Source organism: Amyelois transitella, chromosome 7, assembly GCF_032362555.1.
Source record: "Amyelois transitella isolate CPQ chromosome 7, ilAmyTran1.1, whole genome shotgun sequence".
NCBI classification, from domain to species: domain Eukaryota; kingdom Metazoa; phylum Arthropoda; class Insecta; order Lepidoptera; family Pyralidae; genus Amyelois; species Amyelois transitella.
The window spans coordinates 10,029,006-10,173,184 of NC_083510.1; the positions used below are offsets into that span (position 1 = coordinate 10,029,006).

At 35.1% G+C, this 144,179-nt stretch overlaps 10 protein-coding genes and 1 long non-coding RNA gene across 12 annotated transcripts; 8 read left to right on the forward strand and 3 right to left on the reverse strand.

The window, feature by feature from the left end:
* Positions 1-4,261: 4,261 nt before the first annotated feature.
* LOC106141295 (piggyBac transposable element-derived protein 4-like) lies at positions 4,262-5,501 on the reverse strand. Its single transcript, XM_060945139.1, has 2 exons — positions 5,384-5,501; positions 4,262-5,091 (listed from the first exon to the last, which is right to left on the reverse strand). Exons 1-2 carry the CDS (start codon positions 5,499-5,501, stop codon positions 4,262-4,264), a joined length of 948 nt encoding a protein of 315 aa, XP_060801122.1.
* A 5,559-nt stretch (positions 5,502-11,060) lies between these two features.
* Positions 11,061-13,408, forward strand: LOC106130185 (uncharacterized). The gene is made up of 3 exons (XR_001228489.2): positions 11,061-11,308; positions 12,290-12,356; positions 13,201-13,408. It is a non-coding gene; the product is annotated as an uncharacterized LOC106130185 (long non-coding RNA).
* Positions 13,409-19,363: 5,955 nt separating this feature from the next.
* Positions 19,364-25,296, forward strand: LOC106130168 (proton-coupled folate transporter). The gene is made up of 7 exons (XM_013328943.2): positions 19,364-20,169; positions 20,460-20,619; positions 20,756-20,857; positions 22,643-22,780; positions 23,189-23,272; positions 23,964-24,120; positions 24,923-25,296. The coding sequence occupies exons 1-7, from the start codon at positions 19,378-19,380 to the stop codon at positions 24,987-24,989; spliced, it is 1,500 nt and encodes a 499-aa protein (XP_013184397.2). The 5' UTR covers positions 19,364-19,377; the 3' UTR covers positions 24,990-25,296.
* A 793-nt stretch (positions 25,297-26,089) lies between these two features.
* On the forward strand, positions 26,090-32,172 carry LOC106130241 (proton-coupled folate transporter-like). The gene is made up of 7 exons (XM_013329046.2): positions 26,090-26,933; positions 27,150-27,309; positions 28,010-28,111; positions 28,682-28,819; positions 30,136-30,219; positions 30,547-30,703; positions 31,216-32,172. Exons 1-7 carry the CDS (start codon positions 26,157-26,159, stop codon positions 31,364-31,366), a joined length of 1,569 nt encoding a protein of 522 aa, XP_013184500.2. The 5' UTR covers positions 26,090-26,156; the 3' UTR covers positions 31,367-32,172.
* Positions 32,173-34,451: 2,279 nt separating this feature from the next.
* On the forward strand, positions 34,452-38,835 carry LOC106130187 (proton-coupled folate transporter). Its single transcript, XM_013328966.2, has 7 exons — positions 34,452-35,336; positions 35,568-35,709; positions 35,918-36,019; positions 36,218-36,355; positions 37,475-37,558; positions 37,968-38,124; positions 38,612-38,835. Exons 1-7 carry the CDS (start codon positions 34,545-34,547, stop codon positions 38,673-38,675), a joined length of 1,479 nt encoding a protein of 492 aa, XP_013184420.2. The 5' UTR covers positions 34,452-34,544; the 3' UTR covers positions 38,676-38,835.
* Positions 38,836-42,898: 4,063 nt separating this feature from the next.
* On the forward strand, positions 42,899-58,033 carry LOC106130242 (proton-coupled folate transporter). The gene is made up of 7 exons (XM_013329047.2): positions 42,899-44,024; positions 51,148-51,301; positions 52,186-52,287; positions 52,968-53,105; positions 54,019-54,102; positions 54,830-54,986; positions 56,360-58,033. Exons 1-7 carry the CDS (start codon positions 43,215-43,217, stop codon positions 56,559-56,561), a joined length of 1,647 nt encoding a protein of 548 aa, XP_013184501.2. The 5' UTR covers positions 42,899-43,214; the 3' UTR covers positions 56,562-58,033.
* Positions 58,034-59,540: 1,507 nt separating this feature from the next.
* On the forward strand, positions 59,541-73,355 carry LOC106130234 (lysosomal proton-coupled steroid conjugate and bile acid symporter SLC46A3). Of its 2 annotated transcripts, none has more exons than XM_013329033.2 (7): positions 59,541-60,435; positions 68,773-68,932; positions 69,532-69,633; positions 70,008-70,145; positions 70,870-70,953; positions 71,573-71,729; positions 72,314-73,354. In XM_013329033.2, the coding sequence occupies exons 1-7, from the start codon at positions 59,623-59,625 to the stop codon at positions 72,378-72,380; spliced, it is 1,521 nt and encodes a 506-aa protein (XP_013184487.1). In that variant the 5' UTR covers positions 59,541-59,622; the 3' UTR covers positions 72,381-73,354. The 2 variants fall into 2 exon arrangements, with proteins under 2 accessions (XP_013184487.1, XP_013184489.2); XM_013329035.2 differs by lacking the exon at positions 59,541-60,435 and adding an exon at positions 65,179-66,201 and having other exon boundaries at positions 72,314-73,355.
* A 4,430-nt stretch (positions 73,356-77,785) lies between these two features.
* Positions 77,786-89,248, forward strand: LOC106130214 (probable peptidoglycan muropeptide transporter SLC46). Its single transcript, XM_060945221.1, has 7 exons — positions 77,786-78,749; positions 78,919-79,075; positions 81,824-81,925; positions 83,328-83,465; positions 86,500-86,583; positions 87,068-87,224; positions 87,571-89,248. The coding sequence occupies exons 1-7, from the start codon at positions 77,889-77,891 to the stop codon at positions 87,665-87,667; spliced, it is 1,596 nt and encodes a 531-aa protein (XP_060801204.1). The 5' UTR covers positions 77,786-77,888; the 3' UTR covers positions 87,668-89,248.
* Positions 89,249-101,924: 12,676 nt separating this feature from the next.
* Positions 101,925-112,425, reverse strand: LOC106130212 (proton-coupled folate transporter). The gene is made up of 7 exons (XM_013329004.2): positions 111,453-112,425; positions 110,620-110,779; positions 107,963-108,064; positions 104,375-104,512; positions 103,684-103,767; positions 102,853-103,009; positions 101,925-102,072 (listed from the first exon to the last, which is right to left on the reverse strand). Exons 1-7 carry the CDS (start codon positions 112,266-112,268, stop codon positions 101,925-101,927), a joined length of 1,605 nt encoding a protein of 534 aa, XP_013184458.2. The 5' UTR covers positions 112,269-112,425.
* Positions 112,426-113,533: 1,108 nt separating this feature from the next.
* On the reverse strand, positions 113,534-135,547 carry LOC106130194 (proton-coupled folate transporter). Its single transcript, XM_013328972.2, has 7 exons — positions 134,756-135,547; positions 123,841-124,000; positions 122,260-122,361; positions 118,223-118,360; positions 116,996-117,079; positions 114,787-114,943; positions 113,534-113,660 (listed from the first exon to the last, which is right to left on the reverse strand). The coding sequence occupies exons 1-7, from the start codon at positions 135,545-135,547 to the stop codon at positions 113,591-113,593; spliced, it is 1,503 nt and encodes a 500-aa protein (XP_013184426.2). The 3' UTR covers positions 113,534-113,590.
* A 2,418-nt stretch (positions 135,548-137,965) lies between these two features.
* Positions 137,966-139,547, forward strand: LOC106136051 (zinc finger BED domain-containing protein 4). Its single transcript, XM_060945140.1, has one exon. The coding sequence runs from the start codon at positions 137,966-137,968 to the stop codon at positions 139,157-139,159; it is 1,194 nt and encodes a 397-aa protein (XP_060801123.1). The 3' UTR covers positions 139,160-139,547.
* Positions 139,548-144,179: the final 4,632 nt, after the last annotated feature.

The following is a 144,179-nucleotide window of genomic DNA, read 5'->3' on the forward strand; positions in this document are numbered from 1 at the left end:
TGAGTTTCTCACTTAAACTGAGATTAATCATCATTTAACAGCCGTGTGTTGGCATGTCCGACTGGGAATTACACTGCATAACTCTTGCCCCGACTTTGTCTATTATGTGGACCAGTTTTTGCTCAGGACTCGCTCTTCTAATTTACAAATGCGGCATTCCTAATCGTAAACTTACCGAAGTTTATCATAATCTATATAACTACTTAAGTATTTTATCTTGTAGCCTCTTTCCTTTGCGTTTCATAACTCTCTTGATCCTAGCTCGTTGGTTTCGTGTACTCTTGACCTGACTTTTTGCCAAAACGTCTCTGATTTGATCAAGATACGTTCGTCTAGGTCTTTAAAAAAAGAAGTAGCTAATGAATAAAGAATGAAATAACGTTATATAGGACGCTAAACGCTGAAAATGCATTGCAGGTATCTGAAAATTGCATAAGCCTCGGGAGAAATCTTAAACCAAGTTGTAATCCCGATCCCACTTAAAAGGGGGATTACGGGACTACGCGACATGTGTTTAAGATTCGAGCCAAGCTTCGATGCCGTACATTAATCAACCGCGCTCACACTTAGTTGAAATACTGAAGCTTGAAATTGTAGTAACACTGGCTACGCCTCGGAGCTTCGCTTCCGTGGGAATTTTGGATAAAAAGTATGTGTTATCCTAATTTATATTCTTCTTAGATATCAACAAAATTTTATCAAAATGCGTCCAGTAGTATATAGTTAAAGTCGTATAGACATATCCTCACAAACTTTCACATTTATTATAAGTAAGCTATAATTATTCTCGTTACATACATATGTATATAAAAAACTTAGATGTCTTTCCCTTACGACGAATAAGAAGCCTTTCCTATTTTTCTTCATTGACTTTTAACAACCTAAACGGGAAGAAAAACAGCAGGCATACCCTATATTTTTTCTTTGCTACCAAACCAGGCTTGTAATAGACGAGTGAGCACCTTTTTCCTTAGTTGCCTTTTACGACATCCACTGAAGAGAGATGGAGTGGTCCTACTCTAAAGTACACGAAACTAAAAGCGACATTCTATACCTCATATTTTCTAATTACACGTGTCTCCAACCTGTGTTACCGTCTCATATTATCAAAGTTAAGTTTAACCATTCTACCATATCGCTTAACGCGGCATTACCCAGAGAATCTCACTGAGATTGTAATTATGTGACGATGAACAGTGAGTTTAAGATCTTAGCTATTTTCTTTAAAAGACGGGAATAAATCTATGGTACAAAAATAAAGACTAATATTTTAAATTGTAAAATGTATGTTGGTACGGTTACATTTTGCGGAAGCCTGGTAGAAGAGGCCGATGAAAGCCTGGCTTGACGTGGCTAAAGATGATATGCATGCTAATGGTCTGAAAACTGAAGACGCCACATACTGGACAAAGTGGAAAGTTAAACGAAAGTGGACCCCAGACCCCGAAGCACTTTGGTGGAGGGTTCAACTGGGAATGCGCAAAGGTGAGAGAAAGAAAAATATAGAAACAAAAAAATAACTACTAATTGCAAATACGAGGCTAGACCGACAAACAGCAAAGGTCCAAGCTAAAAACTGGTCATACAATATTTTCAACCTTATCCTCATGGCCAAACCTCTCAATGAATTAGAATAAAACCGTGTCCCCATTATTCAGATTAGGGTGTCCAAAAATCATAACTTACAAGTTGCCGGTGCTTAATTGAATAAGGAGATTGTGATAAAAGGGAAAATTACCATAAAAATTGCGTGTAGTATAAGATAAAGCACTTGTAGAGAGGGTCGTGTTACTGCGATGTAGAACTCGCTTTATTCAAATTATAATTATGTTTAAGTGGAAAAGTGATTGAGTTTAATGATTAGAGTTGATCCTATATTGTTCATTTCAAGGATTATATATATTACAATGAACATTCATTTCGTTCTTTATAGCTATAAAGTAATTTGAGTCGTTAAGAAATATTTTTTCTGTTTAAAATATAACCGCAAATAGTATGCTTTCTTTTTAAATCAGTATAAATAACCAATTGGCTCTTCAATTAGTGTAAGTTCAGATCTGCATGTATTACTCAGTAAAGTAAAATAAAAAACATTCAGGTAACATACATTTAGTATATTAACAAATTTAAAATAATATTTAACTCCGAATTGGTAAGGGTCTATTGGATCCTTCGTTTTAGAAATAATATTTTCAAAAATACGAATAAAAATTGGTTATTGTACTCGTAAGAAATTAATATATTGAATAAATTTCTATCCGATTTCAAACTTTCTTCATAAACAGTATGTAAAAATTGTTATAATAAATAAAATGTTGATAGGTACTAATTGGGTAACGTCTGCTCTTTGCGCAATGTTAACTCTATGACAACATTGCCAGCTTTTTCGACCCTCCCTTGTATATCCCAGTTCTTCCCCCGATTTCAGATTCGCAATGCTTTATGTTTGGGTAAATTAGAACATTACAATGCAATTAAGAAATTTGTTCTAATAATTTGAAGTTGTTAGCATTTTTCTTATTAGGTTGCTTAGTTTGCTTCATTGCTCCAATATATTGTTGAATGATGTTGACTCTTTAAATGGTTATATTTATAGCCATTAAAGAGTCTTTTATACAAATGCGGCAGTATAAAGTGTCACGTTGAATACTAATTTTGTTACTAAGTCACCTTGTATTTTGGTAATAAGTATATTTCGAGTAAATTATTATTATTTTGCCTGACCACCCTAGGAGAGGTCCTACTCTGTCAACACCAATTTACAATGGCCCGTTACCTCAACACATAAATAATACAAGACAATAATACCTCGAGCCAACGCGGCGCGCCACTGTTATTACTCTCGAACGCAAACCTTAGGGAGAGGCCACACTATGTGGTGCGCCGCCGCAACGCAACCGTTTAGCCTGTAAAACCTTTTTTTTACACTTTAGTATGTAACGTACATTATAAAATGATTCGTGAAAAAAGCGCCAATTTGGGCGGCGTGACAAAATCGGACACGTTTAATAAATTACCTATTTAGATGTATTTGTAAAATGATATCAAAAATAATCAGTACATAGCCTTTTAAATTTTTTCATGATTAAATAATTAACCGTATTTTTTGTGCTTCTCGTGTGCTATTATCGGAAATTATTCGTTCTTTTTTAATGATGATAAAAACGCGCCTTTTTTGGTATAAATATGATGACCACCTTCCAATAATTCCCGCACACACCGTCATATTATTTCAGATGTTAAATGAACTTGAGACCTGAAAACGATGGCCAAGACCATGTGTGCACACATGGCTTTATACGAAATTCTTAGGTGACAACGATTTATCCGGCTTATATTGTGCGAACTAAATTTATAGCGCGAATTCTCTCATAGTCCAATAAAAAATTATTTGCCCTAAAAATTTGAGAGGAACGCAAATACCGGTGGGAAACTGGTAATTGTGAGTGTTGATTTATTTGACTTCCGCGCGGAGGTGGGAGCGTTTATTTTAAAAATTTGGCTTTAAAAATACGTAGTTTTTTTTTTTTATTTAAAGAAGCTGAATTATGAGAGTTTTGAGTTACAGTTGTTTGCTCTTGAATTGATTAAAGCATAATTATATCTTTATTTTTTCTCTGACATGTGAGTTACATGTCGAATAAGCGCAATGATAACCTATAGTGTTTCCTTAACACGTTGAACGCCAAGGAATAAATGTAACTCTTTCTAAATAGGCCATGTCGGACAATGTTGACCGGCACTTGTATGTCTCGTTCGGGCCGTGGGGGACAAGGCTGTCCGGCGGTCAGAGCTATTTTCAAACTTCTCCGTTGAGCCACCGGGCATTAGTTCTAGGCTGTTTTGCCTATAACATGACCCGCGCGGCTCCGCAGAACAGATTGGATATCACAGCACTCAAAGATTTCAATTTATTACTGAATTTTTTTTCCATTTTCTACATCGATTTTTCCGACTTTAATGTAATCTAACAAATTGTTTATTTTATGTTTAGTGATGAATAAATTATTGAAATCTAATGCCAGTAGGGTTGGTAAATTACGAAACACAAGAATTATAATGGAATTGAGTTTTTATTTAAAATGAATTATACAAGTATATTAAGATAAAGTAACAAAATTATGAAAATATGAGATCGTTTTGAGACCATTCTTATTTGAATCTCATCCATGATATACCTACATTAAAATAGTTGAATACCTTATGAAACCTAAATAATAAAAGCGTAGTAAAAACCATGAATTTTTATTTATAAAATATTTTAAACAGCACGATGTGCTTTATTGAAGCAATCCAAACACAAAAATGGTTTATTTGGACAATCATTACAAAACGTTTGTACTTTTTTTACTTTATTTTTAGCTTGCTTCCTTCCTTCACTCTGTACAATGTTCTTGTAACACTGAGAGCGTGATCTCCTGACAACTGAACTCTTTCCTTCTTTCTTCACCAGTTTGTGTTTCAACCTTTTAGGTCTTACATCTTCAATTTTTTGTACATGTGTCTGCGTACAAAATGGTTCCACAATTCCTTTTCTAAAGTCACTTATAGGTATCTTTTTATTTGTGACTTTTTGATACAAAATATGGGTGTTCACCAATCTAGTATTGAGCAATAAATTAATGGCGAGCTTTTTATGCCACTTAAGGGATTTTCTCAAAGGTGTTGAATAAGCAGCCAATTGATCAGCCAAATCAACTGCCCCCTTGGCTTGATTATAGTCTACAACAATTTTTGGTTTAGACACAATTTTGCCACGTTTATTTACATCTTGAAATTGTATCGAATGCTTCGTGGACAGCACATATACGTCACGCTTGTCCTTCCATTTCATCATAGTTATTCCATCAAAGCTCTCAGCTGCAGCAAACTCGCCTTTTCGTAGTTTAGCAGTTACAACATCTTTAGGCAACTGTCTTCTATTTTTGCGAATGGTTCCTACCAGGTGCGTTTCTTTGTCTATGAGCTTTCGTGCCAAATCTACGCTAGTATACCAGTTGTCGGTAAAGAGAGTATGTCCTTTATTCAACAAGTCCTCGCATAAAGACATGACAACATTTGTTGGTGTATTATTAGTTTCGTCATTTTTACCTGCGTAAATGCTTACTTTATAGGTATAACCCGGAATCGTGCAAAGTTTAAACTCCTTTATGCCATACTTATGACGTTTTTGTTAATTATATTGACGAAATACTCCACGGAAGGGCACCATGCTTTCATCGATACAGATGTCTTCAGTAGGAGTATAAATTTTTTTTAAATTTGCATTTAGGTTTTCAACTAGCTGACGAACTCGATGCAATCGGTCTTCTTTGTTTTGGTCGTCATTATCGGAGAAATGAAGCATTTGCAAAAGCAACTCAAAGCGGTTTCGAGACATCACAGTCCTCGCAAACGGGTGTCCGTCCGTATATTTGGTCTTTTGACCAATAATCTGACAATTTAAGTTGTGTTAAAACGTCATCTGTGATTTCAAACCCATCATCGTCAAAGTCAGCCATTATAATGTATATATATTTATTTATATGTATATAATATAGCGAATATCAAGGGATGCGTATTATGAATTGGCGGAAAATACAGCGCTAACGTGGAGCGGGTAACGTCCAGACTGCGAAGCACTAAATGGGCGCGGGAGGATAGCGAATTGCGCGTACGGCGGCGGAGAGTAGTGGGAGCGGGGCAGAGACGGGGAAGCAGGGTGGGTACCCTTCGGCTAGCTAGAGAGCTAGCGGCGCGCGGAGTGGGCGACAACTTGACCCGCGCGGCTCAGAGCGTATGAAATGGACATGATCTTACACAGGGGGCCATGGGGGACAGTGCTGGGCGACTCGAGCTATTGCCGTTATTAGACTGTTTTCAGCAGTTTCCTTAATATTGCAATAGTTTAAAACGCTTAAATATTCATATGAACTAATAAAACAAAAAATGATTTTTTGTCATATTACAACTTTTTTGTATGGCAAGTGGAGAAAAACAAATGTCGCCCAACATTGTCTGACATGGCGTTGAACGTGTTAATGTAAATAGTTATTGTCTTACGATATTTTTTTACTTCTTTATTTAAATAATTATATTCTTTTCAATTAAATTCATCTTTTTAATGACTTACTTTTCCACACAGAAAATATCGTATATATTTTTTTATTCTCCAAATTCCAAGCTAAATCAGAAACAGAGTGCTAATTCACTGTCTAAAAAAGAATCGAATAATACAGAACCCACTTATAAATATATTAAAAGATAAAAGAAGAGGCGTATAAAAAAAAAGCGAAGAGAAATAAAAGGCGAGGCAAAATAGACACGTGCAATGCCTCGCCGGATTTCCTACCGCGCGGTCTAACGCCGCCAGCGTTCTGACCTCGCCTGCATATAAGATGTATTCCTGTTGAGACCATAACATAAAAAATGGGAAAAGATGTCTAGGTATGTATAATAACTTAGCCACGGCGTCAAATCAGAAAGCAATACTACGAATCATTTAAAAAAACTATACCGTGCCGTGTGGTTCCCGGCACCAATAGAAAAAGAATAGGAACACACCAACTCTGTCCCATAGATGTCTTGAAAGGCGACTATGGAAAGGCTTATAAACTTGAGATTCTTCTTTTTGACGATAGGCTAGCAACTTGCATCTATTTGAATCTCAATTCTATCATCAAGCCAAACAGCTGAACATCATTACATATCCAGGCAGCTCATATTCCCACAAGGGATTAGACGTGATTATACATACATACATACATACTGATGTGATTATATGTATGTATTTAAAAAACTAATGACATCCAAGCACGATCAAGTCACCACGTTGACAGTAAATTTAAAGATTAATTGTCCCCTTTATTAAAAGGTAGGAAAGATATTAGACAGGGACAGATTATTTTCTGCACTTTCATAATGCGGATATAATGAATCTTTATTATGTACCGGCGGATGGGCACTTTTCAAAGGATGGCAAAATGATTTATGATGAGATATAAAATATATTAGCTAGCCTGTCCTGTTTTTGCTCCTTCGACGATGAACCTTCTGGGTCATGTGAAGGCTTGACCCCCGTGACCCTATTATCCTGGCTAGTTCGAAAATCGGCTATGTTTGGTTTAATTTAAGAAAATTGGTTCATCGATATATTTTATTGTTTGTTTGTTCTATCTTTATTGCCGTGCCGAAGCCGTGTGGCCCAATACAAAAAAGAATAGGACCACTCCATCTCTTTCCCATGGATGTCGTTAAAGGCGACTAAGGGATAGGCTTACAAACTTGGGATTCTTCTTTTAGGCGACTTACTAGCAACCTGTCACTACATGAATCTCAATTGTATCATTAACCCAAACAGCTGAACATGACCTATCAATATTTTCAAGAATGTTAGCTCTGTCTACCTCGGAAAGGGTATAGACGTGATTATATGTATGTATCTATGTAAAATATTACAGAGATTAAAATCTCGGAAGTAGAATATTATTATTTTAAATTATTTCCGTTGTATTGATGAAAAGTAATGAATATTACTTAAAATCCACAGAAACCAGAGCAAAGGATAATTAAAAAGATGAGGTATTTTTAAATATATCATATACAAACAACCAATTTACATTAACCCCTGGTAAATATTTAACTAATAGAAATAATTTCGATAAAATGAGCTTTAAATGCTTTTACATAAAATTAAACTTTGAATACGGCCATTCGTATGCTAAGTGCTGCGATGCTTATGAATATTTTCAATATAAATGTTTGATATCCGGCGGCCAGTGCAATATATCCTTAATGTTCAAATTGGAATAATATCGAAATGGAGCCGAATTTCCGGCTTTGAACTTTGTAAGTACGGATTAAATACTGTAGTTTTGGTTGGCGAACTCTTATGATGATGTGAATGAAATTATTTAGAATTTATTGAACTACTAGCTGTCCCGGCAAACGTTGTTTTGTCATAGAAATAATTTTTAAGTAATTTCTAGTTAAAAAAATGGGTAAGCTAAGGGGTATGAAATATAGATGTTGCCCGATTCTCAGACCTACTCGATATGCTCACAAAATTTCATGAGAATCGGTCGAGCCGTTTCGGAGGAGTACGGGAACGAACATTGTGACACGAGAATTTTATATATAAGATAGAGATACCATCCTAATCCCGACGACTATTATAAATGCAAAAGTAAGTTTAACTAAAGAATTGGACCATTCCATCTCCTTTCCATGGATGTCGTTAAAGGTGACTAAGGGCTTAATACACTTGGGATACTTCTTGTAGGCGATGGGCTAGCAAGCTCAATTCCATTATAAAGCCAGCTGAACGTGGCCTTTCGGCATTTTCAACACTGTTGGCTCTGTCTATCCCGCAAAGGACGTGATAATTTGTATGTATGTAAGAAAGTTATTTATTTGTTTGTAACCTCTTCAAGTGTTATCTACTGAATAATTTTTAAGAGTTTGGAGAAGAACATAGGGTACCTTTCAACCTGGTAGAATATATAGTTCCCGTGGGATTTGCGAACAACCTGCATTCTTTTGTAAGTGGCGCTAAATTCTTCGTTTATTGTAGATGGCGTTAAATTCGTTGCTTTTTGTAGATGGCGTTAAATTTGTTGGCAAACCTGCGGGTGAAAACTAATATCATATATTTATCAAAAATGTTGTCGATTCGCGTAAAATCCTGACTTACTTCATTCAGTATGTAAATACGTATTCATAAACTTTAAATTAAACTAGAATTAAAAACTAGATACAAGTGTTTTTGTACCTATGATAACTCTTATCTTCGTAACGAATTACTTACTCCATCAAACTAAACGAGTGTGGTGCATTGTAGAATTATGAATAGAACTTTCTATTTTCCTTATTTGAATTTTAAACTGGGTTTTACCATTCGTATCGCAAACAAATAAAATTAATATACCTCGTCGACACAGTGATAAAATGGTGGCATTTATATTTATATACCATATTGCTTCCAAATTGAAAAGGAAATGCCCAAAATAAAACTATTAAATTATTTAAGGCTTTTTAACTTGGGATTCTTTTTTGAAATTAATGGCAACCTGTCACTATTTCAATCTCAATACTATCATTAAGCCAAACAGCTGAACGTGGCCTATTGGTCTTTTCGAGACTGTTGGCTCTGACTACACCGCAATGGATATAGGCGTGATTAAATGTATGTATGCATTTAATTGTCTTAATTTTTGCCAAATATAAATAAATATTCATTGTTAAAACGTTTCGTTAAACCTTACTTTAATGCAATTTTTCTTCCTGTTCCACCTACCTTGTGAAAGCACGTTTATATAACTAGTTATAAGAAGGCCAAATTTTGAAAAAATATATACTTAAAAAACCACTTCAAGACGTTGCACCCAAAAAAAAAATAGTTCCCTGATCCCCCAATTCACGTTCAAAAGTTAAATATGAAATGTTTTAACACAAGTGTGCATATTTCCCAGTCCCCAAGTGCCTAAAGCATTCGGCACCGTCTCGTATTTGTACAGCTTGCTTGTTTTGGAACGTGGGAGAGATAAAATACTACTTTATTACATATTTATTTCACTTTGTTTGCTGACTCTCCACTGGATTTGTTGTTTGGGGACAATAACGGATTTTGTTAACCTATTTCTGTCTACTGCTGGGCAAATATCATTATCATCATATTTACATATATACATTTATTTGATTACGTCTATATCCCTCGCGGGGTTGACAGAGCTAGCAGTATAAAAAGACTGAAAGGCCGCGTTCAGCTTTATTATTCAACGATGGAATCTAGATTAAAATAGTAGCCCATCGCCAAAGTAAAGTTTATAAGCCTTAACCTTAGTCGCCTTTTACGACATCCATGGGAAAGATCTCGTATGTACACGGTATCGTAATATTTATTTACTTATCTTTATTAGGTACCTAAACTTACAGTTATATGGTTGTTTACCTTATCTACGAGTATAATCACCCACTAAAAGGTTCTCTGCTTAACCCAATAGTAGACAGTTAGATAATGCTATTAACATTAAGTCCGCATTGTACTTTACAAATAAAAATTGTTACAATAAAAAAATAAATAAATATGATGCATAAACCAAAAAAAGTTTCCTCTATTTACTACTACAGAGTATCAAAAGACAAGAAAATTATAAATGTAAGTGTGAAATAAACAAAACATTTAAACAGGTTATGAAAAAAAAAATATCTTCTAGCGTTATGCCCAGTTGCGTGAGTAAGGAGCTCAGGGTGTGTATACTCATAAAATGTACAATCAACAGCATATCAACCTACCCAAATTGACTACAAGTGCCTCGCGTCATAGAATTCCATGCAGGGTAACTTGATATGCGGTTAACGGTACATCATTTTAATGAAAAGTCGCTTTTTAAAAGGGGCCTACCCACCGACACTTAAAGTCATAAATGTACACACATACATAATTAAGTTCCAATACTGAATCAACAACACTGCAATTAAAAAACAAACATCTAGACTTCTAGACAGATCTCTTTGCTACCGTCACGGAGGTTTGATAGGCATTCGCTAATTCAGTGTAAAAAAAAGTTTTGGCGGGATAACATACTTCTCAACCAGGTAGTTTAGACAAAAGATCTTATTGTTCTGACTTAATACCGTTACCGCTGCGGCGTTTAAAGTTTAGTCAGTCAGTTAATCGTCAAATTTCACCAAACATATTTATAAATAGATTTCAAGTGAAAATTTTACATATGTTTAAATTTAAACCAATTTTTTTTGTGATAACAGCGTGAAAGCTCAGGATGTTACTATGTTGACATTATTTATATCACTTATTTTGTTTTACAATTTTTGTTTATTAAATACTTACACAATGTACAGTTTTTCTTGTTCATAAGTGTAACCGCTGCTTGTTCAGTGGATAAGATAAATGATAAAGGAGTATTTATTGCGTACGTATTCTTCATAATATTTATTTTTATTTTTATCACACAATATCATTGCTGACGTTGTTTCAGGAATGTTGCTCTTAGGAATCCAATAATGTTATTTTTATACGTCATATTGTTATCAATGGAATTCTTTCTTTTGTAGATATATAAACGTGTCCGATACTGAGTGACTGACAGACTACGCACAGCTCGCTCGGGATCTAGTGATTTCAAATTTGGCATGTAAATTCCCTATGTGATATAAGAGTGCACTAAGGGATTTTCCGGAATACATAGATATATCTTTTGGTGCCGGGAATCACACCGCACTTTTTCTAAATACGCGGGCGAAGTCGCGAGCGATCTCTAGTTTGTTATTAAAGGCTTAATTATTGTAAAAACATACAAATAAAAAGAAGGTAAGGCAACAGGCAGTTATTAACAATATTCGCAAACTTTGGAGTTTTGAAATAGCTAACAACATTTTTATTTAAAAAGGTTATTTTTTTTTTATTTAAACAGAACCCTTTAAATTTGTTTATATGATAACGCCACTCTTTCTGAACACATAAATACATCACTTACGTAAAATTATTTCATTTAAAAATATTAACCGTTTTCAAAACCTTTATAAGATATATGGAACTTATATTACGCATATAAAATTTTAATGTCACCTCATTTTCGGTATTTAAATAATTAAATAAAAAAGAAACAAATAAGAAACTTCCTTTTGTTATGTCGGTTGCAAAGAAACCTTATAAATACTCGGAAGCCTATCTTAACTAAGCCTTTCTACCCTTAAAGGCATACCTACCGGGTATTTTCAATAAAGATATACTTAGAGAGGTCAGTGGTCCTCAATATTTCACGAAGGACCATAATGCCGCCGCTGCTATCCCAAATGTATTGTTCATTTGATCAAGTTTATTAAATAAAGATTCGACATGTGCCCCCAAATATAATATACAATATACAACGGCTATTCCATTTCCTGTTTGTTATTTGTTTTTGGCTTATTTTTCTTGGTTTATTGCTTGGTTACAATCATTTCTTGATCGAATACGTCTTTGGATAAAATATGTTCATATATTTTAACAACAACTGCCTTGGAATGTCGCCAGTCATAAATATTGACTAGTTTTCGTCAGTGAGTAGCATCCTATGTCCTTTTAGGTGTTCCAAAATATATCTATGCAAAATTTCATCGTTGTCAGTTCAGTGGTTTCGATGCGAAAGGCTGACAAACAAATCATATTTTTAATTTTAGTAAGGATTATTGCTTTTGCGTCTTTTTTTATCAAAGGGCCTTAGTTTGGTATACCTAAATTAAGAAAGTAAATTTTATTTAATAAAAAATAAAACTGTATTTTATTAAAATAAATTTAATTTGTCCACAGGTCTGGTAGCGCCGTCACTGATATTGACGCTGCTCTGCTGCACTCTGTGCTATTGTGATGTTATAAGGTAAGAACTCATCATTATCATGCAGTTACATCATAACTCTATCTTAGTCATAGTGAAAGGCAATCCTCCGCCTGGGACCTATACTTAATAATAAACCAAATAATGTCTTCAACTAATAGTAAAGTAAAGAAAGTCGTGTGTAGTTGTGCTGGGAACCAGCACAAATAAAAGTATAGGACCACTGCTCCATCTCTTTCCCATGAATGTCGTAAAAGGCGACGAAGGGATAGGCTTTTAAATTTAGGAATTTTCTTTTAAGCGATGGGCTAGCAAATTGTCACTAATTGAATCTCCATTCTATCATTAAGCCAAACAGTTGAACGTGGCCTATCAGTCTTTTCATAATTGTTAGCTCTGTTTACCCTGCGAGGAATAAAGACGTGACTATATGTATGTATGTTTTATACTCTATCAGTTATAAATATACCAATTTGTTTTATTATGTCTCATCGCATAACAAAAGTATCGCAACTCACTACATCGATCCTTAAGATCGACAACTCTTTTGGGAATTCCCAATTAAGCTTCTAAGAATATTCTAATCTAAGTATATACTTAGATCGTTATAACTATAACTTAACTCATTATACGCCAAATATCAGCAAAATCCGTGAGTTAGTTTCAGCTGTAACTGTACGTTTCATATTTGTCTTTGCTATATGACGACTATATGAAATATATATATATATTTATTTAGTTTGACCCCACATAAAGTTCCCTATCAAACCTAACGGTTGACTGATACCTAGATGAAAATTCTAGCATTAAGTCCGTTTATTGTGCTATACATTTGTATTGAGTACAATTAAATTTATATAAATAAATAATTATTACTTTTTTGCAGAGAGATCCTACGATGATGGCAGGCTACAAGCGACCCAGCTATCAAATAAATACATTAAAGAAATAACTGTAAATAAGAGTTTTAAGTTAAACTAGTTTTACAAATGATTGTGTAATGAATTAAAAATATTTGACTCCAATGAGTTCCTAAATCAATTTGAAAACAAATGTTTTTTCTGTTTGAGATTATTTTCTAATTTAAATTTTCACAGGGCATGATGAGAAATGATCTTTTTCAAACGGATGTTTTTCTATATAAGTATTTATTATAAAAATATAGTACCGTTGAGTTAGTATCTCTTAACATAAGTTTCGTACTTACTTTGAGGCGAACTCAATCTGTGTAATTTGTCATCATCATAAACAAAAGTTAAAAAAAATAACGAAACTAAAATAGAGTTAGGTCACGATAAAATGTTGCAATTCATTACGCAGTCATTTTATTATTTTAATAATATAATAATTAAGCTAGTTGCCATAATGTGAAAATCGATATTAAATTATATGTCGATGTGACAAACTTCCTACGTATTTTATTTTATTTAATTTTGACTGTGATATGTCTATTATTTTTAACAAATTCTACAAATATTTGTACGCATATTTGAATAAATTTTATGTAAACAAATATAGAAAATGCAGTCTGTATTACTTTGTAAATATTAGAGTCTGTTTTATTTAGATTAATATTCAAGCTTCAAACAGTCGAAAATATTATAATTTCAACGTCAAATGTGAAAATTATTTTTATGAAACAAATACACTTTTCTGAATTATCATTATCGCCGTTTGTTTTTAATTTTTTATTGACCTAGGAATAAGTTAATAAAAGTCACATTAAAAATGGTTATTTTACATTAATCATTTTACAACTTTGATGTACCTTTCAACTCAAATATATTGTGTTATTCCGACTTCATGAAAAACTGTAACAATCATAAATTATAACAACTTGTTTCATTTTTGAATAACAATAAACTACAATAGTGATTGCTTTATTCAGAAGAGAACAATAAAATCATTATAACAGGGCCTTGAAACTCACTGAACATCGCGTTAATTAATTTCGACAAATCCTTTGAAATAACGCAAAGCGAAGACAATTCCGTCTGCACCGTAAGAGATGCTTATCTTTTGATGTGTGTCTGTCATTTATGTAGAAACTGGTTTAAGATAATAATGGGAATGTTATAGTGAAATTTACATAAAACCATATTTGAACTACAGTGAAATATTAATCAAATAATTGGATTAATTGCAAAAGTTTATTCGTTTACTTACCGTTTGGAAACATTTTGGATTTTATCAATATGGAAAAGCTAGCATCGATGTATTCAAATTTTTATACAACGAAATCGTTTTATGACTATGACAAAATGTATTGAATATCTTATGATAATTTCAAGAAGTATACTAATCAAAGTAATACAACTTATTTATAGCTTAATGTATTCTTTATGTTTACTGACACAAAAATGTAAAATAACATGTAAAATACTATGTATCAATGTCATTATAACAAATTGTGTGATTTGTAGGTGATTTATGAATAGTAGAAAGAAATGTAGCTATTTAGTAAATTAATTAGTTGTTGTAAGAAATTTCCTTGAAGAGTCGGCGAGATGCTGATATAAGTATTTTTAGAATTAAACCAACATTTACTTACCATAATACAATGCAATTTTTGGTTTTGATATGATCACATTTAATTTTGCTCCGAAAAAAAAAATCTAATGTTTAAAAATATTTTGTGCTACCATGCCCATATTAAATATATATAATAACTTGGTTTCGCAACTTGGTATATTTCACTAAACTTTTTATTATGACAAAATTATAAATATTGAATACTTCTAATTTTCATATTACAATTGATCCAAAAATTGTAAAAAAAAATTGTTTGGCAATAGTCTGTCTCTTTCATGCTAATGTAAAATAATTTGTGCGAATTCAAATATGAACCGATTTAGCAATCCACTTCTTTTCATTAATCCAATGAATTTGTTTAAAATTCTATTAGTAATTATGGGAAAAGTGCATTGGACATCAACATTTGCTGTCACTTGGTTAATATGTATATAAACTAAAGTTACGTGTGATAAACGAAAATTTATAATTAGTCACTTGACATAAAATATTAGTGTAAAAAAAATTACATATGTCAGACGAATTGTAATTTTTGTGACAAAGAAAAGTACTTCGAGTTCTTACAATATATATACTGAATGGTTGTAATTATAGTAACTTTTTTATTAGTACCTGCACTCTTTCTCTGTAAAAATACGCCGTGGGAAAATATTTTAAAATAGATAAAAAAAGCATAAAAAACGGATGCAAAAATTACTGCTGAATGAAAAAAAAAACAAATTTGACATTTGTCTATTTTCACTTTCAAATATTCTTTACTTTCATTTAATTAAAGGTTTGTACTGTACTTATTATTTTCAAAATTAATCAATATTACGCATTTGCTAATCGAATTCTAATCTGAACATAAATAAACTGAGTTTATTTTACTGGGTACTTTATAGAGTGCGGGTAGTTATTAAAATATAAATATTTGTAAAAATATGAAACCTAATTTATATTATTAACTCTCTTGTGAGTAAAATCGACATTCATCATGAATGTTTTACTAATATTTAAAAGACAGTTTTTGTACTATGTCACGGTGGTAAGATTTTAACGTTTTGTTTCCAAAATATGGATTAACAAAGACTTTTAATATTTTACTTTTATGCGAATGTGCATTAAATTTATTTACATACATATGGTCACGTCTATATCCCTTGCGGGGTAGACAGAGCCAACAGTCTTGAAAAGACTGAATGGCCACGTTCAGCTATTTGGCTTAATGATAGAACTGAGATTCAAATAGTGACAGGTTGCTAGCCCATCGCCTAAAAGAGGAATCCTAAGTTTATAAGCCCATCCCTTAGTCGCCTTTTACGACATCCATGGGAAAGAGATGGAGTGGTCCTATTCTTTTTTGTAATGGTGCCGGGAACCACACGGCACAAAATTTATTTATTTAGAATTTTTATTATTTTGAAACCACGTCTTAAAAAATAAAGAAATAAAAATTATAGTAATCACCAATTTATTCCTTATAAAAGAAACAATTTGTTACTATGCCAAATAATCTTTCATTCTAATTATCGTTCTTATTATTAGTAGAGTAGGCTTACAACGAAATAAGCTACTCTATGTAAATACAATTATATGTATGATTGCATTGTAACGCCACCTGTGTAAGTAAATAAACAGTCTTAATATGTAATGAATGTATTGAAAATGTAGACAATATTAAATTTGACTAAGGCTCAGTGGTATTTACGAGTTTACCATTAGGTGTCTCTATGAATATTTTAATTGGATGATTTTATTTTATAAATAGCTGTTAGTGAAGTTAAAGACGTGAATCCATCGTTGCTCGAAACAGTTACACCGTGCTGTGAACTTACATTTCTTTAGGCATAAAGTTTTCTCTTTGTAAAAATTAAATTTATGTGTAAGTAAAGTATTATCTTACCATTTTCGAATTATGACCTTTTCAAATCTTATACACACAATGTTTAATGTGCAGTACATTTTAAAAATATAATTAACGATTAACAATTATAACAGTACAAAAATATGACATCAGTTTAATCGATAAAAATAATACCACTGATAAGTTTCGTTTGGAAAATGACAGCTATTATTTTAATAGCTTCTCGGCATTTGAAAAATATTCGGGTTTCTATTACTTTGTTTGAAGTATAATTAAAAGAAAAGTTTTGTTCAAGTGCGAAAAATTTAAGTAAAATATTTTTAAGTATATATTTTAAATATTCGTTAATCTCAAGTTTCTAAGTCTGAGCTATGCTAGGCGTAGCTGAGATATCTAACGCAGCTGTGGATTCGCGTCATTATTACGTTATTTGAATGAATAAATTTTATACGATGACGTTTCATGTTTCTGTGTTGATTTGCTCAACGTTATTGTGATTTCTTTTGACTGAATCTGTTAAATAAATGATTATGGACTAATACAGTGTTTCTCTTTTTTTATTACACAAGAATTAATTAGTTCACGGAGGTCCCGGGTTCGAATCCCGGCCATGACGAGAAACGAACATTTCCTAATTGGCCTGAGTCTTGGATGTTTATATAAATATGTATTTATCATAAAATATTGTATCGAAACCGCCCATCTTGCATGAAGTTTTTGCCTACCCCTTCGGGAAAAAGGCGTGATATTATGTATGTATGTAAAGTATTGCTAAATCAGTGTGTAAAAACACAAGTTTCGAACTTACTTCAAGGCTAACTCAATCTGTGTAATTTGCCAAAAAGAAAGCTTTAAAAGTGAATTTATAGAAAATATATTATTAGTCAGAAGAGTTCAATGATGAAGAAGTGTTGAGAGAAGAGAGCAAAGATAAGAATTAGTATAGAATGAAAATATCGCCACGTTTTCGATAATATAATTATTATTTATGAAGATCACTAACTCAGCTATCTCCTCCTACATATGAATAAGTTGATGTATTATATTTTTTTGCACACATGAATGAAATCACATAATCAGACACTATTCAATTCCAACAGGCAATTTTTCACGTCAGTACATATGCTATATATCTATATTTTAAATAGTAATGTTAAATTACTAGTATAAAGCTAGTCAAATAATTTTAAGTGGTAAAATGTTAATTTATTAAAAAAACTAATTCGCATCTACTCACGTCATTAATTAATTATCATTATTTCTATAATTTTTAATAAAAAATTAACAACCTAACACCTGTCAACCTCCACAAGCAACCTGTCACTATTTTAATCTCTATCTATCAAGCCATATATGTATCTAAACATTTAGTCTTTTCGAGACTTTTGACCCTTTGTCCTTTGTACGAGTGTATACATTATACATATACGAATGAACTTAAAATAGTGTCTTTATAAAATATATTTCTAAAGTCTTGATCCTGCGATCATACCATTAGAAATATATTTTACGGAAATGCTATGCTATTTCTCATTTCAGCACTAAGGAGAAAAATATGCTGGCACTAAATTAGTGTTAGAAACAATAGCTTTATGGAAGCATAAACCACAGCGCTCTCACGAATTTCTCAGCATTTTCCGCTGGGCTTGTTGTGACCGTGTGATATTAATAGTAAACTTTAGTGTTCAGAAAATATACTCGCAGTACCCTAATGGTATTATAAACATCAGAGTAAAGAAATATAATCAGAAATCTCCGAACTGCTAAGCTATTAGGAATTACATGTGTTATTGTGAGTCAACGATAAAAGATATACTTATGCTGTCCTGGGATATTTTTTTAATAATTTTATGTAGAATATTTCCGTTATACATAGTTTTGCTGTATCTTTAACCATTAAGGCTGCACACGCGACGGAAGTTTAAAAAATCAAGTAACTTCTCCTGTTTTTCCAACATTTCCTTTCTCTGCTCTGCTCCTAGTGATTGTAGCGTAATAAAAAGTATACTATAACCTGCTCAGGAGTATGAAGAATAACTGTACCAAGTTTCGTCAAAATCCGTCAAGTAGTTTTTGTTTCTATAAAGAACATACATACAGACAGACAGACAAAAATTTTACTGATTGCATTTTTGGCATCAGTATCTATCACTAATCACCCCCTGATAGTTATTTTGAAAATATATTCCATGTACAGAATTGACCTCTCTACAGATTTATTATAAGTATATATATAGATAATATAATACCTACTTGTTGTGTTTGTCTCTTTGTGTTTGTACATTTGTTAACCTTCTCCTTACAGATCGTATACTGTCAAATTTCGTAACTTCGTGTCTCTTCAAACCATGACATTGGCCGAATCACCGAAGCCATAATATAGAAAAGAAAGAAAGCTTCAGTCGCTTTCATCAATAAACTACTTTTATATTTTCGTCGTAATTATTTACAAAGTCAATAAATAAATATTATATTTTTTTTATTTCACATAGGAAATAAAAAAAATGTATAAATATGCACGAAATAACAATATTTAAACAATTTAGTACAGAAGCTGATAACATTCACATAAAAAATACTATCAGTCCTTTAGTTAAGCTAATATTTAACTGATAAACCCTACTTGAAAATAAGCCACATTAAAACAAGCATAACATAAGATTCAGTTTTATTTTTAAAGTCACTATGATTGAACTGAATAAAGTAACTGCTGAAGAAGAGCCATTAAGAAAACAGACAATCGAACCAGAACAAAAATCATGGAAGAAGACACTACAACATATTCGGGAAAATATAACTGTCGAACCAGTTCTAACATGCTACGTAATCCCTGGAGTTATTTCAAGAATGGCAACACAGAATTTGAACTTGGATAAAGCTTGCAGAGTTAACAAAAATTTCGGTGATAAAATTTGTAGCGCTTTAATAGCTCGGTTTGGGACTAAATATCAGAAAGAGGAAGTAGAAGTCCAAGAGCTGATAGCAGCGATGGAAAGCTGGAAGAATGTTTTACTGACAGCCATACCAAGTTTCCTTATATTATTTTTGGGAGCATGGAGTGACAGAACGAGGAAACGGAAATTATGCATACTGTTACCAATATTTGGGGAGTTACTTACATGTTTGAGCAATATTATTAATGCTTACTATTTTTATGAATTACCTGTTGAAGTCACAATGTTCTTTGAAGCATTATTTCCAGCATTGAGTGGCGGCTGGTCAGCGATGTATATGGGTGCTTATAGTTACATAAGTGACATCTCTAGTGAAGAATCTAGAACATTTAGATTAGGTGTTGCTACTCTCTGCCTTACTGCGGGTGGCCCCATAGGATCAGCTTTAAGTGGAATTTTGATAGACAGAGTTGGTTACTACGGAGTATTTTCTTTATGCTCAGTCTTGTATGGGTGCAGTATTGCATACGGTCTTATATTTGTAAAGGATCCTGAAAGACCTGCAGCAAATGATGGCAACCAGGTAATACCTATTTTTTAAACATTAACGGCATTCTAATACTTTAAGGCCAGATTTAAAAAAAATCGATGTTTAATACGGCTTCAATGCAAAATTAAATAAATAAAATTATGAACATCAAACTTTAAAATGCATAATGATATAGCAGTTGTCTAGTTTTTTCATAACCACGTGTCTTTTTCTTTGTTGTTACCTTTTCGCCATCTTTAAATGAAGTCGGCGCAATATGTCACTTTAAGTTTTTGACAAAGTAAAACCAGGGTTTTACTTACTTACTTACATTTTTTTTGCAGGAGGAACGAAATGGCATACTAAATTTTTTGAAAACATTTTTTGACGTACAACATGTGAAAGATACCATAACAGTGGTATTCAGAAACGGGCCTAAAAAAAGAAGGACCAAATCAATTCTGGTTATGCTTTGTGTCACATTTATTTATGGACCTGCTTATGGTAAATATAACGTCACACAAATTTTTATAAAAAGTTAGGAATTACTTAAAATTTGTGAATCTTTATAGGTAAAGTTGTGTAGCCTAAGTTGGGAGCTTTTGGTGGCAGAGCTTAGAAGAGCTTTGTTTGATTTCAGGGGAGTTCACTATGCGATACTTGTTTACTCGGCATCGTTTCAACTGGGACGCCGTAAAATACAGTTTATTTAGTACCTGCAATGTTCTGACTCATTCACTTGGTAAGATCTTCCTCATCAAGATTTTGCTTAGTCTCTAGCAGAAGTCTCACGATGGACTACCAAAGTCTCACCCTGCTTCCCCTCATTCACAATTTTGGAGCTCTCTCTCGTGAGTTTATGCCCCGCGTCGTCTCCCCCCGGATCATCTTTTGGGAAAAAGGTTTTAGCCAGTAGACCCGACGACTCTTCCCCGCTAAGGACCCTCCCGTTTTGCACGAGAGGTGTGTCCTCCTCCCTGCTTGCGGTGCGGCCGATCACCCTGTAGATCCCCTCCCACATCGTCTCGCGGTCCTGCTTCTCGCAGAACCGCTTCCAACTGGCGGTTCGAGCCTGCTCCGACGCCAGGCGGTACTCTTCTTTGGCTTTCAGATACTGCTCGACCACCCATGCACGGCGGGTCGGCCCGGCGCTCGCCACCCTATGCTTCTTAGTGGTCACGGCTTTCCGCATTTCGGCCAGCTCATCATTCCACCAAGGCATCTTCAGTCGCCCTCCGGTGGAGGCGAGTTTGGGGATTGACATCTCGCACGCTCGCTCTATTGTGCAGTTCAATTTTGATAATTTTAAATCCAAATGTGTTGTATTGTTAATTTTGACAATTTCCGAATGGTTTATGTTGTTTTCCAACCATAATTGGGCCAATTTCTCACGAAATTGGTCCCAATTAGCTTTTTTTGTGTTATATTTGCGAGTCGTGCGCTTGATGTCCGTCCCCCTCGCCTTCACCAGATTTACCTCGAATAGAAGAGCGTTGTGGTCAGAGCTGGTTATGCCCGTGTCCACTCGCCAGCCGTCGACGTGGCCGAGCATACCCTCCGTACACACCGTGATGTCGACGCAGCTCTGAAAGCGTTTCCCAGCTCTGTACGTGTCGAAAGTAGGCTCGGACCCCCTGTTGAGAATGTGCAGGTCCATCTCTCCTAGCGCCGCCGCCAAGTCCTCCCCCCTGTGATCCGTTCGCACACTTCCCCACCACGGGTTCCATGCGTTGACGTCTCCCCCCATCACGACCATGTCCGTCCCGATCTCCGCCATGATCCGCTCCATCCACCGGATACACGGGTCGATGGGGCCGTCCCCGTCGAAGTACATCGACACCACCCCAATCTCCCACGCACTCGTCCTCAGCCTCGCAACAGCGAAGTTTGGGGTCGTGAGCGCCGGAAACGGGGTGATGTCGATGCCCCCGTCGAGCAGTACAATGGCGGCCTTGTTCACAGACTGTGGGCCGGCAAATATATAATAATTGACCAAACATAAATATTACCCTCATACAAAATTTCACCAATTCGAGCTTAAGTGCAAGTATGAAAACTGTAGTAATCATTAACTTTATAAAAACTTTATAGTAATCTTTATAATAAGAGATAATACTAAAAGAGATAGAAAAGAAATAAATTAAACTGGTATAATAACGGCGTTATATACATCTACCCGATTAGGAACGAGTGCTTATAAATACACGTATATATGCACTTATATATAAATACATACATTTTGCGACATTTTTGACATATTGTTTCTATATATGTATATAATATAGTACCGTCTTTATCCCTTACGGGGTAGACAGAACCAACAGACTCACAAAGACGTGAAAGACCACGTTCAGCTGTGTGACCTAAAGTTGGAATTATGATTCAAATAATGATAAGTTGCTAACGTAAAGAAGAATCCCAAGTTCATTAGCCCTTTGTCGACTTTTATGATATCCACTAGGGTGGTACTATTTATTCTAAAGTGCCGGCAACCAAACGGCTAACCACATGGTTTTTCTTATTACAGGTGCTTTAATCTCAATCAGTATCTTCAGTCGTAAATTGAAGTGGCATGATTCTGTTCTAGGAATCATTTCTAACGCAAGTAAAATTATTGGCAGCATCTGCACTTCTCTCGCCAGGAATTCTATGGAGATGTATATTGGTTGTAACACTGTTTTTTTTTTATAGAACATTAGTTTAAACTAACTGCTCTATTCACAGGTTCTAATTTATGTACAAAAAAAAAAAGAGAAAGTGTGTCTAAATAATTAACTCTTAACGATTTTGATTAAATTTTGTTCAGATATAGACTAGAACTGTAAAACTAAACTGAACTGATCATTACTAAAATATTAGGTAGGTAAGTCAAAAAGTCCGCTCTGATGGGAAGGTGCAAATAATTTTAAACCGATAAAGAAAAATCATCGTGCAAAAACGGATGCAATAAAGAATGTTTTTGCTATTAAATGTAACATATTTTTGTTTTTTTTTTTTTACAACAAAAAAAATTATCATAATTGCTTACCTTTATTTAAGTTCAGGTTTATTTACTTAATTCTTAAAATTGCAGCCGTTATAGTTGAATCATTTAATGCGACATCCTTCACGGCTCTCAGATCAATTTCATCCAAACTTGTGACCAAAGATGAAATAGGTAAGTTAAATTTATTCGTATTTCTATTCACTTAAATAATATTTTTTGACCTAGTGGTTCAAAATTCCTGGAACGTTGGTGGAGTTCCTTAGGGATTGCCGGTAATATATTAGTAAAACTAGTGTGATAATGTGCAAGACAGTCAATTAAATTCTTGAAAACATATTGGCAATGTCGTTCACGCTTAACGTTTTGTATTATAAGAAAGAAACTAAGTTTAATAGACAAAACGCCGCCCACCAAATGGACTTTAGCTTCTTTTCTAACTCAATAGACGCCTCTGTGGCGCAGCGGTAGTGCGCTTGTCTGTAACACCGAAGGTCCCGGGTTCGAATCCCGGCCAGGGCATGATGAGAAACGAACTTTCTCTGATTGAGACATTGGATGTTTATCTATATAAGTATTTATTATAAATTATAGTATTGTTGAGTTAGTATCTCGTAACACAAGTCTCGAACTTACTTCGAGGCTAACGTAATCTGTGTAATTTGTCCCGTATATATTTATTTATTTATTTAATAGCAAGTTTTAATAAGTGTACGTCACAAAAAATTACTTACTTATTTGCTTTTGATTTTGTCAAATAATGGTGTATACTTTTAAAAACAATATTGTTTATGCATTTAACTGCCAGTTCACCTTATCTTGCATTTTATTGTATTCACTCATTGTTACATGAACATTTTCGCAGGTAAAATGACATCAATGTTTAATCTAACAGAAATACTCGCATCCATGGTGTTCGCTCCTTTATATTCTAGCGTTTACAAGTGGACTCTCAAAATTGATGCTAGCGTTATTTACTATATGAATACAGTTTTGACAATATTACCTTTGGCCATTTTTGGGTAAGTATCATAAACCATAATTCATAAATCCTACTAATATTATAAATGCGAAAGTTTGTATGTCAGTATGGATGTTTGTTACTCTTTCACGAAAAAACTAATGAACCGATTACGATGAAATTTGGTATGTACATATGTAGGCTGAAGACCCAGAATAACATATAAGCTACTTTACATCCCGGAGTTCCCGCGGGATTGATAGGGTTTCCATGCGGACGAAGTCGCGGGCGGCCTCTAGTAAAATATATACCTGTTATCGATAAATGATCAAAAATTATCATTGTGTCAACATGCGGAGATACCCATTAACGTGACGGGACTTCGGATTTAAAAAGTAATGAATGTCTTTTTATCTGTAGTAATTAAAATGATAAAATTAGTTTTTAACATAATCACATCTATATCCCTTGCAGGGTAGACAGAGCCAACAGTCTTGAAAAGACTGAAAGGTCACGTTTAGGTGTAAATATGGCTTTATGATGGAATCGACATTCAAATAGTGACAGGTTGCTAGCAAATGGCCCTTAGAAGCCTTTTACGACATCCATGGGAAAGATATGTAGTGATTCTATTCTAAAAAACATGTGCTGGAAACCACACGGCGATGGTTTTGACTTAGGTAGGATTAAGAATTGTTAAATGTTGTATGGAGCATTCTAAGCTGAAGACTGAGCATTGTTGAAAAATGTTCATTTTATCTACACTTCTTGCTTAATACAGGAATGAGGGTATATGAGACTAGTATATATATTTAATTCAGAATTTAAAATACATAATCAAATAGTTAACTTTTAATTTTAAGGTGGTTTTTCATGGAACAAAAGCAAAGTCAATGTCAGAAAATACCCGAAACAGTCGAGGAAATTTAAGAAACTAACAAACTAATAGAAGAGTGTCCTTTACCAAAAATCGAAATAAATTAACTAATATGACCATGATAAAGTATTATTTAATATCTATTTACGATATTTATAACTTTTTAAAAGTAGATATTTCAAATTATGTATCGTGTTTTGTTTTTTGATACGTTTATAATTAGATTATTGGCATAACTTATAAGTGGGTCATAATTGTTGAGATAACATCTTTTGAAATCTTATACTATCATTATATAAATAGATCGTTTAATAAATAATATAAGAAATATCTACTACTCATATAAGAAGCTATTTTATTTTTATTTCAAATATTTTTTTTTATTAATTAATAATATCTTTTTTAAAATATTTTTTTTATTAATTAATTATATTTTTTTATTGTTCCTAAGAATTAAATAACTAAAAAAAAAATAAACTTCATTATATTGAGCAAACTTTGAGTGTTTTCAAGAGTGTTGGCTCTGTTTACCCCACGAGGGATAAATACTTGACTATATGTATGAAATAACTAAAGAAATGTTAAAGATTATATAAAAAAAAAAAATTTTTACATTATGTATTTAATTAATGTCTTAATTACCCTGTCATTTAATAAATGTTAAACATTCAGTACTATATAATTTATCAAATGATATTTTATTGTTTTGAAATAAATGTTTGTAGATACTATGAATGTTGAAAAACTTTATTTCATTTTCATTTCATTCGCAGAAAACTTCTTTAGAATTATCTTTCCTCTAGAATTTCCAAAACAGTAATACTTTCGCACTAAAAGAAGATTGATGTTCATTCACTGATGTCAGCAAATATAAAACATAATTAGTACCCATTTAACAACCCCAGTCCACACCAATCGCCGTATACATACGTTAATTGAGATAATATATGTTAATGACAGTCATAAATTTAAAGTACCAAAGTAGCTCTTAGTAACGTTAATTATTACGGGTACTGTTTAATAGCAAATCCTTTCAGACATCTGACTTGTTTAAATATTTCGATGTCGCATTATTTATACAAGTCTTTATGAACTGATAAAGATCCACAATTAACTAATTATCTGTCTCCTTTCGTTGAACTAATATTTGATAGATAAACTATAGTGTAGAACTCACCAATGTAGCACACGGAATAATTAGTTTCGATTTTGAAGTCGCCATGGGTACTGCTGAAGAAGAACCGTTGAAAACACAAACTACAAAACCTAAAGAAAGAACGTGGAAGGATAAACTCAAATATGTTAAAGAGAATATAACTCTGGAACCAGTGCTTACATGCTACGTAATCCCAGGAGTTATTTCAAGGATGGCAACGCAGAATTTGAATCTGGATAAAGCATGTCGAGTTAACAAGAATTTAGGTAATAAAATTTGTGACGCTTTAATAGCTAAACAAGGAACCGAATATCAAAAAGAAGAATTGGAAATCCAAGAGCTCATAGCAGCAATGGAGAGCTGGAAGAATGTTCTCCTGACAGCTATACCGAGTTTTCTGATATTGTTTTTGGGAGCATGGAGTGACAGAACGAGAAAGCGGAAAATATGTATACTGTTGCCAATATTTGGAGAGTTGATGACGTGTTTGAGTAATATTCTAAATGCATATTATTTTTATGAATTGCCAGTTGAAGTAACGATGTTCTTCGAGGCGTTATTCCCTGCTATCACAGGAGGCTGGGCAGCTACATACATGGGTGCTTTTAGTTACATAAGTGACATATCGAGTGAAGAGTCCAGAACATTCAGAGTGGGCATTGCTAATTTATGCCTCACGGCGGGGGGTCCTATAGGATCAGCATTAAGTGGAATTTTACTGGAAAAAATTGGCTACTATGGAGTGTTTACTTTGAGTGCTGTATTGTATGGATTTAGCATTATATATGGGTTTATATACATAAAAGACCCCGAAAGACCTGATGCAAAAGAGAATAATCAGGTAAAGCAATTTATATTTTAAGAATTTTTGAAAATATAGTAGAAAAATAACTATGTACACGTGGCAAGAATTTATAAATTTCTTGAAAGCGAACATCTTCAACATGGAGAGAGCGGTTTTGTAGAAATCTATAAGTATTGTTAGATTATTTCCTTTTGTACTGTTTTTTTTTTTCTATTAATATGCAAAGTACCAATATTTTGCATTATATTTCAGGATGAACCGAAGGGCGTCCGTAATTTCTTGAGGACCTTTTTCGATGTGCAACACGTTAAGGATACTGTATCTGTGGCATTCAAAAAGGGACCGAATCATAGAAGGGCTAAATCTGTACTAGTTATACTTAGTATAATATTTATATACGGACCTGCTTACGGTAAACATTATTTTAATTTTGTCATCATAAAAAATATTTTTGTCATCATAATCAAATTTCATTAATATTAAGAATGGGAAGGATCCAGCTAAAACTTTAGAAACAAATTTATACACAAAATAACTGTCACGGAACTATTAAAAGAGATTTCATTTGACAATGAAAAATAATAATAATGATATTTTCTAAAAATATTCACAAATAATATTTTCTTAATAATGTTTGTTGATCAAAACATCTCGATCAACTTCGGATTTATAAAGCAGAACGGCAGATTGTCAAAATATTAGAGAATGTTAATTAACCCGTTGCCTCTGTCTACCCCGCAAGCGATATAGACGTGATTATATGTATGTTAGTATATTTTTTTTAGTTCTCGACAACAACAAAAAAAAAGAATAGGAACACTCCGTCTCGTTTCCATGTCGGATGTCGTAAAAGGCGACTAAGGGATGGGCTTATGAACTTGGAATTCTTCATTTAGGCGATGACTACCAACCTGACACTATTTGAATCTCAATTCTATCATTAAGCTAAACAGTTGAACGTGGCCTATTAGTATTTTCAAGACTGTTGCCTCTATCGGCTCCGCAAGGGATAGAGACGTGATAATATGTATGTATGTAGCTTAATAGGTTCATTCTATTATTATTTTTTTATTGTTTAAAATAATAAAACCCGTTTTATGTTGACTTTTCAGGGGAGTACACGATCCGTTACTTGTTCACCCGCTATCGTTTCAACTGGGATGCAGTTAAATACAGCATGTATAGTACCTGTCATATCTTAACCCATGCACTTGGTAAGAATGTGTTCATATTCATGGTCAATACAAAGTTTAACCGTCACAACAACTTTTATTGCAACTAATATGGTTGAATTAACTTGTTGAACAATAAAGTCGCTGATAAATCTGAAAAATGCATTCTAAAGGTTACTTTCTGCTGCGTTTGTTGAGTATTTATATGAAAATATACACATTTCTAACATGTGGTTTGTGTTCCCGACACTAAAAAAAAAAGAGGACCACTCCATTTCTTTTCCATGGATGTCGTAAAAGGCGACTAAGGGATAGGATTATATTTAGCTAGCTAGCAACCTATCACTTTTTAAATCTCAATTTTATCATTAAGCCAAACAACTGAACATTGCCTATCAGTCTTTTCAAGACTATTTGGCTCCGTCTACCCCACAAGGGAAATCGACGTGATTATATATGTATGTTTTTTCTGGCATATCAAACCATAGAAACGTAACAGATTCAATACCTTAATTAATGCCTTATTCAAGTTTTAGTTTTTTTTTTTTTTTTTAGGTAAATGACGAAATTTGTTACACTTTTAAAATTATTGTTGTATTTTTGTAACTCCAGGTGCCCTAATCTCAATCAGCATCTTCAGTCGTCGCCTCCAGTGGCACGATTCGGTTCTTGGGATCATTTCTAACATGAGCAAGATCATTGGTGGTATTTGCACTGGGCTATCAAGAAATACTAAGGAAATGTACATTGGTTTGTAGTTTGCCATACAGATAGAATAGAATAGAATAGATTTATTTTCAAAATTGGATACAAGGTATCACTTATTGACGTCACATCACTTAAATCTAATTATAACTACTACCGCTTCCAAAGCGCATGTGTAGAAGAAGCGGCGGAACAAACTACACTGCAGCATTTTCATCGGACGTCAATGTACAAATATAGATCTCTTAAATCTAAATCATGGACGAATGCACATTGTCTACATTAAAAAACATGAATGAATGTAGAACTAGTTATTTCAATAACACAGATTTATCTCGAAATGGGCGCTTAATCTTTCCAAATAATTGCATACTTCTTTTGTTTCATTCACATTTGTTTAATTTGAATGTAGCAAAAGAATCTTTAATGCAAAATTGTTACGAGTAGTTTAGAAACTCAATTTCACAATAACAAAACAAGTAAAACCGCATGCCATTAAGTGATGGTACACTCAAATTATTTGTATATTATTAACTTCGTGGGAAAACTTATTTTGACTGATTAATAAATACATAGATTTCTTAATGTGTTCTATTTATATACACTACTGTATTGGTAAACAAATTAAGCTTTTCTAAAATAATAAATTATTATTATTAGGAAACTGTTTGAAAAATATTTGATTGCAACCGTCTAAAATGAATTACAGTCGAAGTAATTCCCAGAGTCTTTCAGATTGTCGGGGCAAAATTAAAGCGTTCAGCTTCGGGCAAGTTTAAATCATTTCTCCGTTTATGCGGAATTGTTAGTGTACATTTCATTGCTTCTGGAAACCCGGACAAACAGACACATTTTATACTGGATACAGTTAAAATAAACAGTTGAAGTTTAATTCACTTTTGCTATGAACTAACTTGTGACAACACACACATTATTCGACCATTGCATAATTGTTCGAAATATCTACATAAAAAATGGACTAAGTAGCATTATGTAGGGAAAAATTGCAATAATTGGCAACCTTTTCAATTATCACTATAAGTAATTGTTTTTTGGTTCATCTAAACTTTATATTTATTCAAGTACCTTTGGAATTAAATTGTAATTCTTTTATTTTCCCATAATATTGAGTCTCTGCCTACCCCTCCGGGAAAGAGGCGTGATTTTATGCATGTATGTATGTAATATTGAGTTCTTCATCCGTACCGTACTACCTTTATGTAAAAATAAACAGTTTTCATGTCTTGGTAAAGCCACAGAAACTACCTGAAACAGTTACAGTTAGTTTAGTTGGTTTTATCGGACAAATAGCATTTTCTAATCTTTTGTCCTCATAGTCACTTATTTATTTCCATTTTCAGCTGTTATCATCGAGACATTTAATGCAACATCTTTTACGGCTCTAAGATCTATTTCATCAAAGCTTGTCACCAAAGATGAACTAGGTATAGTAATAACACCTTCTTTCCTCGTCACAACTACTACTTACTAAAAAATCCGCTTGCGCACTCTATTTTTAATGCCAATCCCTTGGGAACAGTATTTTCATCCAAGATAAAAGGCGTCATATATTATGTACTTCTTAGTTTTTCTAACTATGTATGCGAGAAATTTCATGAAGATTGATCAAATAAATAAAACCAAAAATAGACGAAACTAGAAACTTATTTTGCCATGTATAAAATTCTATGAAAAAATGAATTTTGTAAAATATTAAAATGAATTAAGAAAATTTTGTTGAATTGTGTAAAATTAACCTTTAACTTTTTCAGGTAAAATGACGTCATTATTCAACTTGATGGAAATCCTGACGTCGATGATATTTGGTCCCATATACTCGTGTGTTTACAAATGGACTCTTAAAATTGACACCAGCGTGGTTTACTATCTAAGTACAGCTCTAACTGTACCGCCAATTCTCATATTTGGGTAAGATATGATTTTAATTTTTTTGAATTGAATGAAATTCGCGTTTATTCATAAAATCACGTCTATATCCCAGGCAGAAACAGCAGTCTTGAAAGCCTGATAGGCCCCACGTTCAGCTGTTTGGCTTAATGATAGAATTGAGATTCAAACAGGTTGCTAGCCCATCGCCTAAAAGAATAATCGCAAGTTTATAAGCCTATCTTTTAGTCGTCTTTTACGACATCTATGGGAACGTTAAGGTTCTTCATCTATCCTTTTAAGGTTTTCTTTTTGCAACTTCTCTTTTAAGGTTCTCTTAACCTGATATTTCTCTAGGACTTCCCTGATTTGATCAAGATACATGATTCATCATTTGTTCATCTTGACCTTACCAACTTCTTAACTAGTTTATTTGCTCAGTCAAATTTCTTTCATACATCCTCTCCACATGACCAAAAAATTCTAACTTGTTTCGAGCGCCCTTTTCTGCTGTATTAGAAAAAATATATCTGACCATATGTTTGACCTTTCAGATGGTTTTTCATGGAATACAGAAACCAACGGCAAAATAAAACAGAAGAAACGGACGAGAAGTTGGAAAAAATGGAAAGTTTAGCTTTAAATAGAAAAGAATCTCTGTTGAGCAGCATTGAAATAGATCTACCGGACGAGAAGGTTTTATAGACATGTCCTGAGAACAATGTTAATGTTGTTTTACAAAATGTCCTGAAGGATTACAAGGATGCCATGATGTCCAACAGAGTGGGTTCCAATAGAAACCCAGTTAATAGCTACTGCTGGCCCACATTATGCATAATTGGGTTTAATTTTGAGGACAGTTATTTTCATGTACAACTTAATTTTCTTCTTGAAAAAACTTTTTTTTTCTTTGAATAGGTTGGCCACATTAGTAATTAATCCTTTAATTATTGTGTGTATTTCCTTCTATATACTATCTCCCCTGCAAAGCTTGCGGAGGTCAGATGGGAGTCACTTCTTGTAAAATCCTCTATTTAGGATCCATGGTCAAAGGCTTATATACCTAATCTCCGGAGTGGCGAGGATGCAACCGGGACTACATCGAGGAGAGACAACTTCATGAACCGTATTCTTGTTTGTTTGTTTGTAATATCTTTATTGCATAAAAATTTACACAGTAACAAGAAAATTCTATCATTCTTTGTTTCTTTTATATATTATCTGCATCCCATGGTTTAGCCAAGGCCAAGTCAGTTGTCACAATACTCGAAGAACCAAGATCAGCTGAATTTCTTTTATTTTAAAATCTTCTTTTTTCTGAAACAGGTTGGGTAGATGTTTCTCTTTGGTATTTGCAGGGATATTTTTAACTCCCGACGAAAATAACTACGGGGTGTTATCGTTTTTGTGATTTACTTTATTCTGTTGAGCGTTGTTAACAAATAGTACTTATTACAATTTGTGCTATTACAAGTACTTTATGATAAAACAAATAAAAATGAAAGTATTAATTTTTGTATTATTTATAAAATCAAATATCCTCCTACCGTTAGTTCCGGTTTTTCGATCATCCTGGAGGGTAGAATTGGGGTGCGCGTACGACGTTGTTATCGCGCGATAAACCATCGCTGTTTCGCTTTTTATTTTGATGTGAAGCGGGACAGCGCTGGTTTATCGCCCTATACAAAAACTTGTGCCATGCAAGCCCCGCAGGAATGGATACCTATAGGTAAGTCAGGTAATATATGAAATGAATATTCTTACGTATTTGATTTAATTTTAATCCTACTACTATTATAAAGGCAAAAGTTTGTATGGATGTATGGATGTTTGTTACTCTTTCACGCAAAAACTACTGAACCGATTACCATGAAATTTGGTATGTAGGTAGCTGAAGACCCAGAATAACACATAGGCTACTTTTTATCCCGGAGTTCCCGCGGGATTGATAGGGTTTCCATGCGGACGAAGTCGCCGGCGGCCTCTAGTAAATTCATACATGTAATATTGTACAAAAAAATCCAATATTTTGAAAAATATTGAGGTTCAAATAATAGGATAGGATAGGTTTCTAACTTGAAAAAAGAATTAAAAGTTTTTTGCTTTTATATTGAAAGACTTATACAATTTGCACAGGAATTGAAACAGTTGACACACACTTTATTTTTCTTCGCTACCATGTCAGCATGAAATATTTGCACTAGATTAATAGGTGCCTATTTCTTTTGTCGCCTTTTACAACATTCATGGGAAAGAGATGGATGGGTTTACAGGTTTCAAAAACACCGCACCACACCTTAACTAGAAGCTTTGACTTTTTACTAACGACACACAAGAAATCATTCTGTATTTTTATCGACCATCACGGAATACCCGCGAATTGCCACAGAACACTACATATCACTACATAGTATAAAACAAAGTCGCTATTTTAGTCTGTTTGTCTGTATGCTTAAATCTTTAAAATTACGCAACGGATTTTGATGCGGTTTTTTGTAACAGGTAGAGTGATGCAAGAGGAAGGTTTTTATGTATATTTTTTTCCGAATTTTGCACCCGCGCGGGCGGCTTTGGGCGGGTCGCTAGTTTGTTTATATTAAACAAATACTAGGTTGTAACAATTAAGGGTCATTAAAAATGAGGCGTTTCGACGTCACCCAAATAATGTGCCATTAACGTCGTTGTATTTCGACTAGATTATTGTTTAGTGGTGTGGATGTGATTCAAAACTGTAAAGAGAATAAATTAAAAAAAATATATCAATGCTTCTTTCCTAGCATGACACCTGAGGGTTTACTGTAAGTTTTACTCGAACAAACCCGTCGAGTATGTAAACGCTAATTTTTAGGTATGTGATTCAATCAGCGCCACCTAGTGGTGACGCGATGGCACTAATGCAAATCCGTACAAATTCACGTTTATTTCCTCGACGCGTTTGATCGAGAAAGGAAATCTCACTACTTGCATCATATATTATACTAAGATGTTGCTTACTTATTCACCTTTTGAGGCATCCATGGGGAAAATGTTGGATTGGTCTTATAAAAGTGCCATGAACCGCAAGCCATCATTTTTATTCACATTTTTCATCTTCATCCATCCAATGTTTCTAATTTAAATGAACCTCAAAATCAGAACATTCCTGTACAAATGTGTATTGCACAATTTTACACAAATTCAATACAATTCATCAAGTTAATCTTTTAAACTTTATAGAGCGGTAAAACTAATCACTATTTAAATAAGAATACGCGAGTGGAACAAATACAATTATCAAAATAACAGTAGCTTATACTACTTGCTATGTTTAAATATGGTCTATTTAATTTGTGTTATATGGTGATAAGAAAGTCCTTACAATGAATGATCTAATTAAAATTATGACAGCGCTTTAGAATATTTAATAACTAATTTCTGTTTTAGGTTTCGCTCCCGTGGGAACTGGCCTCCCGTGGAATATCTTTCTTCAAAATTTTTAGAAGTAATTAAAAGTGTCTATCACCTATATCAGAGATCCATTTGGTTATTAACAATAAATTTTAAATTATGTTTATATCAATAAACAGTTTGACTCTGTCTACCCCACATGGCATATAGACGTGACCATATGTATGTGTGTATGTAACAGTTTATAAATGCAGTATCTTTCCGTTGCCACAATATCTCTCCGTTCGCTCTTAATATTTTTTGTTTATTTAGATGATTGCATAATTGTAATCAGCACACATCACAGATAATTTACAACTCTTCCATTATCTGTTTCATTAAAATAATATTATTTAACAATGAGGTTTACATCAATTAGTTAAGGAACTCCATTAATGCACTCCAAAGATTCTGTTGATAACTGCGTTAGTTTTACATAGAATCTCACAGCGGCGACATGTCTGAGAAAGAAAAGAAAGTTTCACCAGAAGAAGAACCATTAAAAGAAAATGCTGATGAAAACATTAAGAACACACTCTGGGATAGAGTTAAATACATAAAGTCAAATGTGACAGTGGAACCGATATTAGCCGGCCTAATAATTCCCTCCATGCTTTCAAGATTAGCGACCCAAAACCTTAACTTAGACAAAGCCTGTAGAGTCAAACTGGATTTGGGTGATGATATTTGTAATGCGTTAATAGAAAAAAAAGGCAATGGCAGTCATTATGAAGGCGATATACAAAGGGTCATCTCTGATATAGAATCATGGAGAAGCGTCATACAAACAGCTATACCGACCTTACTTGTAATATTTATGGGTGCTTGGAGTGACAGAACTGGGAATAGAAAACTATGTATACTCTTACCACTTTTTGGTGAATTGTGTGTGGCTTTATGCAATATGATAAGTACATTTTATTTCAAAGAAATATCTGTAGAAGTAACTATGTTTTTAGAGTCAATTTTTCCAGCAATCACTGGTGGTTGGGTAATGGTATATTTGGGTGTATTCAGTTACATTAGTGATATAACAACTGAAGAGTCAAGAACTTTTAGAGTGGGTCTTGCCAATTTATGCATGACCGCGGGTGTGCCAATTGGAACAGCTCTGAGTGGAATTCTATTAAAGGTTTGGGGATATTATGGAATTTTTGGGATGTCCACTACTATTTATATCATAAATATAACGTACGCAATGACCTGTTTAAAGAGCAACTCCAAGCCTGGTTGTGATGGAAATGAAAAGGTACAGTAATAAAGCTCTCAACTCCATTAGTAAACCTTTTTAAAATTATAATTACAGTAAACATTTATTTTAATAATTTCACTTTCAGTCTTAAAGCTTTATAAAGCAAACCCAACTTTAAAAGACCATTCTAGTAGTACTATTCATATTTTCCGCAGTTTATTCTGAGTTTATATTATAAAGATATATTTATTAAAATGATTTCGGTTGTCAAAAATACATATTTTGCAGAAAAAACCACCGACCTTTAAAGATGTGATTACATTAGTCAAAGAAACTGTAGCAGTAGCATTCAAGAAGAGAGATGGCAACATCAGGATGAAGATATTAGTTACATTGGCTATAGTCACTATTATATATGGCCCTAATCATGGTAAGGATCAGGTATAGTGTAAAAGTAACAAGGAATGTGCTTCTTAAACTGTTTAATGTAATTATCATTTTTTGTCAACAATATTTTATTTTTATAAACAGCGGGTAATTTTACTCTGCCTTTGATATGGTCGGCAAAAATTTGTATGTCTCCTATTATTCACAAATTACTATAACTTGTACTCTTATTTTTTTTCTTTACATTTCAGGTGAAAGAATAGTTACATACATGTACGTCAGATATCGATTGAACTGGGATGCTTTGAAATACAGCTTTTACTCAACTTATAGTATCATAACGCATTCTTTTGGTAAGTTCCATCAATATACATTATTATCTTTTATTTCTTTTTATTTCCTTTCAACAAACACAAGTCTGGAATTTATTTTGCTAGCTCAATCTGAGTGATTTGTCTCGTACAAACATTCATTGTGCCAAATTATAAAGATTTGTCCAACACTTATTATATTTTAGTAAAGATCATTATACGTACTCTCTCTTTTTTCAGGTGCATTGTTTTCTATCAGTGTGTTTAGCAAGCGTCTAGGTTTCCACGATTCTATGCTTTGCCTGATCTCCATCGTCAGTAAACTTATCGGATCTATTTATATCGCGTTTGTATATACGGACGTGCAAATGTTCCTGGGTAAGTCATCTAAATTATAATCAGGTCCTGGTGTTAGTAACGGTTATTTTTTATCTCTCCGAAACCCAGGACCTACTTATGATCCCTATCCTAGTGGTAAGTAAAATTTCTGCTGTATGATTTCCAGCACTTTCGAATAGACAGGGTTCCTAGGCGATAGTATAATACTCTCACTATTTGAATCTACATTCCATACAGCTTACCGTATAATTTCAGTCTTTGCAAAACTGTTCGCTCTATCTACCCCGCAAGGGAAATATGTATGTATGTCAGTTTACCGAAAAAGCTCCAGCTTCATCTTCAAAAAATTGTACACCTGAATAACCAAACCATTAGCAATGCTAGCTATCAAACTAATATTCATAACCTAGACATGAGTCATTGCTGCATTACACTTTTTTAAAAGAGCACTTTTAGCCTACTAGAGGCCGCCCGTGGCTTCGTCCGCGTGAAATCAATCCCGCGAAAACTCCGGGATAAAATATATGTTATGGTCTTCAGCTACCTACATGCCAAATTTTATCGTAATCGGTTCAGTAGTTTTTGTGTGCAAGAGTAACAAACATCCATACTGACATCCTTACATACTCACAAACTTTCGCATTTATAATATTAGTAAGATTCTACCAGAATATCTTAGTGTCAAAGTTTTGAATTCCGAATGCATTACTCCCTTAATTTCTTCAACAAACGCTTGAGACCTAATAGAATGAAAAGGTACCTACCTCTTGAACTGGATTATCTTTCTTATCAATCAGACAGGTTATTCAACTCTGTTATAGCCTTGCCAATAAAATAAATATACGGTACTCATTTTATTACCCTACTTACATTATAAGAGTTAAAGTAAATCAATTAATCTGTTATCCTTTCACGCCTAAACAACTGGCTTGATAAAATGCTTACCTTGTTTGACGAAGCTTTTAATAACACTATGTAGTAACTTTAACCTAGGTATTAAAAGCTAGTTGTTAACCATTTAAAATTTTCATACTGTTTTAACGATTCTAAACCTAACTATATGTACCCCTTATGTAGTGTCAGCTATAACAAAGACCTTAACACAATTTACACAAAGACGCACTTATATTAAAAAAAAAATTGACTTATTTTTTACAGTGCCAATAATAGAAATCTTAAATGCTACAACATTCACTTCCCTGAGGTCATTGGCTTCAAAACTGGTTCCAAGCGAAGAGTCAGGTAAGTAATTCATAAGCTTAAAATAGAAATTAAAAATGTAGTATGTAAATAACCCTGCAATACCTACATGTATTTCATAATACGTGTCAGTGAACAAAAAAATTAGTTCAGTCAGTAATGTAGTAGAAGTGGACACCAGGATGATGCATATCAATCAATGATGCAATTGGGGAAAGTAGAAGAAAGATTTTTTTCCGCTGATTACAGAAATCTGCTTCTCATCAATTACATAAATCTTTTCTTACATACCAATAAATAAATATATACGGTACAAATTACACAGATTGAGTTAGCCTCGAAGTAAGTTCGAAACTTGTGTTACGAGATACTAACTCAACGATACTATATTTTATAATAAATACTTATATAGATAAACATCATGATAACATTTTGATATTATTTTTTACAGGCAAAATGAACTCACTATTCAGTTTGGTGGAGACCTTAGGTGCTCTGATGTTCGATCCCACTTACTCCACCATTTATTCTCGCACCATCAAAATTTTCTCTGGAACTGTCTTCATATTTAGTGCATTAATGACACTCCCGGCTATATCGATGTTGATGTAAGTGAAATACTGAACTCGCTTCTTGTTTTCATTTTACTTATCAAAAATACATACATATCATCACGTCTATATCCATTGCGGGGTAGACAGAGCCAACAATCTTGAAAAGACTGTTGAGCCTGTTGAGCCACGTTGAGCTGTTTGGCGTAATGATAGAATTGAGATTCAAATAGTGACAGGTTGCTAGCCCATCGCCTCAAAGAAGAATCCAAAGTTTATAAGCCTATTCTTTCTTCTATTTGTGCCACACCAGAACCACACGGCAAAAAATTCGGTGAAATAGCATAGTCCTTCTGGCATTATTAGTAGCGCTATGATGTTACTATAACACTACTACTTAGTCCTACAGTGAACTTAGCTGCGAAACTTAAAAGACTAATCGAATATGTATCTTCCCTTTAATCTCCTCTTACGATAAGAAAGATACGAAGTGGTAGAAACAAAAGCACCGAAACAACATATTTTTTTAACTTTTTAATTACAGATGGATATTTGCAAGACACAGAATAGAAACTAGAAACAAAAGGCTGGACGACGTGGAAAAATGAAGTTAAAATTAAAAATATTGCTACCTACGGTTGTGGATAGGCTGCGGTAACCGCTTACCATCAGGATTGTGATGTGTTTGTTTGTCGGGTTCGCATATAAAATGTAAAGAAAATATTGTCTGCACTCAAGTTTTATTATAATAAACTGAAATTATACTTATGTGTATTTAACTTTCTTATTGTTTATCCTCTGAAAATTCAAGTCTGATGGAATTAAAACTCAAATAGTAACTGGTTGCTAGCCAAGAATCTCAAGCCTCCCGTTAGTCGCCTTTTACGACATACATGGAAAAGATATGAAGTAGTACAATTACAAAGTGCCGAAAACCACACGGTACTATAGAAATCTTATACTGTTCCAAACTCATACATACATACTTATGGTCACGTCTATATCCCTTGTGGGGTAGACAGAGCCAACAGTCTTGAAAAGACTGATCGGCCACGTTTAGCTATTTGACTTAATGATAGAATTGAGATTCAAATAGTGACAGTTTGCTAACCCATCGGCTAAAAAAAGAATCTCAAGTTTGTAAGCGTTTCCCTAAGTCGCCTTTAACGACATCCATGGGAAAGAGATGGAGTGGTCCTATTCTTTTTTGTATTGGTGCCAGGAACCACACGGCACTCCAATCCAAACTCAATGGTTACAATAGAAATAAGTCACGTCTATTCACATCGTGCCTAGTTGGTAATATTAATAAAACTTTTATTGACTAGTTGAGTGACACAGGAAGGGTTAAATAAGACAGGAAACTGTCCAGACCTAGGCATGAGGTGCCTGTCTTCAATCTTCAAACATATATATGTAAATACATACAGTTATATCCCACTAATATAAGTTGGTTAGAATGTGTGTTTGTTACTCTTTAAGAATGTCTCTCTTAAGGAATGGATTTTTTTGTAATTTTGTACACGGGTAGAATAAAACCTGATCCCGAAATCCTCACAGGAGAGAAGCCCCGGGGCTCAGCAAGTATGTGTACATACATCACGTCTTTATCCCTAACAAGATGGACAAAGCTAGAAGTCTAGAAAAGGTCACGTTTAGCTACATGGCTTAGTGATGAAATTTAGATTGAGATAGTGACAGGTTGCTAGCCCAAAAAATCCTTGATATATAAGACTTTCAATTAATAAACTTTCACAATATGCACTGGTACAGTTTACACCATATCAACCTACTCAAATTCCCAGTTAATTCGCCTGTATTACCGCGTCATAGAGTTCCATGTGGAGCAAATTCATATTCGGTTGACTGTACACGCGGCACTGATGAATTTATTTACATACATATAGTCACGTCTATATCCCTTGCGTGGGAGACTGAGCTAACAGTCTTAAAAAGACACTAACAGGCCACGTTCAGCTGTATGGCTTTATGATGGAATAGAAACGCCATTTTTTAAAATATTTCAAGTGCTAATTCCTATATATAACGAATAGCTGTGCCCGCAACTTCGTCCGCATGGAATAGTTATTTGGGCATCATTGAAGCCCTCAAGGATGAATAATTTTTCCCGTATTTTTCTTCACATTTTTCCATTATTTCTTCGCTCCTAAAAGTTGCAGCGTGATGTTATGTAGACTAAAGCCTTCCTCGATAAATGGTCTATTCAACGCAAAAATAATTTTTCTATTCGTACCAGTGGTTCCAGAGAGCACGTTCAAACAAACAAACAAACAAACTCTTCAGCTTCATAATATTAGTATTGATTATAGTAGGGATTCAATTCGTATAGTTAAATCAAATAAATAAATAAAAATAAATAAATAAAAAGCAGCGTTTTCTCCTCCTGTCTGCTGTAGTGAATAATTAACTTTGCGACTATACTACCTACAAAAAATAATTTAGAAGTCAGCTATCAGTCGTTATGACTATAAGACAATATAAATTAACATATAACAACTAGTGGTGCCGCGTGGTTCCCGGCACCACAACTAAATAGAATAGGTCGTAAAAGGCGACTAAGGGATAGACTTATAAACTTGGGATTCTTCTTTTAGGCGATGGGCTAGCAACCTGTCACTATTTGAATCTCAATTCTATCATTAAGCCAAAAAGCTGAACGTGGCCATTCAGTCTTTTCAAGACTATTGGCTCTGTCTACCCCGCAAGGGATATAGACGTGACCATATGTATGTGTATGTATGTATAATAACAACTAACATAACTAGCTGCCCGTGAATTCGTCCGCCATTATAAAATAAACTATATAAAAAGCTAGGTCTGTATGCCCATTCGAGAGGTGGAGAGCGAAAGTTTTCACGTGATAGGAATACAAACATACAGATAACACAGAAATTCTTAAAATATAATTTTTGGCTTACGATGGCCCTACGTCCCTAATATTGATTTTTGGACAAAACCATATCATGCAATAACACAAAAGATAATTTATTTTAGGTGATGGTATAGCAAACCGTACAGTTCACATGGCCTTCAAGTCTTTTCGATAGCGTTGGCTCTGTCTAACCCGAAAGGGACAAAACGTGATTATATCTATTCAAGTAGATTTCACTGTAGTTCATGAAGAATTATGTCCCATTTCCTTTCTTTCTTTCCTGTCCAACTTATATACAAAGGATAACAATAAGCCAAATGACGGTAGCCTCAAAGGCAAAATTTGTTCAAATTAACTTATTGTCAAGCATTATAAACATTCATGTAACAGTATCCTTTGCCTCATGTGACTTCTGCTCTGTCTACCCCGTACGAAATAAGACGTGACATGTGTATTTGTCAAGTATTTGTGACCCAAAATAAAATAGGAATATAGGACTTACTTGAGTCAGTAAACAAATGTGCCCTATTTAATAGGCAATCATTCGACATAATTAATTATGATACAAAATGGATACAAATAATAACGTCAGTGAACGAACGGTTAAGGTATCGGAATATTAAATGTGATGCACAAATTTAAGTAATATATACTAATGACTCTTGTGCTGTGTGCTTCCCGGCACCAACACAAAAAAGAATAGGACCACTCCATCTCTCTCCCATGGAAATTCGTAAAAGGCGACTAAGGGATGACTCTTACCTGACTTATGTTCTGTTTCATCCTTGATTTATGCCCTAACGATGAGATAAAAACATCATGAGGTATCTCACACATACCAGCAACTAGATGTACGTCACCATGATCTAACATGGTTATAAAATTTTCTTATATCACTTACGAGTAAACAGTCTGAAAAAGACTTGATGATAGGATTAAGGTTCAAATAGTGACAGGTTGCAAGCCCAAAGCGCCTATTCCCCATTGTGGCGTTTTATGACATCCTTGGGAAAGAGATAGAGTGGTCATAATCGTAAGTTCCAAAAACCATAGGAAGATGATGATGCCAAAATAGTTTACAAATCATCGTCAAAGCCGGTAACTCCGAAATTTGCAGTCAATTTTCTCATAAGCCTCTTCATATAGTAAGTGGTCAAGTAGGTAATTGCCGTATTAACTTCATCGTCCATTCAGTTGCCTCTCGATTCAGCAGACTAGCACACGTTTCAAATAGACCGTGTTTTATTTATTTAATTTATTCGGATTCAAATCTTTTTCATCACTTTCAAGTATTAATTGATTATTTTCGTGTTTATCCAAATCAATAAGTTAAAAATTTAAAATAATCGTAAGTATTACATAATAACCAATTTCATGCTTAACGTTTATTTATTACTAGTTTTGATGAACTTTTCTGCAATTCATTTCCTTTGTGATTACTGTAATTTAAAGAACGTGACTGAAAAAAATGATTCTGTTTAATTAACAGGAACGATGACACCGCAAATTACAGCCTCCATGTACCCATATAGTAGCTGTATTTAAAAATTGCACGTTATTTTTAAATTAAGAAAAGAACTTCACTCTTATATTTGTTAAAAAATATTTATTATGAGAAAAAAATTGGTGTTATAGTAAAAATATGACATTTATCCTTTCAAGCAATATTCTAAAGCGTCAACTTTGAGAATAATTTTGTAAAGGCAATTTTATTGTCTTCTTAAAAGATTTACTTATAAAATTCACTCACAAAACAATATATTTCCTATCATGTAATCACGCGTTTGTTTTATTACACACAAAGAAGGGCAAATTCGGAATTACTACGAAAGAAACTGAAATCTACAAAGCAATTCTTAAAAAGCTATGATAATAATCTGTTTGCGTTTCTTTTTAAACAGATAAAAACCAGTAGCCGAGCCGTTCAATGGTGAATGTAAGCCAAAGTCAACGAAAATGTAAATTATTTACAAACATTCCACTATTCGATCGCGTGGAAAGAGTCGCAGAACGCGACAATAGACCTTTATCTACATAATTCTACGTTTATCATTATCTGCGCTTAATTGATATCAAACAAATATATCGAACGAGTAAATACTGAAGCAATTGTGTGTCTCGCTCATTGGTGTCATTATGTAAAATTACACATTGCAACAGTGGCAGCCGATCTTGGTTGAGTGGTGTTGAGAACAAAAACAATGACAGTGTAGTTGAAACAATAGCACGAGCAATTCCCGAGCGACCGGATAAGATGGCAGACGAGAAGCGCAAGGAAATAGAAGCTGATGAAAATCCTCTTAATAAAAATGTGACGGAAATAATCAAGACTACAAAAACGTTCAAGGAGAAGCTGAGGTTTGTGAGAGACAACATAACTGTGGAACCTCTGTTGGCTGGACTGATTATCCCCAGTGTTATATCGAGGTTTGCTATGGTCAATCTAAATTTGGATAAAGCATGTAGAGTGAACCTAAATTTTTCGAGTGAGATTTGCGATACGATAATTCAGAAAACAACAAACAGCAACTATTCAGAATACGAAAAGGAAGTACAGAAACTGATATCGTCGATAGACATCTGGAAGAGCGTTATTCACACGGCTATACCATGTATAATAATAATGTTTCTGGGTGCTTGGAGCGACCGGACTGGGAAGAGAAAGATTGTCATTATGCTTCCGATAATGGGCGAAATAGTTACATCGATAAGCAATTTGATAAACGTGTACTTCTTCTATGAAATCCCCGTGGAAGTTACTGTGTTCTTAGAGACTATATTCCCCGCCATCACTGGCGGTTGGGTGACGATGTTTCTTGGTGTCTTTAGCTACATCAGCGACATAACCGATGAAGAATCCAGGACCTTCAGAGTGGGTCTGGTCAATTTCTGTATGACTGCCGGCCTTCCTATAGGGATTGGTGTGGGTGGAATCTTAGTGCAGAGGATGGGATATTACGGAATATTTTCTATGACGTCCGTCATGTTCGTTGTAGTTGCTATTTATGGATTGACACGCCTCGATGAACCGGACCAGTTTTTGAAAAAGAAAGGACTCCCGCCGGTAAGTAACTACGATTTCCATTTATGATTCACTAGTACAGTGGGTCCAGAAGATACCTGTGCCACATCGCCTTTGAGTGGTGAACGGGAGGTGTCTCATAAACTAACAGGACCACTGTAATTAGGTTAAAAGGCAGTCAATATATAAAAGGACTGACGATACAACTCACTTATTTATAAATTAATGTAAATTTTTAATGAAAATTAACTTACTCGTATAAGTAAGAAACATTTATGATAAATTCGTAGTATTGTAGAATTGAACAATTTTGTTCTCCTTTGCCAAAACAGTTTTTTTTTTTCATCTCTGTATATGTTTGTTATGTCACGCGGAATTTATAAATAAGGTCACATGTATACAATTATGTTGGATTCGTAGGCATGTCTGTAATTTGCGTGGCATGCTATAGTCTCGAGCATGGAGTATGATATTATTGAAATAAAATTATTAGTAAACGATTAATTCCACTGTGCCGTGTGGTTCCCGGCACCAATATAGAAAATAACAGGACCACTCCATCTCTTTGTCATGGATGTCAAAAATAACGGACACATGTTTTAAATATTCTATCGTATAGATTCCTACACATTTTATATTCTTGCTAACGTAAAAAGGATTATATGTAAGATATAAAGGATTTTCTTGACATATTTTCTAGTAAATCCTTTCATTGTAATCTTTTCTTGGTACTGTTTCCATCTGAACGCGCCCTAAACTGCTTTATCTAGTCTCCTGGACCCAATAATCCAACTACAATACCTCTACAGTTGTGCAAATATTTATTCTATTCTATAGTAATAATTGAATCAAAGATATAAAGCAGTTTTATATACATGTCTGGTATAGTCAACAACATAAATAATAATTATTGGAAATTGATTACAATTATAATAGAGGAATTTGGGAAAATAGTAGCTTCTAGTAACATATTTCAATATGTACTTTTAAGTATATAACATAGGTACAAGTATTAATTTTTGATTAAGTAAAAAAAAACCCAATTACACGCACAACGGCCCTATCTGAATTTCAATTTTGATAGTGCCGTGTGGTTCCCGGCACCAGCAGACCACTACATCTCTTTCTCATGGATGTCGTAAATGGCGACTTAAAGATAGGCTTACAAACTCGGGATTCTTTTTTTAGGCGATGGGCTAGCAACCTGTCACTATTTGAATCTCAATTCTATCATTAAGCCAAATAGCTGACTGTGGCCTATCAGTCTTTTCAAGACTGTTGACTCTGTCTACCCCACAAGGGATATAGATGTGACCATATGTATGTATGTATGTATGTTTTGATATTAAGCCATCCCGCTGAACGTGGTGATCGAGTCATCCATACTGTTGGCTCTGGCACAAGGAATAAACACATACATACATACATATGTATAGTCACGTTTTGGGTTTCTTTCCGTAAGCAATAGGCTAGCAACCTTTCACTATTTAAATCTCAATTCTATCATAAAGCTATACAGCTGAACGTGGCCTCTCAGATTTTTCAAGACTGTTAACTCGATCTACCCCGCTAGTGATGTAGAAGTGCCTTTATATATGTATGTCAAAGCAATTTCGTCGCATGTACATATAATATCTAACACATATCTACAATTTGAAGTCAACAACCTATTTTCTATTGTTAACGTCGTAGAAACTCATCTATGTGTTATTTCTATATATTTATATTAATTGATTTGCCAAGTTATTATAGGTATATCCAGTCATTGCCTATAATTTTGTTCATATTTAAAAAGTTATGGAAAAGTACTTTTTTCTTTTAAAGATTCCCTTAGTCTTTCTCAATACTCTGAGAGAACTATGTATGTGGAAAATTTAAAAAATATTAACTTAACCTGTATAAGATATCAATGAATATACATACAAACATATGGTCACGTCTTTATCCCTTGCAGGGAAGACACAGCCAACAGTCTTGAATAGAATGAAAGGCCGCGTTCAGCGGTATGGCTAAAATTATGGAATTGAAATTGTAAAAGTGACGGGTTGCTAGCCCATCGTCTACAAGAACCCCAAGTTTTTTAGTTAATCCCTAAGTCATCTTTTACGATTTCAATATAAAAGATATGAAGAGGTCTTCTTCTAAATTGCCGAGATCCACACGGGGAATCATCTTTGCCAATGAATAAAGAAATATTTTTGGTGCATTACTTATTATGTTAAGTTGCATATTGATTTACGCAAAATTTATCGTGCATAGAATAATCAGCTCATTGAACTTTGCTTTGTGGGTCATACGCTAAGGTGAGGTTTAAAGATCTTTAATTACTTACGTAAATGTTTATTGGGGATTTTTATTTAAATTAATAATACATTAAAAATAACACATAATTATTTTTTTTGTTTTTAAACTTTAAAACTAGAGTCTAAAAATTAACTTTATCTAAACAAAACTGAATACCTACCTGAGTAGCCAGGTTATCATAGCAACCAAAAATTATTCAAACAAACATATAATCACTTCTATATCCCTTGCGGGGTAGACAGAGCCAACAGCCTTGAAAAAACTGATAGGCCCCGTTCAGCTGTTTAGCTTAACGATAGAATTGTGATTAATTTAGTGACAGATTGCTATGAGATAGCCTAAAAGAAGAATCTCAAGGTAATAATCCTATCCCTTAGTCGACTTTGAGGACATCTTATTCGGTGTCGGAGTGGTCCTATTTGTTTTTCTATTGGTGCCGGGCACCACACAGCACATTATTGATGACATTCAAAAATCTACATAAATTGTGTTCCCAAGTATATAATGCAAGCCTGCTATACAGGTTATATTTTATCAAAAATAAAGCTCAAAAAATAGAAAAAAGTAACAGACAATATCGTCAAATAACTTTCCGTTTTTCCTTTCCAAGTTCGGAACCATTCGGAACATAGAGTTGATCTTTAACCTAACAACAGCTGAGCCATGAACTAGTCGACATTGTATTACGACTAACAAGTTATCTTGCCTTGAATACATCCATATATATACAATCATCCTTTTAAAGATATACCTACTTTAAAAGTAAAAAAACTATACATATGTATATTTTGATATATTTTTTTAATTAAATTTTTAAAAGAAGCTAGATGATTAAATCATGGTTACACATTCAGCCTTAATCTTATGACGTTTTCTCACACCGTAAGAGATTAATTGGTTAGCATTCAAATGCTTTCTTAAATTAAAAGTAAGTACCCGGTTGACCGAGCTTTGCTCGGTATTCCAGAGATGGCGCTGATATAATTTCTTAAAACGCGGTTTTAAAATGTTTATATATCTTGGGAACCGAGCTTTTCTCGAACCTAGGACCTGACCTGATAAATCGATTCCTTGAGCCGAAAAGCATCTGTAACTTTCATGAAAATCGTTGGAGCCGTTTTCGAGATCCTGATATATACAAGAATTGCTCGTTTAAATATATCAGATACAAGACAAATCATGTTTTACCTTCCAATGCATTCTTATAAAAATCTAAAATTAGCCACATTTCGTTTTTGCCCCGAGTTTTCAATAAGTATCGCACGTTTCAACCGATTAAAGGTAACGAAGCATGTCATTAAACATTCACTCACAAAATTAATTAGGTTTTTTCATTTTAACTATTGGTTGCACAGTTATTTTCGCGAGGCATTTTTTCACAATGCAAACAGCTTCATGAAACGATTGGCTTCACACAGGGCTCAGAAAAAAGACGAACGAAATTTCATGGAAAAAATAACTGACATATGTGTGTTGGATTCGGCAAATATTGCTGGTTGAAATTTTGCTGTTTCATGTGTGAAACTTGTCATTTATTTATTTTTAGTACAGTTACTCTCATCTTTTCATGTAAGACCTGAGGTCTACGTAGGTTAGAACACGTGTCGTCAATTATGGTCTTATTGCCTATCAAACTATTAAGTGTAAATGCTACGATTTTTGCGATCATAACATAGTTATCGCCATTTTTATGTGTAATAAACTCGCAATTTATAGTAATTCTACATAATAAGCCAACAGAAATTCGAAATAATTTGTTTTGTACATATTTTTTACCGAACGGAGACCAATTTTGGTACATTTTTGTTATATAATACTACGGAAATAATTATACAAATGTGCAGAACGGACACTTATGGATACACTAATTACGGGCGGATAGCATCGTTGGTCGAGGCGTTAGGTAACCGATTCAAACAAGCATCCCGTTCTAAGGTGCTGATTCGAATTCTATCGACGCCAAGTACCAATAACTTTTCTGAATTACGTATTAATTTGTTTGATTTTCACACTCTAAGGTACGCAAAACAACGTGAGTAAATACACATTCAGACATCTGGATGTGCAAGTAACCATTATCTAAGCTGGGTTAAGTTCTCCTGCAAGATTGCGAAGTTAATCAGGAGTTGCTTTGTACAAACCTGACATACCCACTCCACAATCGTGCTCTCAGGCAAACCCCGCGCCTCTACAGAGATGTATGGTTGCAACCTGAACTTACCGCTCGGAAGATGGTGTCACTTCAACTTTACCACAAATAGGCGTGAAATGCTACAGATTAAGACAAAACAATCCATTGATTGGTTGGCCTTATTTGTAAGGAGACGAGAAAGGGGGTGCTGTTAGAGAGCAGACGCAAAAGCAGCGCACTTCTCCCATGATTCAGGTCGTATAACCGAATGGTTGGTAGAGCCATGGGTGTTAGTGAGATAGTTGACCTAATTTAAGACACAGAAATTGGTGTATATATATATATATATGACTATCTATGCGAAACGGCATTAACCGCCTTTTGTACATTTTTTATGTGCAATAAAGTATTAAATAAATAAATTGTTTATTTATTGCTCTAGAAATCAAAATTTTGGAATAATAAAATCCTTGGATTTATGCATTTTGATTGTGCTATTTAACTAAGCCCTGGTATTTGACACATATGGCTTTCCACTACTAAATTTATTAATCACGAATATACCCAATTTCTATTTTATCTCGGTGCTAAATTTCGTCATAATCAGGCCCGTACTTTTTTATTAGATACAAACAAAAAACAGAAATAATACTAAAGAACAAGTATGGATAAGTATACCAAATAAAAAGAGTTATCTTTATCTTTATTCACTTTTTACTTTCATATTTTTAAGTACTTATCATTGACACTCAGTACTTACAGTTTTCACTCTGACTGTAAAATTTTTTTTCAACGAACTCGATTAGTTTTTATATATCCATAGACATAATATGATTACGCCTCATTCCCAAAGAGGTAGGCAGATACTACATCCTTTCCTCAGCCCCTTCAGATCCCTGCAAACTTCTTTTGATTTATCCACATTCATTCATCTTTTTTTCTTTCCACACGACTTTTGTTAAGTATAGCACTCATGAATTCAATTCTCTTGACCTGACATTTCAACAGAAACAATTTAATTATATTACGTTCGTCTAGCACGTTTAACGTATATATAACGTTTTCCCAAATATTTTTCCATATAAGTACTTCAATGTAAAATTTCTTTACTCTTTAAAACATACATTGTTTTTAACTTTTGACAGCTTCCTACTTACACGGTACTTGTTATGATCGCAAGTGTGTGTGCGTGTGTGTGTGTGCTTAGAAAACCGTTCGCAAATGGACTCTCAGTAATTAGCAAGTCACAAAGACTTGCATATTATAAAAGTCAAAGAACAAGTAGGTATTGTATAGATTAGTGCTAATTATGTCAAAGATAACTGCCATTTAGGATACGAATTTACGATTCCGATTTATCAATAACAAGATTAGCCGACATTAAAACGATAAATATTTTTATGAACTATGAGCTGCTACCGCTATAGTCTTTTTCTCAATCTTTGCACATAATGTAATCACGTCCATATCCCTTGCGGTGTCGACAGAGTTAAAAGTCCCGAAAAGAACTGAAAAGCAACATTCAGCTGTTTGGCTTAATATAGAATGTAAGTTTTAATAGTGACAGATATCTAACCTATAGCCTATAAGAAGAATTCCAAGTTATTAGCCATTTTCAAAGTCGAAATTTACCACATCCGTGGGAAAGATAGGGAGTAGTATAAGTAGATGTGACTTAAAAGCGTTTCTTCTTCGAAATAATTATCCTCATAAACTTTAAAGAGGTACTTAGAGCTAAAAAACAACCGTGAAAAACATGGCTCAAAATATCAGTGCTTATAACTGTACATAAAATAATATTATCACACTGATTAATACATATTATTCGCCTAGCCAGACACAATAGAAATAATTAACGTTGTTAGACTTAAACAAATAATTATATAAAATTATGTGTACAATGTGCTATAAAATATCTATAATTAAACAAACCCGCCTAATATAAATACGCCTCTTGCCCAGAAGAATAGGCAAAGACTATCTTTCCACTTGCTACGATCCCTGCATACTTATTATACTCGTCTTTTCGTTCGTACTTTATCCTCAATCTTTTCACCCTAACTCATCTGTTAATCTCAAGGATCCCTTGACCAATTTTACTGCTAACCGATACTCTTGCATTAAATTAAAATATCGCAAAGAAGAACATCACATTCAAGTTAATGGCAACAGTTCATTCATATTAATACGACGTTGATTCATATTAATAAAAAATTAATGGCAACAGGAAGTTTTTCGGAGGTCAGACGAGAGACGTTTCGTGTAAGAACCTGACTTACCCGATGGTAAATCGTTGTCTCACCGGCTACTATCTGTACCCAAATCGATATGGGCTTTGTAATATGCCAAATAGATGCACGTGGTTTTTGAATTTCTGTGTGCTTGTACACGCTTCTCGCAAACACTATTGCTTCGATAAGCGCACAAAGTCGCGGGAACAGTTACTCATAAATGCGTATACTCATGTCTATATCCCTCTCGGGGTAGACAAACAGTCTTGAAAACACCACCTTGAACTGTTTGGCTTTATGATAGATTTAGATTCAAATAGTGATAGGTTGCAAAAAAAGAATCCCAAGTTAATAAGCTTATCTCTTAGTCGCCTTTTACGACATCCAAGGGATAGAGATGGAGTGGTGCTATTTTTTTTGTATTAGTGCTGGGAACCACGACGCACACAAATACATGCCGAATTGCGATAATTCAAACAAGTATTTTTTTTATTTTCAGATCGAAAGGCCGGACTGTAAGGACTTGTCTTTCTTCCACGCAAACCACGTGATAGAAACTGTAGCAGTTGCGTACAAGAAGCGTCCTTCTAGAAGACGCTTGAAGATCATTCTCACCCTGTTCACCGTATTCATCGTTTATGGACCGTCTATGTGTAAGTAGTTTTCAAGTATTAACTGCTAGATAAAGATATGGTGAGTTCTCAAAGCCCCAAAATCGCAAAGGCTAAGTCGCAAACGCATTTTACAGTTAAAAAACAGATTTTAAATCCAATGACTCTTTGATGATTTTAAAGACAATTATGTATATGTAATGAGTATACAAACAAACAGATAAATATAAGATTGACAGACTACAGACAGATGGCAGACATCTACTTTAATTTACTTTTCATAACTCAATAACTAAGAGGTACTTAAACACCTATCCTTGCAACGACATTGAATGTATAGACGATATTCTGATAAAACGATAATAAACAATAAGGAACAAACTAGATAATATTATTTATAATTATATCGCTTATCTGATTATTGGTCAAAACGTCTTCTACAGAAAACGTAAACATAAATATGTGTCAGGTTTGTATATTAGGCAAAAACAAATTTACAAATACGTTATTATTGGAACATTAGCAAGTTTTAAAATCGATGAAAGAGTCATATCAAACATAATTCAACTATTGAAACTTATACTAATGCAATCCAAATGTGTAAGGATGTATGTTTGTCAATGTTTCTAGGCAAAATCTTTTAAACAGATTTTAATGAAATCTGGCACGTGTTTGGTACACGGGTATAACATTCTACCATGTACCAAAATAAATTTAATTTTTTTTCCTTGTTCCCCGAAATTCCCACGGGAGCAAAGCCCTAGGACGCAGTCAGTTAAGTTTAACTCTAAGCATAAAGTATAGTTCATTTTAGACTGTTGATTCGAAACTTATTTCGAGCATATAGATTTATTGTTTTCATTCATTCATTCTTAAAAAAATATTAAAAAAATATTCGTTTCCACATAATTCCTTTCAAATTTCAGCGGAACACACCATATTCTATCTTTTCGTGAGAAACACGCTGAGCTGGGACATGGTGAAGTACAGTCTCTATACAAGCTACTCCATCATACTGCATTCGTTCGGTAAGTGAAACTGGAAATTTATGTAGACTCTGACTGATTTCTCGACATTGAAAGAAATATAATATACACAATAATGAAAAAAAAAAACATGAAATGACGGGACCAGGACTCTTCATGGAAAGTCTTTTAACTAAAAAAGATCATATAGGAGCTACATTATCGAAGCAGTTTACTGTCGATAAAAAGGCCCAGTGTCTTCACCAGGGAGATGATGATTTGACAGGGACTGACGCCAGGATAAAGAAGAAGACTTATTTTATAATATGTTTCCTCTCTCATCTCACTCTCCGCCGCTATACTTTGGAGAATAAGGTCCGCTTTTCTAGATTTATTTCCACTTTGTCCGGTCCTGTGTGCCGTGTGGTTCCCAGCACCAATAAAAAAAGAATAGGACCACTCCATCTCTTTCCCATGAATGTCATAAAAGGAGACTAAGGGATAGACTTACAAATTTGGGATTCTCTTTTAGACGATGGGCTAGCAACCTATCACTATTTGAATATCAATTCTAACATTAAGCCAAATAGCTGAACGTGGCCATTCAGTCTTTTCAAGACTGTTGGCTCTGTCTACCCCGCAATGGATATAGACGTGACCATATGTATGTATGTTGTCCGGTCCTCAATGTCTTTGGTTTTAGATCCAGATTATCTTCAGCATGTAATTATTATTATTTTCAGGTGCCATGTTCGGGATCACTGTCCTCAGTAAAAGGCTACAAATGGATGACTCCCTGCTTTGTCTCATTTCTGTCGTCAGCAAGTTCGGTGGATCAATATGGACAGCATTTGTACGAACAGACCTAGAAATGTATTTAGGTGAGAAATGGCATGATGGTGTCTTTTATATAAAGATTATATTTGATAAAATATTTATTAAAAAGTTATGGCCAAATGAAAAATTCCGTAAAGTTTTCTTATCACTGGAAATTAAAAAAAAAACTCTCTGACAATCCTTAGAGAAAAAAAGGAAACTAAATGGAAAATTTCAAATCTCTAGACACAGAAATTTTGACTTTGCATTTATATGTCAGGGTTCAAATGCGTGTTTCCCTTTTTTTATTCGGGCTGTTTAACCGTTCAACCGCCAACGCTCTAATAATGAACAAAGATCATCCAACTGACATTTCATATCAAACGCCCACATCTAATAAGTTTAGTACCTACACAAGTTCTTGATGCTTCCCATTTTAGTCGCCTCCTACGACATCCTAAGAAAGATATACTCCGCCGGTACGTTGAACCATATAACAAAAATAATAACCAAAGCGTATCTAGAACAACTCATGTTTTTTTGTTTCGACGAGAAAAGTTAAAGGAAAACAGATAAAAGAACAAGTATCCTGTTCGTTACAATAATACGAGCATTATTTTTCATAATTTAATAAAAACTTTACTTTCCACGGCACGTGTAACATTTAGGGCTCGTCATTATTAAATTTTTGCTAACTTATCTTAAAATATTTAAATGTACCTAACTGTTAAAATTTGGTTTTCAAATGTAAAAAATTCAATGAATTTTAAAACTTAATCACTTGTCGGATTCCGCCACTGAACTTAAAAATGCTTAAAAATGGAATCGGAAAAAATTATATACAACACAATTCTCTCATCTTTCAATTTTTTCTTTTTACTGTTGGCCAGAAATAAATTCAGTTAATTTTTTTTTTCAGTGCCTATTGTTGCAAGATATATATAAATGCAGTTAAATTTTATTTTCTTTTTTTTGCAGTACCTGTTGTTGAAATTCTAAACGGAACCATATTTACCTCCCTGCGATCTATCGTCACTAAGCAGGTTGACAAACAAGAGACGGGTGGGTTCATATTTAAATTACTTCAATAATATATGTATATAACCTTCTTCCTCTATATTATAAGGAAAAGGTTACTGATTGTGAGGACACATGAAGAAGAGATCATGTAGGCAATAGTCAAAAAAATATTTTCAGATATTCTCTGATATTTTGTAAAGTAAATTTAAAAGAGATTTTTTTTTCTCTTAAATAATTTACAGAAAAAAATGGAACGAAAGTGAGGATTTATAAAAAAGCATGGCGTGTGTGTCGAGTTTCAAAACTTGCAGATATGTAATTTTCTTGTAATGTTCATTATAAATTATTACACATTTATACATTATTACAATAAAATGTGAAGATTTGTACATTTGTCTGTTAATGTAAATTCAGAAACACATTTACTGGTTTTTATGTTATTTAATCCTAAGGACCTAGAAGTCTAGTAGTATGGGAGCAAAGACCCAAAAAATAAGTTTAATTAAATTATTGATTGACGGCCTCTGTGGCGCAGCGGCAGTACGCTTGTCTGTGTCACCGGAAGTCCCGGGTTCGAATCCCGGCCAGGGCATAATGAGAACAGAACATTTTCTGATTGGCCTGGGTCTTAGATGTTAATCTATATAAGTATTTATTCTAAAATACGGTATCGTTGAGTTAGTATCTCGTAACACAAGTATCTAACTTACTTCGAAGCTAACTCAATCAGTGTAATTTGTCCTGTATAAATTTATTTATTTATTTTCAGCAAAAATGAATTCCCTGTTCTCCCTGACGGAGACCTTGGCGGCCCTGATGTTCCACCCCCTCTACTCCTTGCTTTACATGAAGACCCTTCACGTCCTACCAGGAGCGGTCTTCCTTACCAGTGCGGCACTTCTCATACCAGCTTTCATTATACTGATGTAAGTATATCCTGGAGAAGTCTGCGGGGAGTCGTCGGATGCAAGTTGTTGTTTTCAGTAAAGCGAAGTGAAAATCATTACCATTAAACTACGAAATTAGCACTACCTACCTACAAAAAGTAACAAATTAAACGCCTCTTAGTTATAAAATCAGACGAATTTAGCATCACATAAACATAACATAAACATTATATCACGGCGAGGGGTAGGCAAAACATTAAATCACGCTTTTTTCCCGGAGGGGAAGGCAGAGACTACACTTGTCTTTCCACTTGCCACGATCTCTACATACTTCCTTCGCCAAGTCCACATTCATAACTCTCTTCATGCAAGCTCACAATCAATTTACCCATAAAAGAATATAGGTTTTTCGCAAATCCGAAGGGAACTTTAGTTTTTACCGGGATGAAAGTTCCCCTTTTTCCTTCCCCAGACTCTTAATTATATAAACGTGATGAGGTAACAAACAAACAAATGAACTTACTTTCGCATTTTTATAATATTAGTTGGAATTAGTTAGGATCACTCACAAAAGAACCATTCGTATTTTATTAGTAGTAATCTATCGCAGGCGCATGCCTTGGAAAGCGCACTCTTTTTATTTACATAGTACAGTAAAATTGCAACATAGAAAATGAGCACAAATTGTTGCTAATATCTGAATTTTAGTCTATAAAATTACAAAGAATTCATGAACAATAAAATATTTTCAAAACCAACAAAGTACATAATAAAAATCACAGCCAACTCTCTGCTTCTTATTGGTCCTGTAGGATAGTTTGAGAACAATTGTCAATTGTGGCGAGCTGTATTATTGTAGCCGTAAAAACGCCGTAAACAAGTGCCGTGAAAAACCGTAGTTGGCAAGTTTAACCGTAAAAAGTTCTATTGTTATGTGCTTGCTACGTGAACTCCTCGGGAATTGTGGCAAATCGTCTTGAAAAATTGCGACAAAAAGACTAGTAAAAATTTTAGGATAGATGGATGGAATTTTAGGATGGAAAAAATTATAAAAACTTTTTTTTAATAAGTTGTTTAGGTTTATTGTATAATTTTTGGAGGTAAGGTTCGACAACTAGAATTTTATTCAATAGAGAAATTTAACTTATTGGTCAATGAAGGTCATAACAAAGTTTGATATGCACCTTAATTATGTAGGAATAAATAGACATGTTAATTAATATGTACGCTGGAATGCTTTTTAAAAACGCACCTTAAATGCAGAAGCATAATGACCCAGGCCAAGACCAATAGGCCATGTCTCCTCACTAGAAATATAAAAAATATTTTTTTTTCCATAAAAAAGAAAAAAAAATACATAAATATACATAAACTATGTATGTATAAACAATAATTTAGATTTTCTTTCCTAGAACATTCTACGTACAACACAGGATCGACCTACGGAATGCAAGAAAGAAAGCCTTGGAAGCAGAAGATCGAAAAGAAGATGAAGTTAAGAAGAATCCAATCACATTATACAATCCGGACGTCAAGCCAAATGTGGATCTTAAAACGGATGTCATTATTTTACCTAACATAGATTTACTCGATACTATTAAGAAAGAAACTTAAAATAAACCTAATGATATTGTTCCTTAAAAAATACAATCCTTTGGTACACCAAAGGTCGTGCGAGGTTAACCCGATCAAACGCATTGCATTATTGTTACCACTGGTTGGCACTGATTATAAAAATTAATATAATTCGATGATAAATCACTTCAAATAGTTTTGATTGAGTAAAACTCGCACTAACCTATAGGAGTAATGTGACAATCATGCGTAACGCCTAATGATGGGATTGAGAAATCGATTTTCTAAAGATCTTTTTGGTTCGAAAATAATTCAATTTCGGACAGACACCTAATGATGTCCACGGCAGAAGAAGGTTTAACATGACCTGTTCCTCGAGACTTGACTCCTATAAGTATTTTAACTAGTTATGTTACTTATTTATAATGTAGTTTTAATATTAACATTAATATTTCTGCCCTTGGGATAGCTCAATTGAAGTCTATGTAAAAATAATATGTTGACCATTACACTCGTAATTTGTAATTTTAAACAATTACATAACATAACAACGACCAGTGTTAAAAATTAACGTACCATATTGTACATTCAGTATTTAACATAACTGCAACATAATGATGTCATGTTTTCATAATAACATTTTCTGTGTCAGACCATGTTTTTGCATTAATTGCAAAAAATAGATAGATATATAAAATCTTTATTGCACCAAAAGAAAACAGAACATATGGGCATAAAAAAGTTTATCTATTGATGCTTGGCACCACTGGCACACTATTAATTAAGCATGTAATAGCCAACGCAACACAAATTTATCAAAATCCGTCCAGTAATAGTATTTTTTTTATATATGACGGCAGGACAAATAGAAATATCAAAAAACCTTCGTAAACAAACAATTTTCTTCATAAGGTTTAAACCTTATGAAGAAAATTTAATTTGATTTCACCGATTTTGAGTGCGCACAAAACTACTAGCTCAATACTTGTTTGTTTGTTTGTAATATCTTTATTGTAAATACGAAAGTTCAATAAATTGTTAAGACAAAATATACAAAGGCGGACTTTCAGTCAACCATGGAATAACTAAGCGGAGAGTTAATTAAATACTTTTCCCTGACGAATCCATCTATTATCCTTAATTTTAATATTTTTCATTCATAATTAGATATAATATAAATGTATTTTATACCTTATTTAATTCAGATGTCATTATTCGCAATTGTTCTTAACACCACTGCAATATAATGGAAATTTTCTAAAAAAGTTTAGTGTGGAAAGTATTACATTAAGTCGTAAGTAATTGTTACCTATTTTCGTTAAGAGAGTTGTTATAATATGTATATTTGGATTTTATATGAGAAGTTGTAAGTTTTTAAGCAAAAAGTTTAATGTACCATTATTTTCCAGTTTATGATTGAAATTCCGTAGTATTATTAATTGTGTTTTAGTTGTAACGAATCTACTTAGATGTATAAAATGTAATTTTGAAATTAAAACCTAAAACTATAATGTTGTTTTAATATGTATTTGGTTGTTTATGTAGTTGTTTATATTTTACAATGTTTATTATTTTAACTAGATGATGCTCACGACTTCGTTCGTATTTGTTTGTTCAATTATACCGAAAAAATGTGACGGTTATTTTGTTGATACGAGTAATAATAAAGTACCCTGTTATACACCCAACATGGACTTTTTAAACAAAATTAAACACACACCGTTTGAGCTGGCTCCAAAATTGAGAATGCAACATACATACGTAATCACGTTTAAATCCCTTACGGGGGAATCAGAGCCAGCAGTTCGGAAAGACTGGACGCCCACGTTTGGCTGCAGGGCTTAATGATTAAATTGAGATCCTAATAGTGACAGGTTGCTAGCCCATCGTCTTAAAGAAGAATCCCACGTTTATAAGCATTTCCCTGGATTGGCTATTCCAATCAGTGTGGGATACCATTGCCAATCGATAGTCCAGTATCAATAGTCCAGTATCGATAGTCCAGTATCGATAGTCCAGTATCGATAGTTGAGTAAAAGTTATGTCGAGGGTATCGATAGTTGCGATAGTATTGATACTAATTCTGCTGACGATTACAACTAGCTATCGATAGTTTTGTATTCTACGATACTTTTGTACCAAAATGTAGTTTAATAGTAGTGATTTTTCGGCAACGCTAGTGTAGGAAGCGAAGCAGCTTCTCGCACCCCGGGCACCTCTCTGAAGGGGTTAACATGTACACTAATACCTACAGGATAAATAAAAAAAGCAGCGGCCAACCATGATGTTCTTTTCTTCATGACGAATACCTGACCAGCATGGAGTTCACTAAATAAATATTATATTTTAAACTTTCCGTCACGAATTCACCGTCTGATATTTTTTTTGAGCTGTTTTGTATCTAATCATATCAAACGTAATTATGTTATATCTATCGATACATTATTCATGCACTATCTAAAATTAGCATAACTCATTCGCATGAATGGTTTATATTTTTGAGAAAGATTAATAACGAAATACTTTAATATTGTAAATGTACATGTTTACTAAGGAAGGTTATAGAAAGCGAATAAAGAAGTTGATACATTGCCTATAAAATAAATTATTTTATATAAAAATTACAAAAAATATTTATATTAATTCAATGTAAATTTATATTAATTAAAAAATATTTATATTAATTCAATGTATTTCAGTTTCGATACAAATATCATAGGCAAGATTGATATGAAATAATCATGAGAACCAATGTAAACTGACAAAATACCGCACTCTTATTAAGTGAACTTGACTTGAACTGAAATTATATTTCCTACACGAAGTTTCTGATTCATATTCTTAACACATATTATGAAACAGCATGCTCTCGATTACTCAAATTCTTAAATATTTTTTCTAAGCAAAATATATAATCAATATTTAAATAATCATAACTGGTCATAACGAAATACTAAAATTAGATGTCTCCTTTATAACGAACGTACTATCGAGTGAATCGTTTCGCAGATAGCACGATGGTATAAATGTTTAATCACATTTTAATCAGTCAGTTGACAATATGCTTTGTTAAAATACAAATTGTAGTAACGAAACAATAATGGAATTGCAAGAAAGCAACACTAACCTAACTTTAGAAAATGAACCAAAAGAAGACGATCCATTACATGAAAATGGAAAAAGAACACAAAAGAAGAAACCTGTTGGTGAATGGATAATAAATGTGTTTAAAAACATAACAGTGGAGCCTTCTGTATTTTTTTACATAGTTCCAATGGTGATCACGGGGCTTCCTTCACAAAATCTCGCTTTAGAAAAAGCATGTAGAGTAAATCTCCAATATTCAACTGATATATGTGATTCGCTGATGAACCAGACGTTGGAAAGTCAGAACCAATATGAAAGAGAAGTACAGAAAGTTCTCTCGTCCGCTTTAACCGTCAAAACGTACATGACCGCTGCAATACCATGTTTGTTGACCCTTTTCATTGGTTGCTATTCGGACCAAACGGGTTACAGAAAAGTATTTATAACATTACCTATGTTCGGACAAATCTTGGGATGTATCAACGGTGTTATTAACGTGTATTTTTTTTCGGTTACAAATTTACAGACATTTTTATATGTGGGAGCAGTACTCGATGGTATTACTGGAGGGATGTGTGTGTTTGGCACTATAATTTTTGCATTTATAGCATCTATTACGACTGCTGAAAATAGGACTTTTAGAGTTGGAATAGTGAACTTTTGTTTATCAGTTGGTTTTCCTGTCGGGTTGTCATTGAGTGGTATTTTATTGCGAAGTATTGGATACTACGGCTGCTACGGAATGTCGGCGGGTTTGCAAATGTTGAACTTGTTATATACTCTCGTGGTGTTGAAGGACCCACCTAGAAATGAAGAACAAAAAAAGGTAAGATTTTTAAGATATGCAGTAGCTCATTCTCTAGTTTTCTGACTTTTACTTGATAGATCATCTTATATCATTTAGATGAATAAGATAAAATCTTGCTCCTAAGTCTTAACACGCCTTTTTCTAATAAACTTTAATTTTTAATGAATGGAGAATTGTTATTGCAGATGCTGGTATAATTTTTTTTTTTTGTAATAAACTTTAACCTTTAATAATGATTCAATTTTGTATGTACTGATCTATGACAATTTACTGATAAAAGTCTTCAAGCAAGTTTTAGGTTTGGAGATTTTGGTTATCTTCTGTTAATATATTCAGATTCTATTTGTTTAATATCAATACACTGAATTTTGTTTTCTTTTTAACTAAATTCTGCTTCTTTGCCGATTTGTTAATTGTGTGAACCACGTAAACATTTTGAATTGTAATCTATGGTAAAGATAATATAGTTTTTTTATCGTGATAAAAAGAAAAACACGGCCATTAAATTAGGTCATAGCATGTCAAAAATAGATGATAATGACTTTGATTGGCTTTTACATTACAATTGAAACTATATTGATTGATTTTGTGACTTTCTTATAATGACATCAACGACTTCTTATCTACTAATTACGAAAATAATTTTTACAGAAAAATAGATCAACCCAAAAAAAAATGAATTAACGTGTATCTCATTTAATTGAGCCATACAGTTGAATGTGGCCTTTCAGTATTTCTGAGATTATTGGCTTTGTCTTCTCCGTAAGAGATAAAGACTAGAATTCGGCGTACGAGTTGAAATGAAACAAGCATCAGCTAAAAATTAAAAAATTGTGGAGCCGTAGTTACGCTAATTTAAATACTGTTAATCGTTTTTAATAACTTGTAAACCTCAGACTTCAGTAACATTGACTGACTCATAAGGTCATGATATCTAAAAGATCACATATGTCACAGATTATGGTAACTTTCAAGAGATTTACGGCTGCATCACATCTTATATCTAATCGTATCAATCATAGTATTAATATCAATGTATGATTCGCGGCTATGTCAAAGTAAGATGAGTCAACGATGAGAAAGACACTGTATTTTGATACTGTATCTTAAAAGCCTTTAGTAATTTGACTAAGAAGGTAATCTAATGTGTTTACTTCTTATGTCTAATTGATAGATATTTTTTATATCTTCAGTAACTTTTTGTCATTAATCGTGCAAAAAAAGCGTCGTTTTTATAATTGCAGCGGATGGCGAATAGAACATGTATGGCTCGTAATCCTTTTCTGATAGGCAATCATACACATTTTAAGAAAACCCACATCACAAAGCCGCATCATAGAATATTTTCCAAGAAGCTCCACTTCACCCTGGAATCCAGTACATCCGATACAAATGTCTGCCTGTTAACTTGTTTTCCTTCATGAAAGTTTTCATCATACCAGACCTACTCAGCGAAATATTAATTTTCTACTATTTAAATTCCATTTATAAATACTTTAGGTATCAAACGCGTAAGCACCTTTATTTTATCTCGGACGTTACGAATCATGTTCCAAAGATCCGTGGTCACCGAGCGACTGAAAACATCCTTCGAAACGTGCGGATAAAATATAGATACGTTACGTGCGCGTATAATACCTGTTTTATTTATAAATAGAATAATGTTACGCGAAAGTGTTAAATCAGCTATATTCATTTTAGCCAAGTCAATAACAATAATGAAGATATAAAAAAGTGGTTAACTAAAGGGTTTTATTGTATTACTATCGTGCTAACATCTTTTGCTTTATTGCACATTCATAACTTCATGTAAGCTCGTTGCTTTAAATTACTCTTGACCTGACCTTTTGCCATGACATCGCCGGTTTATTCGAGGGACGTTTATTAGGCATTATCCTTTCAACGTTTCCATATGTTTATTATTTTTATATTAAAAAAAAAACAGATAAGACAATTGAGTACATAGACAAAACATTCTTAGTCGTATTCTTTATCGCAACCAATCTTACGTTTTGTCAGATAGCAAGATGGTTATAAACGATTCATCTCAAGTAGATCACACAGTTGCCAATAGTATTTTGAACCAAAACGTCTAAATTGAACAAACAATGGAACCAACAGACAAAAACAAACACACAAAAGAGAGCAAACAACCAGAATTTATTGAAGACGGTCAACATGGACATGAACAAATTAAAAAAAATGAAACTTTCGGAGAAAAGTTAATGTTTGCGTTAAAAAACATAACGATAGAACCGTGTTTGTTCTTATACATAGTTCCAACAACGATTAACTCTTTGGCAACAACTAACCTTGCTTTAGAAAAAGCATGCCGAGTAAACTTGCAATATTCCGATGAAATTTGTGATTCACTTATGAACTCTGAGTTAGATAACCACAATCCTTACGAAAGAGAAACACAGAATATCCTATCAAACGCTTTGGCCGTTTAAACTTACTTAACAGCTGTAGTGCCCTGTCTTGTAACAGTATTTCTCGCGGCTTATTCAGACAAAACTGGGTACAAAAAGGTATTCATATCAATACCTATGATTGGACAACTTTTAATAAGTATCAATAACATCATCAATGTCTATTTTTATTCAGTGACAAATGTGGAAACCTTCTTGTACGTGGGTGCGGTACTCGAAGGTCTTACTGGAGGAATTTGTGTGTTTGGTACTATTATTTTTGCGTACATATGTGCAATAACATCTATAGAAAGCAGGACATTTAGGGTGGGGTTGGCTAACTTCTCTTTGACTGTTGGGATTCCAATTGGATTATCCACGAGTGGTATATTACTGGGATATATTGGATACTACGGATGCTTTGGACTATCGGCAGGAGTGCAGACATTGAATTTGGCGTACACATTTTTCATGGTAAAAGATCCGCCAAGAAGTGAACAACAAAGACAGGTATGTATATTAAAATTGTATAGAAATGTGCCGTTTATCCCTTAGACCCATTGAAAAATAATTAAGAACGGATGAAAATCTTAGAAGACCGTATGTTTGTCGTCACTTCAATCATTATCTATTGAATAAATGATTTAAAAAAAATTCAGTATATATCAATAAATGTCTGGAGAAGGGCAAAGGGTAGGGTTTCATCCCGGTAAGAACTATAGTTCCCGTGGAATTTGCGTAAAAACCTTTATTCTTTTATAGGTTGCGCTTTATTCGCGCGGGCGAAGTTACGGGTAAAAGCTAGCGTATAATGATAATTCTTTACATTAGATTTGTATGGGCTATGTATGTGTGATACATTTTTTTTAATTCAAACCGTCGGAGTTTGATTTTTATTCATAAATACATATTTTATGAAACCCTAGTCCATCCGAAAATAAATATTGAATTTATATAGGTATTCGCTTTGTGAAAAAAATATTCGGTATTTTCGTTGATATAAAATAAATTTAATTAACTGTCCAACTACATATGCAATCCAACATAACATTTTTATTTTATTGTTGTGTGCAAAAAGACTCATCCCGCAAAGAAGAATTCGTGTAAAGACGAGACCATTTAGTTCGCACTGTCAAAAAGTAATCAGCTTTAATTAAGAACCAAGTTTCACACCCTACATGCCCAGCCCTAACTATATAAGCTCTAACCTTGGTTTGCAGCGCGTTAAATTTAACGTGTAGATATAAATTTAATCACGTTTTTCCCCTTACGGGGTAGACAGAGCCAACAGCCAACGCGTAGCATTTTGCCGCTTTTAATCTTGTAGGTGATTCAACTGACGAATCGACCACTTTCGACCACGAATCGACGCTTCGCAAACCTCGCATATCTATATGGGGGCTTTTTATACATACATAAATATTACCACGTCTTTATACTTTACGTGGCAGTAGAGTCAACAGACTCGGAAAGTCATTTTCCGCTAATTAATGGAATTGATATTCAAATTGTTTATTAGCCTTTCTATTGAATGACTTTTACAATCTGAACGGAAAGAGATGCATCTAGCACATAATATGTGTTTTTTTCACTACAAGACCAGCATAGAATCTTGCATTTGTTGAATGTGCGCCTATTCCCTTAGTCACACTTTACGACATCTACGAGAAAACGAAAGAATGGTAGAATAGTCTTAAGTGCTAAAAATTTAAGCAAATTATTTATATATATTATTATTAAATTATTAATTTATTTAAGCAATAGACATTCGATCATGCTTTTTTTCCTGTTTAAAGTACTCAAAATAATATTATATAATGCGCATGCTCAATCTATTTGTCCCAAACTCACTTACAATTTTAAATGCACTTTAAGTAATGTCCACCTTGTAAAGGGTGTATATCAAGTTCACTCAAAGGTATCAAGGATAACAGATATGAGTGAAATGTATATTTGATGTCAGTAATGGAAATAACATACTGTTCAAACGAATCTTTAATATTGACACTCCATCCATTGTTCTCATTATCAATGTACATTGTACATGTAATTAGACATGATTAACATTTTGAACATACTGTTTCTTGTTTAGGCTTAATAAATAAATGTGAGACAATTTGTAGACTTCTGGTGTTGGATTCACAAAATTTTTGTATCTTCGTCTCAAAGCAGTGTTTCGAATTTGCAATGCAGTTCTTATAAACATTTTGTCAAACATAACAACAACTTTTACATAAATAGAGTAATTAACTAATACTAATAGCTTTTCAATTTGGTTAAATGTTTTTTCCTTTTATGTTTTAATCTTTATTATGTTTATCTTTCGGAACAATTTAGTGCGTACCTATTATATTATCTTTACCCGGCATCGACAACTAAATCTCCATATTTATAATCCCCTGATATTATTAAACCTTTCGAATTCATTTTTAAGTAAACATCTCCTGTGAACAGACATTATTTTAAGGAAGTTGATTAGGTTAATAATGTGTTGATATTGAGAGTGTGTAAGTTTAAGTGCATATATTTTGTGAAGTGTTATAGTGAAATTATAATCAAAATGTCTAAAGAAACGGACGGAAAAGAGGAATACGATCCAGAATTCACAGAAAGGGATCCTCTTAAAGAAATAGTAATAGAAGTGAATGAAAAACCAAAGAGTTTCAGGGAGAAATGTTCACACGTGTTTAACAATGTAACTCTAGAACCTACTATGATATTGTTTATAGTATCAGCAATGATATCAATAATTACAACACAGAATTTAAGCTTGGAGAAAGCGTGTAGAGTAGACTTGAATTTTACTGACGAAATATGTTCATCACTTAAACGCCAAGATATAGTAGGTCAGAATCAATATGAAAGAGATACTCAGAAGTTACTGGCTTCAGCTATGGCCTGGAAGACTTATTTGACTGCATCAATACCCTGTGTGATGTCATTATTTGTAGGATCCTGGTCAGACATCACGGGGCATAGGAAAATATTCGTTATCATCCCGATCATAGGGAACATACTCGTGTGCATAAACAGCATGATACACACATATTTTTTCTATCAAATGGGACTAAAAGCGTTCGTGTTCAGTGAAGCGATAATAGAAGCGTTCTCTGGTGGTTGGTGTATTACCTTTTTGACAATTTTCGCATTCATAAGTACAATAACGACAGTGGAAAACCGCACTTTTAGAATGGGACTGGTCCATTTTTGCCTGACAGTGAGCTTCCCTATCGGAACGGGATTAAGTGGGATAATGCTGAAGAAATTGGGATATTACGGGTGCTACGCAACGGCGGCTAGTTTGCAGTCCGTGAATTTGTTGTATAATGTTTTCGTTGTGAAAGATCCGAAGAGGACTGCACAACAAAAGAAGGTATAAATACTGAGATTTTGTTTAATTTGTAATACCTATTTTGTTTAATTTACACAAATTTCATGGTACGAAAGCCTGTTTTACAATTTGTTTACATACAACCGTTTTGAAACTTAGGCTTTGCCAAAATGACAAGTAAACATAATTCGTGTTGTAGAAACATTTGGTAAAGACACCAACAATTAATGATTAAAAATGATTCGACAATTTTTGTTGTAAGTACTTATAACAAATGTAACTTACAAATGTACGTTGATATAAAATTTAAGGTACTTTACCATTCATTCATCATACAAATCTTCATATCTTACGGGGTCACCAGACCCTAAAATCAAAAGATTCGAAAAACCACGTTCCGCTGGATGGCTTAATGATGGAATTGAGATTTTTGTGGTAACTCATCGCCTTTAGAATCTGAAGTTTATAAGGGAAAACCTATTGCCTTCACTATCACTACATATTATAAATTCCCTTATTTTCTGTCATAGGTGCCGTGTGGTTCCCGGCACCAATACAAAAAAGAATAGGACCACTCCATCTCTTTCCCATGGATGTCGTAAAAGGCGACTAAGGAATAGGCTTACAAACTTGGGATTTTTTAGGCGATGGGCTAGCAACCTGTCACTATTTGAATCTCAATTCTATCACTAAGCCAAATAGCTGGACGTGGCCATTCAGTCTTTTCGAGACTGTTGGCTCTGTCTGCCCTGCAAGGGATATGGACGTGACCATATGTATGTATGTATTATATTTGCGCTAAAGTTGTACTTTTTAAGAAGGTTTATATCTATTAATGCTACCCGTGCGAAGCCAGAGCGGATCGCTAGTTAACAATACACGAGAGAAGTAAAGCAGCTGTAATCTTATTATATTTTTTTTACTACCAGTTTAGCATGTAAATTCTGTTATTTGTACCATTTTCCATATCATTATATACTATTGTTACTACGGGATATCTCTGTCTCGTGTGGAATTAATTGATATTTATACTAGGCACATGTCTGATAGAAGCCGACATTTATTATTCTACGATAATTTTTGCACTGATAAAAATTTTTTTTATCTGTGAATTAATTTAGAATATTTTTTTATAATCCACAATCATGGTAATTCTCATTTCCAAAGAGTTTTTTTTTGATGTAAAATATTATCATATAAAATTTTTAATCAGGTAAAACTACCTTTAAGCCGCGACATAGTTCACGCGGAATAAATTAATACTATTTTCAATGTGATGAGCACCTAACGAATAAACAGATTTACTTTTATTTTATAATGATATTAGTTATTAGTTATTATTTGATATAACATGCTTTCATTTTTTCTTTTCTTCATATTTGCCACGGCTCTACTTGAGATAAATTATTCAAGGACCCAAGGGTCAAAAAAAATATATAGACACAAAAAAATAGTTAGTATACGTAAATAAACAAATGTGCTTCTGATTATGCAATTCAAACTGTTTGTTGATCGGTGTCTAAAAGATATCAACACTCTAATAATCTAAAAAATAATCTTTAAAATATGATGGACACTCCAAATCCCTCACACATTTATCTCGAAAAATAAGATTATTCTAAATCGAAGCGACGCGATATCATAAGTTTTCAAACTAATATTACAAACGCAAAAGTTTGTTTGTCTGTTTCCTCTTCATGAGTTCGATAGATATATCGAAACAATTTCTTTAAATTTCAAATATACTATATTATTAAGAGACTGAAGAAGTACATAGGTTACCTTTAATACATACAAACATATAATAACGTCTATATTTGCTTGCGAGGTAGATGGACCCAACAGTCTTGAAATGACTGATTCAGCCACGTTCAGCTTTTTGCCTTAATGCTGATGGTTACCTTTCATCCCATAAAAAACAATGGTTTGCGAAAAATCTGTATTCTTTCGAAAGAAGCATTAAATTCGCGCGAGCGAAGTTGCGGGTAAAACGTAGTTTCTAATCATTTCACATCAGTAGTAATACGTAAAATTATTATAAGATATCTTAAAATAAGATAGGTCCTCTTTATTGTTGTAAAACTTATCTTATAGTCTTATCATATTATGTCAATCTATCTTATGGCATCGCGTGTATAGATTTATCGCAAAACGCGTCGGTTTACATCACTACTTATATATATGGTGAGCAAAAATAAAAATCATGGTTTGCTAGGGCTTTGTAACTTTATTGATCAATTTGCCTAATTAAAAAGCATCAATACATTTTAGAAGTTATAACATTTATTATGTTTATGTTTTAACTTCTGTTCTGTATCAAATCAGAGAAGTTCTAGCAAAAGTAAGGTCAACACTACCCGAAACCGACAAGCTTCCATGACAAGACTTATAAATGAGGATAAAGCGAAAGTATGAAGGAATAATGTGGTCTCTACCTACCCCTCCGGGAAAGAAACGTGCTAGTGATTTATGCATATGTATTATTGTTTATTTGTAAACTCTTTATTGCTCATAAAAATATAAATTTATCAAAGGCGGACTTATGCCAATCGGGATTTCCTCTAGTCCATCAAAAATGTGTAATGTATTTTATTGTATTTATATTGTTCCCAGCATGACGGTAAAGGAGTCTGTCACTTCTTCCGCACATTCTTCGACTTCACAAACATCAAGAACACGGTACAAGTCGTCATGAAGAAGACTCCGGACAATCGTCGACTGAGACTATGCATTCTTCTTCTCGTTGTTACCATACTCTTTGGGCCTATGTACGGTAAGTAACAACCTTTATTTATTCACTAGAATATGTTCCACAGCTCCATAAAACTATATGTATCTCCTCTTTATCCCTTACAGGATAGGCAGAGCCAATAGTTTCAAAATGGCTGAAAGGCCACGTTTAATACACATAGTGACAAGTTATTACCCCATCACCTTAAAGAAGAACCTCAAGTTAATTACAGTTTTTCGTAATTGACTTTCACAATTACTGGTCTACCAACATGTTCGCACTAGATAAATATGCTTATTCCCTTAATCGCCTTTAACCATGAGATAGGTATAGATTCAAATGTGTAATTTATAGTGCAGAAAGACATGACTGCTGGTCAAAGTTTTCTACCGTCAATTCCAATTCCAACTAATACTATAAATGCAAAAGTAAGTTTATTGTGTCATCAAGCATTATCGACTGAACCATTTTCTTGAAATATTAGGTAAATATAAAATTAAGAGTGAGTGTAAATTAAAGTCCCGTGGCATTAGCGAAAAATCTATATACTTTTTTAGGCGGCGCTAAATTCGCAGGTAATAATAGCTAGTTGTACATAAACTATCCTGAAACACATTATTAAGACGTGCTTTATTTTTCAGGTGAAATATCGATCATGTATATGTCAACGCGATATAGATTCAACTGGGATGAAGTTAAATTCAGTCTCTTCCAGACATACAATTTCATCACTCATACAATCGGTAAGTTCCTATTTTTCTCTAACATTTTCATCATCTATTCATTTGTTTCGAAGCAGTAGAAGAAAATAACCAGTATTATTATTTATACCTATTAAAAAAAACTTTTTAGAAACGATTCTTAAATCAAATCGATTGAAAAAAGAGATTCGAATAAATCGAAATTATTGCCTATTTGATAAAAAAAATATTGAACAAAAATTTTACATATTGTATTATATATTTATTATTATCTACATTTAAAACTTATTGCACGTGCTTATTTCTTTAGGTCACCGATAGAGTTGGCAGACAGTGTCTCACTCAATTTTAGTATCATTTTTTGTAGAATCTCTTCTTTATTTTTATTTTATTGTTCTACATTTCCCTGTTTCCAGGTACAATATTCTCCATCACGGTGTTCAGCAAATACCTCAAATGGCACGACTCCATCCTGGGCATCATCTCCACACTGAGCAAGATCGCTGCCTCATTCGTCTACTGCTTTGCTCCTAATGAAAGGATCTTCTTCATAGGTACTTTTTCTTTTTAAAACTTCTTTTCATGCTTTAAGCATACAGTGAAATACATACTTATGGTCACGTCAATATCCCTTGCGGGGTAGACAGAGCCAACAGTCTTGAAAAGACTGAATGGCCACGTTCAGCTATTTGGCTTAATGATAGAATTGAGATTCAAATAGTGACAGGTTGCTAGCCCATTGCCTAAAAACGAATCTCAAGTTTGTAAGCCTATCCCTTTGTCGCCTTTTACGGCATCCATGGGAAAGAGATGAAGTGGTCCTATTCTTTTTTGTATTGGTGCCAGAAACCACACGGCATTACAGTGAAATCTTTGAAATCAAGGATTTCTTGGGTAAATTTCTACAATATTATGTTATAATTTTTTGTAAATCATGAAGATGATATCATCATTATACACGCCAGCGAGAATCAAAAGATGATATGCAAACCAATGTATTGAAATCCGAGAACGCTGAAAACCGAACCAAGTGGAGAGAGAAAAGTCGGAAGACGGACCCCGAAACACTTCTGCGGGAATACGCAGAGATGAGAGAGAAATTTTTTTGAAAATCAATGACAGAACATTAAGAAAATTTATCAGGAGACACCTAGATAATGATAATAAACCTATTTTTGCCTCTTTAACAATTCATATCTTGCATATCGATTGTCGGATCATCGGATCGGATTATCGATTATTATTTCTTTTATTTATTTTTATTGTTTTACTTTTCAGCCCCGCTTGTGGAAATCCTAAATGGAACAGCATTATTGGCTATGAGATCTATTGTTTCTAAACTAGTAGAACCAGATGAATTAGGTAAGTTTATTCGAAGACCAACCAACCAAAATATACTGTTATTTTTTCCATTTATTTACGAGTGTCCCTGACCAGAAATTTATCATCTTCTTGGCATTTTCATCCTATAAGAGCAGGCTAAGTCTTCTAATGACGATCCGAGAGTACCTAACAAGAAGACTATTACACTAAACGATTCCATTCTGATCTCAAAACCTGATGGAAAAGTACATGATGCTATTCGATCTTGATTGAATTATAGTTAAGGGTCGGCTTTCCGCTGCTAATGCGCAGCGTGCCTTCTCAAAGCAGATATCGATATAAATAGAATCGAGGCTGAGGAATCCACCTGCTGGCTATTTCGTAGACAGCAGTTGAGTCCAGACCGTCGTGGCAGCAGTTACCACATCGGGAGCATAGTTACTAACCCCCAGAACAAATGCGGTTGGCATTGGCACCGTGTTGTTTTGGTGGGTTCAAAACTCACATAACCTGTACGGCTCCCTTAGACAGAACACATATAAAAAATTATGATCTCAATTTAATGGCTGCAATGTGCAATTTCCCCAGGGTATTTTCCCTAATCGATTGAACACCTTCCGTTAACTTATAGATAAAAGGAGCCCTTTAAAATTTTCAGGGAAAATCAATTCGCTGTTTGGCCTGACAGAGAACCTTATGCCCTTGTTATACGTGCCATTGTACACCCAAGTGTACACCGCTACAATGGAGACGCTGCCAGGGTTCGTCTTCCTCATGGGTGCTCTGATGACCATACCTGCTGTTGCAGTGTTCTTGTAAGTATCTGGTGTATCTGATTTTGGCATACATATAATCACATCTATATCACTTGGGGGGTAGACATTGTCAACAGTCTTGAAAAGTCTGATAGTAGACCGTTCAGCTATTTGGCTTAATGTTAGAATTGAGATTCAAATAGTGACAGCGACTCAAAGATGAATACTAAGTTTATAAGTATATCCATTTGTCGTCTTTTACGACATCTATATAGGAAAGAAGTGGAGTGGTTCTGTTCTTTTTTTGTATTAGTGCCACGGTCTTCCCTTTATGGCAGTCGAGCTCAAAAGACCACATTCAAAATAAGTAATAAAAAATTATCCACACACAAAATTTCTATAGTTCTGTAATCTGACTGGACACTTTACAAACTAAGGATCTGGCAAAATTTAAGATCAGAATAATATGCTTTGAATCTATTCTACCACCCGGCAAACAACATTTTTAACCGACTTAAAAAAGGAGGAGGTTCTCATCAATATATATATATATATAATATAATAATAAAAAAAAAATATCTACTTTAATTATAATAATGTACTTATAGCAAAATGTACTTGATCAATTTTCTTTTTAATTTCAGCTGGCTGTTTTATGAACACAGGAAATACGTCAGAAAATCAAAAGTGCCAAAGACGCCAGTAGATTAATTGCGTTAGGAAATAACTCTTATTTAAATTTCGATGCTTATTCAATGAAAGTTGTATGTTTCATTTATTTTTTAAGTGAAGTTGTTTTAATATTTCAATTAATTATATAACGAAAAAGAACTAATAGATGTAAACCCAAATCAAGTTTCCATTATTGAAATCACAATATTATATTAAATAATTCGCTTATTACATAAATAAAAATACCAAGATTGAAATATAAAAAAATATTTTCCATTGATACCGAAAATTGAACTAAAACCAAAACAAACGGTTAAAGGTAAAATTAAACTACCTACCGTACCACAGCGGCTGAAAATCGTTTATTTTCTCCTCATTTTACTAATACTGTATTTTGATAAGGTCACCTTTATAAACAGTAAAAATATGTTCTAAGTGGATGAAATGAAATGAGGGAATTGTTAATAGATGAGAGTTAATAAATGATGTTATTTAGATAATGGTTGTTTCATAATATATTAAATTATCTTCTTTACTTCATAGAGAATAGAGTACAATATGTACAAAGAATATCTGAAATTAAAATCAACCAAAAAACTAAAAGTTGCTTAATAACTACGTTTGTTGTATGTCCACCTTTAATAATAACTTTATTGTTATTTAATTATTTATTTTGTAAGGAAATATACACATTAATATTAAATTATTATCAATATCTTTAAATAATAACCGTAATAACAAAGAGCATTCGCTTCCTTGCCACTGTATTGTTATTTTCATTAAAGATCTACAAATTATAATATTATAATTAAATAGTGTTTTTTTTTAATATTATGCCCTTTATTCTATTGTACACACATACTGTATATCGTTTAAATTTATTTGTTTGTTTGTTAATACTTTATTGTACATACATACATACATATGGTCACGTCTATATCCCTTGTGGGGTAGACAGAGCCAACAGTCTTGAAAAGACTGATAAGCCACGCTCAGCTATACTTTATTGTACATAACAATTTTTTGTTGTGTGTTGTTGTAGTACATATACGTACCTACATAAGACATTAAAAAAATAAAAAAAATACACCATGGCAAACTAAGTGTTTAATTAATTCACTTACAACACCACTATCCCGTGGATATTGTTTATTTGTTTGTAAATTCTTTATTGTAAGTACATAAAAAGAAATAAACACAAACAAAACAGTTATTGGATTTATAAAAATATATTCGAATACATAATGGCGGATTTATCTAAATTGGAATTTCTTACAGTCAACCAAAATACAAAAAGGAAAATCAATAAACAAAAAAGCTGCGCACATAAAAAATATATTCTGTTAGATATTCTGTTTCTTTTCCTATGCGGATTGTAAAAATCAAACGAAGAAAAGGCTTCGAAATCCTTCTTTTTGGGTAACGGAGTCGGAATCTGTCACTTTCTGAATTTTAATTCCATTATTCACTCAAAGGTGAAAGTGGTATTTAAGTCTCTTTAAATAAAAAAAAAGACAAAAGTTTTTTTTCTTTTATTTAAAAAAATTGTAATATCTTTACTGCATAGAAATTTACACATTTACAATAAACAGTACATACCTAGTTATCAAAGGAACTAGATAATTAAGGAAAAAGCGGCAAGTCACTGTGTTTTTGGCGGTCTTCATGTTAACAGATCTGGGCAACCATTCGGCAATAATATGGCTACCGTGTATCGTCAGAACAGGGAACAGGATCCCTTAGAACAGGGGGTGAGTAACACAAAACTAAAAGACAAAGATTTTGTAGGGGGTCAAGAAATGATGCGCAGATAGAGAGCAAACGCGAGTGCTGCGCACTCCTCCCATGATTCGGTTTCTATATTTGGTAGTAGTAGTGGGATTACTGCTGGCTTTCTCTACCTCGTAAAAAGATACATTGAAAAAGACTGGATACCGTTGAAAGAAGAACTTTTAGATGAGGTATCCTTCTTTTCTTTCTTCTTGCGTCAGGTTTATACACGAAGCGACTCCAGTATGATCGCCGCATTTAGTGAAACCTAAGCCATATTGACTCATGGTACTGCACTGAATTAATGTGCCTATTTTTTACTGAATGAGGTAATTATATAATTGATCTTATATACTTGAATTTACAAGTACATAACCTTACTTTCATTCTTAGTACTTCATGAAAAAAAAAAATAAATAAAATAAAAATATCTTTATTCACTCCACAACAAAATTGACGTGGATACCAATAGAAATCAAAATCTTAATACTAGTTAAGTTTAAGTAACATTGAAGGAGATAAGTTCTAGGGTTTTAAGATAATACGAGTAATAATACCATATAAAATAATCAATTTAGATGTGGAGATCTGGTGCCAACACTAGGCGTCAAAAACACCTGTATAGCAGGTCACCAGGTCCCCCCCCCCCACGGAATATGGCACATAGGTATTAAATCTACGAAATGGTACAATAATTACAAACAAGTTTTGCGTGATAACCCCTGCATTCAGCCCTAAGACGTTAGGTCTTGGCATCAGTAAGATCGGCATTACTACTGAATGCAGAAGCCAGACATTATACACAAGGCTACGCTATGTACATACTTATAACTATATTTGAATAATAAAAATTCTTTAACACTTAGATTCCAAGAGAAATCGTCGAAAGTAAGGAGTAGTCAAACTAAAGGATGAAGCATATTCTCTGTTTCTTCATAAGAACAATGTAGAAGCCAGTTTGTAACAATTTTTTTGCATGAAAATTTGGTCAATGCGACAATAGAAAGTTTTGCATTGAGGTTTTTGTATAGAAAATGCCCTACAAAGCCAAAGAATCGATTGGAAAACATAGTATTATATTTTGGAAAAGAGAGTTTAAGTCTGTTGTTACGGCCCAAAATATCAGGATGATAAGTTAATGTTGAGTGAAACTTCAAAACAGTGTCCAAAATAAATAGTTGTCTCACGGTAAGTACCTGCCATTCATTATATAGGTCAGATGTTGGGTATCGAAAAGGTTTAAATGCACTTACTTTGAGGACTGCTCTTTGAGCTCTTTCGAGTGTTATAAGATTAGTGACAGCAGCTCCGCCCCAAGAGGTTATGCAGTATGTGATAATGGATTGGCATAGAGCCTTATAGGTCATTTTTAGAACTTTCATATCGGCTACAGGGCGAAGTAGTTTAAAAATATATATCAATTTTCTCACTCGAGAAGATAATAGAGAAATATGTTGTTGAAAGGTCATATTAGAGTCAATTGTAACACCTAAGTATTTAACCGTGGACACTCTCTCCAAAGCTGGGCAACCACAAGCTAAGGACTCGCAAAGTGGGGACGAGAAGTTATGTGAAATTATCTTATGAGTGCCTGTACTCGGGAGATTAATATTTCTCATACTATAGATCATGTATGATGACTTTGTGGTGTTAAGTGTTAGAATGTTCTCTGCAAGCCATTGATTAACTCTATTTAAGCCTAACTGTGCGGATTTAAATACTTCGGGCCAACTATCTCCAATGAAGACAAGTGCAGTGTCATCAGCAAATGACAGTACGTTACCATTCACAAGCTGAAGGTTTGTAAGGTCATTTATGTATACTAAAAAAAGGCTAGGGCCCAATATGCTGCCCTGGGGGACACCAAAATGTAGGGGACAATCAGAACTGAGATGGGGACCAATTTTGACAAGTTGTCTACGGTCGGTGAGGTAGCTACGAAGTAGATTGAGTTGAGTACCACGAACACCCAAGGCTTCTAATTTCGATAAAAGACGTGGTATCGAGAGTGTATCAAAAGCCTTGGCGAAGTCTAGGTAGACAGTGAGGCATTTTTGACCCGAGTCCAAAGCATCAGTAATAAGAGAGGTTAAAGTATCGACCGCTTGGGAAGTTGATCGGCCCGTGCGAAAGCCAAATTGATTCTCAGATAATAGATTATTTTTCTCGAGATAATGTATGAGACGTTTATTTAGAATGCGTTCTAGAATTTTTGAAAGTGCGGGTAGTATAGAGATGGGACGGTAGTTTTCCATTTGATCTTTTTTGCCTGCTTTATGTATAGGATAAACTAGTGCAGTTTTAAAAACATTGGGAAAGACACCGTGTTCTATAGAAAGATTGCATATGTGTACTATTGCAGGAGTAAGCTTACTTTTGTGTTTTTTGATAAAAGAAGAAGGAATATTATCCCATCCCATCGCAGTGTCATCTTTCAAGGAGTCAATCAATTTCATAATCTCATCTTCGTCTGTATAATTGATAACAAGGGATTTAGTCCATATTGGTAGAGTAGTTGAGGGGCTAGTAGGGAGAGGAGGAGGGATCTTTTTAGCCAAAGTTTCACCGACACCCGAGAAGTATGAATTTATTTTGTTGACTGAGTTAAGAGGAGGAGTACCTATTTCTAGAAGTTCTTCAGAGCTCGAATGAGGTTTATGTGAGTTAGTTATCGTCCTGATGGATTCCCATAATCATGGGTATAACACAATGACAGGAAACAAAAATAATATATAAAAACAAAATATAATAATAACATTGTTCATTAACGTAACATATTATTTAAAATTATATTACAAAGAGAAACGATTGTATGTATTTTTGTTAGTATAATAAGTCGTGAACTACTGAACTGATTTTGTTGGAATTTGTCGCAGAGATAAACCCGACTGTCAGTAGCAGAGCTATTAATTTGTGGAAAATCACGGGGAATGCAAAAATTATACCTATTTATATTTGACTGCCTCTGTGATGCAACGGTAATGCGCTTGTGTGTGCCACCGGAGGTCCCGGGTTCGAATCCTGGCCAGGGCATAATGAGAAATTTAAAAAAACTAAAATTTATAATAGATCCATATTTTCTAATTATAAATAAATTAAATAGAGAAGTAAAATATAATAGTAATTATATTGTAAAAAACGTCATCCTGCTTTATTTATACCTAGAAATAGTTTATATGATGAGGAATTACATTATTACGGTTGCATTAATGCTTATCACAAATGTAATATAGAAGTGCCACAAATTATTGTAGGAACAGAAAGGACACTTCACAAAATGTCACCTGAAGCTCAGTAATGATAATTTTTAATAATAATACAAAGACTAAAAGATTAAACCTTTGCGAGCACATGTGATATCATATAATAAATAACATATGAAGATAACAATAAAATGTATTTGAATATTACTATACGTACAAACATACATATAACTACATCTATATCCCTTACGGGGTAGATAGGGCCAACAGTCTTGAAAAGATTGATGGGCCACGTTCAGCTGTTTGGCTCAATGATAGGATTGAGATTCAAATAGTGACAAGTTGTTAGGTCATCGCTAAAAGAAGAGTCCAATCAAGAATATTACTATCTATGTACTAAATATTTTGTGTCAGTGCTATGCTTGCTAAGCCTCTGCAAATATTGGACAGATTGAGCATCGCACAGTAAAGTTTTATCTGGTAAATAAGTTTGATACAAACAGTTCGCTATTGTCACAGTAGACGCGTATCACTCGATAGTAGATCATACTTTTTTTAAATTATTTACTCTAAAATGAAACAAAATAACGACGAACCAGCAACAGTGAGTGATGAAAAACAAGATGAATCAAGACGTAGTGAAGAAAATGAAGAAACACCTCTTAAAACAAGCGAGGTTGAGGGCAATAAAGAAAAAAAGAAAGAGAAGCTAACGTTTTTACAGAAATTAAAAAAAATCAAAGCTAACGTTACCGTTGAACCTATAATGGCTTGTTACATAATGCCAAGTGTCTTAGCATCGTTGGCGACGCAAAACTTGAACTTGGAGAAAGCGTGTCGGGTGAATCTAAAATTTTCAGACGAAGTGTGCGATGCTCTCAATTTAAGGCAAACTGAAAACTATACGCAATACGAAACTGAGGTACAAACTTTGATAGCTGGTATACAATCTTGGAAGAATGTTATTCAAACTTCTATACCTGTACTGTTGATTTTGTTCGTCGGCGCCTGGAGCGACAAGACGGGAAGAAGAAAAGCGTGCATCATGTTACCAATAGTTGGAGAATTCTTAACGTCTGTCGGATTCATCATTAATACTTACTTTTTTTATGAGTTGCCTGTTGAAGTTGCTGCCTTAACAGAAGCCATATTTCCAGCTATTACTGGTGGTTGGTTTACTAATTTCGTTGGTGTATTTAGCTACATAGGTGATATAACAACGTTAGAAGAGAGAACATACAGAGTTGGAATTGTAAACTTGTTTATGTCTTTGGGATATCCTATAGGTAGTGCCTTAAGTGGTGTTTTATTAAACTGGATTGGATACTATGGAGTATTTTCTATATCAACTGTCCTGTATATGTTCAGTTTATTTTATGGCTATACATATTTGAAAGATCCAAAAAGAGTGATCCCAGAAGTGCCATCAGAAAAAGTGAGTATTCAACTGCATGGTTATTGTACAAATATTCGATTACCTTACTAAGATTTGAAGAGTCAACTGTTACATCAATCATCATTTTAAATTGGCTACAAATAAGCTTTTACTACAATTTATTGGTTTAAGATCTGAAAATAACATTAATGCCCTACATCCTTTCCAGAAACGCGGTGGATTAATTGGATTTCTAAAAGAATTTTTCGATATTTCACTCGTTGTTGATACTTTCCGAGTTGCGTTTCGTAAAGGAGAAGGGAATAGAAGACTGAGGGTCGCTATGCTTTTACTTACAGTTTGTGTCATCTTTGGTCCTACGCATGGTAAGTATTAAGGTATAAATAATTTTAATATTAGATATAAAACTGTTCAAACATGTATCGCGTCCTTATCCCTTAATGGGTAGACATAGCTAATAGTCCCAAAATTAAAGACAGCCACGTTTAGGTAGATTTTTGATTCGAAATTCTGATACAAGGAACGAGCCCTTTGCCTTAAAGGAGAGTTACAAGTTTATAAACCCTTCTCTGATTGACCATCTGTATACACTATACTTATACATTACATATATGTATTTATATAAGTCGTATATATATTATATTACAAATATTACATATATGACTTATATATATACTTTTGTAGTGTGATCCTCGGTAACAATAAAAACAAAGAACAGGACCACTCCTTCTCTATTCCATAGTTATCGTAAAAGGCGACTTAGGAGATGGCTTATAAACTTAGGATACTTCTTTTAGGCGATGGGCTAGCAACCTGTTACTATTTGAATTTCAATTTAAGTATCAAGCCAAAAAGCCGAACGTGGCCTATCAGTCTTTTCAAGACTGTTGGTTGGCTCTGTCTATCCCGCAAGGGATATAGACGTAACTGTATGATCAGCAAAAGTTAAATCATTCTGTGTAAATAATTGAGTAAATAGTTTAATGTTATAAAACACTACAACAGTTACTCATCTTAGAAACATCAAACGTCAAAATGCTTAAAGTTTCTTACGAGGAAAGTTTTCCAGCAGATAACTTCAATATCCTAAAGGCATCCAGATTTAGTTTGAAAGAATCCTCATTAGTTTGTTAATAAACAGTTGCATGGTTCATAATATCAAAGTGTTTATCTCATATTCCTACACTATTAAACGATATATGTATATAGATCCTTTCCTACTACTATTATAAAGGCGAAAGTTTGTATGGATGTTTGTTACTCTTTCACGCAAAAACTACTGAACCGATTACCATGAAATTTGGTATGTAGGTAGCTGAAGACCCAGAATAACACATAGGCTACTTTTTATCCCAAAGTTCCCGCGGGATTGATAGGGTTTCCATGCGGACGAAGTCGCGGGCGGCCTCTAGTTAAAGAATATATATGTACCCGCGTTTTAAATTTTATATGATTTTTCAATGAATGAAACGATTTTCATTTTCTCTATCTATCGTTTCTCCCATATTTTCATGCATAGCATATAAGGTAAGTTAATTTTGTCGTTCTAAGCTCGCCTAGCCTATAATTTTTTTGTGTGTTTTCAAAAATATACCTTTTATGACTTTTTTGTCCTTAGATACAGTTAACAAAATCACCGTACAGAGCTCGGTCGCCATGTGTTAAAAACAGAAACATATTCTTGACACTTTATAATAGTATCACTCCATAACTTTTCCATGAATTTAGTTAAAAGCGACTAAGGGAATGGCTAATAAACTTGGGATTCTTCTTGTAGGCTATGGACTTGCTAGCCCATAGTGCTCAAGTTGCTACTTATCACTATCTATATCAACTATCTTCAATTTCATCTTTAAGCGATACAACTGAAAGTGGTTTTTCGGTAAAATTGTTGGCTCTGACTACCCTGTAGGGGGGATATAGACGTGATTATATGTAAAAAAAAAGTCTTACACTAATAGGTTCATGAACTTTAAGGTTTTATTTTTCAAAAACCAAGTAATAGTGAAGTTACATTGTCTGCCAAATTATTCATACAAATATACACACACGTGCCTCATCGTGTCAATTTTGAGATTGACAGAGTCACAGTAGCTGGATGTCTTAATGATGGAATTCAGATTTAAGTCAGTGTACAGTTTCACAAACCCATCGTCTAAAAATATATAAAGGCAACTTTACTGCATACCTGCCTAAGTAATATTGTTTAAGTACTCTTTCACTTCCATTGCCTTTCAAGGCACTTATAATTTAAAGGTAAAATCGGTGATTCTTCAAAGGTCCCTTTTTGTCTTAGAAGCTCTAAAAAAAACGGTCGCTAACGAAATTATCAAGCAAAATAACTTAATAATTCCGAAGTGACATTGACAAAATTTTACCGCCACCTAATTTAAATAATTTTCCATTACAAAAATGAATTTCATTAAATCCTTAAGACCCTTAGGGACTCCACAGACGGAGACAAAGCTATTACAATAAAAATATCATTTTTTAGCGTAACAACTTTGTAGAAAAAGACGGTAATACCAATTTACTATAATTTGCCAGCAGATTGAAGACTCTTTCAAAACTAGGATGAGATTCGTCGGATAAGTAAATAAGATATCCAACTATTGACTGCTCAATGATTTGGAGCTATTTATTTTCTATAGATTTATGTATCCTGCAGTCCTTTATTCAAAAACTTTAATGTATTACCGTGTCCAACAATTACTCAACATGGCAATGCTGCCAGCTTTCTGAGAGATGCAGAGTCTGTTCGATTTTTTAAATTTTTCTTAATACTTATTTCTTTATTTTTAAGCGTAGTTTTAATTTAATATTATACTTACAATTAATAAATCATACATACATATGGTCACATCTATATCCCTTCTAGGGTAGACAGAGCCAACAGTCTTGAAAAGACTGATAGGCCACGTTCAGCTATTTGGTTTAGTGATAGAATTGAGATTCAAATAGTGACCGGTTCCCAAGTTTATAAGCCTATCACTTAGTCGCCTTCTACGACATCCATGGGAAAGAGATGAAGTGAATAAAGTGAAGAAAAAAAATGAAACACAAAAACTTAACAACAATACAAAAAAAAACAATATAATTTTCTGTATTTTCAGGCGAATACACGATATTTTACCTGTTCACTCGATACCGATTCAATTGGGACGAAGTGCAGTACAGTTTGTGGTCTACATACGCGATCACAACCAACTTAATAGGTAAGTAAAATTATTATAATCTCATCCAAAGATAAAATTTTGTAGCCATACAAGTGACAGTATTAAGTCACAGTCTCATTTAGTAATACATCATCTTTGTTATATCACTATCACCATCTATACTAATATTATAAAGCTGAAAATTTTGATTGTTTGTTTGTTTAAACGTGATTATCTCAGGAACTACTGGTTCAAATTGAAAAATTCTTTTTGTGTTAAATAGACCATTTATCGAGGAAGGCTTAAGGCTATATAACATCACGCTGCAACTATAAGGAGCCAAGAAATAATGGAAAATGTGACAAAAACCGGGGTAAATTATTCATCCTTGATGGCTTCAATGATGCCCAAAATGACTATTCCACGCGGATGAAGTCGCGTGCACAGCTAGTATAAAATATGGCCGTCCGCCTCTATATGTTTCTAAAGTTTCTTTAATACCATTCAATGGATTTTGATACAGTTTTCTCTATAACTTAGGCTTTTTATACATTTATTCGTAAGGCACTTCTCAATGCCGAGCCTAGTTCAATAGCACAAATTCAAATGAAAATAAAACATGAATTATGATTCTTTATTTATTTCAAGCATGTTGGAAGACCTTAGTAGGTTGGATTGTGTAGGTAAGTATCGAAATAAAAAAATTCCGAACGATTTGTGATAAAAAGAAATAATATTCTGTGTTATTATAAGATTGTTTTGATAGGAATCAATTAGAAAACTTGTTGAGGTTTCCTATAATTGATTTAAAAACCCACGCTCAAGTCTTTTCACTCATACTTATAAAGTAAACACTTCAATACATCCATAACAAATTATTGGACTAAATTTTAATTTCCTTGTATTTTTCTTCCTCCTGGCGTAAGTCCCGGTTAGATCCTCGCCTCTCTGGAGTGGAGTACGCCTATCACCACGATTCTGGTTTGGGAAAGTCAGTTTTTTACACGGAACAGCTCCCGCGATATACCCAAAATTCCGATATTTGTTCCCACGGAAATCAGAATAGAGCCATTTCATATATATTCATCATGAATGTGGTGGAAGGCGACTAAGGGATAGGCTTATAAACTTGGGATTCCTCTTTTGGGCGATGGGCTAGCAACCTGTCACTATTTGAATCGCAATCCCGTCATAAAGCTATACAGCTGAATGTGGCCTTTCAGGTTTATCAAAACTGTTGGCTCTGTCTACTCCGCAAGGAATATTGACGTGACTTTATGCATGTATGTAAGGAAATCAGTACAATCGTTACTTATTGAATTCTTAGACCATATAGGGAACCTATTTGTTCAATTCTCTAGACCCAGCTGTTTGGGGTTTGCACATTCATATGTCAGTAAATCAGTCCAATAATAATTCAATCTTTTATGTTAAATGAATAGATATTTTTCCTTTTTTACAGGCACAATGTTTTCCATCAGTCTCTTCAGTAATTACCTGAAGTTGGATGATACATTACTCGGCATCATATCCTGCACCAGCAAGATCGTGGCATCCTTCGCTTATGCATTCGCCAGAAACGACTTCGAAATATATTTGGGTAAGTATGTATGTATGTAATATCTTTATTGCATAGAAATTTACACAGTAACAAGAAAATAGTACATCGTTAAAAAAGAAACAAATCAGTTAAGATATTAATTATTTACGTAAGTTTCATTGACAAAGCGAGACAATAAACCTCGATCAAAAACACATGTTTTGTATGTATGATCTAATTTAATAATCTCCATCGCTTTCCCATGGATGTCGATTTGGGATTCTTCTTTTAGGCGGTGGGCTAGCAACCTGTCATTATTTGAATCTGAGTTCTATCATTAAGCCAAACAGCTGAGCGTAGCCTATCAGACTATTGGCTCTGACCAACCCCGCAAAGACATGATTATAAGTATGTATGGTCTAATTTTGATGAAATTTAAAAAAATATGTAGAATTTGTCATAAGGATTTTCAAGTTTGTACGGCAACACGTATAAATAACAGTGTAGGTACGCACGCGCCGTTGATTGTCACTATGTAATGCTGTTATGAACTAAATTAATAAATTTTTGGGAATATTAGCTGTCCCGGCAAACGTTGTTTTGCCAAATAAATAATTTTTAAGTAATTTCTTAATCACCTTAATCACTAAGGGATATGAAAAATAGACTTACTCAATATGCTCACAAAATTTCATGAGAATCGGTCAGTGACAGAGAATTTTATATATAAAATTGAATTCATTGAGAAAATTAAATCACGGAAAGAGTGAAAGAAAAGTCGAATGAAGAACCAAAGCATATTTGTAAATTGATAACAATAAAAAATATATAGTACCTACGAGTAATATAGTAAGATAATAATTACTACAATTACAAATATATATATCGCACAATACGCATAAATTTCACTATTCAAAATAAATAAATATTCACGCTGGAAAAACCAGGTCAATCATAAACTTTTAAGAATGTTATTTCACAAGATGGCCGCTATAAATCAAAATACAACAACAGCAATGGACGGGTTTGCCCAAACCGCACGTGACAATAACACTAACTTTTAAATTTTTACGATACAATTCTGTTTATGTAGACAGATAAGTACAGGAAACATTACTAGATCATTTACAAATCTAGACTAAACAAATTATAAGTCTTGTTAAAATATTCATATACGGAACAATGACATACTGATAATGGCACATGTGGAAAGTTATAAATTTGCACATAATTATTTAAAGGCCTTGGGAAATAATATAGTAAACTATTATTATATATATACTATATTAAGATAGTTTTACTATATTAAGATGGCAGCCATATTGGTTTTTACGAAAACCGCCGTTTTAAATTGGCTAAACTTAAAATCAGTTCCATGTTTATATAGTCTAATTGCGACATTTCTCTTCAGCATACATGGGACCTTTCAGTTTAGTAGGCACAGCCTACCCCGTAAGGGTTATCCCTTACATTTAATCACGTATTTATATACGTGATTAAATGTAGTTTGATAGTAATAATGTTGTCCTAATTAGTGGTATATTATCTACACCAAGAGGTAGTTGGGTTTGAAATATGTCTGGCGACTATTTGTGTGTTATCTGTGACATCGTTTATATAGCTTATATACATAAATGGAACACGTTATGATGAGAGAATAATTTAATTGTAAAACAAATGTCAACGTGAACTAAATAAATAAATAAAATAATATTTTTCATTAAACATTTTTATAGTCTTTGGGCTGAGTTTGAGACTTATTGTTGGATGTCAATGACTTGGCAATATCTTTTTCCTCCTGTCTTTAGTCACTGTTGCATCCTCACCTCTCTGGAGAGGAGCCCGGGGTATGCCTTTGACCATGCATTCTATATGGGGGGAATGACTTGGCAAAGTGTTTATTAGTAAACAACAGATAATAAAGTTACAAGTAGGGTACGTCTTCGTTTTGTTAACCTTTGGATAAGATATTTGATAAATTTCTATTAGTTTGTAACAATACCAAGCATAACCATTAAAAACTAAATTCTCGCCTACAAAAATTAAGAGACAGAATATTAACATTCAAATTCCATTTTGTAAGTCATCAATGAAAACAAAAGTATATTCAATGTGAGGTATATCACGTTTTTATCACTTACGGGGTAGACTTAGTCAATAGTCGCGAAAAGCCAAACGCCGAATTTAACATACCAACAACTATAATAAATTGTAACTGACCGATGACAGGTCATTTCCAAAATATCGATATGAGGGGTCTGTATTGTATGTTTTACTCTTATGGTGCAATAAAGAGTTTTATCTATCTATCTATCTATTCAGACCATAACAAAAGCCTAAGTGACTTTAAGAATATTTCTCCTTCCTCCTGACTTTTTTTTTTTTTTTTTTTCAATAAACTTTAGTCCCGGTTGCATCCCCACCTTGCTGTGCCGTGTGGTTCCCGGCACCATTACAAAAAAGAATAGGACCACTCCGTCTCTCACTCGTAAAAGGCGACTAAGGGATAGGCTTATAAACTTGGGATTCCTCTTTTCGGCGATGGGCTAGCAACCTGTCACTGTTTGGGTCTCAATTCTATCACTAAGCCAAACAGCTGAGCGTGGCCTATCAGTCTTTTCAAGCCTGGTGGCTCTGTCTGCCCCGCTAGGGATATAGACGTGATCATATGTATATGTATGCATCCCCACCACTCTGAGCGTTGGTGGTCGAACCGGTAAGGTGCCAGCTTAAAATGCGTGTGCGCAGAAATGCACAGGTCCGAATCCTACCTCGGCTATGTACCAATGACTATTTTCAAAAGTTATGTATATTAGTTTGAATACGAACCGATGCTCTTACGGTGAGGGAAAACATCTGCACATTCAGGCAACTTGGAATATCACTATCGTTTAAAGCAAAGTCGCTTTCCGCGTCTGTCCCTTTGTCTGTATGTATGCATGCCTAAATCTTTAAAACTACAAACACATTTTAATGCAGTTTTCTTTTTAATATTATAGATAGAGTGATTCAGGAGGAAGGTTTATATGAATAAATGCTACCCGTGTGAAACCGGTACAGGTCGCTAGTTACTCATAAAAATATTTATTTACAGCACCTCTCCTGGAAATTCTGAACGGGACCTCCTTCATTGCAATGAGATCTATCGCCACGAAATTAGTCAGCGGAAACGAGTTTGGTGAGACATTTTCTTTATTTAATTTTTATTTTTGTACCAAGTGCCGTGTAGTTCCCAACACCAATGTACAAAGAAGACCACTCCATCTCTTTTTCATAGATGTCATAAAAGTTGACTTAGGAATATGCTTATACACTTGGTATTTTTCTCTTAGGCCATGGGCTAGCAGCCTGTCACTATTTGAATCTCAATTCTATCACTAAGCCTTACAGCTGAACGTGGCCTATCCGTCTTTCAAGACTGCTGGCTCTGTCTACCCCACAAGGAATACAAATTTGATTATAATGAATGACTTATTATAATGACTATTATTTTCTTGTTACTGTGTAAATTTCTATGCAATAAAGATATTACAAACAAACAAACACACATACTTTTTTTTTAAATTTTTTTATAGTTTCTTTCGCAGGCGATGGTGACAGGTAACAGGGATTTACACCAAAAGACAGAAACAAATTAAGTTCAAAATCGAATTTTGTTCCAGGCAAAGTGAACTCCCTGTTCGGTCTGGCTGAAGCAGCTATGCCCCTCGTGTACGGCCCCCTCTACTCCAGGGTGTACATGGCGACCCTGAACGTTCTGCCCGGGGCTGTGTTCCTGTTAGGAGCCATCCTGGTCCTACCATCCATCTTCATATTCATGTAATTATTTCGCATTGAAAAATATTGAAAAATTACACGGGCATAATGGATAAATGGTGCCGCCGTGTGGTTCCCGGCACCAATACAAAAAAGAATAGGACCACTTCATCTTTTTCCCATGGATGTCTTAAAAGGCGACTAAGGGATTGGCTTATAAACTTGGGATTCTTCTTTTAGGCGATGGGCTAGCAACCTGTCACTATTTGAATCTCAATTCTATTTTAAAGCCAAATAGCTAAACGAGGCCATTCAGTCTTTTCAAGACTATTGGCTCTGTCTACCCCGCAAGGGATATAGACTTTAAGTTTCTAATGCTATTGCTAATTTGGTATTTTTAATTTTCCAGCTGGCTGTACTTTGAACATAAAAAAGATGAGAAGAGACAAGCCAAAGGATCAAACAAGTCATTGGATGCTGAGAAATGTCTGGATGTTAAGGGTTGAAATGTATATATTAAACTAAACAAAACAAAAACAAATAATGTATGTGCCTATGCTGAAGAATTCTGAGAAAGAAAAATATCGAATTTACTTTTAAACTTACTTAAAACTATAGGTAACTAAACGAGTTTAACGTCGGGTAGGAAAGTGAGCGTTAAAACCTGTGTTATTTTCAGTATTAAGAATAACGAATTAACTTTTTGGGTAATAGTTAATACAATTTTGTCATTTGTCTTATACCATTGTGTAAATTTCACCACAGCCTTGATTATAACTTACTTCAAATATAACTTTGCGAAGACAATAACGGTGACTATTGTATGTGTGACACATTTTAGTGGAGCAACACATATTTTGCTACTCCATTTCTTTCCTGTGGATGTCGTAAAAGGTGACTTAGGAAATGGCTATTCAACTTGCGATTCTTCTTGTAGGCGATGGATGGATTCGTAGATTTTTTTTACTGAATAGTGACAGGATAGGATACTGTCACTCACTATTCAGTGAAAAAAAATCTACGAATAACGAAATTCACTGATCTATCGCGTCATAAGGCCAAACTTATAGATCCACTTATACCCAATCAGATGTCCTAACGATTGTTACCAAAAGTACGATCATCTCTCGTTATATAAACTAATAATGCTGCTAACTTCCACAAACAGTATTCACTGTGTAGAAGCGTTTGATTGATCAAATACGTTATCTTAATCTAATATTGTAACTAAACATTCCCCTATGTGAGGAAATACTTGGTTAACGAGTTAAGCCCTCATGCTGAGTAGGAATATCTTCGCCAGTGTTGCTCAAAATATTAGAATATGGACCAAAAAAAATGGTTTGAATAATTATGTTGAAATAAGAAGACTCGAATTCGGGTACGTAATATTTGAAAATCACTGTAGTTTTTAGTGATAAAAACAGTTGTGTTTTGAATAAGCCTTGATATTTAATTCATTTGCGATGAGCATTTTAACTTATAAAAAATGATATTGTACCTTAAAAAATATACATAAATTATTGATGTGGCAAAAAATCAATAGTGACTCAGGTATAAAAAAGTGTTAATTAGTTTTATAAATTACACTTAAAATTACACGAGAAATTGTTTATTTCAAATATAAAAAAAATAAAACTATAAAAACATTAAAATAATTTAATTAACAATTAATAGTAATTACTATTTTTCATGGTTTAATTACCATAATTTTCTTACTTCCTCGATAACATTCAGAACCACTGAGTTTCACCATTATTTTGCATGTTATTAATTCCGCGCTTCATCATTATACGCTCTTTTAATTACATTTAATGAATAAGCGAAAATTACCTTTTGTATTATTCCAGAACCCTTTATGTGCGCCGCCTTGTATCTTAATGAGGTTTTGAAATTTTAAAGGCTGTTTTGAAAATAATTAACGATCAGAGTGAATAATGCGGGATTACGACAGTTTTGAGCCCACGCTCGACGTTTGAGCGGAATTTACAATATGAAAAGTAAACCCGCCATGCTGGTCTGGCAGAGAATAAGACATAGGTGTGTCCCAGGTTTTGTTCCGTGCAGTTTGTAAAAGCCTTTTAATAAAAGAGCTTGCACTTGCACTTGCATTTTGTGTTCTTACCTTCGAAAAAATAACCGTCGATCTTGCATGCAGAAAGTTGCGAATGTGTATGAGGCGGAAGAAGTATGCAGGTTTTGTAGCAAGTGGAAAAATGTCATCCCTTCACGAGATAAGTGCGATTTTATGTATGTATTTTAAAAACTGTTCAAGTTGAGGTCAATCAAGAACCACCTGCGCTCGTTAAGTAAGTTTTTCGCGCGATAAAAAAAGCGTCGCGCGTACAGGGGCTGATGTTCATATTAAAGACTAGAAAAAAGCTGTAGACCATATTGTCAAATTAAAAAATATTGTTCCTTACCAATGTTAGAATAGTACTTAATATTAGAGAAAGAAGTCTCTATTCTTGGTACAGCTAACGAGCAAAGCGCATCGCAACAGCCACTTGAACGCAGACGTTAATTTGGAGCTCGAGAGGCGCGCCCCTTGCCTCGCGAGGCAGCCCGCGTGTGAATAGCGCCTCATTAACATACCGCGTTTTACACGTGATTTTGTGACAACTTATAGGTAGTTCTATCTTGGGTTTACTGTAGAAAATATGATAAAACTGATGCCAAAATATAGGGAAATAAAAATCTATTCTTGGTAACAGCTAGCAAGTAAGGTTAAAAGCAGTTTATTAACACGCGGTTTTTGCCTGTATTTTTATCCGTTTAGAATCATATCTACGAGTAAACTAATGTTATGAAGCTGAAGAGTTAATTTTTCGAACGCGCTAATCTCAGGAACTACCGGTTCAAATTGAAAAATTCTTTTTGTGTTGAATAGACCATTTGTCGAGGAAGGCTTTAGGCTATATAATATCACGCTGCAACTATCAGGAGCAAAGAAATAATGGAAAATGTGAAAAAAACAGGGAAAATTATTCATCCTGGAGAGCTATAATGATGCCCAAAATAACTATTCCACGCTGGCGAAGTGTCGCGGGCACAGCTAGTGAATAATACATTATTAGTCAAAAAAGTGGTCATGTTCATGGTGCAGCTAACTAGCAAAGCGCATCGCAACAGCAACTTAAAACCAGACGTTAATTTGAGCTCCCCTTGCCTCGCGAGGCAGCACGCGTGTGATTAGCGCCTCATTGACATGCCGCGCTTTACACGCGCTTTTGTGACAAGTCATACCTACGTAAGTTCGTCTCGATTATACTAAAGAAAATACTGTGAATAATACTCATGCCGATATATACATACATACATACATAAAATCACCTTTCCCGGAGGGGTAGGCAGAGACTACCTCTTTCCACTTGCCACGATCTCTGCATACTTCCTTCGCTTCATCCACATTCATAACTCTCTTAAGGACAAGAAATCCCTCTGCTTGCTACCAAACAGCTAATGAATATTTTTTTAAGTGAAAGTTATTATATTTACTGAATCTTAATTCCATAAATAATCCCTCCAAATAAACGTGGTCATCGAGTCTAATGCATATTAGCTCCAATTAACCCGTAAGGAAATATTTTTGACATCACATACATACATACATATGGTCACGTCTATATCCCTTGCGGGGTAAACAGAGCCAATAGTCTTGAAAAGACTGAATGGCCACGTTCAGCTTTTTGGCTTAATGATATAATTGAGATTCAAATAGTGACAGGTTGCCCATAAGTTTGTAAGCCTATTTCTTAGTCGCCTTTTACGACATCCATGGGAAAGAGATGGAGTGGTCCTTTTCTTTTTTGTATTGGTGCCATACGGCATGACTTTACACTTACATAATAATGTTATTGATAAAATATAATAAAGACTACATTAATTGACCCTCGTCGGAGAAGCACTTATTAGTTGAACAAGCACTGAATTTCCGCAATGACTATAAACTTGAGAAGTATTAATTTGCACGTAGATACTTTATCACCAATAAAACAAAATATCTGAAACACAGAAGTGATAACTCTCTTATTCATATATCATCAATCATATATCTTAAAATTAGCAAGCTCAAAATGTTTAATCCGTGTGGTATCTGGCATTTTACAATGAAACCACTCCATATTATTCTCATGGGTGTTGTAAAGGCGACTAAGGAATAGGCTTATAAACTTCGGATTCCTCTGGTAGGCGATGTGCTAGCAACCTATCACTATTTGAATCTCGATTCTATCATTTAGCCAAACAGCTGAAAATGGCCTATCAGTATTTTCCGTCTACATTGCAAGGGATATAGACATATAGGGATAGATATATTCTATATTAAATTTTATATATTTTGAATACCCATTTATCTCTTCCACCTGGCTTTAGTCCCGGTTGCATCATAATCACCCTGGAGGGGAGCCCGAGGTAAGCCTTTGACCATGGATCCTGGATTGGGTGAGTCAGGTTTTTACACGAAGCGACTCCCATCTGACCTCCGCAACCTTTGCAGGTAAACCTAACTGGTATTGGATCGGTCGTGGTCGCACATCCAGTTGCCTGAATGAGCAGGTTTCCTCACGATGTTTTCCCTCACCATAAGAGCATCGATTAGTATGACAACTGATGTACATTACTTCGTAAATAGCCATTGGTACACGGCCGAGGTGAGATTCGAACAGGCTCTGTCTGCCCCGCGGTGGACATAGACGTGACCATATGTTATGTTTTTTTTTATGTCTTTAATTAAGTAAGTGAATAATAATAACTGCAATAATCAATTTATTTGACGTCAACCAATGTTGTGAAACCAAACGTTTTGACAATTATTAAGCGATATGAAGTATCCTATAATAATGAATGAAATTTTGAATTTGAATTTGTCTCTCTGCGCATCACGCATTTTAACCGGGCACTTTACCGATTCGACCATCGACGGCACCTATTCATCTGTTTTCTCGTAATTTTGTGTCTATAATAGCGCAGGAAACTAATACGCACGTGTCGTTGTTCCAGTTTCATAGTTTGAGTTATGATGTATTCAGTTTCACAGAGACTTTGGCGCAGGAGATTTTGTATATACATACGAGTAAGTTGCAAGATAGAGCATGTTGTACTCGTACTTGAGAATAGAACACCAATAGGTAGTTTCACAAAATATTATTCTATAAAAAGATACTTTAGCTAATAACATACTGCTTATAATAACGTTAAAAAATGTGGATGTCGTAAAAGGCGACTAAAGGATTATAAACTTGAGATTCTTCTTTTAGGCGATGGGCTAGCAACCTGTCACTTGAATCTCAATTCTATCGTTAAGGCAAACAGCTGAACGTGACCTATTAGTCGTTTCAAGATGTCAAATAATTATTTCTTCCGTCCGTTCTTGATATTTAGTCACTCTCCCTCAGTTGTTGTAATTATAATTATACATAAAAGGACAGGAAATCGGTTAAGAGTACAAACCAGTAAAATCCTTTGCTCACGATGTTTCCCTTCACCGTACGAGTTAGCCAGTTCAGTTAGCAATCAAACTTATAGATAAATCAGTTAGAGTCATTTTCCTTTAACAACAGTCAACATAAAAATATATTTATTACACTTTTTCAATGTCTTTTTTATGCGGCGAAATGAAATCTACTATTGAATTAAAGTTGGAGCAGCAACTAGCATATTTGTGACGCCTCTGCTTTGAACACAATGCACCGACGCGGTCCAGATAGGAACTTTCTCTGTAATTATGCGTGTTGGTACTCTGTTTAAAATGTGGATGGCTTTATCCAGCCGAACGATAGCAAAACTTAACCTAATTTCTATGATACTATTGATGCGATCCCAAGTGAATATAAAGGGCTGAGTAGCATGAAATCCATTACGCAAAATGTCCCTTAGACATAAAATGTCTATTTCGCAGAATGTCTTTTGTTGTTCTATCCCAGATGCATCTGCAGCAGTTGTATTCTTTGCTAAGGAGCTTTAAGGTTTTGCTTTCCCACATTATCTCTCTTACAACATCCTCTCATTAAGCCTGGCTGAATCTCCCTGGGGAGAATCCTAGGTATACTTAGGACATACATAGTACACATCTAGAAGTAAGATGACAATTTTTTTAAATTTATGCATCATCGTTCACGTTTCTTTTTGATTTTCGAAGAGTCGGTATTAGCTCGACACTAGATTTAATCTTTCCTATGTATTATTTTTATTTTTTACTATTTAATCTTTCCTTCTAACTTTTTTAGTAACCAAGACTGAAAAAATCAATTGTTAATTGACTTTTATTTTACTCTCATTTGATCTATAACTTTAACTTCAACAGATATATATCGTATTTCAAATTATCGTTTTCATAACGTCAAATTCCATCCTCGATTCCCAAAATAACCCGTCCCATGTACATCCAACCAGTACGGGAAAGTTGTCGGTATTAATTCCACAGTCTGCAAAACCGCCGAATTTATAATTGTACGTTATGCCAGCATTATTTAGATTTAAGCAAATCACGGCGAGCAAAACATCGCTTTTCACTCGCACTCGCTCGTTTGTCTAAGTTTTTGGCCGACTCTGAGTTAGGAATAGAAACTGGAATAATAAGGGTGCTGGTACACACATAGAAGATATTGTGAAACTATCTCTTGCATCGCTCTTGATAATACCTAGTCAAAAGCACTTTCAAATAGACCAGTGGTTCTATTTTGTTTGTGTGGTTATATGTTGTGGTTTTATTTTGAGTGCCATATCTTTCCCATAAGTGTCGTAAAATGCGATTAAGAAATAAGCTTATACATTTGGGGTTTCTCTTGTAGACAGGCTATCAACCTGTCACTATTTGGATCTCAATTCTATACAACTAAACGTTGCCTTTCAGTCTTTTCGAGACTGTTGGCTCTGCTGTCCCGCAAGGGATGTAGCCGTGACTATGTGTATGCGTGTGTAGCTCTACTTGAAGTTAGCAGCACTGCCATGTTTCGTGTGTGATCTGGGTGCCCTAGAAGCGCATTAGCATTGTGGACTTATTTATATTTATTATTATTAACATTTTTTTTATTTAATAAAAAATTGTATTGTAATACTTGTACCTATGTAATTTTTTTTTTAATACTTACCTCTGTTAGTGCGGATACAGCGCTACTGATGGTGTGTAGATACCTTTGCAGCACCCCTAGCTGCATTGCAAGAGAAGAAAGCTTATTTTTAAAGTTACATAGTCTACATTCTTCATTGTATGCTCTGTTCAGGTGTCTTAGAGAAACCAGTTACCGCATTTTATCCAAAATGTTCTTCCAAAAAAAAATTCGCCTGAAATCGTTTCCAGTGTACAACAAGCCTTATAACTCGCCAAGCAATAATTCTGTGGGAGATAATTAACGCGCGCCTTATCGCGCTGATTAGCGAAGTCGCAGCTACGAGGCTTGTTATACAAAAGTTGATGTCTGAAAACGTTATAATTAACTCTTGTAACGCGAGAATTGTAACTAATCTGTCATTTAGAAAGTAAATTTACTTTAAATAAGTTCACTGCATCGTCTGATGATCTAACTTTAAACTGTCACATTGTATATAACATACATACATATAGTCACGTCTATATCCCTTGCGAGGTAGACAGGGCCAACAGTCCTGAAAAAACTGACAAGCCACGTTCATCGTTTGGCTTTATGATAGAATTGAGATTCAATTAGTGACAGGTTGCTAGCCCATCGCCTAAAATAAGAATGCCAAGTATAAAAGCCTATCCCTTAGTGGCTCTTACGACATCCACGGGAAATGAGATGGAGTGGTCTTATCCTTTTTTATATTGGTGCCGGGAACCACACGGTACTGCCATTGGCATTATATATTAATCGAGTTTAAATAGTGTAGTAGTTTTAGCTATATAGAGGTTTAGAATCGCCTATGTGCGGAAATTAGGTAATTACGAAGCGACTCTGGTTTTACCTTCATGACACTATTAAAAGAGAATTCATCCTAGCTCGCATCCTGGAATCATGATCATTGCATTAGCTTATACCCATTTGCTTATACCCTCCATCAACTCATTCTTACAACTTCTACAGAATAAAAATAAACTTCTCTATTGCTTATGTCCGTTTGTTTGGCGAACGAAGTGTATAGAGATGGCTTGGTCATATTCAAAACTGCGAGAACCACAAGACACCTACATTAGCGTGTACCATATATTTATTTATATATTTATGTACATTAAGCAAAAAAAAATAAGAATCAAACTTAAACTAAAGAAAAATTTTGGTACCTACACTATTTGTTTCCATTCAATTTCTACCATTATAAAAATTTAATCCTCAAACACTAAATGCCTAAAACAAACACGCTGTAATTCCCCTTTAGATCCTAAAACTCAATCTTCATTACAAGACCGCGTAGACACAAAGTGTACAACATAAATCTGTCCGAAAGCCAAAGCAGACCATGTTGAAACGCGGTCGGTCGCTTCTGCACTAATAAGTACAGTCGGCAAAAACGTTGTTGTTTTAGCGAACGAAGCGAGTGAGGTCTACCAATCGATTTGGGGCAAAAACATATTTTTTGTATGTTTGTTTGTAACGTATTAACTTTCGAAAAGTTGGTCTGATTTTGATGAAATTAAAAATTTCGAATCAAGTTGAAATGGGGTTGGTTGCTTGCGCACTAATAAGTACAGTCGGCAAAAATACTAAAATGCAATTCATTTTAGTAACGCAAAGTCTTGACGTCTATTCTACAAAGTTAAGTACGCTCGCGAGGCAATTTGATTTAAAAAACGACAAATCCCCTTCTACTTACACCGCGACCTGTTTGGCCATTCACAAACTTAATGTCATTATAAGAGTTAAGTAACTAAACTCAGATATTGCAAACATTTTTATGCTACTGCTTACGCAACTACTTTGTTGTACTCTTTCATTATTTTCAAAATAATCAAAGCTCCCGGCATTAATAAAGCACGATATCTCTGTAAACTTCATGTAATTTAATGGTCTGACATTAAAAAAATTTTAATGTTAATATTAAAAAGACCTGTGTTGCTGACGGTACATACAGGACAGGTAGGAAAGTGACGGTGTTCACTTAAAATCAGATTTGCAGGGAAACAAACCCGCGCCGTGTCGTGTGCGCATACCGCATTGAATTAAACTCGGTGTGCATTATATTGTACCTGCAATACTGCCTGTAAAGGAGACATGTGTTTTAATCGAAAAACGCTTGTTGGTAAATGTTAGTGAGAATATATAATTGTTTTTTTGTTATATATTTTGTTATTATACATATATATAATACAAAAAAAGAATAGAACCACTACATTTCTTTACCGTAGACGTCGTAAAAGGCGACTAAGGGATAGGCTTACAAACTTGGGGTTCTTTTTTAGGCGATGGGCTAGCAATCTGTCACAATTTGAATCTTAATTCTATCAGTAAGCCAAATAGCTGAACGTGGCCGATCAGTCTTTTCAAGACTGTTGGCTCTTTCTACCCCGCAAGGGATATAGACGTGATTATATGTATGTATGTATTATTATAATAGACCTGGGATCAATTGACCATAGATTGTGTCTTTCAACGTAAGATTCGAGAAGAAGAAGACTCTTTTTTCCAAGACAAGAAATTTAACTCTACTTTGCAAACGATACATAGTTAACTAGACTAGATAGAAAACTTTTCTTTACTCACTATTGTATATTGAATTAATTTATTTTGACTAAATGAAATTTTTATGCTAGTGAATTAATTTGATTTATAATGGAGTACATTACTTGATTGATTTTAATGTGAATATGGATGATTTTGTATTTTGTATTTTCTCTTGTATTATGGGCCTATCAGTAGCCTGAAATAAATGGATTTTATTTTTATTTTTATTATTGTGACAAAAGCAAGTAAATAATATAGTAGCCGTAAGCCAAAACATTATGCAATATGAAAACATGACATTTTCTCCTCTATGCTAAATGCTGCAGTGCAGTTTGTTACCGCTTCTACTGCACTGACGCTATGGAAGCGGCAGTTAACTTGGTTTTAAGTTACTTATTTGACGTCAACCAATGTTTTGAAACCAAAAGATATGACAATTATTAAGTGATATGAAGTATCCCATAATAATTAATTACATTTTTTTTTTAATTTTTATGTTTGTGGCTTCCAACAACAATATATTTTTATGTACAAAACAGTGTGACACAGTGAGTCTGCGCACTCAATTTTTGATAGAAATATTGCTATCACGGGCTTATAAAGGCTTCCACTCGGCGCAGTAACCCAGTAATTGCGAACAGAATGCATTTACTGTAGAATTTCAGGCATCGGATGCACTCGCCTGTACTCCTACCCTCATTATGCGCCTACGCGGATTTACCGTTAATTTTCAAAGTGAATGTTTCAGGAATATTCGATTCTCATCGTTCAGACTTCAAAGGTGGGTTTATTGCACATTATTGCACAAGTATGAGATTTTTTTGAAACTAAACTTGGGATTCCTCTTTTAGGCGATGGGCTAGCAACCTGTCACTATTTGAATCTCAATTCTATCACTAAGCCAAACAGCTGAGCGTGGCCTATCAAGACTGGTGGCTCTATCTACCCCGCTAGGGATATAAACGTGATCATATGTATGTATGTATGTTTTTTAAACGTGCTATGAAATTATTGAGCTATTTTACGGTTCGCTGTTTATTTAATGGTAATGAATAAGTATTTTGTATGCTTTATATTTTTTATTTGTATCCTTTAAATGTTTTTTACTTGTTTGTAACTTATTTGGGCTAGTTGTTCCATAATAAAAGTGTGAATGATCAAGTTAACATTGACACAAGTTCCATTATTTCGAGATCTTTTATAACTTGAACTAGTGATAAAAAAATATCACTAATAGTTTTATCATGGAGCTGTGCCATGGCACTAGTGGCATTCAGTCCTGGCATAGTTATCTATACTAATATTATAAAGCTGAAGAGTTTGTTTGTTAGTTTGAACGCGGTAATCTCAGGAACTACTGGTTCGAATAGAAAAAATATTTTTGCGTTGAATAGACCATTTATAGAGGAAGGCTTTAGTTTAGGCTATAAAACATCACGCTGCAACTATAAGGAGCAAAGATATAATGGAATATGTAAAAAACGGGGAAAATTATTAATGCTTGAGGGCTTTAATGATGCCCAAAAAAACTATTTCACGCGGACGAAGTCGCGGGCACAGCTAGTTTATTAATACACATACATACATACATAAAATCACGCCTCTTTCCCGGAGGGGTAGGCAGAGACTACCTCTTTCCACTTGCCACGATCTCTGCATACTTCTTTCGCTTCGTCCACATTCATAACTCTCTTCATACAAGCTCGGCGGTTTCGGGTACTTTTGACCTGACCCTTTACCAGGACGTCCTTAATTTGATCAAGATACGTTCGTCTAGGTCTTCCCACTCCGACCTTTCCCTCCACACTCTCCTTGTATATCTGCTTAGTCAACCTGCTTTCATTCATCCTCTCCACATGACCGAACCATCTTAACATACCCTTTTCTATTCCTGTAACTACATCTTCTTTCACATCACAACATTCCCTTATCACGCTGTTCCTTATCCTGTCACTCAATTTCACACCCATCATACTCCTTAACGCTCTCATTTCCACTGCATTTATTCTGCTTTCATGCTTCTTTTGCCATACCCAACTTTCACTCCCATACATTAATGTCGGGACCAACACGCCCCTGTGCACAGCCAGTCGAGCTCATAAAGGCATGCAAAGCTCCATTCACCATGTTCCCCGCGTTCACTCTCCTTTCAATATCACTATCATACTTGCCATCTGATGTAAACTTTGATCCTAGATATACAAACTCTTTCACTTGCTCCACTTTTTCTCCTCCAATCAAAATATTACATGCTGTCATTTCTTTCTCCATTTCAAAAACCAGTGTTTTAGTTTTACTTACGTTCACTTTCATTCCTTTCTCTTTTAAAGCTTCATGCATACAGTTTACCATCTCCTGTAACTCCTCCGCTGATGACGCCAGTATAACCTGATCGTCGGCATAGAGCAGACATTTGACGAGTAACTCATTCATCCTTAATCCACTTTTAGACTCTTTCAAATCTGTCAAACAGCTATCCATAAATAGGTTGAACAGCCACGGTGACGCAACACATCCTTGCCTAACGCCTTTCTCAATCTTAAACCACTCAGTGTGCGCTCCGTTTATCCTGACACAAGCACTCGAATCCTCATATAAGGATTTCAGTGCTCGTATTAAGAGACTGCTCACCCCATGCATAGAAAGTGCTGACCACAATTCATTCCTCTCAACTCTGTCATAGGCCTTTTCCAGATCTACGAATGTGCAATAGACTTTTTGACTCTTGGCCAAAAACTTTTCGGCTATGCACCGCAAGGAAAAGACCTGATCAGTACATCCCATTCCCTTTCGAAATCCCGCTTGAGCATCCCATATTTTGTCATCAGTTTCATTCCTGACTCTATTAATCAATACCTTAGCATACAATTTGCCGACGACGCTAAGCAGGCTTATACCACGATAATTTTTGCAGTCCAGCTGTGACCCTTTTCCTTTGTAAAGTGGCACGATAACAGCCTTACACCAATCTTTTGGTACTCGGCCGCTTCTCCAACACAAATTGAAAAGGCAGTACAACTGACTAGCTACTACGCCTTTTCCTGCTTTAAGCATCTCGACCGACACTCTATCACACCCAGCAGCCTTTCCCGCTTTCATACTCTTAAGTGCTTCCACAATTTCGAACATTTCAATTTCGCCTTCCATCTCATTCTCTTTTTCTTCGCTATAGCAGAAATCTTTCTTATTTCCTTCCTTTTTTTCAAATAAACTTTCAAAATAGTCCTTCCATATCTTTAGTACACATTCTTCTCCTTTCACAACGCTACCATCCTGGCATCTGATCCTAGTCAGCTCTCTGGTTATAGTATTTCCTCGGGCTGACCTTACGGATTTCCAGAATACTTTCAGATTTGACTGAAAGTCTTCCGATAGCCTTTTATCAAAATCCTCTTTATACTCTTCTTTCTTTCTAATCACAGCTTTCTTAACCAAATCTTTCATTTTCTTATATTCCTTACGTGCTTCATTCACATCTTCATCTATAACCTCTTGCATTCTTAAGTTAGCTTTTGCTGCTAACAAATCCAGCCATGCTTTCTTCTTTAATCGCACAAGTTCTTGCACATCTTTACTCATCCACGCATTTTTGTGATTTTTTCCTTTCCTTCTTCTACTTACACCACACACTTCAACAGCTACTTTCACAATTCTTTCTTTAAATTCCTTCCATCCATCTTCAATATCGCTCATTTCATCTAAATCTTCAAATTCATCCTTCAGTCTATTAATATACTTCTTACCTACATCCATATCTTGCAAATTTTCTACTTTTACTCTTTCCAAAGCGCTGGTTTGCTCCCTTACCCTGTGCCGCCAGCGATTGAAGATACCCCTTATCCGGGATATCACCAGTAAATGGTCCGAGTCAATGCCAGCACCGCGATATGCACGGGTATCCAGCACTTTGTTCTTCAATCTTTCATCTACAATCACAAAGTCTATCATACTTTTTAAAATACCTTCCACTCTTGTGTAGGTGTGGATCTCTTTATGTTGAAACATTGAGTTCGACACAAAAAGATCCCACTCTAGACAAATTTCTAATACACTTCTTCCATTATCATTCACCTTTTCGTCACCAAACGCACCAAGCACCTTTTCATATCCATCACGCTTTACACCCACCCATCCATTAAAATCACCTAACATAATAATCTTCTCATTTGGCTTGGTAACTTTCAATACTTCTCTTACACTATTCCAGAACTCCTCGTTTTCGCTTTTTGCTGATGTTGTACCCCTCGAACCCACATCCCAAGGTGCATAAACACCTAGAACGAAGATCCGAGTGATTCCAACTTTCAGCCTAATCCATAGAAGACGAGGGCTGACACACTCATACTCATTCACGCACTCAGCCATTCGTGCAGAAAGAATTAGACCGACCCCTTGACAGCCTCGGCTGGTACTGGAAATTCCAGACCAATACGCCGTGTAAGGGCCGTGCTGCGTCGCGTCGCATCCTTTCCGCTTCGTTTCATTCACGCACAACACATCCAAACGTCTTTCATCCATCATCTGGCATACTTCCTCAATCTTATCCTTCATTCCTCCTCTTACATTCATCGTCGCAAAGCGGCTTTCAGCAGACCGCATACCGCTCCCGCCGGGAACGAGACGTGATGGGGTGCGGACACCATCGCCGCCATTTATATGCTTTTTAAGGTTCATAATGCGATTCCCACGAGACGCTAGGGAAAAATTTTGTCCGCCCCAGCAGAGCCCCGCATGCCAGGGTAAGGCTAGCCATTACCTGGGGGTCGCCCAACCCCATGGCGGAAGTGGCACGCTCGAGACTAGGCTCGCCCCTAGCCATGCATCCATCGGCGCGGCAGACCTTAGATTGGCAGGGATTTACATTAAAGAGGAATCCCAAGTCTATCCCTTAGTCGGCTCTTACGACATCCGTGGGAAAGAGATGGAGTGGTCCTATTCTTTTGTAATGGTGCCGGGAACCACACGGTCAGGGAACCACACGGTTTATTAATAATTTTGGTTTTTTATAGACTTTCCTATCGTACTTTGAATGAGTATAAAACAAATAGGGCGTCAAAATTAACGTAATGTATTTAATTGTGTATTCTATCATGTCTAACTAATAAATATTGTTTTAAGACCTTGTCATCATTCCTATTGACATCCGTTACACTTTCGGACACTGTTCCGTTGGAGCAGCAGATGGCTCTGTTCCACTGGCTTCTATAGATTTAGGTTTTGTGTCAGAAGTATTCAGACTTGGTATATTCAATCGCTTGTCCCGTTCATCCCTTTTGTGTTGAAAGTAGAACCAACTGAAATACATAAATATAAAATCATTTTTAATCAAACTAGAATTACCGAATAATACCAGTAAGTACAACTGATAATATGGTCGAATTGAGAACCTCCTACTTTTTTGGAGTCGGTTAAAAACTAATGAACAACCGGCGGCGGTTTTATTATGGAAATAGAATAAACATTAAAATTTATAACAATAACTTACGCTATGCTTACACTAAGATAATGTGCAAAAAGCGGCCTTATATATAAGTACCCTTAAATTGACAATAATAATAAAAATTCCTCAATTGAAGTGTAAACCATTCCTGTTCCTGACACTTTAGCATAAGACTTTTCTATATCTATCCTATGGATGTTGTAAAAGGCGACTAAAGGAAAGGCTTTCTTCTTATAGGCGATAGGTTAGCAATCTGTCACTATTTAAAACTCCATCCATCATTAACCATACCGCTGGACCTGGCCTTTCAGGCTTTTCTAGACTGTTCGCTATCTTCCTCGCATGAAATATATACCTACCTACATACATACATATGGTCACGTCTATATCCCCTTGCGGGGTAGACAAAGCCAACAGTCCTAGTGATAAGACTGAATGGCCACGTTCAGCTATTTGGCTTAATGACAGAATTGAGATTCAAACAGTGACAGGTTGCTAGCCCATCGCCTAAAAAAGAATCCCAAGTTTGTAAGCCTATCCCTTACTCGCCTTTTACGACATCCATGGGAAAGAGATTGAGTGGTCCTATTTTTTTTGTATTAGTGCCGAAGACCACATGGCTTCATAAACATACCCAAATATGCCGAAGACTGGTAAACTCGCCAGCACACTTAGCAGGAACACTGCCCCGGGCAATACGTGAAGCGACAAGATATAGACCCTGGAGTACAGTGGTGTGAAGACCAGGGGCATTATCGTTTCCGCTACGCCAAAAAGCGAGAAAACTTTACCTGTATAAAAAAAGAACAGTTTATTAAGAAACTTTGCGTGCTCAAGCCATACAGCTGAACGTTGTATTTTCGAGAAGGCTCTGTCGACACTGTAAGGGATATAGACGTGACTATATATGTATGTAATAAAATTATCGTTTTCTATGTTTCTCATCATGCGATACATTTTAACAATGTATCGCAGGATGAAAAACATCTAGAGAAAGACTTATCAACTTCGAATTCTTTTTTTGGGGGGTAGACTAGCAATTTATGCCGTTTTACATACATAAAATTACGCCTCTTTCCCGGAGGGGTAGGCAGAGACTACCTCTTTCCACTTGCCACGATCTCTGCATACTTCCTTCGCTTCATCCACATTCATGACTGTCTTCATGCAAGCTCGGCGGTTTCGGGTACTCTTGACCTGACCCTTTACCAGGACGTCCTTAATTTGGTCAAGATACGTTATATTCGTTATTTGATCAATATATTAATGCCGTTTTCTGCATCGCAATTCCATCATAATGTTAACAGGTGTCTCATGTCGTGACTATTAGCTCTCTGTCTCCGGGGTAGACAGAGAGCTCACGAGTTTGTAACGTAACGTGCTTTTGAAATAGGTAATAAAGTCTTCAGACCTCCTTGTGTATCAAAGCTTATATTTATATATTAATTATGATATAAAACCTTACCTAGTTCCTGATAAGAGACTAACTTTGAAGCTATTGAACGGAGCGCGATGCCGCTAGTACCATTCAAAATTTCGACAAGCGGACCTGCAAATTTACAAACCTAATGTCTTAAAGCATCGTTTCACTACTTATAAATAATACAAGTATTCAACATGCAACAATTATATCATCAGACTAGCTGTGCCCGCGACTTCGTCCGCGTAGAATAGTTATTTTGGGCATCATTAAAGCCCTCAAGGATGAATAATTTTCCTCATTTTTTTCATATATTCCATTATTTCTTTACTCCTTATAGTTGCAGCGTAATGTTATATAGCCTTAAGCATTCCTCGATAAATGGTCTATTCAACGCAAAAAGAATTTTTCAATTCGAACCAGTAGTTCCTGAGATTAGCGCGTTCAAACAAACAAACTCTTCAGCTTTATAAAATTAGTATAGATATATACGTAACGTACCTTTTACCTTTAATCTCGGACGTTTCGAATAATGTTACAACGATACGTGGTTACAAATAAAGGTACGTTATGTACGCGTTAAAAACCTATATTATTTATAAATAGTTTAGTGCAACGCAAAAGTTTAAAATCTGTATTCCGTAAAAAAAAAAAATTAATATATAAAAGGAATCATCTAAAATTGATCATGCGCACGAAACAAAATGTCGTTGAAATATATTTTGTTCTCACTTACACATGTAAACTTCAATGTCGTTTCTAGCAAACGCCAGTACCAATGCACCACAGATCTTGCTGGCGGCTGAGATCATGCCCAGAACAGCATCATCTGCTCCCAGTTTCTTACTGAACACACTTATGCTGAATAGCGTCCCTAAAATATTAATAAATTTTTAATTTACTACTCTGTCAAGAAAGTAGCAGGAAAAGATCAATAATACACAAACTGTTTGTTATTCATCCAAATTTATTTTATCACCTTCAACATATGCTCCTTTAGAAACGATACACTTACGCCAACGAATAATCCAATCATCAAAACATTTTTTAAACGCTGTTTCCGGAATTGAGATCAGTTCTCGCCGCGAATTCTCTTTTATGTCTTCTACCGATTGAAAACGGGTGCCACGAAGTGGTAATTTGAGTTTAGGAAAAAGAAAAAAGTCGGCTGGAGCCATATCTGGTGAATATGGTGGTTGCTCGATGGTATTTGTTGAGTGTTTGGTTAAAAATTCGTTCACAATGATGGCCTTGTGCGAAGGTGCATTATCATGGTGCAAAATCCAAGAATTTTCTTTCCACAAATCTGGCCATTTTCGTCGGATTTGCTCTCTTAAACGCCGCATAACACTCAAATAATATTCCTTATTTACCGTTTGACCTTCCGGCAAGAATTCCGAGTGCACAACACCGCGATAGTCAAAGAAAACAGTCAACATGACTTTGACTTTTGAACGACTTTGGCGTGGTTTTTTCGGTTTCGGTTCAGTTGGAAGGCGCCACTCCGAAGCTTGTTGACTAGTTTGCATGTCAAACTCGTAAACCCACGTCTCGTCACCAGTAACAATGCGTTTCATGAATGTTGGGTCGGAATTGACTCGTTCTAGCATGTCCTCAGCGACTCTCATGCGATTGAGTTTTTGAAAAAAATTCAGGTCTTTTGGGACTAGCCGAGCGGCAACATGTTTCATACCCAAATTATTAGTTAAAATGGTACGGATCGACTCGTGAGATACAGAAAGTTCGGTGGCTATCTCTCTCAAAGTTGAATGAGGATTTTCAGTCACTATTTCCTTCACTTTTGCGATGTTAACTTCAGTTGCAGACGTTGATGGCCTACCAGAGCGAGGCAAATCTTCCATTACAACTCGACCGCTTTAGAACGCTTTATACCACTCATAAGCACGAGTTTTTGATAAAGTCGATTCACCGTAAGCCTTCTGTAACATTTTCAGTGACTCCGAACACGATATTCCATTGGCAATGCAAAATTTAAGACAAACTCTTTGTTCGATGTTTTTATCCATTATGAAATTAGCAATACACACTAGATATGATATAACTAAAAATAGCACTGTATTTAATGTAAACAACAGATGCAACTCAAACTCCGCGCCAAAATGGAAAACAGTTGTGCCAATCTAACAACAACAAAAAAAACAAAAATTTGAATTTGGAACCATAAATAAATAATCCATTCCCGATACTTTTCTGACTGAATGTATTTAAACTACGCAAACTAAGTAGTTTGCGAAATTAGTGGCGTATGGTTCCCGGCAGCATTATAAATAAGAATAAGAAGACTCCATCTCTTTTCCATGGATGTAGTAACAGGCAACTAAGGGATAGGCTTATAAAATTGGGATTCTTCTTTTAAGCGATGGGCTAGCAAACTGTCACTTCTATTATTAAGCCTATCAGCTGAACTAAGCCTATCAGTCTTTCAAAACAATTGGCCCTGTCCTCTCTGCAAGGGTTATATACGTGTTTATATGTATGTATGTCATATTGTAAAACAAAACTTAAAACATTGAAATAAACATAAAATAAAACGTGAATTTTAACTAGTCTTTTTTGTAGGTACTGTCAAAAAAAACAATTCACAATCATTAACTTTTTTTGTAAGCTGCCAGTGTGCTAACAAAACTAATAGTTTATATCAAAATGACAAGAAATCAATTATTTCCTCCATTAACGGCGGCGGATATCACGTTCAGTTCCTCATTTGTCTCCCGAATCAATAATTCCAGGAAAATGTTCTTGACAATCCGATAAGGTGCTTATACCTGTTATGTTACGCGATCTCACTAAGATTATTACAACATAATAGATTTAGAATGGAGACAAAGTAGATTGATACAAATACAGACGAATTAATATTAATCTTTCTAACGACAAGCATCCAAGATACATTTTAAGTGATTTTTGTACCAGTAAGTAACGAAAAAAAGGTACCTATGAGGAGGGGAGGTAAACAAAAGATTTGTAAATTAAAAAAATATTTTGAATAAGACTGATTGTGACGAATTGAAAAGAGTGTTATTTTAATTTTTAATTTATCAAAATCTATATGTCAAAAAACAACTATTTCATACATACCTTGGATGAAGGAAATGAATTCGTACCATTGTCGGAATTAAGATATTAATACCGTCCACTATTCTAAATAACAATGTATAATAAGCTTACGACTTAACTGTCTAAACGAATACCCTGTAGCGCATACCAGCAAAACTATACATACAACTATAAGAAAAAGTATATGACTACTTTTGCAGGTGACTGTACATCAATCTACTGCAACACAAAATAATTGTGTCCATACATAATTCACCTTTGTTGATAGTTTCATAACAGGAAGTTATGGCCATCATCATGGCAGTATCAAAGCAGAAAAATATATTTACTGTACCAAAACACAAATGACGTTTACGTAACAACGCATTGAATGGGAAAAAGTATTTTAACCGTGCCGTGTGGTTCCCGGCACAAATAGAAAAAGAATAGGCCCACTCCATCTCTTTCCCGTAGATGTCATAAAAGGCGACTAAGGGATAAGCTTATATACTTGAGATTCTTCTTTTGAGCTATGGGCTTGCAACGTGTAACTATTTAAATCTCAATTCAATCATTAAGCCAAAATGCTGAACGTGGCCTATCAGTCTTTTCGAGACTGTTAGCTCTGTCTACCCCTTATGAGATGTGACAAGACGTGATTATGTACGTAAGCCACTTTTGCTGGTTAACAATTACCGTGCGTGTGTAAGTAAGTAGTATTTTAAACATTATGAAATAAAATACACTTGTCTCAGTATTTTTATTTGAAGCTAAAAATTATGAGAGCAGATTTAATGGGTGAATTACAATGTACAAATTTCAATGTTTATTTACAGTAATACCAGTACGCCCGCAACTCCGCCCGCGGTAAACATAAAATCCTATTGATATCTCTTCCCACGGGACATGAAATGAAATGATTACAGTTTGCCTTTGTCCTTTTGCGATGGAATTAACATGTCGTCTAGGAAAGGAAGACTGCACCAAGATAGGCTTTCTCTTACAATTAATACTTATTTGAGGCTGTGACCTTTTGCTGATATCCCAAAACTAGAGAAAGTTTTATTTGTTTTTTTTTCTAATAACTAACAAAATTACAATTTATTTTATATATAACATCTTGCTTAACACTGGCTTACAATAAAATTAAAGCTGAATGACTAAAACAAAAAAACAAAAATCAAACTTTTAATGCAACTCTTTCACCCGGTAATAGAGGTGAATTTGCAGTGCACTATACTATAGGTACAAAATGTATTCCACTCACCAATAGAATGCGTGATGAGACTGTAGGTGGAGTAGATGCTGTACTTCACCTCATCCCAGTTGAAACGGTACCGAGCGAATATGTACATGACGCTGAGTTCGCCTGGAATTCGGGGGTGCAATTTAATGGACAATGACATTCACAGGAATAGTAAGGCTTTTGTTATTTATATACCATGATAATTTGATTTCAGTTACAACGTGTGCAATGTAATGTATGTCGACCGTCACCAGAATACGCTTTTGTTGTCCTTGTTTGATTATATAACGTAAAAACATTCACGAATTATGCTGATAACGTGATGCAAAATCTTTTTTAATTAATATTCGAAATTAATCTTTATTATAACTTACATACATAATTAATTATCACGCCTTTATCCCCCACAATTTGATGATTAGATAGATTTCAGTCGCAGGCGATAATGTTTAACACATCAACACATCCTTACAATATCTTAACTTTTGTTCCTTACAATTTACGTCACTCCCCAAATTTCAATGTTATTTCTAAAGGTCAAGTAGATATATGATCTTCTAAATACTACCGATAAAGAAGACATACGAATCAATTTCTTGATTGCTGGGACCACCAAATCATTCCCTCCCGGTTCTCATATTCACCGTAACATTAATTCCCGAACTGCGAGCTATGTCACTCTTCTGATGTATAACGCCCATTCCCGCGTGTCAACAGCGCAATGCACCAACGCCGTTTGTCATACAAATGGTCAACTGTCTGCCGTGAGCCCGTTGTTCATAGCTTGTTTCAATTCAGCCTGTGTCTTTAGAGGATATGGTCTTTTTCTAATTTAATTTTACCTACCCATAATTAAAGGCTTCGCGGGGCAGTAGCAGGGTAATGTGGTTTGTGCGAGAACTCGTTCAAACGCGTCAAGTAACTAAACGCGTATTTGTATGTGATTCAATCAGCGCCATCTAGTGGTAACGCGATGGAACTACATAATACAATTCTATACAAATTAATAATCGCTCTAATTTCAATTCTCAGTAGCAACGCGGGAGTCGGCATTCTGAACGCAGTAGCAGCTTACAAGCAGTTACATCGCTGAACCGCGTTCAGTGTTTAAATTCCGCAGAATGAGAGGAAGTGCTTCTAATTTATGCTAGATTTGTACAAGTCAAGAAAAACAAATGCGGAACAACCAAGCCGAACACCCCAATTCCAAATTTTGATTTTAGAACCACGATTTTCGTAATGGCATTTTATCGTCAAAAAAGTCCATCCACTTAATAATGCTCTCAAGTGGTTGACGTGTGTTAGCCTGAAGTTGTTTACCTGGTGTCAATTCCAAAATATGTGTAAACATGTCTGAGTTGCGAGGGGTAAATGTTGGAAAACTCATTGAAATATCGGAGAAAAGTACTCTTTTATATTGGCCTTTTGAAGACATAATGCGTTCCTTTTTTCAACAGTCATTAATTTATTACAATTTTGCTATCGGTCATTCAGTTTACTCTTGACAAAGGTTAAAAATACACTGAACGGTCAACAGCAGCGACAGTAAAGACGTAATAAACCTTAATATAAATGTATTTACCTATCAAAATCAAACTGAACATTGCAACGGTGGATTCCCCATAATATTTGTATAACAGCCGAACACCCCAATTCCAAATTTTGATTTTAGAACCACGATTTTCGTAATGGCATTTTATCGTCAAAAAAGTCCATCCACTTAATAATGCTCTCAAGTGGTTGACGTGTGTTAGCCTGAAGTTGTTTACCTGGTGTCAATTCCAAAATATGTGTAAACATGTCTGAGTTGCGAGGGGTAAATGTTGGAAAACTCATTGAAATATCGGAGAAAAGTACTCTTTTATATTGGCCTTTTGAAGACATAATGCGTTCCTTTTTTCAACAGTCATTAATTTATTACAATTTTGCTATCGGTCATTCAGTTTACTCTTGACAAAGGTTAAAAATACACTGAACGGTCAACAGCAGCGACAGTAAAGACGTAATAAACCTTAATATAAATGTATTTACCTATCAAAATCAAACTGAACATTGCAACGGTGGATTCCCCATAATATTTGTATAACACTTTACACAACAGAAGGTGTTACTTAAGTTTCATTAGCCAACATTTACTGAACGCAAGTATGTTATGTATACAAAATATTGAAAGGATTTTCCCGTTTTCTCAACAACTATAAATTTTGATATAGTTAGGTATATACGCTAATATATTTTTTCTGCAGCGCACCATGAGTTTATCGCAAGTCCTGCGGGAATAGTACTTTTCGAGATAAAATGGACTCTCTGTGTCCGGTTACAATGCGTGATGCACAGAAAGGTACAGTTTCAAATCCCACATCGGCCATGTACCAATGACTATTTTTGAAATTATGTACATTAGTCTGAATACTAAACGATGATCTTACGGTGAGGGAAAACATCGTAAGTAAACCTGCACATTCAGGTAACTGGATATGTAACCACTAATCCAATACGGATAAGGTTTAACTGTAAAGGTTGCGGATGTCAGCTGGGAGTAGCTTCGTACAAAAATCTGACTTACCCAATCTAGGATCCATGGTCAAAGGCATACCCCGGGCTCCTCTCACAAGAGGTGGGGATGCAATCGAGACTATAGCCAGGAGGAAGAATTGTGATGAATATAAAAGACTTACCCCACATAGGTCCAAAAGTAAGGCAGACTACAGACAAGATAAGACACACGCGTAGCCTCCTATTGTTGGCGCCTTTTTTAAATGCAATCTCTAAGGTCTCCTTCAAACTACGAATGTCAAAGAACTCCAGGAGAAAGCTTCTGACTCCTGTCTTTTTGTCCTGGCGACAGAAATTGGACTGATGACAGTGATGTTTGAAAAAGATGTAAAAATTATCGTATAAATAAAAACGTTACTTAGTAGTAATTTATTTATCTACTTGTATTTTTTCAAAGCTACGCTACCGTGGGAATTTCCAGAAATATGAAGCCTACTAGATAAGTATATTTAATCACAGATCAAGTATTTTTTTATGGGAAATCTTATTTGTCATTAATTTTGCTTGGTCATGTATCAAGTGTTTCTTTGTAGACATTTAAGGAAAATATTTGAATAACTTCAAATTTTGGAACCGGCTTTAAAAACCGGTTTCTTTTATCTGATATTTTGTACAGCGTGGCTCTCGGCACCAAAACAAAAAAGAATAGGACCACTTCATCTCTTTCTCATGGATGTCGTAAAAGACGACTAAGAGATAGGTTTATAAACTTGGGATACTTTTTAGGCGATGGACTAGCAACCTGTCATTATTTGAATCTCAATTCTATCATTGACCCAAACAGCTGAACGTGGCCTTTTAGTCTTCTTTCTACCCCGCAAGGGATATATACGTCACTTTATATATGTATGTATGTTATTTATATTATTCAGATCTCTACAGTCTTTAGTGAAGCAGGTACAAATTGTTACTAAGTTTAGGAAAAAAGAATTTAGATATACACATTATTACAAACCTTATTATCTTTTTTCTCAAGCCACCTGTGATCCTCTAACATAAAGTACACGTAACAAATGTTCGTCAATTGCAATAAAGCGGATATTGTGAACACACCGTAATACCCCAACAATTTCAAAAGCACACCACTGAGTCCCATTCCTATGGGAAACCCTATAGTCATACACAAATTAAGGATACCGATTCTAAATGTCCTCGTTTCTCTCGATGTCACATCTCCCAAGTAACTAAAAGCACCAAGAAACATGGTGTACCACCCTCCGGTTAACGATGGAAATATGACTTCCATAAACACAGTCAATTCCACAGGAACTTCATAGAAGAAGTACGTGTTTACAATATTGAGTAAACACGTCATGAATTCGCCAAACAGTGGCAGTATCATGCAGATTTTCCGGCGTCCAGTCTTGTCACTCCACGCGCCCACGAATAACATCAAAATAGTCGGCACAGAAGTCTGTATAACACTCTTCCATGCCTGGACCGAAGCAATCATTTTCTGCACTTCATCCTCTTCAAAACTGTGATTCGCTCGCTTGCGGAGCCTCAACGCCGTACACACTTCATCGCCAAATTCTAAATTAACCCTACACGCCTTGTCCAAATTGAGATTTTGCGTCGCCAACATAGCCAACACGCTCGGCATCACGAACAAAGCCAGTACCGGCTCCACGGTAATATTAGACTTCACATATTTTATTTTCTCAATAAAGGTCATGTTTTGCACCCCGTTATTGGTTTCCGATTTTAACGGTAAGACTTCTGTTGTCTCTCCGGGCGACATACTTATTTCTGCTTTCTCGGTTTTGTCCATTTTGGCGATATTATTTTCCTTATACCGAATTATAGCGAACTCATTTTATATTTGTGTGGAGGGCCCTCGATGTGTTGTTACATGTTGTGGGAGCTAAATAAAGTGATATTGAATTATGTGGCGAGCCGCGCGACCGCCGCGTCCGATTGTTCCGCTCAGTGTTAGCAAACACTCTTATATTGCCGTATCAGACGGTAATGCGTGCACAAACACACTTACGACTGTTACATTCTCACACTGGGCGATTAAAATTTGTTATGAGTATATAATGGTCATCTCTATGGTGATTTACCGCGTTAGATCATGGCAATAAAGATTGTTATAATTCTGATACTTACTGGCGAATGTATACAGTACATAATATGTTTTTCTGTATTTTTATTTTGGACATCAAAAGACCTATTTGTAAATGTTATTTGTTCTATTTTAATTTTAATTATAATTCTCCATACACATTATCATCCTCTGGGCTTAAGTTCCGGTTTTATCATAACCTTTCAGAAAAGGGGTCTAGTGCTTACACAAAGCGATGAAGGTAATTTAAGTTTTACACATCCAGTTGCCTGAATGTGCAGGTTTCCTCGCTATGTTTTTTTCTCAGTATAAGAGGTATAAATGAGAATGTTTTTTCTTCTTGAAAACTTCATAAGCTTACGAAAAGAATCATCAGAAATTGGCCATTGTATTATTCGAACCTTTGCATTACGCTTTTTAAGCGAAGTCAGATAGATAGATAGACTCTTTATTGCACCATAAGAAAAATAAAAACAGAAAAAACACAGGTACAGGTAACCGGGAACAATGTTGGAAGAATGACAAATCGCCGCAGATTAGCTACAAATTTATGTCCCAATGTGCGCAAGACCTTACAGAAACAAACTATCGCAACCGATATTAAACCCAAACATCTTGACGTAGTCCCATTAGATCATCCGTAGCAATAATAATAATATTTAGAAAACATACGGCATTTTTTCTCATACAACAACATAGCGATTTCGTGCCGCGTGGCTCTTGGCATTTTAGAATAAAACCACCTCCATCTCTGCCGATTTCGTAAATGGCGGGGAATAGGCACATTCATGTAGTGTAACTTTTACCATGATCCAATATGGGTTAGGTTCCCCTGCAAAAGTTGCGGAGTGGAGGTCAGACAGGAATCGCTTTTTTAATCAGGGGGAGTCAAAAGTTATAACATAGTCACATGACATACAAAATGGCGGATTTCAAACAACTTTTCGTACACATCTTTTATTATGTCACGCATACGTCACAAGTCCACGGTTCACTTATCAATAAATGCTTTTTGAAATACAATACATTTAAACTTCTTTATTCACAGTTTCCGTTTCGTCCAGTTGATTGTCTTGTCTTTGCTCGAAGTACATCCATCTGAAACAAATAATTAATTAATTTGAATACTTACATTAAATGTACTTAGACTATTTATTATTAATTTAGTCGCTGCTCTTTTCGCATAAAATTAAAAATCTTACGTCTATATTCTCCTATTTAGTAAATAAGTTTCCTCACGATGTTTTTTCTCGCCGTAACAACATTGATTATCAACTTAACTAATAAAGATAACTCAATAAGCGACTTGGTAGGAACATGGCCTTGGTATTAGGATTTGAACCTGTTCCTTTCTGTGACTGACATATCAACGTACATCCCAAACAGCTGGGTCAAGAGATTTTAAATTTGCGATGTAGATTCATTAAGAGAGGATTTTCCTGAATTCCCGTGGGAACGAAAATAAACAGGGTTGACGTGTGTGGTAAATTTACAAATATATACACGTTAAAATAAACTATATTCTTTATAAACTCGTACGTACATAAATTGTGTACAAATGTCCGGTAATAAACTAACAATAATAATTACACGTCAAATGTGGAAGTTTATTTAAAACAAAGGCGTCTCAAAGGATTTGCAGTCATTGTTGTGTCGTTAGTTAACTTTTTATTGTTCTGTATTTGTTGTCATCAACATCCTTCTAGCGATATTCCCTGTTGCGTCTTCACCCCTAGAGATGAGATCTGGATACGCCTATGAGCATGATCCTGGATTGGCTATGTTAGGTTTACATACGACGAACAACCTTTGCAAGAAAACTTAACCCCTACTACAGTTACACATTTAATTGTCTGAATGTGCACCTGCACCTGTTAGGATACCTATCCTAACGAATTTTTCTTAAAAAATAAAATTAATATTAAAAATGAAATCAAAAAAAGTGTCATTTTCAACGATCCTAAGGGAAACAGTTAGCAATAGAATAGAATAGATTTATTTTCAAAATTGGATACAAGGTATCACTTATTGACGTCACATCACTTAAATCTAATTATAACTTCTACCGCTTTCAAAGCGCATGTGTAGAAGAAGTATCAAATAGTAAATAGTTAGGTAGTATATACATAAAAGTTCATACATACTTTTTCACAACAAATGTTCCAAACTTGTTGAACTTTTGCAAGTGTACTTGTATTATTTTATTAAATAAAACCAATCTCACCCAAATATCGCTACAGCGGGGACTGTCATGGCCGCTCCGAGCAGGAACACGGCGCCTGGTAGAAAGCTGAGTGTTGCCATGTACACCCTGGAGTACAGGGGACCATACACCAGAGGCATCATGGCCTCAGCTAGACCGAATAGGGAATTAACTTTGCCTGAAAAAAATATAATTTTTGTTTTAATTTTTGGATATAAACTGTTTATATGTTCTTATTTCTCCTATGTTATATGGGTTTCAGAAATTTAAAGAAGATTTATATTTTTTTTAATTGTTTATAAATATTTTATATTAATATAATAATTTATAAGTTAATTTTGAACACACATTCAAATCTTATGCCACGTCATACAAGTATATATATATTTGTTTTCGGGTAAACAAGAAATTCATATCTTACAACATTGTCTTACAAGTATTTTACTGAGTAATTTCACACACAATCGTGATCACAACATTTTATTAAGGTATATATTATACTACTCGTCTTATATTAATTGTATTTAATATAAACAAATAGATTTAAAAGTATGTAATAGTGTAATTATAAGGTTCACCAAAATCAGTTTAAATACATATAATCACGTGTTTATTTCTTGCGGGGTAGACATAGCCAACACTCTTGAAAAGACTGAATAAAACTTAGGATTCTTCTTTTAGCAATCTGTCACTATTTATATCTTAATTCCATTATTAAGCCATACACATGAAATTGGCCCTCTAGTATAAAAACTGTTAAGTAAAAATTCGGCAATTCCCCTCTTAATGACCTCTTGTACCTAACGAACACATTAAGAGGGAATTCCCCGAAATTACCACAGAGTGTGAAAAAAAAAAATATTTCACTTGTTTATGCGCTGATTTTAAACAGGCCTAACAATTGTATAACAATAGATAACCTAGTTTTCCCGAGATAATAGATGCATAATAAATATTCATTGGAATAGTAATTTAAATAGATTATTATATTAACTTCATTACGTTACATATTATGAATTGCTTTACTAACATTAATTATAAATTACCAAATGAACAAAAATAAACTAATATAGTCTTGAAACTTTCCCTTCAATTAACTATGAAGTTTTTCGTTAACAAGATAATTAGTAAGTGCGAAAACAATTTTATTCGCTTTGTCCAAAAAACACTTCGGTTGATGAAATTTCCAAGACTATGACCAAAACAAACATTTGCTCAATTGATAAAGTTGTTACTAGGATTACTTATATATTATGTAATAGAACTATGTTCATTGATAATTATGTGAGGTCAATATGATTTAAGAGAGAGAAGTCTGTAAGGATCGGAGCAAGTGGAATTCTATTGCCTTGAATCTCTGCCTACCCCAATGGGAAACTGGCGTGATGGTTTGTATGTATGTTTGTAATATGATTTAACTACTTTGTTTGTTGTGGTTCCCTGTACTTTAGAATTCATTCTCAAACATTCCATCTCTTTCCAATGAAAAAAAAACACAAACAGACATTGAAAATGTCGGCGCCATGGAAAATGTCAAAAGATATGACAATTTTAAGTAAATTGAAATGTCCCTTATAAAGTATAAAAAAAAATGTTTTGAATTTGAAGGAATGAAACATTAAATGTCAATATGAGTTTGGTTACCTTACAAAAGTTACTGAGATCAAACTGATTGCAAATCTATATAAATTAAAAATATTAAACTATAAATAATAATTTAAAAAATTAAAGGAACAGCGTGATAAGGGAATGTTGTGATGTGAAAGAAGATGTAGTTACAGGAATAGAAAAGGGTATGTTAAGATGGTTCGGTCATGTGGAGAGGATGAATGAAAGCAGGTTGACTAAGCAGATATACAAGGAGAGTGTGGAGGGAAAGGTCGGAGTGGGAAGACCTAGACGAACGTATCTTGATCAAATTAAGGACGTCCTGGTAAAGGGTCAGGTCAAAAGTACCCGAAACCGCCGAGCTTGTATGAAGAGAGTTATGAATGTGGACGAAGCGAAAGAAGTATGCAGAGATCGTGGCAAGTGGAAAGAGGTAGTCTCTGCCTACCCCTCCGGGAAAGAGGCGTGATTTTATGTATGTATGTATAAAAATTAATTAAAAATATATGTGTCTCCTAAATATGCCTTATACATGTGCACATGATATGAACAAAACTATTAATAAGTAGGTATTATGGTTTTATTAAAATAAAGATTGTAAGAGAGCTAATATTTCACTCACCTAATTCCTCACTTGTCACCAACTTAGACGCTATGGACCGCATTGCTATGAAGGATGTTCCGTTGAAAATCTCCACCAATGGCGCTGAAGCAATAAAATATACAGCCTGAGTATTCTAATTACCCAACCGACTATATCTTAATTTATTTGACGAAATATTCGTATTGACATAATTAGTTCTACATTCATTCATGTTTTTTAATGTAGACAATGTGCATTCGTCCACGATTTAGATTTAAGGGTTCTATATTTGTAAACTGATGTCCGATGAAAATGCTGCAGTGTAGTTTGTTCCGTCGCTTCTTCTACGCATGCGCTTTGGAAGCGGTAGTAGTTATAATTAGATTAAAGTTATGTGACGTCAATAAGTAATACCTTGTATCCAATTTTGAAAATAAATCTATTCTACTAGAATATTCTGACGCCTTTTATAAGTTTGCAGAAAAGGCTTAATACAGAATATAGACGCCGTCAACCGATCAATATGAAAAAGTCTAGAAAACTTTAGGAGAAGAAAACTTTACCAATAGAAATCGAAGTTATGTTTTTATTTCGACGTCAATCAGGAATTCTATGTCCAGCAGTGTACTTGAGTTTACAGTGAGTTGAAATGATGAAACTGAGAGATCTATCTTACTTATTTCAATCATCATTTATCATCATTACGAGTACATGCTGTAAAAATACTTTGGCTTTCATTTCAGTCAATTCCTGGTCATGATGTTAATAATGTGTTTTCAATTAATTAATAACGAATGAGTTAAGTTCCTTTTAAATTAAAAAATGAAATGAAATTATTTTTCAGCCTTTGTAATGTTTTGCTTGGTATCCCATTTTAATAATAGTGAAAAACCCTGAGGAAAATCCTTATAATTATATTTTTTGACAAAATTCAAAATAACAGTAGATTTTGTTAAAATCACTAAGCTGACCTTGTCGATGGGAAAATCCCAACCATTTAGTGTCTATTGTGCAAATACTAACAAAAAATATTCTGACAAGACGACAATTATATTTCTTACTAGCCGTCCCGGCAAACGTTGTTTTGCCATATAAATATTTTTTATGTTATTTCAAGTTAAAAAAATAATAAAGGTGGACAACCCTTATCACGAAGGGGTATGAAAAATCGATTTTGGCCGATTCTCAGACCTGCTCAATATGATCACAAAATTTCATGGCAATCGGTCAAGCCGTTTCGGATGATTAGTAGGATAATGGTCTTACCCATGTAAATCTCGATGGTGGTGCTAGCGAAGGCGAAGATGAAGGAAGCGAGGATCTTGCTGGTGCAGGAGATGATGCCAACGACGGTATCGTCCAGCTTCATGAAGTCACTGAAGATACTGATGGAAAACAGCGTACCTGGGAATACATACATACATATAGACACGTATATATCCCTTGCCGGGTAGACAGAGCCATCATCCTTGAAAAGACCGATAGGCCACGCTCAGCTTCTTGGTGCAATGATAGAATTTAGATTCAAACAGTGACAGGTTGCTAGCCCATCGCCCAAGAAATAATCGCAAGTTTATAAGCCCTTATCCCTTAGCCGCATTTTAAGACATCCATGGGAAAGAGATAAAGTGATCCTGTTCTTTTTGTTTTGGTGTCAGGAACCACACGGACGTATCGCACAAATAAACTTGGTTAAAATGGATAGTTGATCAGTTTTATTTGACCCTAACTGTACTTCACCTTCAGTCATTGAAATAGAGGTAGCTATCAAGCAAGAGGCTACGTGTGCCGATTCTCTGTTGTCTTTAGGAGACAATCGTTAGGCTAATTCAAAGGCCAAAAGGCCCGAAGGCTGGACTGTCAATTGTTTCGACTACAAAGGATTTATTCCCTGGAACACAGTCCTTTTGAATGGACAGCGACTTGGGTATCGAAATAGAACGATTGAGAAACTTGACCGTTATAGTTAAGGGAGAGAAAATATGTTAGTATTTTCTTATCGTATTTTATTAAAAAAGTAATATTATGAAATGTATTTATAAAAAAATAAATTTTTAAACGCGTTCTTGAAAACTGCTCTAACGATTTCGTTGAAATTTGAATTATAGCTGCTAGCTGGATCCCACGTCCAGGAAAATCCGTTTTTTGCTATACATACATACATTTTTACATTTCTTTTTTTGTGATTTATTGATTTTTTTTTTGTTTCTTTTCTTTTTATAAATATTTTGATGTCTACAGATTTTCATTTTTACAGTTTTTTTTTTAATAGTTTTTATGATTTTTCTGACTTCCACCGAGCACTGCTCGGTCACCTAGGCACTTGAAGATTATTGACAATCTGTCTCTGCAACTACTGCCCAAAGTGCTGCAATGAGATGAAATGAGCATGTGATCTGCACTATATGTAGGTACCTATAGTTATAATATACCTATATTAGAACACGTGTATGTTCAGACCATGTGTAAACCTGATTTCACACTGACTGCCTGTCTTTATTGTGTACTCCATGGGTATAGATTAAATAATAAAGTCAAGTCAAGAGTAAAACATATGTACAAACTGCCGTATTTATATTTATATGATGAAATACGTCTGATTGCACGATATCTTCTTAAATAAATACGTACATACATACATTCGTATAAATGTATACATACATATATATAACCACTCAACGGAGTAGACCTCAGAGGTGAAAAAAGCCTATAGTCTCAAAACCACGTCCAACTAAACAGTTCAACGTTCAATAAAAGCCATAATAGCTTAAAAATAGAACTGAAATTCAAATAGTGACAGTTGCTAGCGCATTGGCATTCAAATTAATAATCTTTATTGAAGTCGGTTGAGAATAAAGCTACGTTCTTCAAAGAACTGCAATACTATTGTAACACAAACAAACATTTCGAACAAAGACATTGCACAAGGTAAGATATTGTAAATTATGAAACTACTCATTCCTCATGAATAATACTCTCTGAGAAATGCATATTTTCGTTAACAATTGCTTGGGAAAATTTCAGCTGCAATTAATTTAAATGTAAGAGACATATTTATTGACCATTTTTATAATAGAACTAGGGCAAATAAGAACATGCCACAAAAAATCTTCTTCTCACCACTCTAGAGAGGAGCCTGGGGTATGTACGCCCTTGACTATGATTCTGGATTGTTTGTTTGTTTGTAATATCTTTATTGCATAGAAATTTACACAGTAACAAGAAAATAGTAAGTACATAGTTATAAAAGAAACAAATCACTTGCAATGGCGGACTTATCCCATGAAGCGATGTCTTCCAGGCAACCGGCAAACAATAAAGGAATTGATTGGGATTGGGTGAGTCTTAACACGAAGCGACTCCTAGATGCCCTCCGCAACCTTTGCAGGGGAACCTAACCCATTTAGTTGCCTGAATGTGGAAGTTTCCACGCCGTTAGTATCAGTGAACACTCAAACGAATGTCCATAATTTAGAAAAGAGTCGTTGGTGAGATAGGATTTGACCTGTGCCTTCAAGCGCATTACGCAATTTATTCATTGACTAGCGACGGTTTTTTTGAATGAAGAGTTTATTAAATATAAATATATGCTGAATGTGGCCATCCAGTCTTTTCAAGACTGTTGGCTCTGTCTACCCCGGAAGGGATGGGATATAGACGTGACCATATGTATGTATGTATAAATATATAAATGTTTTTTTTAGTTGTAACTTACCAACATCCAAATTATTTAGTTTCTTTTCCTTCATTTTATGTTAATTCATTGACTAGCGACGGTTTTCTTGAATGAAGAGTTTATTACTAAATATAAATATATGCTGAATGTGGCCATCCAGTCTTTTCAAGACTGTTGGCTCTGTCTACCCCGGAAGGGATGGGATATAAACGTGACCATATGTATGTATGTATAAATATATAAATGTTTTTTTTAGTTGTAACTTACCAACATCCAAATTATTTAGTTTCTTTTCCTTCATTTTATGACGAATATTTAATGTTTTATACTATTCTGTAAGTTACAACTAACAAATACTTCAAGTTTTGTTAAATATTGATACAAATCGATATGGCAATAAAGTCAATACAACTATCGAATGTTTAACCATAGTGCAATGACCAAATATAGTAGATGTGTTATCAAAAACAAATAAATATAACGCAACGAAGGATAATTGCGTCTGCGACTTACTGCAACCGTCTAGAAAGTCTACATGTCTACAAGTTGTAGCAATTTGTAGCGCGACCAAATTGCAACGTAAATAGGCTTTTTTAGGCGATGGGCTGGCAATCTTTCACTGTTTGAATCTCAATTCTATCATTAAGCCAAACAGCTGAACGCAGCCTATCTGTCTTTTCAAGACTGATGGCTCTGTCTGGGGTAGACAGGGAGAAGTAAGGGGATATAGACGTGACTATGTGTATGTATGTATAGGTAGACGAAAAGATTCTTAAGATAATACTTTTTTTAATTAACTACTAATACAAGTAAACCAAAAAGATTTAAAAAAAACCATGTCAAAATTTGAAAATAGACTCATTGACCATCTTGTGTGTATTTAGCAGGAAGAAACGTTGATTGGTTGAAATTTTGGATTTAATAACTTTTTTTTATTGTTTTTTTAATAAATCTCGCTCGCTCGCTCGCGTGCACATAGCACGTGAGTCCAACTAGCATAAAATATCTTTAACCCATCTTTAGTATGTACCTTTTTTCCACTTTTGTTTAATTAGGTACTTGTAATTTATTTTTATTTAAAGTTTTCATTTTAGCTTAATTTTTTGTGTCTATATAATCAAATCTATAAGAATAAACTATTTAGCCATTAGTTTTAATGAAACTAAATGGACATTATGTACATACATATAATCTTAAAAAGACTGATAGGCCACGTTCAGCTGTCGCCAAGTTTATAAGCCTATCCCTTAGTCGCCTTTTACGACACGAGGAAAGAGATGGAGTGGTCTTATTATTTTTTCTATTGGTGCCGGGAACCACACGACCATCTAAAAATATAGGTCAATATTTTAGTTATTAAATTAAAAAATAAATAAATAAATATATATGGGACAAATTACATTAATTGAGTTCTCGAAGTAAGTTCGGAACTTGTGTTACGAGATACTAACTCAACGATACTATATTTTATAATCAATACTTATATAGATAAACATCCAAGACCCAGGCCAATCAGAGATGGTTCGTTTCTCATCATGGCCGCTGGCCGGGATTCGAACCCGGGACCCCCGCTGTCACAGACAAGCGAACTACCGCTGCGCCACAGAGGCCGCCAATTGTTACATACCAACAAGGTTCGTGATGATGCTGTATGTGCAGAACATGCTGAACTGCACCTCATCCCAGTTGAACCTGTACCGCATGAACAGGTACAGCACGTTCATCTCACCTGGTACATACATAAATCAGTTATTTTCATCCATCTGTTCAGCACTTTGGTATACGACCTCTCACGTGAATGTTATGGATGTTATTAAAATTATTAAGCTAAATATAGCCTTGCAGTTTTTCCAAAACTGTTAGCTCTGTCCACCCCGCCGGGTATATATAGACATACATACATATGATCACGTCTTTATCCCTTACGGGGTAGACAGAGCCAACAGTCTTGAAAAGACTGATAGGCCACGTTCAGCTGTTTGGCTTAATGAAAGAATTCAGATTCAAATAGTGACGGGTTGCTAGCCCATCGCCTAAAAGAAGAATCCCAAAGTTATAAGCCTATCCCTTAGTCGCCTTTTACATATATATGTATATAGACGTCACTATTTATACGTATTATCATTTTGCCGTTAGGTTGTATCCTCCCAAAAATGGAGCCCAAGATCTGTCCATGACGTAGATCTTTCCAATGAAATCATCCAGAGCAAATGATTTCTTATACATACATACATAAAATCACGCCTCTTTCCTGGAGGGGTAGGCAGAGACTGCCTCTTTCCACTTGCCACGATTACTTATACAACAAAGAATTGAATGTTTGCAGCTTTTTTTCGTTGACCGCAGAAAATTTTAATGTTAAAAATACGTTTTGTTGTTTTTATTTTTTTTCAAACTCTTATAGTTTGGAAAAAAACGACAAAACATTTTTAGAAAAGGTAGGTAGAGCCCTTGTGCTTGGCTTGGCTCGTCTTGGCAGATTTAAAATTCATGTATTTTTCTTTTGATTTTATTATGCTTTTTATCTGTAAGGGGCCGAATATGACACAGACCACCACGATCAGCAAAGACACCCTGAGTCTCCGACGGCAGGGGAACGTCAACGTCCCCCAGACGTGTCAGTTCAACAGCGACTAACCATGTAAGGGTCCGAATATGACACAGACCACCACGATCAGCAGAGACACCCTGAGTCTCCGACGGCAGGGGAACGTCAACGTCCCCCAGACGTGTCAGTTCAAAAGCGACTTACCATGTAAGGGTCCGAATATGACACAGACCACCACGATCAGCAAAGACACCCTGAGTCTCCGACGGCAGGGGAACGTCAACGTCCCCCCGACGTGTCAGTTCAAAAGCGACTTACCATGTAAGGGTCCGAATATGACACAGACCACCACGATCAGCAGAGACACCCTGAGTCTCCGACGGCAGGGGACCGTCAACGTCCCCCAGACGTGTCAGTTCAAAAGCGACTTACCATGTAAGGGTCCGAATATGACACAGACCACCACGATCAGCAAAGACACCATAAGTCTCTGACGGCAGGGGAACGTCAACGTCCCCCAGACGTGTCAGTTCAACAGCGACTAACCATGTAAGGGGCCGAATGTGACACAGACCACCACGATCAGCAGAGACACCCTGAGTCCCCGACGGCAGGGGAACGTCAACGTCCCCCAGACGTGTCAGTTCAAAAGCGACTTACCATGTAAGGGTCCGAATATGACACAGACCACCACGATCAGCAGAGACACCCTGAGCCTCCGACGCCGAGGGCCGCTGCGGAACGCGACCGTCAGCGTCTCTCGGACGTGGCGCGCGTCGAAGAATGAACAGACCCAGCCACGGCACCCCACAGGGAGCTCCTGGAAAGTCATAGTTTTATATAGGTAATCTCGTATACGTAGAAGAAGGCAGACGGAGTTTTAATGTTGCTTCAAAATGAAGTGTGGATGCCGTGTGGTTCCCGGAACAGATACAAAAAAGAATAGGACCGCTCCATCTCTTTCCCATGGATGTCGTAAAAGGCGACTAAGGGATAGGCTTACAAACTTGGGATTCTTTTTTAGGCGATGGGTTAGCAACCTGTCACTATTTGAATAGTCAATTCTATCATTAAGCTAAATAGCTGAACGTGGCCATTCAGTCTTTTCAAGACTGTTGGCTCTGTGTACCCCGCAAGGGATATAGAAGTGACCATATGTATGTACAAAATGAAGCACCAATAGTATGCCGCCCACTGTATATAAGCACGCCTCACGCACACACTCACCAATAGTGTGACAGAGGCCTCCATGTCTTCATAGATGCGTCATAGTTTATCTCACGAAATGGAAAGTTCTATTACATATGCATTCAACGCTGCCATTATGTTGCATCCCTTCTTTTTAAGCCCCACTCTGTCCGCCTTTTTCTACGTCTTTGGGTAATCCCTTGTTTTAAGGGGCATTAACCGACGGTTACTCAGGCTTCTTTTCAGAGAGGTGATGACGTAAATACCAGGACAGAAAAATAATGTTAGGTGTTTCCAATTGAAAATCTCCAAACACAATCTAGTGTGAAATAAAGGTCACCAATCAATTTTACATGAATGCCAAAAGTTCCACCGCCAATATAAAGTTTCGGAGATACAGATATTCAGGCATGCGTTAGTAATGTTCACAAAGTACCTACTAGATTAAACTTAGCTAGAATTGCTAACTTGTTTTTGTTTCGTACGCATTGAGACGCCCTTTTATAGTCTCACTCTTTCTCTCATAAAATTTATACTTAAAAGATTTTCTGTAAAAAAAAATATGTTTACTGAAACAAAAAATACATCTAAAAGTCTGAAAAAACCGTAAAACGCTCTAAGAACATCATAATAATTCTCAAACAGAACACCGTTTAAGTGCAATTTCGTGTTTTCCATAATCTTACAAATTTATTTCGCTCTGAATATTGCTAACAAGAACTGTCACATTACGTTGATTTAATCATTAGACTATAAATAAATATATAGTGTAACTAGCTTTTGTAAGCATCTCCACCTACGTTAAACTTATTTGTGACAATTTAAAAAAAAAGTGTAACTTACGTATAGGTTAATTTTGTTTGAGTGGCAAACAAAATAAAGTATATATCTTGATTTGAATGGAAAATTTTTAAATATTTATTATTTTCATTCATTTGTTCTTAAAAAATTTACAATTAATATTATAAGTTTATTTGTTTGTTTGTTGCCTCTTCACGGGTTATCTAATGAATTAATCTTCTTGTAATGTAACGTACCTTTATACATATAATTATTAATAGTCTTTTTCAAAAGACATAAAGTGCTGATTTCAGCGATTTTTGAAGATAGCGCTAAATTGCGCACGCAGGCGAAACCTATGCTGATTTAAAAAGAATGTTTATTAATTATTTTTTTATCATTTTGGTCCTTAAAAATACAATAATATCAAAGAGACGATCATCATAATTTTTAGAGCAAAGCTAGAGTTGTAATCGTTTCATTCCTAAGTTTTGTACCCGCTACCATGTCGACTCTTTCTGTTAGCTATAAAACTCGTAGCAGAATCGTAGCAATGTCGTAGCAATTCGTAACCATTGTAGCAAACAGTTCCTTTACAACGAAACTACATAGTGACTTTGGAAGATTGTGCCGTGTGGTTCCCGTAAATGGCGAGCAAGGGATAAGCTTATAAACTTGTGATTCTTTTTTTAGGCGATGGGCTAGCAAAGCAACCTGTCACTATTTGAATCTTAATTCTATAAATAAGCCCAACAGCTGAACGCGGCCTATCAGTTTTTCAAGACTGCTGGATCTGTCTACCTCGCAAGGGATATAGATGAATGAATGAATGGAAGATTAAAGCATGAAAAAATAGATTTATTATTTTTTAACGACTTCATTAAGAAGGAGAACTTCAAAAAACTGAGTTTATTTAAGTACCTCAATAAATTCCAACTCATAATATAAATGAGAAAGTAAAGTATTTGTTTGTTTGTATCCTCTTCACGCGTTATCTACTGAAGCAAAACTTAGTGGATTATAAAGTGTGTTGTCGTGTCAGTCACCTTTCCCATTTGTATTACACTGATGATTCTTCCAGTTATGATTAGGAAAAAAAAACCTCGTAAACATCATTATAATATCAAATTTAATCCTAATAAAAATTACAAAAGCGAAATATTTCTTTGCTATAGATTTTAACATTCCTTTCATGATGCGAAAATACGTGAAACGATTGTATATCTTCAATTTACTTGAGAAATGTTACTTTATTTTTAGAAAGGTTAATGACCTTATGTTATTCTTTCCACGTACCGGGTGAGAAAGAACAATGGATTCATTAGAAAGTTTCAATATTTCTTAGTTTAGATGTTTCCAACATATTTTAGACATACATAAAATCTCGTCTATGTACCTTGTGGAGTAGATAAAGCCAACGGTCTTGCTAGCCCATAGCCTAAAAGAAGAATCCCAAGTTTATAAAGCCTATCCCCCAGTCGCATTTTACGACATCCATGTGAAAGAGATGGAGTCGTCGTATTCTTTTTTAAATTTTCTATCTATTATATTCTAGACAGGTAAATCAATTACCGCGTTGGGCGCCACTGTTACGTTTAGGTAAAACGTCGCAGGTTTGAGATGTGAAGTGATAAGAGATACTTTTAAAAATCCCTAGAATAACGACAATCTTTACTTGGACTTGATTTACAATTTTTAAGAGAGCGAGGTTATAGACAGGAGATCCAGCAGGAGCCGCCTGAGGATAGCGCGATACTTAACTTCGTGAGCGCTGAAAAAGACCAAAGGCGAAATTCGTGGTGCGCACGCGCATATTGGGTCCCATGGGCAGGGTAGATCATGGCGGCACGACGTCACAGTCTCCTCTACAATACCATAATCTACATAGACCAAAATTCGATGATCGAAATGGAATACCAAAAATTTATGAATAACTCTTTACTGCACACTAAAAAAGACTTTACATTAATATGTACGAGTAAAGCACCGATAAAAACTACATACATACATACATACAATCACGCCTCTTTCCCGGAGGGGTAGGCAGAGACTACCTCTTTCCACTTGCCACGATCTCTGCATACTTCTTTCGCTTCGTCCACATTCATAACTCTCTTCATACAAGCTCGGCGGTTTCGGGTACTTTTGACCTGACCCTTTACCAGGACGTCCTTAATTTGATCAAGATACGTTCGTCTAGGTCTTCCCACTCCGACCTTTCCCTCCACACTCTCCTTGTATATCTGCTTAGTCAACCTGCTTTCATTCATCCTCTCCACATGACCGAACCATCTTAACATACCCTTTTCTATTCCTGTAACTACATCTTCTTTCACATCACAACATTCCCTTATCACGCTGTTCCTTATCCTGTCACTCAATTTCACACCCATCATACTCCTTAACGCTCTCATTTCCACTGCATTTATTCTGCTTTCATGCTTCTTTTGCCATACCCAACTTTCACTCCCATACATTAATGTCGGGACCAACACGCCCCTGTGCACAGCCAGTCGAGCCTTTTTGGATAGTTTCTGACTGCTCATAAAGGCATGCAAAGCTCCATTCACCATGTTCCCCGCGTTCACTCTCCTTTCAATATCACTATCATACTTGCCATCTGATGTAAACTTTGATCCTAGATATACAAACTCTTTCACTTGCTCCACTTTTTCTCCTCCAATCAAAATATTACATGCTGTCATTTCTTTCTCCATTTCAAAAACCAGTGTTTTAGTTTTACTTACGTTCACTTTCATTCCTTTCTCGATAAAAACTAGTGTGTTTATAAATCAACGTGAAAGCAAGAAATCAAAGCTTATCGAAACAAAAATAATAGTTTGGAAGTTAAAGGTCTGACGGCCTTTGAATCGCTCACTGGTAAATCTCACCTATGCGAGCCTCGTGTAAGGCGCACCACATACTGACAGACTTTCTATACTATTTTGTTCTTTTTTTCTTAAATGGCTAAGTTAAGAATTTCAGTGACATTTCCTAAAAATAAATCCAATAAAACCAGAACCTCGGTGCGTAGGATTTTATTTACAAACTATAGGACAGCCGCGGCTCCGCCCGCTAAAAACAAAAATTCCCGTTATTTCTAAATTCTCTAGAACCAGTGGTTCGGGCTTTGCGTCGTCTGTCAGCCAGTCAATAACTCAGAAAGAGTTTTAAATGGGTAGGTATATGGACAAGCTATTAAAGGTAACAACTAAATTAAAAAAAGACTTTCTCTGATTGGCCTGGGTATTGGATATTTATCTATTTAAGTATACATACATATAATCACGTCTATATCCCTTCTGGGGTAGACAGAATCAACAGTCTTGAAAATACTGATAGGCCACGTTCAACCGTTTGGCTTAATAATAGAATTAAAATTCAAATAGTGACTAGTTGCTAACCCATCGCCCTAAATAAGAATCCCAAGTTTATAACCCTATCCCTTAGTCCATCCATAGTAACGAGATATAGTGGCCCTATTGTTTTCTTATTATTAGTGCCGAGGACCACACGGCCCAAATATATTTATTTTGTTTTATGAAATAAAGTATTATTGCGTTAGTATCTCACAAGTCTCTAACTTACTTTGGGACTAGCTCAATCTGTGTGATTTTTTCCTGTATATATTGTACATACATATATTATTATTAACAAAAAAATCACACGTCACCACTACTTATCACACGTCTACAGTGGTCAATGCGCGGGCGGCCTAAAACCAGCGATTGCGTAGTACCTACGGCCCCCCATTCAAATTTGCGGTGCGCACCGCAATTTATCACTTAGACAGCCGTCGACTCCGGCAATGATGTATAGCTGTCGCGAGTAATCGCAAAAAGGGATAATTGCGCAAATCCTTAGTACTTGGTAGTGAAAGTGCATTGCTTTATGAAGAAACTTAGAAAAAAAGATTAAGACTCCAAATAATGTGTAAATCTGAATCATTCCAATCAATAAGCCTATTGTGACTATTGTATCCGTCTTATACGTAATTAATAAAGACGTGGTGTCCTGGTGTCATGGGATACTAACTCAACGACACGATAGATAATTAAATACGTACTGTTTTCGTTTTCATTTTTTTTTTTCAAAGAAATACTAAAATTTTAACCAAAACCTTAGCAAAATTATAAAAAATTATGAAACTAGACATTCCGAGTAACACACTTTTTTCCGTGGAAATTTCGTGAAAATTCCGTGGAAAGCACAGAGATAAAGTAGATTATAAAGTAAAATATATTTTTTTCATGGCAAATTTTCATAAAATCTATCAAAAGTAAATAACAAACATGAAGTAAATTATTCAATTACAAATAAAGCTGGATAATTATAAACACATTGTTTGTCTCACTTTGTCTGATTACTGCAAAACCAAAGAAATTATTATATTTACTTGGCTAAATATGAGGTTGTTTCAATAAAAAGAGATTATATTTGGATCTAATTAAAAAGAACAAAACAATAGATACATACAAATAAAATAGAATGTCAGACTTTCTACAGAAACACCAGTCTTCAAAAAAAAATCATATCTGCCTACCTCATTACAACAGAGATCATTAACGTGTTTTCATGAATAAATCAAAATGTTAATAAACTGTGTTGAAATTCATGACTTTTAGTATGTAGAGTACATACTAAAAGTCATGAATTTCACAAGATCATTCGGGCGTATAGGAAACATAGCTAAATAATTTCAATTAATACTGGCCTTTCAGACAGCCTTTTAAAAAAAATATTGTTCTCTCACTTCCAATCACTTCCATTGATTCAAATGAAATCAGGATTGGATTTCAAATTAGGAACGCTCAAAGATATCAGTTTCACGATTACGAGTAGCAAATTTGAAACTATTTAAATTGGAATTCTATTTTTAACTTTGACCTGAGCCACTGCTCTTTGATACGCGATTTATACTATCGATTAAATTTTAACTTTAATAAGTGATGTTAAAATTTATATCGTCGTACGTGTATATTAATGACCTTGGGAAAGGATTTGAACGCAATCCTTCATATAAATACATGCCACTATTTTTAATCTCAATTCCTTCATTAAGCTATACTTGGCCTTTCAGTTTTTTCAAGACAGACTCTGTCTACCCCATACGAATTAAAGACGTGCTTATATACATGTACGTATGTTACCCTGAAGTGATCTGGTAATCCTAGTGATGTAACCGGCTTGATTGAGATTAAGCCGCGAAAATTGATTGATGTTTGTTGTAACAGGGCGATATGGAAATTCAAAAGTAAACATACACGTGGCGAACATTGTTCGTAAGCTTAAAATTGGGTCAGATAATTTTACTGGCGAAAATATGTTCCGAACATAAGGAACTGGTATCTGGTTATGGTTATAACATACTCGTAAGTATATGTAAAATGCATTAGCTTTGTTAGTATCACTTGTATCTGCTTGTATAACAAACTGATCTAGTTAGGTGCATAATTATTTTTTACATACATACATACATATAATCACGTCTACATCGCTTGCGGGGTAGACAGAGCCGATAGTCTTAAAAAGACTAATAGGCCACATTCAGCTATTTGGCTTAATTATAGAATTGAGATTCAAATATTGACAGGTTGCAAGCCCATCGCCTAAAAAAGAATTCCAAGTTTGTAAGCCTATCCCTTAGTTGCCTTTTACGACATCCATGGTAAAGAGATGGAGTTTTTTAAACAAAGAGTCCTTTTAACATTAACTTTATATATCAGCCAATAATGTGTTTAGACTCAACAGTAAAATTAATTAATCAAATTCATATTACTTTTACTAACAAAATAATTAAATAAACTAATGTTGGACACTGGCCACTTGAGCGTAGTCTTTTAAAAGAAAAACAAAGAAATTCTCCGTACAAACACCAAAGCGAGAATCTTTTCTATTACTCGTATTAGTCCACACCGCCAGTGTTTTTAATTTCCGCGCATTCGACCGTAAGCACTTTAAAATTCAACAGGCTCCCCTCCACTATCCCCTCCCCACCCCTCCCCACACCTCCCAGGAATGAACAAGCAACTAGAACGTGTTACTTCTCCTTCCTCGGGAATACCTCCTAGCAATAAACGAGTAAGTGTAATCAATTGTTACACTATGAGACGGGAATGTTAAAAACGCACTTCTTGGTGCTATATGTTCTTAACGAAATTATATTTTAAAGGCTACCTTATAGTAAATGTGAGCTAGTATTGTTCTGCGCAATGAAACAATAATGGAGTGATATAGATTTTCAGTATCTGAATGAATTACCATGATACTATGTGGTGGTGTAGACAGTATTTTTTCCTGTTTTTTTTTTCTTATGGTGCCATAAATAGTTTATCTATCTATCTATGTTGTCGAGTTTCAGATACACGGCAATAGTTACTAGACCACAGAGTTCTACCCAGGAAAATTTTGGCTGGGTCAGCAAGAGACAGGTTAACTGAGAAGTTTTAACAATAGCGTAAAAAATCTCAACAAAATACCTCATCTAGATGAATCTTTCAAAAGAGATATCATTATATCAGTAGATAAGACTACTAGTATAATTTAATCTCTTGAACTGCAAAATACATACATACATATGATCACGTCTATATCCCTTGCGGGGTAGACAGAGCCAACAGTCTTGAAAAGACTGAATGGCCACGTTCAGCTATTTGGCTCAATGATAGAACCGAGATTCAAATAGTGACAGGTTGCTAGCCCATCGCCTAAAAGAGGAATCCTAAGTTTATAAGCCTATCCCTTTAAGGCGTCATCGCAATCGTCAGATACACAATTTCTCATAAACGAATTAAGAAAACTTTCCGTCGAAATCGCCGAACTGAAATCAAGACCGCCATACAACAACAACAATTATCGAAGAAATCGATCCCAGTCCCGGAACCGCAACTATTCTCGTCCCAACTCACGAGACAATTCGCCATCGCCACATTGTTTTTACCACCGACGTTTTGGAGCACAAGCAAGAAAATGTACATCGCCCTGTTCCTACATCGAGAAGCCGGAAAACTAGACCGAACGTTGGCCGAGGCGGAATCCGACGTTCTCCCATGTACATACCGCCTATTCGTCACAGACAAGAAAACCGGATTATCTTTCCTGGTGGACACCGGTGCGAACATTTCGGCTATACCTAGGCTAAAAACCAGCCTAACTAAGCCGCTACCCTACAAGCTGTATGCCGCCAACAACACCGTCATATCAACATACGGCGAAAAAACACTCGAACTCGATCTCAACCTACGTCGTCCATACAAGTGGAAATTCATCGTCGCAGACGTATCGAAACCGATCCTGGGAGCCGATTTTCTCAAACATCATCAACTCATCGTCGATCTCAAAAACAAAAGACTAATCGACAACGTTACGAGTTTAAAGGTCAACGCCCCTGTTCGAGCAACATCTGTACCTACAATACGCAGTATTGACTCGAATAATTCGTATCACGCGATACTCGCCGATTATCCCGGAATTACTCGTCTCACCGCCATGAATATAAACAATAGCAAGATCAACGTTCAACATTACATCGAAACCGAAGGTCAACCTGTCCACTGCCGAGCTCGTCCCATACCACCTCATCGCTACGAGAAAGTCAAGCAAGAGTTCCAAAACATGATCGAACAAGGACTCTGTCGACCCAGCAAGAGCCCATGGTCATCACCACTTCACGTCGTACCAAAGAAGAACGGAGACATCAGAGTCTGTGGTGATTATCGCCGTCTCAACGCGATCACCAAACCCGACCGCTATCCAGTTCCAAGGGTTAAAGACTTCACCTACCAGCTTGCCGGGAAGACCATATTCTCAGTTTTGGATTTAAATCGAGCTTATCAACAACTGATGGTTCGTGAGGAAGACATCGAGAAGACAGCCATCATCACACCGATGGGACTATTCGAATTCCCACGAATGTGTCCAGGTCTCAAGAACGCAGGTCAAACCTTCCAACGTTTCATTCACCAAGTACTCAGAGGACAACCTTTCGTCTTTCCATTCATCGACGACGTACTCATAGCATCAGAAAACGAAACCCAGCACCGTGAACACCTACGGCAAGTACTCGAACGACTTGAAGAACATGGCATCACCATCAACCCAGCAAAATGTCACTTTGGCCAACCTGAAGTAAAGTTCTTGGGCTACATCGTATCCAAAGATGGTATCAAACCACCAGCTGAAAAGGTAGACATCATCTCAAAATACCCCAAGCCCAACACTATCGAAGAACTACGTCGTTTTCTCGGTATGTTGAATTTCTACCGCGATCACATACCTAACGCCGCATCTATCCAAGCACCACTCAATGCACATCTCCACAACGTCAAGAAACGTGACAAAACCGTCATACAATGGACACAAGAGTCATCGGACGCATTCGAAGCATGTAAAAACAGCATATGCAACGCTGCTTTACTCGCCCACCCGTCCCACGATGCTACTTACGCCCTATTTTGCGACGCTTCGGATAAATCAGCTGGCGCCGTGCTACAACAATACATCGACGAAAAATGGCAACCACTTGGCTATTTTTCTAAGAAGTTTTCCAGCGCACAAACAAAATATTCAACATACGACAGAGAACTACAAGCAATCTACATGGCCGTAAAACACTTCCGAAAAATGTTCGAGGGACGTCCACTGATAATTTTCACCGATCACAAACCTCTTACGTTCGCTATGCACAAAATAACGTCGACTACAGAAACGCCACGCCGTACCCGACGTGATTGGAAGCAACCTTCTTCATCAACTCCAATCCGTACCATCATCACTCCTCTCACTCTGCAAGCAGTCTCACAGCAAGCCAGCAACTGGGTATCGCAGCAGGTCCATCGCAGCCAACGCAACGAGCTTCCTGGTCCTGTCTCCACCCGCACTCACTCTCATCGACTTCGGCGACCGACGCGTCTACGCAGCCCACGCCTGGATCTCATCGGCGGCGTCTCTTCTCCAGCGTGGCAGCTCTGCACGACTCCTACCGACGCCGACAGTCGACATCGCTCTCAACAGTTCTCGACCCACCGCAGACTACGAGCATTATCTCCACTTCCGACTCACTGGAAGACAACCTGGCACTTGCAAGCTCACGCACAGATTGCACAGCAAAAATGAAAAACCAAGACTTCAGACCTCCGGTCTTGGGGGGGAGTACTGTGGCGAAATCTATACGCCTTAAATCACAAAAATAAAAAATAGAATCACTCGACGCTATCAGTCGTAAACAGCGAAAAACCTAAATCGCGCAAGCAAAGATTTCACGGATTGGAGCTATATATACAACCTCCGACACAACATCGTCGGAGCCGCGGTTCCCCAGGCATAACACCTAGCCTGGCGGAAGATCTTCCCTTTGGTGGCGGTCGAGCCGAATCATCGCTCCCGCTACACCTTAGTCGCCTTTTACGACATCCATGGGAAAGAGATGGAGTGGTCCTATTCTTTTTTGTAATAGTGCCGGGAACCACACGGCACTGCAAAATTGGTACAATTATTACCTATATGATTATGATAATAAATTAGTGTAATTTTAAGGAACATCATCATAGAACCTTAGACCTAAACAATTTTTTTAAAAAAAGCTGAACATATAAACGTATTTACTTACTCGTTGTCTCTCCTGAGATATGACCGGGTCCTTGAGCCGGATATACCCGTATATTAAACTGGTCAGGTACAAACAGTTCGATATGCAAAATATGCCGTAGTATCCAATTTGCTGCAGCAATATACCACTTAGAGACATCCCGATAGGGATGCCTAAGGACATACATAAATTGGCCACTCCTACTCTGAATGTCCTCATTTCCTTGGTAGTGACGTCACCAATGTAACTGAACACACCGACGCACACCGTGATCCAACCTCCGGTGAGAGAAGGAAACAGGTCCGAAAGAGCGGTTATCTCCAAGGGCAATTCGTAGAAGAAATATGTGTTCAGAATGAAACTTGTGCAACACAGCACTTCCCCGACAATCGGGAGTAGAATACATGCTTTCCTCTTTCCGGTCTTGTCGCTCCAGGAACCCACGAACAGGACGAGAATACACGGAAACGCCGTCTGAACAATGTTCTTCCACGCCTGCACTGACGCAGTCAGCTTCTGAACTTCCGCTTCCTCTGTCGTGTAATTCTCCGTCTGCCGCCTATTCAACGCCGAGCACACTTCATCACTATATCCTAAGTTCACTCTGCAGGCCTTTTCCAAATTCAAATTCTGTACTGCCAGTCCAGAAAACACATTTGACATGATATAGCAAGCAATAATCGGCTCGACCGTTATGTTCGATCTGATCTGCATCAACTTTTCCCGAACGCCTGTCTTCTTCGGTTTGGGCTCATCATTCGGCGTTTCCACTTCCGTCACCGGTTTGTCTACCGATGCCGTGATTCCGTTCATATTGTCCAAAATAAGCACAGTTAAAATCAATCAATCATAGCTACTTGTCGATGTTTTCACCCTCATCGTCGTAGTTGTCAGCTTTTCCTGATCACCCGTCATGTGGACATCGCTGGCATTCCCACGATTGTAAATGTGACAGAACAGGACAGCGGTGTCGCAAGTCGGGGAGTAGACTGAAGGATCCTTTTGTCTTAGCAGTTGATTGGACGGATACGCGTTCGAGTGGTATCATTATAGGCAATTGGCCCGTAGTGTCGCCGAGTGCGGAGCCCGCAGGACTGGCGGCACAACCTTGCAGTAAGCAGCCGTTTATTCCATTAGAGCTGTGCCTGTCATTTATTGGAACAGTGGGTACGCGACTATGATTAGTGCACGGTCAAGGTACGCTTCATGCGTAGGTTCCTCTGAACTGGTACTTTATTCGTAATAGTTATGTTTTAGTTTTGAGTACTGGAATATTTGCAAATACTGTATACTTTAGTGGATCATGTCGCACATTGCCGAACAGCAGTTGTAGAAATTGTATTATTTGAATTTGTAGGAAACTTTCAGCTTAAGACACTTATTGGAACCAAAAATTATGGAGATGAATTATACTTTCGTTAGGGGTATAAATTTATGACTAATACGAAAAGTGCTGTTTCCCAAAGTGGCAGGCAGAATCGACATTTTTCTATAGGCCCCGATGCCTACATACTTATTTTGGTTCATCAACATTTACTAATCTTTTCATGCAACCTCATCAGTTTAGAGTTTACTCTTGTTTCCTTTTACCAGAATAGTATTCAAGATACGTTTATCTAGTTAACTTATACGTTCTTATTCAAGTAACAATGATCATGCAATCCATACCGTTCTTTGCTAATATTGTAAAGAAATCTGGTTTTAACGACAACTTCTTTCCCGGAGGGGTAGGTAGAGACTACATCTTTCCAATTCACACAATCCATGCATACTTCTTTCACTTCATCCATATTCATAACTCTTTTCATGCAAATTCATGCTCGACGGTTTTGGGTACTCTTGACCTGACCTTTATTCAAAATGCCCGATCGGACCAGGTTTGCTGAAATTTAGCAAACTAGACTATTAGGGGTAAAAGAACATGTTTTGAAAAATTCCCACGAAAAAATCCCATTGGAGTGAAATCTAGTGTTAGCAGAACAAACAATGTGAAAAATTCATAAATTCGCGTATTGATGGGTGTTGAACCATCTTCCCTTTTGTTACAAATGTGTTCCGTTTGAAAGGTGAAATGGTGAACAAAGATTTATAACAGGAAAATTATGTAGAAGTATTATTCATTTAGAAAGTGAATCAATTGTAGTTTATTAATTGCATTAGAGTAAGAAATAAAACAATCTGCACAGGTTAATTTATATATTTTATTTTATTTAATTAAAATTGTATGAAAGTATCTGTAATAATTGAGTTATATAAAATGTTGAAATTGTTTCTTTTTGCGCCACACGCATTTTTAACCTCACCGATTCGACCATCGCTCTAATTTCCGCTTATTTATCATCTATTTATTAATGGATATAACTTGGATAAGCATATAACATCTTCGTCTACATCGTCACTTAATACGAGGAAAGAAAATGAATTATCCAATATTAAATTTAAAAATCATTGTAATACTACCGTTCCCTTCTAGACATAGTATCTCTATGTAAGTTAGCAATAAAGGGGCAGTAAGGAAACATTACTCAATATGGATGGTTTCCTCAGGAAAGCCTTGCCAAAACTATTGGTTAAGTACTTACGCTCGGGTACAAATTAGCGATGGGACGTCTAGTATACGGGTATAGGTTAGGCTATTAGGTCAAGTAGTTTTTCATATAGAAATGCAAACAGTTTATATAAACCAGGACATTATATATATGATTATATTATATATTTTGTACTATAATTATACCTACATTATGAATATATTAAGGTTTTTAACTTCAGTTCAAATTCAACTTCAGTGAAATTTTCATTTCAACTAAAAGCATAGACAATACATAAAATAGTCACGTCTTTATCTCTTGCCGGGTAGACAGGGCCGACAGTCTCATAATGGCTGAAAGACTACGTTCAATTGCATGGCTTCATGATGGAATCGTGATTATTAGTGTTGCAACAGAACTCTGCTTCCGCTTCTGCATCTGCAGAAGTTCCGCATGTTTTTTCAGTTCCGTTTCTGCTTCTGGTTCCGCAAACTAATAACAGAACTCGAAACGGATGCGGGGCGAGAGCGGTGAGGTGGGGTGCGACATGACGGCGGCGTGGCGGGGGCCCGCGCGTCGACGAAACTTTCGTCGACGCGCGGGCCCCCGCGAAAGTACACGAGCGACCAGGCGCGCGATTCTTGAAGAATGGGGCATTAATCGCCAAAAAATTCACTGCATGGTTCGTGATCGTGGATCCAACATGGTAAGAGCAATGCAGTTGTCAGGCTTTGAGGATGTCAGTTGCGCAGTACACCAGATTCAACTGTGCATACGAGCAAGTGTCGAATCTCAAGAGTGGCTTCTACAACTTATTGCTAAATTGAAAAAAATTGCCACCCATTTCAATCATTCCTTAGTAGCACAGGCAGAACTTACAGAAATTCAAAAGAAGCGCCTTAATCAGTCTCCTCTTTCTGTCATTCAAGATTGCCCTACAAGATGGAACAGCACATTCTACATGATGGAAAGGTTTTCAAAACTCAAAGATTCGCTTGTCTTGTACCTAAGCGCAAATCCAATTGCAATTATATCCCCCGAAGACTGGATGAATATTCAAAAATATGTGCAATTAATGCAGCCATTTGAAGAAATAACAAGAAATCTAAGCAGTTCTCAAATCAGTATTTCATCAGTCATACCTTTAATTCAAGTTGCCTTGACCACGTTACAACAAGAAGAGGCGAAACCTACTACTTCAGAACAAGTCATAAATTTTACAACAAAATTACGCGATGAATTGAATTCAAGTGTAAGATTTGGAAACCTGGTCGAAGACGACAAATACACTATTGCGACGTATTTGGATCCGCGATATAAATCGCATTTTTTCACCAGCGTCGTTGCAGAGCAGGTTGAATCTAAATTACTTAATGTGACTGTTACCGCCATTAGAAGTATTAGAACCAGACAATCCAATTCCATCCAAGATGATGACGCACCTTCCCCCAAAAGAAGCCGAACTCAAATTGCGATTGAAGACATTGAAAATATTGAAATGCAGCCTTCTACTTCCAAATCATCATCATCATTACAAATATTGGAATCGATGTTAAGTGTAAATGAAGACCAGGAGGAGGACTCTTCTACAGCTGATGATGGTGACAATTTACTTTTAGAGATACAGTCACACCTTCGGGAGTACAAGAAAGAGAAGAGACTACCTCTTCATGAGGATCCCCTTATGTGGTGGAATAGAAATGCGCACAAATACCCCCATATCTTGCCAATAGTTCGCCAATACTTATCAGCTCCCCCCAGCAGTGTAGCCAGCGAGCAATTATTTAGCGGAGCTGGTTTAATATATGAAGAACATAGAAATAGGCTAAAAGGTGAAAAAGCGGCCAAGTTACTCTTTATTAAATATAACTTGCCGCTATTTAATTTTGACTACTAATTTATATTCTTACCCACGACGGAACGCGTTTGGGGTGAGAGGTTGTTTGTGTGTTTGTTTGTGCAAACAAATGTTGCCATTTATCTTCAAAACCACTAGTCCGATTTTAATGCGGTTTTCAGTGATGGGTTTGGATTAAATTGCTACATATTCTTAGATAGGTTTTACGTCAATAATTCATCAGGGGGCGCTTTAGTAGACATTTCTTTATGAAACCAATTTCATCGTTTAGAGTAGATAGGTTGGTACATTTAAACCATTATGTCGTGGGTATTTCAAAATTTTTAATTTTGTTACTTGTACTACTACAAATTTAATAAAAAACATTTAAAAATACAAAATTGTGCTTTTTCTTTATAGTATTAACGCTTCCGCTTCCGTTAAGATTTACTTTTGACATCTGATTCCGTTTCTGCTTCCGTTATTCCAGTTCCGTTGCATCACTAGTGATTATAGTAACAGATTGCTAGCCCATCTCTCCTCTGAAAGTAATAGGCATCATTTATTATTTATTAAATCAAAAAATGGTTGCTTTTGACTTGAGGTTCATTAATTTTGATTAAAGATTGATTAAAATGACATTTTTGTTTGCTTTTTTTACTAATATCATCATATACACCAAAAATATAGTATCTATCAATTCATCAGATAACTTTTTACATTAAATTAAAACGTAAAAATATTATGTTGATTCCCTGAATTTATTAGGAGTATAACTGACCAAAGAAGTATATCCCATATTACATTTTGATATAACGAAACCATTCCCATTTACCGTAAGCATAACCTACATATATATTTAAAGGAGATAAATAAATTGTATTTCCGTGAAATGGAGAATCAGATAAACAATATTAAAATGAGCTATATTCCCAATGATGTTCGATCCCGCTGACCTATCCTTCGGGGATGGCAAAATAAAAACGTAATGCAATCAAAAAGCTATACGTCACAGCCGTGTCCTATGTACACTGACCTGTTATGACTGGATTAATAACTGATATGAAATTTATTGTACGTACAGCAACTATAAAACTAGAGTTTACAAATCCCGCTTATTTCCGTTCCCGTGGGAATTTTGAGAAATCCTCTCACATAATGAACCTACATTTTAAAATCTAGACCTAGGTTTGGGTTGTGCGTTGTCAGTCAGCTAAGCAGTTAAATTTTATTAGCTTAAATTAAATAAATGAAATTAAATATTTCTCAACATTACAATATTCACAATATTATTTCGTTGGCATCCTGTATTGTAGGATTGTCTGAAATCCATACAGCGGTTTACCCCCAGAAAGATGCAGTTGTTTATAAGTTCAGTCCAGTCAAGCAATATAATTGACGTCATTTCATATGTGGGACATCCAGATAAAAACTTTTATCGTGCTGATTTATAACGCCATTAAATCCGCATAAAAATCATGGATTTCGCATTTTTGCCAGCAAATTGTTTCGTTTTATTGTGTTGACGAGTTATTGTCATTTTACTCGTGTCCGGAACTGCCGTAAATTATACAGGTTGATGTTACTGCAGTTTTTTTATTATTTTCATTTCATGTTCAGCCGAGAATTTGCAACCAGGTTATAGATGATCATTTTCGTAGTGTAAAAGTTATGAGAAAATGATTTATGTCAGTATAATATTTTTAAGGTAGAAATTGCTACTACAAGTAGAATAGGTTTAGGCCTTAACCTCCTTTCAAGGGTTTACGCAGTATTAGAGAATTTTACTGAGACTACACACTCTAAAAGTAGTAAAGTCAGTTATATTTGACGGCGGCGTCTGTTACGCAGCAGTATTGCGCTTGTCTGTAACACTGGAAGTCCTGGGTTCGAATCCCGACCAGCGCATGATGAGTAACGCACATTCGCTGATGGTCCTAGAGACATCGTTTAACATGTTGTTTTGTGATTGTTGTATATCTCGATCTTAAATTTAAGCTTAATTTTATTGTAGCTTTAAGGCTCAATAAAGTTATAATTAATTGTGTGATTCCCGGCACCAATACAAAAAAGAATAGCACCACTCCATCTCTTTCCCATGGATATCGTAAAAGACGACTAAGGGATAGGCTTCTAAACTTGGGATAATGTTTTTGGGCGATGGGCTAGCAAACTGTCACTATTTGCATCTCAATTCTATACGCCACGGGGAAGAATTAGAAAGTTTTGTGTAAATGAATAAACTCCACTGTCTGTATGACCTCTGTAATCTGTTAGTTAACTGAGTTCCCGTCACGCAATTTTGAAGCCATCTACCCTCGAAATAGTTATGTTACTACACATAAACAGACCGTTCCTCCTAAACCCGCGGTCAGTCCGTCTGTCTGTTCACTACGCCTCGTAAAGCAAGTTTACGACTTTTACGAGCTACCAAATTGAAGCGGTTCCTTCCTTAACTGTTTATATTTTATTATAAACAATGTTACAATACGTTTAGTGATGTGCTTGTAGGGAGTTTTGTGAAAATTATAGGGTTATTACCGTGTACCGGGTATTTACCATTGGTTTCAGGCACCTTTAAGTAGAACCACTCTATTTCTTTCCTATGGGTGTCGTAACAGGCGACTGAGGGATAGGCGATGGATTAACAACCTATTTGCATCTCAATTCCATCATAAAGCCATATAGCTGAACGTGGCCTTTCGGTTTTTCAAGACTGTTAGCTCTGTCTACCCCGCAAGGTATATATATATATAAGGTTTATATAGTCAGGTAAAGCAATATATATAATTCTAGGGATGAAAAGCAATGAATAGGAATAAGTTTTATAGAGAAGCAATATAATAGAAAAGAGAATGATTAGATGGTTTGATCATGATTGCATGCAGAGACTGATTGACTAAGCAAATATAATATGAGGAGTTTGAATAGAAATATTGGAATTGGAAGTGAGAGGTCAAGACGAACATACCTTGATAAAATGAAAAGGTCAGGCTTTGATTGTCATATGTATTATTAATACATGCTTACATACATATCAAGCCTCTTTCCCGAATGAGTTGACAGTATTTCTACTTGCCACGCCTTTGGCCATGGACCCTGGATTGGGTGAGTCAGGTTTATACAAGAAACTTAACCCTTATTGGATCGATCATGATTACCCATCCAGTTGCCTGAATGTGCAGTTTTATCACGATATTTTCCCTCCCCGTAAAAGCTTCGGTTAGTATTCAAAGTAATGTACATAACTTCGAAAATAGTCATTGATACATAGCCGAGGAGGGATTCGAACCCTTGCTTTTCTGCGCCGCTGCATTTTACCCGGACACCTTACTTATTCGACCACCAACGCTCGCTCTTCGACAGTATTGCTATAACATAAAAATCAAATAAACTATCGATAGTTTTATAGTTATTGATACTATTGTACGTGTGTATTGAGTGTAGTGGCGGCCTCTGTGGCGCAGCGGTAGTGCGCTTGTCTTTGTCACCGGAGGTCCCGGTTTCGAATCCCGGCCAGGGCATGATGAGAAACGAACTTTCTCTGACTGGCCTGGGTCTTGGATGTTTAACTATATAAGTATTTATTTTATTTCGTTGAGTTAGTATCTCAAAACATAGGTTTCGAAGTTACTTCGAGGCTAACTCAACCTGTGTTATTTGTCCGGTATATATTTATTTATATTTTATTGTAACAAACTGAGCTATAGACAGTATCGATAAGCCAATCGATATTATGATTTGCGAGGACAACCATCGATATTTCAGCAACGTTAGTGAGAATTGAACCGTTTCATTACCATTTGATATCCCCACTTCCCAAATTAGCGGGGACTTAATATATTTTACTGGAATCGAGATTCGATGGGGTCTCTAACCCTACCCTTAAGTTGTTGATAGCTGCCTTAATCGCTCAGTTTGCAGATAAAATTAATTTATACTGAACTAACTTAAATCTTGTCGTCCGGAGAATTGATTGAATTGCTTACTCTATTTGATCGACGATGTGCAATATAATATGAATTTTATATTTTTTTTATATATTTAGTATTGAAATATGTACCTATATACTTCACTTGCGGGTTACGGAGTAGAAAGAGCCAATGTTCCATAAAATTTTTCATCGTCATCGCATAAATAACACGATACATTACAGTTACTGGAAATAAAAATATGTATACGTTATAAGTAAACATTTATATAAATTATTAAATAATGGGATAAGATAATGATGCCAATAAACTTGACGGGACCCATTACGGAATTATGCCATTAAATCTTTTTCTGCTCCTGTCGACCCCGTAAAGGATAAAGACGTGTTAGGTATGTATTAACGGCGTCCTAATCTTTAACTGCGGGGACAGCAATGAACAAAATAAGCACGTACGGATAATTTGCCGTACAAAAGTTGCGGCCGATAACGAACCTATCCAATTTGCCGTTTAAACGGTTTTACGTGCGTCTTTTATAGTTTGTCACGTGTATTATTGGGATATTTATCTTGTAAGAATAAGTGTAAGAAATATCCAGAACTCCTTTGTATCGCTAACGGTCTTCGTAGATTTTTTATGTTATAGCTTTGACACAACAACGAAGGATGTATGCTCGCTCAGATACTATGCGATATGATGATATTCGTGTATGTACATTGTTTACCTATAACATGGTAAATACTAGCTTTTAAGCTCCGAAGCTCGGCTTTCGTTAAATAAATATATGGCAATTTTTATTTCCTCGGATAATTCATTTATTGATACAACTTTTTATTTTTTTGGTCAGATTTTGAATTTGATTTAGTAATTATTGGAGAATATTTAGAATGATGTACTTAATTATATTTAATTAAGGGTAATGTAATAATTGGAGTGGAAAAGGAAAACGAAATGACATACATACATATAATCACGTCTATATCCCTTGCGGGGTAGACAGAGCCAACAGTCTTGAAAAGACTGATATGTCACGTTCACCTATTTGAAAACGAAATGACTTTACTGAATTTATCTTAATCATTTTATTTATATATTTAATTTTGGGAAAAAATATCAGTTACAACAAGAATGTAAATTAACTTTAATCT

What these genes read in the sequence shown, in the direction of transcription:
- LOC106130241 (XM_013329046.2), top strand. Translation starts at nt 26,157, where the DNA reads ATGGGTACTGCTGAAGAAGAACCGTTGAAAACACAAACTACAAAACCT. An exon ending in TGTCACCAAAGATGAACTAG is followed by an intron (nt 30,220 to 30,546) that starts GTATAGTAATAA and finishes TAACTTTTTCAG; the next exon opens with GTAAAATGACGTCATTATTC. An exon ending in CCGCCAATTCTCATATTTGG is followed by an intron (nt 30,704 to 31,215) that starts GTAAGATATGAT and finishes TTGACCTTTCAG; the next exon opens with ATGGTTTTTCATGGAATACA.
- LOC106130168 (XM_013328943.2), top strand. Translation starts at nt 19,378, where the DNA reads ATGATTGAACTGAATAAAGTAACTGCTGAAGAAGAGCCATTAAGAAAA. An exon ending in TGTTCTGACTCATTCACTTG is followed by an intron (nt 20,858 to 22,642) that starts GTAAGATCTTCC and finishes TTCTTATTACAG; the next exon opens with GTGCTTTAATCTCAATCAGT. An exon ending in TTCTATGGAGATGTATATTG is followed by an intron (nt 22,781 to 23,188) that starts GTTGTAACACTG and finishes TTAAAATTGCAG; the next exon opens with CCGTTATAGTTGAATCATTT.
- LOC106130234 (XM_013329033.2), top strand. Translation starts at nt 59,623, where the DNA reads ATGGAATTGCAAGAAAGCAACACTAACCTAACTTTAGAAAATGAACCA. An exon ending in TTTCATCACTCATACAATCG is followed by an intron (nt 69,634 to 70,007) that starts GTAAGTTCCTAT and finishes CCCTGTTTCCAG; the next exon opens with GTACAATATTCTCCATCACG. An exon ending in TGAAAGGATCTTCTTCATAG is followed by an intron (nt 70,146 to 70,869) that starts GTACTTTTTCTT and finishes TTTACTTTTCAG; the next exon opens with CCCCGCTTGTGGAAATCCTA.
- LOC106136051 (XM_060945140.1), top strand. Translation starts at nt 137,966, where the DNA reads ATGGTAAGAGCAATGCAGTTGTCAGGCTTTGAGGATGTCAGTTGCGCA.
- LOC106141295 (XM_060945139.1), bottom strand. Translation starts at nt 5,501, where the DNA reads ATGGCTGACTTTGACGATGATGGGTTTGAAATCACAGATGACGTTTTA. An exon ending in GACACCCGTTTGCGAGGACT is followed by an intron (nt 5,092 to 5,383) that starts GTGATGTCTCGA and finishes GCATTTACGCAG; the next exon opens with GTAAAAATGACGAAACTAAT.
- LOC106130214 (XM_060945221.1), top strand. Translation starts at nt 77,889, where the DNA reads ATGAAACAAAATAACGACGAACCAGCAACAGTGAGTGATGAAAAACAA. An exon ending in GATCACAACCAACTTAATAG is followed by an intron (nt 81,926 to 83,327) that starts GTAAGTAAAATT and finishes CCTTTTTTACAG; the next exon opens with GCACAATGTTTTCCATCAGT. An exon ending in CCATCCATCTTCATATTCAT is followed by an intron (nt 87,225 to 87,570) that starts GTAATTATTTCG and finishes TTAATTTTCCAG; the next exon opens with CTGGCTGTACTTTGAACATA.
- LOC106130212 (XM_013329004.2), bottom strand. Translation starts at nt 112,268, where the DNA reads ATGGACAAAACCGAGAAAGCAGAAATAAGTATGTCGCCCGGAGAGACA. An exon ending in TTGAGAAAAAAGATAATAAG is followed by an intron (nt 110,780 to 111,452) that starts GTTTGTAATAAT and finishes TTCTGTCGCCAG; the next exon opens with GACAAAAAGACAGGAGTCAG. An exon ending in TACTTTTGGACCTATGTGGG is followed by an intron (nt 108,065 to 110,619) that starts GTAAGTCTTTTA and finishes CCCGAATTCCAG; the next exon opens with GCGAACTCAGCGTCATGTAC.
- LOC106130194 (XM_013328972.2), bottom strand. Translation starts at nt 135,547, where the DNA reads ATGAACGGAATCACGGCATCGGTAGACAAACCGGTGACGGAAGTGGAA. An exon ending in TATCTCAGGAGAGACAACGA is followed by an intron (nt 124,001 to 134,755) that starts GTAAGTAAATAC and finishes ATGACTTTCCAG; the next exon opens with GAGCTCCCTGTGGGGTGCCG. An exon ending in CATATTCGGACCCTTACATG is followed by an intron (nt 122,362 to 123,840) that starts GTAAGTCGCTTT and finishes TGTATGTACCAG; the next exon opens with GTGAGATGAACGTGCTGTAC.
- LOC106130242 (XM_013329047.2), top strand. Translation starts at nt 43,215, where the DNA reads ATGGCAGACGAGAAGCGCAAGGAAATAGAAGCTGATGAAAATCCTCTT. An exon ending in CGTTTATGGACCGTCTATGT is followed by an intron (nt 51,302 to 52,185) that starts GTAAGTAGTTTT and finishes TTCAAATTTCAG; the next exon opens with CGGAACACACCATATTCTAT. An exon ending in CATCATACTGCATTCGTTCG is followed by an intron (nt 52,288 to 52,967) that starts GTAAGTGAAACT and finishes TATTATTTTCAG; the next exon opens with GTGCCATGTTCGGGATCACT.
- LOC106130187 (XM_013328966.2), top strand. Translation starts at nt 34,545, where the DNA reads ATGTCTGAGAAAGAAAAGAAAGTTTCACCAGAAGAAGAACCATTAAAA. An exon ending in TATATATGGCCCTAATCATG is followed by an intron (nt 35,710 to 35,917) that starts GTAAGGATCAGG and finishes TTTACATTTCAG; the next exon opens with GTGAAAGAATAGTTACATAC. An exon ending in CCGGCTATATCGATGTTGAT is followed by an intron (nt 38,125 to 38,611) that starts GTAAGTGAAATA and finishes TTTTAATTACAG; the next exon opens with ATGGATATTTGCAAGACACA.